Source organism: Lolium perenne, chromosome 5 (assembly GCF_019359855.2).
Source record: "Lolium perenne isolate Kyuss_39 chromosome 5, Kyuss_2.0, whole genome shotgun sequence".
NCBI lineage: Eukaryota > Viridiplantae > Streptophyta > Magnoliopsida > Poales > Poaceae > Lolium > Lolium perenne.
In genome coordinates this window covers 178,700,836-178,845,014 of record NC_067248.2, presented here as the reverse complement: position 1 = coordinate 178,845,014, position 144,179 = coordinate 178,700,836, and the positions used below count along the sequence as shown (strand labels likewise).

At 44.4% G+C, this 144,179-nt stretch overlaps 5 protein-coding genes and 1 long non-coding RNA gene across 8 annotated transcripts; 3 read left to right on the top strand and 3 right to left on the bottom strand.

Annotated features, from left to right (window-relative positions):
* The first annotated feature begins 29,478 nt into the window (after positions 1-29,478).
* LOC127300782 (probable LRR receptor-like serine/threonine-protein kinase At4g29180) lies at positions 29,479-55,434 on the top strand. Its single transcript, XM_051330958.2, has 3 exons — positions 29,479-29,631; positions 29,745-30,288; positions 54,635-55,434. The coding sequence occupies exons 1-3, from the start codon at positions 29,562-29,564 to the stop codon at positions 54,753-54,755; spliced, it is 735 nt and encodes a 244-aa protein (XP_051186918.1). The 5' UTR covers positions 29,479-29,561; the 3' UTR covers positions 54,756-55,434.
* Positions 55,435-55,542: 108 nt separating this feature from the next.
* Positions 55,543-57,517, bottom strand: LOC127300783 (uncharacterized). Its single transcript, XM_051330959.2, has 7 exons — positions 57,448-57,517; positions 57,144-57,356; positions 56,888-57,064; positions 56,441-56,803; positions 56,256-56,354; positions 56,040-56,162; positions 55,543-55,965 (listed from the first exon to the last, which is right to left on the bottom strand). Exons 2-7 carry the CDS (start codon positions 57,165-57,167, stop codon positions 55,693-55,695), a joined length of 1,059 nt encoding a protein of 352 aa, XP_051186919.2. The 5' UTR covers positions 57,168-57,356; positions 57,448-57,517; the 3' UTR covers positions 55,543-55,692.
* Positions 57,518-57,595: 78 nt separating this feature from the next.
* Positions 57,596-63,482, bottom strand: LOC139831673 (uncharacterized). Its single transcript, XM_071820988.1, has 6 exons — positions 63,132-63,482; positions 59,573-59,751; positions 59,381-59,501; positions 58,473-59,284; positions 57,746-58,231; positions 57,596-57,651 (listed from the first exon to the last, which is right to left on the bottom strand). The coding sequence occupies exons 1-5, from the start codon at positions 63,480-63,482 to the stop codon at positions 58,228-58,230; spliced, it is 1,467 nt and encodes a 488-aa protein (XP_071677089.1). The 3' UTR covers positions 57,596-57,651; positions 57,746-58,227.
* Positions 63,483-75,101: 11,619 nt separating this feature from the next.
* Positions 75,102-81,985, top strand: LOC127300780 (LRR receptor-like serine/threonine-protein kinase IOS1). 3 transcript variants are annotated; one of them, XM_051330954.1, is made up of 10 exons: positions 75,102-75,470; positions 77,198-77,336; positions 77,427-77,498; positions 77,865-77,942; positions 78,103-78,260; positions 78,399-78,637; positions 78,757-78,883; positions 80,895-80,960; positions 81,056-81,245; positions 81,422-81,985. In XM_051330954.1, exons 1-10 carry the CDS (start codon positions 75,116-75,118, stop codon positions 81,816-81,818), a joined length of 1,821 nt encoding a protein of 606 aa, XP_051186914.1. In that variant the 5' UTR covers positions 75,102-75,115; the 3' UTR covers positions 81,819-81,985. The 3 variants fall into 3 exon arrangements, with proteins under 3 accessions (XP_051186914.1, XP_051186913.1, XP_051186915.1); XM_051330953.1 differs by having other exon boundaries at positions 78,375-78,637; XM_051330955.2 differs by having other exon boundaries at positions 75,300-75,421; positions 78,375-78,637.
* A 130-nt stretch (positions 81,986-82,115) lies between these two features.
* LOC139831062 (uncharacterized) lies at positions 82,116-84,432 on the bottom strand. The gene is made up of 2 exons (XR_011745314.1): positions 84,007-84,432; positions 82,116-83,913 (listed from the first exon to the last, which is right to left on the bottom strand). It is a non-coding gene; the product is annotated as an uncharacterized lncRNA (long non-coding RNA).
* Positions 84,433-89,719: 5,287 nt separating this feature from the next.
* On the top strand, positions 89,720-98,891 carry LOC127300779 (LRR receptor-like serine/threonine-protein kinase IOS1). Its single transcript, XM_051330952.2, has 12 exons — positions 89,720-89,855; positions 89,970-90,507; positions 93,511-93,974; positions 95,489-95,627; positions 95,711-95,782; positions 96,126-96,203; positions 96,364-96,521; positions 96,606-96,868; positions 96,986-97,112; positions 97,532-97,600; positions 97,697-97,886; positions 98,319-98,891. Exons 1-12 carry the CDS (start codon positions 89,777-89,779, stop codon positions 98,710-98,712), a joined length of 2,571 nt encoding a protein of 856 aa, XP_051186912.1. The 5' UTR covers positions 89,720-89,776; the 3' UTR covers positions 98,713-98,891.
* The last annotated feature ends 45,288 nt before the right edge of the window (positions 98,892-144,179 follow it).

Sequence of the window (144,179 nt, the reverse complement as noted above, 5' to 3'; positions counted from 1 at the left end):
CCTATCAGTGGTAATAGAAATAATTAAATTAGTGGCGTTGTCGGTGAGTTCTAAACACAAAACCTATCGCTCTATTCTATACTAGTACTATACCACTACACCACACAACTATTTGTGAATTGCAAACATACGTTATATTTTTATTCGCACCTTAGCCTAAATCTGTATATGCCAAACGCCCTATACTATTTCCAGTTGTTATGGCGGTTTTAGGGTCACTTATATTACGGACGCGGGTCCCAGATCATCCTCCGGCTAGGCCATTATTGCTTATGTGGTACTCGCCGAAGTGCTCCTCTCGATGATATATGTGGTTCTTGTTGTCCTCCTCTTCCTTAAGCCACCACTAAACAAGCACCAAACCGTGGCAGTCGACGGTGCCAGTCCGAAACCACATCATGGCCATGGCGGCGGCCGCACTTCACGCCTCGTTCTACATGGTGCTCCTCCGTGCTTTCATGCCTCTCTGATTTGTATGCAGGGCGCATCTCGCTGCCATGGCATGCAGTGGTGCAAAGTTCGCTCGTTCTCCGGCTCTCTACTAGCTCATTATGGCAACTGTTGACGCTGCCGCATGCCTTGCTTACAATGCCATAGCACACCCGACTGTAAGCGAACAACAAATGCACGTTCACATGTACTAAGTCATCACAACGGTAAAATCTTTTCACGTAGGACATGTAGCTCACGTTGTTGCTATTCACTTTCTTGGACAAGATATACATACTAGTTTAGTTAGTTAGACGACGCGATTATCCTCTGTACATGTATTTACAATGTTCACTCCATCCGCAAATGTTATAATAAAACAAAGTCCGAATTTCTAAGTGTTGTCTGGTTCACTGGTAAACCTATTTTAAGGTAGCTCCTATACCTGATGAGCGATAGTAGAGAAAATAAATTAAAAATAAAATAGAAGTAAGGTCCAGTACTAGTTTCTACACACTTCTACCATATTCTAGGAAATAGAATCCTTTAGGGCATCTCCAACGGGGCGACGCAAACGGACGTTGTGCGACCGTTTGCGTTCGCGCGGACCGGAAATGCATCTGCACCCTGCTCCAGCGGGCCGACGCATCGTGTCCGGTCCGTCCGCCGCGACGCAAGCGTGGCGCAAATATGCGGCACGTTTGCGTCTCCGCGGACGCTGCGCGGTCCTAGCGTCCGCTCGCTTCCCTCATGGACCCTGGTTCGATGGGCCTCAAATTAAAGCACATCAAGTGCGCCAATGTCAACCGCCGGAGTGGCAACCACGCTGATCTACCCGCCAACTGCCGGAATGGAGCGCCGAACCGCCGCGGAAGAGCAACCACAGGCCTATTCGTTATACGCGCCATCGCTAATCCCCGCAGAATATAACCCCTGCGTGTACTGTATTTCACATCGAACCACCTGCTTCTTCTTTTTCTTCTTCTCCAACACCGGCTAGCCAGACGCCATGAGCGACTACACCCTACCATCGGACTCGGAGAGCGAGGGCAAGTCGCCGGGATGGATGCATTGGTGGGAAAGCCCCGCGACGCCAAGCGATCCGGGCTCCACGCCCAGCGACCCTGCCTCCAAGCCGAGTGAGGAGGAGGAGGACAGAGGCGCCGATGTCAGCGACGGCTAGGAGGAAGACGGAGGCGCCGCTGGCAGCGACAACGAGGGCGAGGAGGAGGGCTCCGACGCTAGGTTCACCCGGCTAGGGCGCAGGAGGCGGCCGATGACAAGGCGGTGGCAAGGAAGGAGGCTAGGGCCCGGGCAAGGGCGCAGGCGCGGGCGGCGCGTCATCGTCGTCGTTCATTCACCGACGACGAGGATGAAGATGACACTTCGTCCGACTCCAAATCCTCCACGAACGCGTCGTCCGCCAGTTCATCTTCCGACGAGGAGGTGACAAGCAAGAGGCGCAGGAGTGAGGACGACGAGGCAGGACCTTCTAACAAGAAGGCCAATAATTAGTTTATAGTTTAATTGTTTTTAAATTTGTTCTTGTTTGTATGTTAAATATGTTTGAACTTCTTCGATTCGAGTAATCTATCCGGTGAACTGTTTATGGCAGCAACAGGATATCATTCGGTACTAGTTGTTTTCGCATATAAACTTTCTCGTTCATACAAATTGGGGAGTCCTTCAACAAAAATGAAAAGAAGGAGCAGGAAAACAAAACAGTTGCATGTCAAAAATGCGTCGGACCGCTGGGGTGGCCCCTGACGCAAACGGACTTTTCGTGCTTCGCGGTCGTTTTCGTGTCTGCCATGCGACGCAAACGGACGCCCGCGAACAATTTGAGCGTCCGAAATGCGTCGCCCCGTTGGAGATGCCCTTAGTCACATGTGTTGTAGTAGTTTCTAGCATGTTCTAGCTATAAGTTGTAACTAGAATATTTGTATCTCTTTTTATAGCTTATGTAGTGTTCTCTAGAACACTTGGGTGGAGCTAAGTATTAAAGGCTCATGCAGCCTATAAATAAAGGCCCACAACTCTACCTATGTAACCGGACTATGTACCCCCAACCTATCAAATAAATGGAACCTTGTGTTCTGTCTTAAGATCCTTGACTAGATCTTGTGTGTTGAGAGTTTTGGATTGAAAAAAACTCTTCACAGCCCCGCCCCTAGAGCGATATCTAGCCTACGCCTCTAGAGAGACATCTAGAGCAGCACGTTGAAGTGGTTACTTCAACAATTGTGATGTACATGTTGTAGCAACACGGTGGAGTTGTTCCTCCACAACCTTGTGCTACTTCAGGTGGTATCAGAGCGCCGTTGATCCGATTCAGCTATTGGTTTCCTCATTGAGAGCTGCACCAAGCAATGGAGGAATTGGGAAAAAGAGTGGATGTTGTAGATCAACAAATACAAGCGCTTCGTGAAGATCTTAATCGCAGATTTGATCAGCTAGTTGAGATGGTAATGAAGGGTGTTCCACTACTAGGAAAACGCTTATTGCCGGCGCACCAAATTTGCCTACTGTCGGCGCACCAGCGCCCGCCGGTGGGAACGGGCCGGTGATAACTAGGTATGGCCGGCACACCAGCTAGTTCGTCGGCGGTAAGACGAGTTATCCCCGGCGCACCTTCCTAGTGCGCCGGTAGTAAGTTCTGGTCAACAACCTACGGTCGTTTGGACAAAAAATGGATTTGTCAATTGGAAAACAGAAACATGACTTTTTTCAGGTTTAAGATTTGGGTGAAAAAAAGAAAAAATTACCCCTCGCGCACCACCATATTAGGTGCGCCGGCGGTAACCAGTACTATATATTCAAGCCGGCCCTCCTCCCTCTTCTCCTTCCTCACTTCTCCCCCTTCTCCTCTTTCCCTCCTCCTCTTCTCCTTGCAATACTCACCGACGGCCTCCTCCTCCTCCGGTGACATCCCTCCTCCACCTCTGGCCTCCTCCTCCGGCGTGAGCTTCTCCTCCTCCTCCTCCTCAACCTCCACCTCCGGCCAACTCCTCCTCCTCAACCTCCACCTCCGGCCAACTCCTCCTCCTCAACCTTCACCTCCGGCCAACTCCTCCTCCTCCACGTCCACATCCACCTCCGGCCTACTCCTCCTCCACCTCCACCTCCACCTCCTACCTACTCCTCATCCTCTCATCCTCATCCTCCTCCTCCTACTGCTACACCGGCGAGGCAACGACAACAAGGTGGCCCACAGTAACACGCAAAACGAACCCAAGCTAGATCTATATCTAGATCTAGATCGGCTTTTTTTTTGGTTTCCTGGATAACTTCCTCGATGAGGATGAGAGGATGAGAGGATGAGGAGGAGGAGTAGGTCGGAGGTGGAGGTGGAGGTGGAGGAGGAGTAGGCTGGAGGTGGACGTGGACATGGACGTGGAGGAGGAGGAGTTGGCTGGAGGTGAAGGTTGAGGAGGAGGAGTTGGCCGGAGGTGGGGGTTGAGGAGGAGGAGTTTTCCAGAGGTGGAGGTTGAGGAGGAGGAGGAGGAGGAGGAGGAGGAGGCCTGAGGTGGAGGAGGGATGTCACCGGAGGAGGAGGAGGAGGCCGTTGGTGAGTATTGCAAGGAGAAGAGGGGGGGAAGAGGAGAAGGGGGAGAAGTGAGGAAGGAGAAGAAGGAGGAGGGCCGGCTTGAATATATAGTACTACTTACCGCCGGTGCACCTAGTATGGTGGTGCGCCAGGGGTAATTTTTTCTTTTTTTCACCCAAATCTTAAACCTGAAAAAAGTCCTGTTTTTGTTTTCCAATTGACGAATCCATTTTTTGTCCAAACTACCGTAGGTCGTTGAATTCGGATAGGAAATTTCGCGTAGATAGATTTTGATATAAAAATGTTTTTCATCGGAGGTCGTATGCAACTAGAAATCCCGTTTTACCGAAAGATGACGTCATTTTGCATAATATATTGAAATTCATTTTTTCACGAAAAATAGATTACATAAGTATTGGACATATCAAAGCATTTAGTTTTCTGAATTTTCTACCATTTTCTTTTATATTTTCGAAAACTGAAAAGGCGGTTCCCGGGGGGGTGTGGAGAGAAAAATCTGGGCACTGATAACCCACAAGTATAGGGGGTGTATCATAGTACTTTCGATAAATAAGAGTGTCGAACCCAACGAGGAGCAGAAGGTGTTGACAAGCAGTTTCGATGAAGGATTCACTGTAACTGCTCACAAACAAGTTTTCAGGAGGTTTTGATATAGCATATAAATAAAATACAAGTAAGTAAAATGCGAGAATAATAATTGCAGCAAGTGGCCCAATCCTTTTTAGCACAAAGGACAAGCCGGTTTGTTTACTTATGATGACCAAACGTTCTTGAGGACGCACGGGAATTTAGTCTAGTGCTTTCGCTTCATATAGTTGATTAATCTTCATTGTTTTGATAAGTGTTGTGTGGGTGGACCTATGCTAATGCACCGCCCTTCCTAGGACTAATACATACTTGTGATTAAACCCCTTGCAAGCATCCGCAAATACAAGAAAGTAATTAAGATAAATCTAACCACAGCCTTAAACTCTGAGATCCTGCTATCCCTCATGCATCGATATACCAACGGGGGTTCAGGTTGCTGTCAGTCCAGCAACCCCACAATTAGCAAACGAATACAAGATGTGTTCCTCTAGGCCCATAAAGGTGAAGTGTCGTGTAGTCGACGTTCACATGACACCACTAGAAGAATAACACCACAACTTAAATATCAAACCATTAAATATTACTCAACATAGTTCACTACTAACATTTAGACTTCACCCATGTCCTCAAGAACTAAACGAACTACTCACAATACATCATATGGAACATGATCAGAGGTGATATGATGATGGATAACAATCTGAACATAAACCTTGATTCAACGGTTTCACTCAATAGCATCAATAACAAGGAGTAATCAACACCGGGAGAGTTTCCCCTATGAAATACTCAAGATTCAACCCTAGATGTTACAGCGGAGACGAGGTGCAGCGGTGGAGATGACGATGTCGGTAGTGGAGATGATGATGATGATGATCCCAATGAAGTCCAGCTCGATGATGGCGACGATTTCCCCCCTCCGGGAGGGAATTTCCCCGGCAGATTTCTGCCTGCCGGAGAGCTCTTTTCTCTCTGGTGTTTTCCGCCTCGAGGAGGCGGCGATGACTATCCTCGATGTTCCCTCGCACCTTAGGGTTTCTGGGAGATGAAGTACGCGAAAGGGCGATGGCCGAGGGGGTCGCGGGCCCCCTCCCCACGTGGCGGCGCGCCGGCATAGGTGGCCGCGCCGGCCTAGGGGAGGGCCCATGGCGGCCCTCCTCGGCCTCCCCTTTTGGCTGGCTCCGTCATCTGGAAAAATAGGAGCTTCGGTATATTTTCCGTCAATTGCTGATCTTCAGAAATATTGTATCCTGACAGTGCTTTTTCCAGCAGAATTCTGACTCCGGTGAGTAATTCTTCAGTAATCATGAAACATGCAAAATAGGTGAAATAACATAAGTATCATCTCTAAATATGAAATATATCAATGAATAACAGTAAATTATGATATAAAATAGTGATGCAAAATGGACGTATCAACTCCCCCCAAGCTTAGACCTCGCTTGTCCCCAAGCGAAACTGAACTCAGTAAACAAGACCACATGTTTATGGAGTGAAGAGTCGATAAATAAAATACGCGACAAGAATCATCACATTTATTAATTCACACAAGACATTCTAGTAAACAACTTCCTCATATAACTCAACTTGAAACAAGTAAAGGGAAATCACAAATAAAGGTGCATAGGAAATCATAATTGGTGATGGCAAACTTCGTTCTTGGTCAAAGAAAAATTAACAGATTGTACTTATCTTTCGAGCAGAGCCTTTATATTAGAGCTTATATGGCAGAACTTACATGCTCAATCATAACAATCTCCTCATAATCATTGATAACCTTCAAAGTCATATTCATTCAGATAAAATTTGTACTAAAAAAGGAAGAATAAAAGACATGATTAAATAGATCACAATATAAATGGTTGGATCACAACAATTCCATTGCTTGCTTGAGATAGAGGGAAATAGGTTTACTGAATCAACATAAAAGTAAAAGATAGGCCCTTCGCAGGGGGGAAGCAGGGATTAAATCATGTGCTAGAGCTTTTCAAGTTTTGAAATCATATAGAGAGCATAAAAATAAAGTTTTGAGAGGTGTTTGTTGTTGTCAACGAATGGTAGTGGGCACTCTAACCCCCTTGTCAACCAGACTTTCAAGAGCGGCTCCCGTGAAGGACGTTATCTCTACCAGCAAGGTAGATCATCCCTCTTCTCTTTTGTTTACACATGTACTTTAGTTTTATTTATGGATGACACTCCTCCCAACCTTTGCATTCACAAGCCATGGCTAACCGAATCCTCAGGTGCCTTCCAACATTTCGCATACCATGGAGGAGTGTCTATTGCAATTGCTTACTGATAAATCAGGGCAAAACATGTGAAGAGAATTATTAATGAAAATTATTAATTGGGGCTGGGCACCCCGTTGCCAGCTCTTTTTGCAAAATTATTGGATAAGCGTATGTATATGCCACTAGTCCATTGGTGAAAGTCTGTCCAACAAGATTGAAAGATAAAACACCACATACTTCCTCATGAGCTATATAAAACATTGACACAAATAAGAGATAATAACTTTTGAATTGTTTAAAGGTAGCACATGAAATATTTACTTGGAGTGGCGCAAAAATACCACATAATAGGTAGTTATGGTGGACACAAATGGCATGGGTTTGGTTTAAGGTTTTGGATGCACGAGAAGCATTCCCTCTCAGTACAGGTCTTTGGCTAGCAAGGTTGGTTAGCAAGCATAAGAGTTGAGAGAAACAAACAAATATACATGTGATAGAAACAATCATGCATCTTCCTTGTAAGCACAAACAATTTTAACTTCGGAATACTAAGATCATTAGCTAACAAGAAAGAAAGATAATGAAATAATATATCTACATGTACTTCCCTCTTTTCTACTTAAGCCTCAAAGTATTGTTGCTGTTGACCAATGCTAAGTTTGCCAAAACCAAATAGATTTACTTGATGCTCCCAAAGTGATATCAATACTAACAACACGATCAATCATGTAACAGAAATTGCAAACTAAAATAAGGTGTGCAAAACATAAATGATAAAACTTCTCATTAATATTCCATAACGATAACCCACACCAAGGGATACATAGATAACCAACTAAAAGAGAGATACTTCCACACTGCAAACCATCTTATATGATAACTTCCCTACTCATGATATGACACTACTTGACAGTAAAAAGGTAAAAGATAGTGATGATGTGATACCGCGGCACTCCCCCCAACCTTGGAACAAGCCAAGGGGTGCCAATACCAATGATGAATTACTCCTTTGGTGATGGTGGTGAATTCTTGATAAGCTTCTTAACAAACTCCTTTAGCTCATCAATCTTGTAGGTGAGGTTGCGGATCAGCTCCGAGTTGTGCTCGACGCGGTTAATGAGTATGTCAGACGGCGAGTCCCAACTCTTAGAGTTGTTTCCCCACTCCTCAGCTTCAGGTTTCATCCTTCCTGCATTGTTAGAACGATCCATATCCCATCTACTAGGCAATTCTGCCTCAGGAATCCTTTCAATTTGACTCTTATGAATTAGAGTGTGGAAGGGGTTATTAATGCCTGGAGAAGATGTCCTTGGAACTAGGAAGTGACGTGGGACTTTTCCTCCGGTGCTCATCCGTGCGCCTCTCTTGAGGTTGAACGGATTTGCCACCACCCCGATGCTTGCGACGATGGCGCGCGGGTATACACGCCGGTCTTCCTCCACTTCTCCTTCATCTTCACTCTCGACTTCTTCTTTCAACTCGGGGTCTTGAATATATTCCTCCAAGGGCCCCTTGCCCTTGTTGTTGGAGACCATGGTGGCTCTAGATCTGAAAACAATATCTGGCAGAAAACAGCTCGAAACAAAACACGACGAGAAGACGATATACGGACCTCGAGGGATCCGGGGGATTATATAACAAAAAAATTCACAACAAAAGGAAAGTACCAGGTCGAACCCGAGTGGGAGAGGGACTCCGAGGAGCCGTCTCCATATGGTGGCGCGGCCAGGGTGGGGCCCACGCCACCACGTGGGGACGCGCCCTCGTGCTCCTCCTCCACTCTGATTCGATCTCGTAATTTTTCATATTTTCTAAAAATAGCAAAAATATTGTTCGGAAAGTTAAACGCGGACTTTTTACTACCAAAACTGTTACCTATTCGAAGTCGAACTCTGCAGAACTATCAATTTGATCTTTGATGAAAGTTTCCGGAGTCACCACTCGAATAACATCAACATCTTCATTATAAGAATCTCCAGAAATATAATGTTTCAGTCTTTGTCCATTCACCACTTGTGTGGCATCATCTTTCAGCGGAGCAATTTTTATTGCCCCTGAACGATACACCTCCACAATGACATATGGTCCTTCCCATTTTGAGAGTAATTTCCCTGCAAAAAATCTGAGACGAGACCGATACAATAGGACTTTATCTCCAATATTAAATTCTCTTTTAATAATTCTTCTATCATGCCATTTCTTAACTTTCTCCTTAAAAAGTCTAGCATTTTCATAAGCTTCACTTCTCCACTCATCTAAAGAACTCAATTGCAGCAACCTTTTCTTACCGGCAAGTTTAAAATCTTTCTTAAGTTCTCTTACAGCCCAATAAGCTTTGTGCTCTAGCTCTAAAGGTAAATGAAAAGCTTTTCCATAAACCATTTTATAAGGAGACATACCCATAGGATTTTTATAAGCAGATCTGTTGGAGATATGCCCAAGAGGCAATAATAAATAGTTATTATATATCTTTGTGTTTATGATAATGTTTACAAACCATGCTATAGTTGTATTAACCGAAACATTGATACATGTGTGTTATGTGAACAACAATTAGTCCCTAGTAAGCCTCTTGTATAACTAGCTTGTTGATTAATAGATGATCATGGTTTCGTGATCATGAACATTGGATGTTATTAATAACAAGGTTATGTCATTATATGAATGATGTAATGGACACACCCAATTTAGCGTAGCATAAGATCACGTCATTAAGTTATTTGCTATAAGCTTTCGATACATAGTTACCTAGTCCTTATGACCATGAGATCATGTAAATCACTTATACCGGAAAGGTACTTTGATTACATCAAATGCCACTGCGTAAAGGGGTGGTTATAAAGGTGGGATTAAGTATCCAGAAAGTATGAGTTGAGGCATATGGATCAATAGTGGGATTTGTCCATCCCGATGACGGATAGATATACACTGGGCCCTCTCGGTGGAATGTCGTCTAATGTCTTGCAAGCATATGAATAAGTTCATAAGAGACCACATACCAAGGTACGAGTAAAGAGTACTTGTCAGGAGACGAGGTTGAACAAGGTATAGAGTGATACCGATGATCAAACCTCGGACAAGTAAAATATCGCGTGACAAAGGGAATTGGTATCGTATGTGAATGGTTCATTCGATCACTAAGTCATCGTTGAATATGTGGGAGCCATTATGGATATCCAGATCCCGCTATTGGTTATTGGTCGGAGAGAAGTCTCAACCATGTCTACATAGTTCACGAACCGTAGGGTGACACACTTAAGGTTTGATGTCGTTTAAGTAGATATGGAATATGGAATGGAGTTCGAAGTTTTGTTCGGAGTCTCGGATGGGATCCAGGACATCACGAGGAGTTCCGGAATGGTCCGGAGAATAAGATTCATATATAGGAAGTCATTTTCTAGGTTTGAAAATGATCCGATATTTTCTCTGAAAGGTTCTAGAAGGTTCTAGAAGAGTCCGGTAGAAATAAGGATGGAAGGGACTCCACCCACCTTGGCCGGCCAGCCTAAGGGAGGAGGAGTCCCAAGTGGACTCCCCACCATGGTGGCTGGCCACCCCACCAAGGAAAGGGGGAGTCCCACTCCCCCTAGGTTTGGTCACATGGAAGGTTTTTGTTGGGGTCTTATTCGAACACTTTGACCTAAACCTTGGGGCTTCCACCTATATAAAGAGGGGAGGAGAGGGGCTGGCCGGCCACCACAAAACCACCATGGCCGCACCCCTCAAGGCTGCCCTAGCCGGCGCCCCCTCTCCCAAACCCTAGCGGTTCCCTCCTACCTCTCTCTCCCACATAGCTTAGGCGAAGCTCTGTCGGAGATCTCCACCACCACCGCCACCACGCCGTCGTGCTGCCGGGATTCCGAGGAGGATCTACTACTTCTGCTGCCCGCTGGAACGGGGAGAAGGACGTCGTCTTCATCAACACCAAACGTGTGACCGAGTACGGAGGTGCTGCCCGATCGTGGCACCGTGATCAAGATCTTCTACGCGCTTTTGCAAGCAGCAAGTGATCGTCTACCGCAGCAATAAGAGCCTACTCTTATAGGCTTTGGAAATCTTCAAGGGTGAGTCTCGATCATCCCCTCGTTGCTTCCGTCTTCTAGATTGCATCTTGGCTTGGATTGCGTTCTCGCGGTAGAATTTTTTTTGTTTTCTATGCAACGAATCCTTACAGTGGTATCAGAGCCGTGTCTATGCATAGATGGTTGCACGAGTAGAACACAATGGTTTTGTGGGCGTTGATGCTCTTGTTGTCTTTAGTTTGAGTACTTTGCATCTTTGTGGCATAGTGGGATGAAGCGGCTCGGACTAACTTTACATGACCGCGTTCATGAGACTTGTTCCTCGTTCGACATGCAACTTGTATTGCATAAGAGGCTTTGCGGGTGTCTGTCTCTCCTACTATAGTGAAGATTCAATTTACTCTTCTATTGACAACACTAGTATCACCGTTGTGGTTCATGTTCGTAGGTAGATTAGATCTTACTCGAAAACCCTAAACCACGTAAAATATGCAAACCAAATTAGAGACGTCTAACTTGTTTTTGCAGGGTTTGGTGATGTGATATGGCCATAATGTGATGATGAATATGTATGATATGATCATTATTGTATTGTGGCAACCGGCAGGAGCCTTATGTTTGTCTTTAAATTTCATGTTGAATAGTATTTCAAAGTAGTTGTAATAGTTGCTACATGAGGTGAACAACCATGAAGACGGCGCCATGAACCTTGACGCTACGCCGACGATGATGGAGATCATGCCCGTTGATGATGGAGATCATGTCCGTGCTTTGGAGATGAAGATCAAAGGCGCAAAGACAAAAGGGCCATATCATATAACATATGAATTGCATGTGATGTTAATCCTTTATGCATCTTATTTTGCTTAGAATGCGATGGTAGCATTATAAGATGATCCCTCACATTAATATCAAGATAATAAAGTGTTCTCCCCTCGTATGCACCGTTGTACAGTTCGTCGTTTCGAAGCATCTCGTGATGATCGGATGTGATAGACTCAACGTTCACATACAACGGGTGTAAGCCATGTTGCACACGCGGAATACTTGGGTCTGCTTGACGAGCCTAGCATGTACAGACATGGCCTCGGGACAACGGAAACCGAAAGGTTGAACACGAGTCATATGGATGATATGATCAACATGTTGATGTTCACCATTGAAGCTACATCATCTCACGTGATGATTGGTTTTGGTGTAGTGGATTTGGATCGTGTACCACTTAACAACTATGAGGGATGTTGTATTAAGTGGGAGTTCATTAGTAATTAGATTAAAACATGAACTAATTATCATAAACATAGTCTGAGTAGTATTTTGAATTAATTTTGTAGTATTGGCATCCGTTTTTCTACCATGCGCTAGTCTTGTTATTGAGATAGAAATACTGTTAAAATCTGACAAGAAACTTTACGGACTGGTACCGTATTGTTAAAGAATCAAGAAGTGATTAAGTCCTATAGCAAACTTTTAGTAAACCTCACATTGTTGATTCAAAGAGCTATGGTTTCAATTAGTACATAAAGTTATCTTGTCTCCGTGAAACTTGAAGTTCAAATCTGTTTGAAAAGTAAGGAGCTGAAAATTTAGTTTTCAGAAATAATCAAGGTATGAGATATATGTGATATCTAAGACCTTGTTGCAAGATGATAGAATATAATTTGGTGAGACTACATAAACTCATAAGTTTTATGGGAATGTACGAAGGTTGAAGACGCAAGGCGTCCCAATCCTCCAACTATTGGGGCACTAACAATATTCGCATATCCATGAAGTTATCATCCTTAGTATGCATCGTTGCTAAGACTCGTCGTATCGAAGCATCACGTGATGATCGGGTGTTATAGATTCTACGTGTGCATACAACGGGTGCAAGCCAGATTTGCACATGCGAATACTGAGGTTAAACTTTACGAGCCTAGCATGTACAGACATGGTCTCGGAAAGTCGTCATGATATAATGGATAAAATTATGGGTGAAATTGTTCATCATATTACAAAGTTACTAATAGTGAAATCTGGAACACTTGTCATATGATGATCAACTTCAAAATAAGAACCTCAAGGTTAATGGTATTTGACCAACAAACCTAGAAGTTAATGATGTTGAAGTGTTTTTCTGAATAATGAGGAAAGCTAAAAGAGAAACTGCAAAAGATATTTTGGCAGAAAGAAAGAAAAGACTAGAAAGTCTAGCTCAGGTGTATATAAATGATATACATTTTATGGATGTATTCCTCGTTTGGTCATACAATGAAATTCTTGGGTATTTGTACCATATTAGTTGGTATGAAGTGTCATACAAAACAACGCAGTACAAGAATACAATGGCCTAAGTGACTGACAAGGAATATGATAGAAATGCACGTCTGGAACAAAAATAAAGTGTTATTATGTTCATCGTTGGCATTCTATCTAGCCCTTAGAATTTATAATAAAGAACTTAATAATTGTTATTTTGCTCTAGTCAAATGAAAACAATGAGTTGTTCAAATTATGACATTACTCCATGTACGATGGATAAGTTATTATAAATCTTAATGGTGAAACACACACACATAATACTGACGCTAAAATGCCATAAGGCAAATGATTTGAATTCCACTTATTTGTGGAACCGCCATTTAGGTCATATTGGAAAGGAATGCATGAAGAAACTCCATGCAAATGGATTATTGGAGTCATTTGATTTTTGAATCATTTGGCGCTTGCAAATCTTTTCTAAAGAGAATGACTAAAATACCGTTCATAGGCCAAGAGTTGAACGGGCAACGAACTTAGTGAAAACATACATGATGATGTATGTGGTTCACTGGACATAGTTGTGTGCGGGAGATTCTTCTACTTCATGAAAACTTTCAACAATGAATTGAGTATATGTGGATATATTCGATAAGGAAGAAGTTTGAAACATTTGAATGGATTCAAATAATTTTCAGCATGAAGTGGAAATCATCGTAATAGAAAAGTCAAATATCTATGATTGGATCATGGTGGAAATATTTGAATTACGAGTTTTAGCAAACATCTAAGAGAGTTATGAAATTCTTCTACAACTCATGTTTCTTGGAGTATCATAGTGATGATCAAGTATCCAAGAGATGTATCCAAACTTTGTTGGATTAATGATGAGATAAAATAAAATAAAGCCATTATATTTTTGTGGATTATGCTTTAGAGACTACCGCTTTTACACTGAATAGAGCATCATCATGATCCGTAGAAATGACACCATACGAGTTATGGCATGGGTATGAACCCTAATAGTCCTTTCTTAAATTTTGGTATGCATGGCATAAGTAAATAAGTTTACAACCAAAATCGGATGAATGTCTTTGTTGGTTATCCCAGATAATTGATTGGGAATTCTTCCCACTATGGAGACAAAAGACAAAAGTGTTTGTCAATGTTTCTTATTTCCAAGAAATTGTTTTCTAGCGAAGTATTTGAGTGGGAGGACAATAGAACTTGATAAGGTTTATGAACCTGAGCATAATGATCAGAGTAGCGCAGCATCGGAATTGGTTCCGGAAGCAGCCATGTCGATCATAGCTCCCATGACTACAAAGTTTTTAGCCATGGAGATCGAAGTACATATTGAACCTTGTAGGTATGGTTTACTTTGTGATCAAATAAATGATTTGTGGACAAAGGATTGATTTCGAACAATGATAAACCAACTACAAACAAAGAAGTTATGATGGGCCCTGACTCCGTTAAAATGGCTATACGCCATGAAATCCAAGATAGATGAATACTTATTGAAAGTAAATGGATCTATAAAATTGATGAAGCTTGACTTGTCGAAAAGTTGTTTGCGACAAAGTTCAAAGAGTTGAATACGATAAGATTAGATCTTCTGTAGCAATGCTTATAGTCTATGTGGATTATTCTAGTAATCACTACATATTTCTTTTATGAGATATGCTAGTAGGATGGCAAAATACATTACTTATCAGAAGTGTGTATTAAAGGTGTATACAAGATACAACCAAGAGTTTTGCTGGTCCGTGGAATACTAGATAGGTATACAAACTTCAATTGGATGAAGTGAGTATCATGGAGTTGGAATCTTCACCAGATGAAATAGTCAAAGAGTTTTTGATTTCATCAGAGACGATGAAGAGACTTGCATTTGCAAGAAATTAAGTGGGAGCGCTGAGACATATTTATAATACTTATGTAGATGACATATAGTTGGTTATAAATGATGTAATTATATACTTGATTAAAAGGTTTCATTGAGAAATTAACTTCAATGAAAGGATATGGACATAAACAAATTTTGTGTCAAGATCTATGAAGATAGATTGAAACACATAATATGTTTAAGTCAAAGTACATAGAATGGATATTGAAATAGTTCAATGTAGAAATATTAAGAAAATGTTCTTGTCATGTGAAGTTTTAACAAGACTTGAGTGTATCTGACACTCAATGAGTAAAAAACACATGAGTGATTATAGATCACGGATAATATGTACACAATCAGATGTCCTGTGCTCTAAAAAGTGTTATGAGCATGTACCAGAATGATTCATGTGATGATCATTGAAAAACAGTAAGAATATTCTTGAGTACTTAAGAAGAACCAAGGATATATATATATATAGTTTTGTATGGAGAAATGACAAACAAATCGCTGTAAGGTGTTGCACCGATATTTGTTTTGTCACATATGAAAATAAAATTTCAATCTCAAATTAGACTAAGTGTTGTTTAAAAGGTAGCACAATGAGCTAGAAGTTGTCTATGCTAGATTTAGAAGAGTTCTAAATATTGTGACGGATTCTACAAAAGAAGGCAGAGTATATCATCGTTTTGACAATGACAAAGGATGTTAAGTCAAGAGTTTCTTTGAGAACTTGGTGTAGTTCCGACAAAGTCAGAACTTTGAAGCTATATTGTGTGTGACAATATTAGTGACATATTTCAGACCGCGGAATTAAGGTTCCACCAGAAGACCAAACATATTTAATGCCGACTCATTTGGAAATGAGTGATGCGTTGAGACGCAAATGAATTACAAAATACATACGTTTCTGAGCGTGTCAGATCCGTTGACTAAAACCTCTCTCGTGAGCAATACATGATAAAGCACCGGAACGCCAAGGTGTTATATCTTTACAAATGTAAACTAGATTATTGACTCTAGTGCAAGTGGGAGACTGTTGGAGATATGCCCAAGAGGCAATAATAAATAGTTATTATATATCTTTGTGTTTATGATAATGTTTACATACCATGCTATAGTTGTATTAACCGAAACATTGATACATGTGTGTTATGTGAACAATAAGGAGTCCCTAGTAAGCCTCTTGTATAACTAGCTTGTTGATTAATAGATGATCATGGTTTCGTGATCATGAACATTGGATGTTATTAATAACAAGGTTATGTCATTATATGAATGATGTAATGGACACACCCAATTTAGCGTAGCATAAGATCACGTCATTAAGTTATTTGCTATAAGCTTTCGATACATAGTTACCTAGTCCTTATGACCATGAGATCATGTAAATCACTTATACCGGAAAGGTACTTTGATTACATCAAACGCCACTGCGTAAATGGGTGGTTATAAAGGTGGGATTAAGTATCCATAAAGTATGAGTTGAGGCATATGGATCAACAGTGGGATTTGTCCATCCCGATGACGGATAGATATACACTGGGCCCTCTCGGTGGAATGTCGTCTAATGTCTTGCAAGCATATGAATAAGTTCATATGAGACCACATACCAAGGTACGAGTAAAGAGTACTTGTCAGGAGACGAGGTTGAACAAGGTATAGAGTGATACCGATGATCAAACCTCGGACAAGTAAAATATCGCGTGACAAAGGGAATTGGTATCGTATGTGAATGGTTCATTCGATCACTAAGTCATCATTGAATATGTGGGAGCCATTATGGATCTCCAGATCCCGCTATTGGTTATTGGCCGGAGAGAAGTCTCAACCATGTCTACATAGTTCACGAACCGTAGGGTGATACACTTAAGGTTTGATGCCGTTTAAGTAGATATGGAATATGGAATGGAGTTCGAAGTTTTGTTCGGAGTCTCGGATGGGATCCAGGACATCACGAGGAGTTCTGGAATGGTCCGGAGAATAAGATTCATATATAGGAAGTCATTTTCTAGGTTTGAAAATGATCCGATATTTTCTCTGGAAGGTTCTAGAAGGTTCTAGAAGAGTCCGGCAGAAATAAGGATGGAAGAAGGTGGAGTCCCAGAGGGACTCCACCCACCTTGGCCGGCCAGCCTAAGGGAGGAGGAGTCCCAAGTGGACTCCCCACCATGGTGGCCGGTCACCCCACCAAGGAAACGGGGGGAGTCCCACTCCCCCTAGGTTTGGTCACATGGAAGGTTTTTGTTGGGGTCTTATTCGAACACTTTGACCTAAACCTTGGGGCTTCCACCTATATAAAGAGGGGAGGAGAGGGGCTGGCCGGCCACCACAACACCACCATGGCCGCACCCCTCAAGGCTGCCCTAGCCGGCGCCCCCTCTCCCAAACCCTAGCGGTTCCCTCCTACCTCTCTCTCCCACATAGCTTAGGCGAAGCTCTGTCGGAGATCTCCACCACCACCGCCACCACGCCGTCGTGCTGCCGGGATTCCGAGGAGGATCTACTACTTCCGCTGCCCGCTGGAACAGGGAGAAGGACGTCGTCTTCATCAACACCGAACGTGTGACCGAGTACGGAGGTGCTGCCCGATCGTGGCACCGTGATCAAGATATTCTACGCGCTTTTGCAAGCGGCAAGTGATCGTCTACCGCAGCAATAAGAGCCTACTCTTATAGGCTTTGGAAATCTTCAAGGGTGAGTCTCGATCATCCCCTCGTTGCTTCCGTCTTCTAGATTGCATCTTGGCTTGGATTGCGTTCTCGCGGTAGGAAATTTTTTGTTTTCTATGCAACGAATCCTTACAAGATCTATAAGCTCACAACGCTTCCTTCAACTTACTAGCCCAATTTTTCTAGATTTATTAACAGTCTTTTGCAAGATAGATTTAATTTCTCTATTTGATAATTCTACTTGCCCACTAGTTTGAGGATCATAAGCTGAAGCAATTCTATGATTAATACCATATTTAGGAAGAGTTTTTATAAAACCACCATGAATAAAATTAGAACCTCCATCAGTCATAAGATATCTAGGTACTCCAAACCTAGGAAAAATAACATCTAAAAACATTTTTAAAGAGGTCTCACCATCAGCACTTTTTGTGGGTATGGCTTCCACCCATTTAGTAACATAATCAACAGCAACAAGTATATGAGTGTTACCTTCTCAAGAAGGGAAAGGACCCATGAAGTCAAATCCCCAACAATCAAATGGTTCAATAACAAGAGTATAATTCATAGGTATTTCATTGCGTCTAGAGATATTACCAACTCTTTGACATTCATCACAAGATAAAATAAACTTTCTTGCATCTTTAAAGAGAGTTGGCCAATAAAAACCTGACTGTATAACCTTTTGTGCGCTTCTATCTCCGGCGTGATGTCCTCCATAAACACTACCATGACACTTACTCAATATCTCTTGTTGCTCATATTCGGGGACACATCTTCGCATAATACCATCCACTCCTTCTTTATATAAGTCTGGGTCATCCCAAAAATAATGCCTCAAGTCATAAAAGAATTTCCTCCTTTGCTGAGCTGAAAAGGTTGGAGGCAAGTACTTGGAAACAATAAAGTTAGCATAATCAGCATACCAAGGACTATCTCGCGAGCTCACCTTTATTGCAGCCAATTGTTCATTTGGAAAACTATCATTAACGGGAACAAGATCATAAGCAATATTTTCCAATCTAGACAAATTATTAGCAACAGGATTATCAGCACCTTTTGTCGAGGGTACTCCTCGGCAATGCCCTCCGATTGGGGCTTAGGGTTGATGGAATCCTGTAGGCTGACACGAGACATCGGTTCACAGACAAGCGGGGAGAGCGATTTACCCAGGTTTGGGGCCCTCGATGAGGTAAAACCCTTACGTCCTGTCTGTCTGATCTTGATTATGAAAATATTGGGTTACAATGGGGTGCCGAAGGGTTCGGCTGAGATCTCGTCGAGAAGCTAAGTGCTGCGGCGACCTAGCTCTAGACTTTCGGTGCCTAAGATTGCTATGATTGATCGTGTCCCTTGGCAGCCCCTCTCCTAGCCTTTATATAGGAGGCCAGGTCTCAAGAGGTCTAATCGAGTACGACCAGATTTACAGTAGTTCTAGATCTAGACTTTCCTTGTTCGGCTCCTTCCTTGTCTTGTCCGCCAAGGAATCTTCTACTGCGGCATCCAAGTGGCCCGCCTTGCCATCGAGTACCTTCATGGGCCTCCAGTTAGATCGCACAGGATAGGGCAATGTCGGTTACCCGAAGGGTAATGCCCACGTCAGTAGCCCCCGAGTGTCTAGCCGAAAATAGTTCGGTTAGAGACTAAAGCATGCCTCCACCTAATGTTCTTCTCCTTGATTGTTCTTGTCCATCTTGCATCAGCATCATCTTCTTCTATCGGGTGCGCGTCCAACGCTCCCGATGGGAGTAGCCCTGCGGTCTAGGTATGGATGCTTGCAATCCGTGCGTAGACTCAAGTTGTACTACTCGAACGTTTTGCTCTGCCGAAACTTTTCTGCAGGTCTTCATAGGTCATCCGATATATTTGTACTAAGGCTTGTATTCTTCGATAAGTTTTCTGCGCGTAAGGGATAATGAGTAACGTGCCCAACTTTTGCTGGTTAACTGCCGATGGCAAAACAACGTCACTCTACATAGAATCAAGTCCCCGGGCATGATCCTGGAGTGCAAAAAACTTCTATCGGGTGCGCGTCCAGCGCTCCCGATGGGAGTATCCCCCGAGTCTGGACATGGGTGCTTGCAACCGGGTGCAGACTCGAGCTGAGCAATCCATCCTTTTCTTCAGACGTTTCTTCTCAGGAATATCTTCGAGTCCTCATTTTATCGGGTGCGCGTCCAGCGCTCCCGATGGGAGTAGCCCCCGAGTCTAGGTGCGGATGCTCGCAATCCGTACATAGACTCAAGTTCACCATCCGATACCTTTTATATTCCTTCGAATGCTTCGAGCGTTCCTCACGATGTCACTGATGACGTTATTGACACTTTGATTTTGACTGACAAGACGCGACCCGCTGGGCCCATCCTTCCTCTGCCTGGCCCTGTTTTTAAGTAATATCCGCCTTTCTCGTACGGTTACCAAGGTGCCTCCTCGATTTCCGTGATCAACGATGGAAAAAGGGCCCCTTAATGAACTAGCAGCAACGACACGTGCCCACGCAATCCTCAAGTTCTCCCTTACTTAAAATCTCACAGGACAAAATTCTTAGCATTCTCTCATATTCACCGTAGCATACTCCTATTCTTCTTCTACCTCTCTCTTTCACAACCGTTGCGCCGCCACCACCGTTTTTAGGTCTTCCCCAGATCTTGCGATGGTGAAGAAGAAGAACCTTGCTACCTCCGCCAGCTCCACGAGCGGTGGCGCCGCCGCCAAGGCCTCCTCGAATCTTCTGAAGAGGAGCGCTCCAGATGCTCCTCCCCCAGCTCCGGCACCGCCAGCCCCGCCAAGCTTGATAGCCGCAGCCAAACCCGGAGACTGGCTAGCATCCTCCATCACAAAGCGTGATGAGAAGAGGGCCCGAAGCCTTGGGCTAATCTCCTCCGATGAGGGGAATGTGATTCTCCCAGATGCGATCTCTCGGCCCAATCCTCCTGCTGGTTTTACCGTGATGTTCCTGTCATTCTTGTATCGGGGTCTCTCGCTTCCTGCTCACGAGTTCCTTCATCGTCTTCTGCGGACTTACGAAATCCAACTGTGGCAACTCACCCCTAACTCAATCCTCCATGTTGCTGTGTTCATTACCCTTTGCGAGGCGTTCTTGGGCATCGAGCCTCACTTTGGGTTGTGGAAGAAAATTTTCTTCGTAAAGAGATACAGCAGTGGCAATGGATCTTTTGTCATTGGGGGAGTGGGGTTTGCTGTCCGTTCAGAGGTCAACTATTTCAGTTTCCCAATGTGAGAATCCGTGCAAGGATGGAGACTGAAATGGTTTTATGTTAAGGATTCCTCAACAACCGAGTCCCAGCTTCCTTGCTTTGCCGACGTCCTTGAAGCCAAGCCTAAGCATTCTTGGAAGAACATCCTCTCTCCCGACGAAAGGACAGCAGCCGACGAGTTATTTGCCAAATTCCTTCGGATCAAAGAAGCCGATGGCCAAACTGTGATCGGCACAGAGGTGGCCGCGGTGTTCTTGAAACATCGAGTCCAGCCAGTCATGGCCAGGGTTCGTCCGATGTGGTTGTATTCGGGTCCAAAGGATGAAACCAGGATAAACATTGCTGAACTATTGGAAAAGGAGATGCTTGATGAAGTTCGTTGACTCACCCTCTTTAGTCAGGAAGACTCGATCCCGTTGATATCTTCTTATTCTCCTCTTGATGCTGATCATCCACCGTCAGAGGTAAATTCTCCTTCTCATACTCTTATTACCCTGTTCCACTTTGTCGACACAACTACTATTGTTCTTATTTGTTCTTTTCTTCGACAGATCCCCATAGTTTCTGAAAACTTGCCTGATTTGCCAAATGACACTTCTGAGGTAAGAGGTTCCTCAGCCCCTGTTGATTTTGCCAAGAGGATATGCGGGTCGGGTCGGAATGATGCCGTGGAAACCAGTGTCAGATTCATTTAACATATCAACTGTTATACTCATCGCCTTCATGTGCTTGCAAACAGGAGGTTTAGACCACTTCCTCCGTCCATGAACACCTTGCTCATGTTGTATCCTCCGATCTGTGCTTCAAGGACTAGGGCAGCGTGACTAGCTCCTGGTACGGCTGTCGGATGATCTTCCCTGCTAAACAGGATGCTTTGATCTAACCAGTCAATAAACTCGGGTACACTTGCCATGGCCACTTCTGCAAGCTTTATCTCCCGTGAAAACTTCTTGGATTCTCTTTTTGAAAAGTTGGCTTTGTGAATCATGCTCACATACCCTCGAGATACAGGGTAAACTTCGGCTGGCACATATGGAAGTTCCTGTGATGGAGCATATTGATGCTCCTATGACTGAGCATAGGCAGTTGTACCCTCTTTTATCGGGTGCGCCATTGCTTCTGAGTTATATCTTAATTCCTCACACAACTTCTGAATATCGAGGAACTGCCGACAATCCTTGAGCAGATGCGATGCCTTCTCAATATTGTCCTTTGGGTCGATATAAGTATGCAAGTAACATGGAGCAACAAGTTGTTCTGCAGCTGGCAGGTAAGGCGTCCGAGGGAGGCAAACTTGTCGGCTGCAGCTTCTGGTTAATCGCTCACTGTAACATCCTTCATCCTGCTCGCCATACTGATAAGGACGGCTTCTGGCACGGTCAATTTCCTCGTAGTGAGGACCCCTTCTCCTCTTCTGGCGCTCTTGCCTGCTCCCAATGCTACTAAGATTTCTTTGGACGCTTTCGTCGTTGTTGCTGAACGAATATGGCGAATCCACCGTGGCTAGCAGCGGAACAGCGATTGTTGGTGGAGTTGAAGTCCTCTCCAAGCCAGGCGCGCCCGAGCCCGGAAGTCGAAGGAAACCTCCGGAGTCGATGATGAAGTGGAAGCCGCCGAACGTTCTGTCCATGCCGCCGCGTAACTTCGAAGGAGTCGGACGCGACACGTTGTTGCACGGAGTGAACTCAAAGGATCCGCAGCGAATCGGGTCCCTTGAGTTTGAAGGTGTTGGAGCCAATGGTGTCGGTGACGTCGGCGAGAACGCAACCGAAAAGATTGGAGCAGCCGATGATGTGCCATGTACCGACAGGCTTCCCACAGATGGCGCCAATTGATGAGGGTGCTCCCGGCAATGCCCACCATGAGGGCCTTAGGGTTGACGGAATCCTGCAGGCTAGCACGAGACATCAGATACCAAACAAATGGGGAGAGAGATTTACCCAGGTTCGGGGCCCTCGATGAGGTAAAACCCTTACTTCCTGCTTGTCTGATCTTGATTATCGAATATATCGGGTTATAATGGGGTAGCCGATAGGCCGTGGTAGTTGTCTCTCCGGGAGGCGAAGTGTCTAGGGTTCTAGCTCTAACTTGCGGTGGATCTACATGTTGAAGTTGTGTCTTGGCAGACCCTCTCCTGGCCTTTATATAGCAGGCCAGGTCCCGAGAGTTCTGTCCGGACTCGACTAGGTTACAAGAAGATCTATTCTAGTATTTCCTTGTATAGCGTCTTCTTGCCTTGTTCGTCAAGAATCCTTCTTCAGGTAGGTCTCCTTTGCTAGAACTGTCGTATAGGCCCATCTTTGTTGTTGGGCAATCTTCATGAGCCCCTAGTTGGGCCGGAGGAGGTAGTCTAATATTGGTTACCCGAAGGGTAATGCCCACATCATGGGCACTTGTCAAAACGCCCCCTAATTAGCTTTAGTGGCATTAGTGGCACTTTGAGAAGTTCCTTAAGGCAGTGCCCCAATATCTTTAGAGACGCAAGTAAAGGTGGCACTTCAAAAAGTGTCCAGTAGCTAATTAGAGGCACTTTGTTCTTAATCAGTGGCACTTTGAAACACCCCTAATATTTGACCGTGGTGTAGTGTCATCTGTGTACCGCTTGTCTTCGTCGTGCTCCTCCTCCTCGTGCGCGACCCTACTCCTAGCCCGCAGCCAGAAATCGCCTTCGCACAGGATTCAGCTACCGTACCCCCGCCCCCAGCTCTCCACACACGCACCTCGCCCGTGGCGCCCATTATCCCCGAGATCGATGGGAGAGCCCTAATGGAGGTGTACCGCCGCCGCGTCATATATATCTTCAACCACCAGATGCTTTGCTCTCACCCCCTCGCATCCTGATCTTTCCCCCTTGCAAGATGGCACTAGGAGCGCATGTTGGCGAGTGTGATGGAGGCACCACCATTCGTGGTGAGAGATCCATGCCGTGGAGGACCGGCATGGGTGCGCTCCAGAACGTTTTTCAAGTGTCGTCTCGATCTCTAACGTCCTTGCTTTGCCCACCGCGCTTGGTCCAACAATTATAGTTGGGCATGAAATCGGATCACATCAGGTGGGTGTGAAGTGTTTTCAAGGTAGAGTAGTCTATCTTATTCTGATAGTTAACACATGGACAATACATAAAACTATCCCGTTTGTCCTCAGCTACACTGATACAAAAATTCAGGCCCGCAATGAACTAATTATGGCGTCAGTCACTGTACATCCATTGCCGATTCATCGGCATTATATAATTAAGGTTATCAAAAACCACTATAGAACATCATGAATAGTGAAGGCGATGTATATATGTACACATGCATTTTATCAATGACAGATGAAAGGATAAAGTTGTTAACCTCAGTCGAGAAGGAAAAAAGAGAAGAAAGTTTAAGTGTGGCTTGTTTTGTGTGAACCCAAGTGGCAAATGTTTTTAGGCATTTCATCGAGCACCTCCAGTGCATAATAAGAGAAAGCAAAGCAACATACACCTCTTGTGCTAAGAAGTGGAAAAAGCTAAGTGTGGCTCACAAGGTTGGACAGGGCAGGGTATATGGAGAGATGGCCATTTAGTCCCGGTTGGTACTCCGCCGGGTCCCTCTAGTCCCAGTTGGTACTCTGACGCACCCCGTAGTCCCGGTTGGTACCAACCGGGACTAAAGGTTCCAATCGAACTGGGACTAGAGGGTACCATGGTTCACCCTGTTCGAACCAGGACTAATGCGGCCCATTAGTCCCAGTTCATAATTGGACCGGGATTAAAGCTCCCAGTGGTTTCGGATGAAAGCTACTGTTAGTGATATTTTTAAAATATATATACCTCATATTTTTTTGATGAAATTAATAACCTATGGCCACGTGTAAGACTAATAAGGTATAGAGGGAGTACTCAATCAATAGATTTAAAAACTTATACTTGCTATTTTTCATAATGTTTTGATAAGTGTACAAAGGTTGGGTGCACCATGAGCATGCAACCGAATATGTCCTCATCATAGTACGTACCGAAATACATGCATCTTGGTCAAAGTATTTTAGTTCGACTTCAGCCATACAAAAAGATGGTCAGTTGGCCAACTGAAAATGAGACCAGTACTTCAGCCACACAAAAAGATGGTAAGATAATGATATATATTTTGTAATATATATACCTCATATTTTTCTGATGAAATTAGTAGTCAATGGCTACGCGTAATAATAAATCGGTATGGAGGGAGTACTCCGTCAATGGATTTAAATACTTATTTACTTGCTATTTCCTAATTTATTAATAAGTGTATAAAGGTTGGGTGCACCATGAGCATGCAACCGAATATGTCCTCATCATAGTAGGTACCGAAATACATGCATCTTGGTCAAAGTATTTTAGTTCGACTTCAGCCATACAAAAAGATGGTCAGTTGGCCAATTGAAATGAGACCAGTACTTCAGCCACACAAAAAGATGGTAAGATAATGATATATATTTTGTAATATATATACCTCATGTTTTTCTGATGAAATTTGTAATCAACTAGCATGGTGGCCCTCGCAATGCGAGGGCATCATCTTTATTGGATTAAAAACTCTAAAAAATCATTAGTGCATTTTTTCCGGATGTTTACCAATTTTATTCGTTTAGATATGGATGCATATTTGTTGGCATGACTTTGTCCATTCCCATGTATATTAAAGTAAATATTCCATATGAGGATATTTTTGTGCTTCGCGTACCTATTACTACTAATCCACAATACGTGTATTTATCTAAAGATAGTTATATTTTTACTGTATCATTTGTGACAACCTCTCCCACAATCAGTGTGCAAAGCCCCGCTCTATGTATAATTAATAAATTGATGTTCAATTTTTTTTCTTGAAATAATTGTAGGATTTATGATCCCATGGAGGGATATAAAATTTCAGGTCGACACAATGATGTTAGTCTTTTTTAGGCAATCAACGATGTTAGTCTTTTTTAGCTCTAGCCAAGAGTTAAAATAATGAAAAAGAAACTCAACGTGCATGTGTCCAGACTCAAATCATATATATCACCTTGTAGGGTCGTAGTAAGATTTGGCTTGCTTTTTACGTACCAGCCTATCGAAATATTTCTCCATTTTTTTCTTTCGTAGAATTGATATGGATGGGTCCTACGATAATCATTCTTTTAGTTCTTTCAACCGACGCACCCAGCCTAATCAAATCTCTTCCGGTTTTTGAACGGACAAATATACCTAGCGGCCAAGTTAAATCTATCAACTATCTTGCTTTTCATATATTTAAAAATATCAATTAGTTTTTCTTTCTATATATGGTCGATCAGCCATTGGAGCTTCCTTACGTATTGGGCATACACTCTACCATAATATAAAAGATTTAGTTTTCAAAGATTTATTTATCAGGTTGAATAATTGAGTTCTACGATATGTAGTATTGAATTGTATCCTAGCTATTTGGGTTAGTTTTACACGTAGATTTTGTAGCTGGAGTCTTACAGGTATACAACTTGACACGGTAAACATCACTTTTGTACAGCTATATTGTTGTACGTAACACATATTATCTTTTAATCTCATGCGTCAAGATTAAAATCATCGCTTTATTTTTTTAACATATGTGTATTAACCTGGTGCTTCGAAAAACATCTTTATTTCTATTTTAGTATATAATAATTCATATTTTTCATACTATATATTTGGAAAAGTTTACAAATTTTTATTTGAACTAAACCCTAAATCCAGTGTACATAAAAGACAGACCGATAAATCGTTTACACCGTAGACTCCAATAACTGATTAAATGAGAGTGTTCTGCCAAAAAAAAAAACATGCATGTCCGGTTGCTAACACGTTGTGGCAAGGCCTCTCTTTTCTTCTTTTCTTTGAAGATATCACGTTCAGCCACGAAAACTTAGCTGCATACACGGCTGGATTTTTTTTTCTTTCAAACTTTCCATATCTTAGTTTTTTTTTGAAATAACCAATATATTAAGCAAGCAAGCCGCCTCAATAAAAACCTTTCACCCCTTCGGTACCCTGGTAAGAAAAAGAGTGCGTCTGATACTTGCTGCTTCACAAATTCAGTACAGTTACATCGTTTAACACATCTGTCAGAACAGATGAGGGTGGATCACTATCCCAAATAGAAAAACTATTAGACTCAAAACTCAATCTAGCTTGATTATGCGCCGTCTTGTTTGCTTCTCTGGGACAATGCTGAAATGAGATTCTTCCAATTCTTCGTGCAATTTGAAAACAATTTGCCAGAATAGCTGAATAAGGGATCCATAACTCAATTTCTCCGTTGCATGCTGTAATTAAGTCCAAAGTGTCTGATTCTACAACTACAGAGGAACATCCAATATTCTCCAGTAACATCATGCCATTCTTCATAGCCATTGCCTCAGCCGAGGCTGGACTCAAAATATTCACCAATGGCCAAGTCCCGCCTCCTATGGCCTCACCGTGAGAGTTCCTGATCACGGCTGCCGTTGGCTTACACAGCCGGGCCTTTTTCTAGTTTGTTGATATTATGTTCCAGCCAAACGGACACATCTATTTACGCGGCACATCTCGCTTAATTATATGAGTCCAGGTTCGAGAGACATGACATTCTGAACATAAACTACGTCAAATATGCTACGTTACTACTAATCCTTCATAAAATCCTACCATATATTTTATATCTAACTATCAATATTAATATAAATGATGTGGATCAACGTGGTTGCTCTATTAATCCACCTTATTTTACTTTTAGTATATAATAGATGGCTACGCGTAATAATAAATCGGTATGGAGGGAGTACTCCGTCAATGGATTTAAAAACTTATTTAATTGCTATTTCCTAATTTATTAATAAGTGTACAAAGGTTGGGTGCACCATGAGCATGCAACCGAATATGTCCTCATCATAGTAGGTACCGAAATACATGCATCTTTGTCAAAGTATTTTAGTTCGACTTCAGCCATAGAAAAAGATGGTCAGTTGGCCAACTGAAAATGAGACCAGTACTTTAGCCACACAAAAAGATGGTAAGATAATGATATATATTTTTTAATATGTATACCTCATATTTTTCTGATGAAGTTAGTAATCAATGGCTACGCGTAATAATAAATCGGTATGGAGGGAGTACTCAGTCAATGGATTTAAAAACTTATTTACTTGCTATTTGTCCTAATTTATTAATAAGTGTACAAATGTTGGGTGTACCATGAGCATGCAACCGAATATGTCCTCATCATAGTAGGTACTGAAATACATGCATCTTGGTCAAAGTATTTGGCCAACTGAAAATGAGAGTTGAGAAAACGCATGTCCCTCCCGTGGCGCTCCCCAGGGCGCCGTCGGGGGCCGATCTCCCTCCTTCTGCCGCCCCTCCCTCCGTTTCTCTCCCTCCGCCGCTGCCGTCGGCGCTGGCCGCGGTGACGGCAGGTTGTTGGAGGCGGCGACCGGCGGTGGTGGCTGGGGCGGCAACCTCCGGCTTTGGCGTGCTCCGCGTCTAGGACGGTGTTCCTAGATGTGCGGTGGCGGCTCCTCCTCCACGACCTTCGGCGATGGATGGTGGTGGCGGCGGCTGTTGGATCTTGGGCCCGCCGACATCTATCGCCGGCTTCTGCTGGCGATGTGAGGAAGGGGGCGGCGATGTGCGGGGCGAGGATGGTGTGGTTGCGGCTTTCGTCGTCCACCGAATTCTCATTCTTCATCGTTGGTCAGCGGATGGCAGCGTGGGGGCCTGTTCGTCTTCTTCGGGTTTGAAGGTGGGGGTCGTAGGGTTCTTCTTAGATGAAGACCTACCGGATGCTTATCCTTTTCATCTAGCCGGAGTGTTGAGTTCCGGAAGGCTCCACCGGCGAATGGCACATCACATCTTTTGCCTGCAGTTTGCTGGATCGGGTGGTATTTGGTCGAGCGCACCCATACTTTTATTCCTGACCGTTTGGTTTTGGAGGGAGCGGCGCGAAGCTCTTTTTCTGTGTTGACATCAAGTGACTATGGATCCATGATGAAATTCAGAAGAAGAGAATATCATGAATGGCGGATGAAGGACTAGCTAAGGGAGGTTCAAGTCTCCGCGTTGTTGAGGGACTTGCTTGGTGTTCCGGGCTTCACAGCAGCGGTATGAAAGTGGGGGCGACAGCACAGGTAAAGTTCAAAGTTCTACCTTTCAGGGTGAAAACCAAGGTTTGGCCTTAACTGGTTGTACCTGGTAGTGACATTGTTGGAGGCATTGTTTTGAGAGCGGGGACTATCTTCAGGGTGAAAACCTAAAATCTTTGATCGGGCGACGACGGTGTTAGTGCACCGTTCCCTTCTTGGAGGCGTCGCTTTGGAGTTTGTGTATTTCAGGTGTTGTTTTGGTGGTGGATGTATTGCTGTTGTTAGGCCCGAGATACTGTAGCGGGACTTTTGTTTCTTAGTTTTCTTTTTCATTTTTTTTGGCTGTGTGCATCCGTAGTGTCATTAGGGTGGTGCGTTGTTGCAGAGGCTGGGTGTAATTGGTACCTTTTGATATTAATATATTTCTTTTATAAAAGAAAACTGAAAATGAGACCAGTACAATTATTATTCGGTGTGAACGCGTCGCGTACCCGCGCGTACCTTCTAGGCCAGAATTATTGTTAAGCCATGTTGACGCGACCATACAAAGACTTTTCATCTCAAGTTAGCGCGCAATATATAGACTTAGGCCATTGCTCAATTGCCATTGCACGTTCAGCGTAGAGTTGTTGTTTCAATGGGGGCGCTTGTTTTGTTTGCTGCATTCCTGTTAGCTGCTACAGCAGTTCATGTCGCCGGTCAGGAAGGTAGGTTTTTAACCTGAAGTTCATTGATCGTGGCCATATGTATATATGTTGATATTTTCATCACGGACTAAGATAGCCGGTTTTTTATCGATATTTCATCTCTTTTCAATCAGGTTTTCTAAGCATCGACTGTGGGCTGGACGCCGCACTCAGCGGCCGCCTGAACACGGACACACAGATCACCTACGTCTCCGACGGTCCGTACGTCGACGGCGGGGAGAACCACGAGATTGGCGACGTGAGAAGCGCTGGCGACTACACCGACCTGCGAACGCTGAGGAGCTTCCCGTCCGGCCTGCGGAACTGCTACACTCTCCCCACCGTGAGCGGTGCCAAATACCTTGTCCGGACCCAGGTCTTTTACGGGAACTATGACGGCAAGAACGACTCGTCGTCGGTGCAGTTCGAGCTGTACCTGGGGACCAACTTCTGGGACAAGGTCGAGAACGTGAGCTACTGGCCGTCCGAGGCGGTGTTCGTCGCGTGGGCTAGCTGGGTGCCGGTATGCCTGATCAACACCGGCAACGGCGCACCATTCGTCAACACGGTGGAACTGAGGCAGCTCGGGCCCTCGCTTTACCCGGACGTCAACACTGACCAGTTCATGTGCTTGTGCACGTATGACAGAAGAAATTTGGGGGCGACCAGTTTTACCAGGTATGTTTCCAGTTTATACTGAATTGTGGTATCAATTTCTTCTTCTTGTTTTTTTTTCGAAATGGGGAGTGAAACCCCGGCTTCTGCATCATGATGATGCACACGGCCTTTTATTAAACAAAATGTGTGAGTACAAAGTTTAAAACATCTCAGGCATCGCCAAGCGTTGATACAAAAATCAACCAGCGAAAGAAAACAAATAAAAACAGACTACGCCTCATTGTATCCGCCTATTGTGTCGCCAGCCAGCCTGGCACAAGATATCCTGAGCGACCATCTGGAGCCGTGTGCATCCAGTACCCATAGCATCCCGCTGTTCCTCTGGTGTCAGAAGAGCCCACAACTGGACCCAATGTGACACCATATGGATAACCTGCAAAAAATGAAAAGAAGGTTTCTTGTTAAAAATAATATCATTCCTCACCCTCCATATAGACCAGCATAAGGCAGAAACCCCAATACGGATAAAAGTCTTAGATAGTCTATCTACTCCATTTAACCAATTACCAAACATATTCGTAATATTGGTTGGAGGAGGAAGATCAAAGGTAAAATTAATCGTACGCCATAGTATTTTAGCTAAAGGGCAAGTGATAAACAAGTGTTCAACAGTTTCCTGCTCTCCACAGAAAACACATTTTGTACACCCGTTCCAACGTCTTTTAGCTAAATTATCTTTAGTAAGCAGCACTTTATTACTCAAGAACCACATAAAAAAATTTATCTTAAGGGGGATTTTAACTTTCCATAGGTATTTTCTCAAATAAGGTGTATGGTCATTCATAAGATCCTCATACATAGATTTCACTGTAAATAGACCATTTGTTGTCAAATTCCACACAAATTTATCATTCACATCAGATAAAGTAATCCTCATAAGCTTTCGGCATAACTGTAACCATATAGTCCATTTGTTTCTCACCAACAACCTTCTAAAACTGATATTTAGAGGTGTTTGGGCTAACACATGAGCTACCGTTACATTTTTGTGATGCAAAAATATTATATAAGGAAGGGTATTGTTGGGCTAGTGAAGTTTTCCCCATCCAAACATCTTCCCAAAAACGAGTATTAACTCCATTTCCTATTTTGAAAGAGCCTCTTGTAAAAAAATCATCCTTAACCCCCATCAACCCCTTCCAAAAAGGGGAGTCTGTGGGTTTAGCTTTTACCTCAGATAGGGTTTTTTGTCTTAAGTATTTATTATGTAGCAATTCTTGCCACACCCCTTCCTCATTTATAAGTTTATCAAGCCACTTACTCAATAAACATCTATTTTTGAGTTCAAGGACCTCAATACCTAGACCCCCTTGATCCTTGGGTCGGCGGACAATATTCCACTTTGTAAGTCTATATTTTCTTTTATTCTCCTCAGATTGCCAAAAGAATCTTGATCTATAGAAATCCAATCTTTTCCTTACCCCAATAGGTATCTCTAGGAAAGATAACATGAACATCGGTAAGCTTGTTAAAACTGAGTTGATAAGAACAAGTCTATCACCATATGATAGTAATTTGCCTTTCCAGCAACCCAGTTTGGTTTCAAACCGGGTCTCCACTGGGTACCAATCAGAATTTCGAAGCTTTCTATAATGTATAGGTATACCTAAATATTTAAAAGGCAATGCACCGACATCACATCCAAATATCTGTTTATACCGCTCACCCTCATCCTTAGCCTTTCCAAAACAAAAAATTTCGCTCTTATGAAAATTAATTTTGAGGCCAGAAAGTTCTTCAAAGAGACATAAAATTAGTTTCATATTCACAGCTTTCTGGAGGTCATGTTCCAAGAAAAGGATAGTATCATCGGCATATTGTAAAATAGAGATTCCCCCCTCAACAAGATGAGGAATAAGACCCCCTACTTGATTATCATTTTTTGCTCTCTCAATTATGATAGCCAACATATCCACCACAATATTAAAAAGGATAGGAGATAAGGGATCACCCTGTCTCAAACCCTTTCTTGTCTGGAAATAATGACCAATATCATCATTTACCTTTACCCCGACACTTCCCCCTTGGACATATTGTTGGATCATCTTACACCATTCTGAGTCAAAACCTTTCATTCTCAAAGTCTATTGTAAAAAGGACCATTTCACTTTATCATACGCTTTTTCAAAGTCAATTTTAAATAGAACCCCATCCAGCTTCTTGTGGTGTAACTCATGAATAGTCTCATGAAGAATGACCACCCCCTCTAAGATATTCCTCCCCGGCATAAAGGCTGATTGTGTAGGTTTGATAATTCTTGGGGCAATCCCAGTTATACGATTAGTGCCTGCTTTAGTAAATATTTTGAAACACACATTCAATAAACATATTGGTCTATATTGTTGTATTTGCACCGCATCCTCTTTCTTTGGTAATAAAGTAATGACACCAAAATTCAGTTTGTACAGAGGCAAATCCCCATTACTGAACTGATTAAAGAGCGCCATCAAATCATCCTTTATTACAACCCAGAAAAACTGATAAAACTCTGCCGGGAAACCATCAGGCCCCGGAGCTTTATTACGTTCTATCTGAAAAAGTGCCTCATGAACCTCTTCCTCAGAAAAAGGAGCAGTCAAGATCTCATTCTCAACAGTCGATATCTGAGGAATGTCCTGCACCTCCTCCTCTATCAAAGAGATATTGCTTGGACCCGGAGCACCAAATAATTTCTTATAGAATTCTGTAATATAGACCTTCAAATTATCTTCACCAACAATCGTACCTTCCTGTTGTTCTAATTGAAAAATTTTCTTCTTCCGATGTTTTCCATTTGCAATCAAATGGAAATATCTCGTATTACTCCCCCCTTCTTGAATATGTTTAACTTTAGCTCTTTGCGCCCATTTAGACTCTTTGTCTCTTCTTAACTTATTAATTTTATCATTTGCATCTTTAAGGGTATCTTTCTCCACCCTCGACAAGATATTTGTTTCAGCTTTGACGTCCAGAGAATCAATAATCCCCAAAAGCCTATCCTTTTCTTTCTTATATTGACCACTTTGATTTTTTGCCCAACCTTTAAGAAATCTTCTAATATGTCTTAATTTATTCAGCCATACATCCATCGGATTCAAACCGACTAAAACGGAATTCCATTCTTCCTTATTCATATCAAAAAAACCTTCTTGTCGCAACCAATGCAACTCGAAGGAAAATCTTGGCTTATTCCCCAAATGTGCCTTCACCCCTGAATCTATAAGTATAGGTGTATGATCAGAATCCGCCCTTGTCAATGCCCGCACAGTGACTAAGGGGAACTTCTGTTCCCAAGAAATGGATGCCAGCACCCTATCTAACTTCTCATAAGTTGGTACTTCGCGACGACTCGCCCACGTAAATTGTCTCCCCGATAGAGCAATTTCACATAAATTCAAATGTTCAATAATAGCGTTAAAAACAAAAGGCCATCTTGCTTTGAAATTATCATTATTTTTTTCTTCTCTCTTTCGAATAATATTGAAATCACCACCTACCAACATAGGTAATGTTTCATCTTCACAAATTCTAACTAGTTCCGCTAAGAACTCAGCTTTATGTGCGTCTTGGGCAGCCCCATAGACTGGCACTAGAATCCATTCGAAGCCATCCCTTTTACACTTAATATGCAGTTTTACACAAAAATCACCAGTGGTAACTTTGAGGACCTCCAATGTATCCGAATTAACACCAACTAAAATACCTCCAGAGCGTCCATGGGGAGGTAAACAGAACCAAGAGTAACTATATCCCGCAGCAAGTTGATTTAAAAAAAGGAATAGAGAAATTAGATCTTCCAGTCTCCAATAAGGCTACAAAATCTAATTTGTGATCCCTAATCGCCTCTTTTACAAACAAATGTTTTGCGGTATCCCCAAATCCTCCAGGATTCCAATTCATACCTTTTAAATTCTGCATCATGAAAATTGTTTCTTAATTCTTCTTCTAGTACTCTTACGAATATTATTAGAATCATAGGTTTTTCTCACCCTAGTCTTTTTAACTTTAACAACTGAGTTTAGATGTTCCAAATTATCATCTAAATCCAGTGGGATGCCATCATCCTCAATCAAATCCTCACAAAGGGTAGAAACTTTAGACATGACAAGTGTCGAAGGATCATCCTCCCTACTCACATATTCATCAACATTTTTATGCAACATTGTTAAAATACGTTCCTCTTCCAACAATTTAATACCCTTAATAGATTTCACTATCTCCCCTTCGGATTTACCTAGAGATATGCCCAACCGTTCCGCCTTATGAATAATTTCATTATCAGGTATGTTAACAATAGAAAATTTAGGAGGTACAGACATACCTGCACAAGAAGAAGCATCCCTCATCTGTGCATTCCTCATAGCCTTCTCCATTTGAGTCATATCTACACCAAGCTGGCCACCCAGTCTAGCGCTAGTCCTCGCCTCCAAAGAAGACTTAGGAATCCCCCCAAACGCAATAACCTCCTCCTCAGTAGGACGATCTGTTAAAGTAACAGAAGGGATCTCCATTATAGATAAACCTCCATTGGAACGTTCATGTAAAGCAGATGCATCATTATTATATAACGACTTACCCTTAGACATTAGAGATGAGACAACTCCCACCGGTTTTCGAATGCCCATAGAGGGGGAATCCCCATTTCTCGCTATTGAGTTCTTATCTGAATAAGAGCCATTATCACGTTTCAAAGAGCTAAACAAACCCGGCTCCAAAAACCCATCTACATTTGAATAAGCAATATCAGCATTTGGAAGTTCAACAAAAAAATCATCATCAAATTGCTGAATAATTCCCAAATTCATGCCATTTTTATTACCCAAAAATTCATTAGAGTTCATACCGTTGACCACACCATGGCAGTGCACAGCCGATCCAGGGTGGCAGCCCATCATTGGCTGCAGGACCTGTGAGACCGGCGTGGACACCACCGGTCTGCCAGCCTCTTTATGGCGGATCTTCTGCGGAGAGAGCTGCACCGCCGCAACCGGTGACCTCCCCTCCCGCGGCGCAGACAATCCGACAGATTCCTTGCCTCCGCACGCACTCACTGTCGGAACAGCAGCGACGTCAGCCCGACTGTCTCCCGCCTGGGACGACGTGACGGGCGCCCAGCCTCTCTGATTGGCCGACAGTAGGGATTCGGCAGCGCACATCATCTCCCCATTGGCTGCATGTGGCGCCAGCTCAGCAGCAGATAACATCTGCCCAATAGCAGGTGACTGGCTGCTGACTATCAAACCTGCGCGCACAGATCCCGAGGCAGCTGCAGTTTCCAGTGAATCTGGAGGGGATAGATTAATCTCCATTGTGCCAACACGAACAGCCTCAACAATGCCACATTGTTCTTGCATGCCCGCCACACCATTGTGTGTAGTTGACCCATCATGGTCATTCTCTTTTGATGCTGCCTCCTTATCATTTCCTCTATGATCCATGCCCATATCATGTGCATCCCCATTCTTCCCACCTCCCTGGTTCTCCCCATTCTCTCCATCAACATCATTGTTTGCATCCTCCATATTCACCTCCTGATTCTTGTCCTCAATTTCCACTTCAAAACGCAATTTATAAAATCCCCTCCTGATAAACATGTCACTGTCTGCAGGAATAAGCCGATGATCAAGACATCCAATCTTGGTTCTAAGCACTTTATTTTTACGAGTATAGGCCATATCCACGTCCAGAGTCTTCCCAAATAAAGTTCCTACTCCCCACAAAGCTAGATAATCCGATCTTATATCAGAAGGCAAACCAGAAACACGAACCCACACCTCTGGAAGCATGTAAAGGGGCTCCTCCACGGAAGACCAGGAATCAAAAGCTAGACAAGACTCTCTGTCAGTACAGATATAAGTGCCAAAGTTTTTCAATCTCTGGACCTCAAGCTTACTAGGGAGCTTAACCCTATAGATATTCTCCTTGAGATGAAAGACCTCCCAAGTAAACTTCTCAGATGGTACAATTTTCTTGAGCTGTTCAATAATCTCTGGAATAGTCATGGCATCCCCCTCTACAGTCACCTTCGCCAACTTTGGATTCTCTGCTTTCGCTTTAAAGACACCAAAGGCAAGTTCGAAGAACATGAGCGCCTCATTAGCATATCCATGTAAGATTGCATTCGGTTTGGGGGCATTCAGTAGGTGACAAGCTGAAGTGACATGATGTATAGACTCACAGATATCACAGTAAGGAGTAGGGCAATCATCAATATAATGTCCAGGCTTCTTACAGCGAAAACAACCGGCTTTATCCTCTTTCTTCTTCTTCGCAGCACCTTGACTTTCGGCTTCCATATCATTTGCTGTCATATCAGCAGCATCTGGTATCACCTGAGCCTCACCCTTTTGCTGTTGTCCTTCAAGGTTTGGCACCGCAACCGGTACCCCCACCCTCTGTCCATCATCAGTAACCGGATCAGGAACCTGCGCAACATTCGCCACGGGAGCCTGTACTATATGAGCTTCATTTGTCTTAGTAGCTGCTGTAACAGCCGCCACCACCGCCTGTACTGTCTGCTGTAAGAGGTCGGCATCGATCCCACCCCGTACAACGCCATCCATCTCCTGCCCCCTATTCCGATTCACAAAAGCACCAGAACGGCTAGGGTTCCAACGTTGCTGATTTCCTCCATAACGGTTACTGTTTGCAGTAAAATTACCTCCCCGCTGAAAAACACCATTAGAACCACCCCACGAACTGTTGAAATCATGACCTGCGGTGCCACTAGACTCTCCCTGAGCAAAATTTCGATTCCCACCACCACCAGTATAGGCATTACCTTGGTACGGACGCCCCCCGCCAAAGCCGGCATTGCCACGGCTAGGCCCTTGACTATGACGACCTCGCGGGACAAAGCCTCCACGGCCATTGCTGTATCCGCCCCGGCCACCACCATAGCCATTGCGCGCCATTCCGTAGTCGCCACGGCCGGCGGCATGGCCATAGTCTTGACCGCCCCCATTGCCGTAGTCACCACGACCAGCACCATTGCCATAGTCACCACGGCCCTGCCCATTGCCGTAATCACCACGGCCAGGACCAGCTCCTCCGCGACCAGGATTGAAGCCGCCCCGTCCTTGCTGGAATCCTCCCCTGCCACCATCTCCACTCATCGCGATCTCGACTCGGCGTCGCCGAACAACCAGAGCCGCCGCGTCGCACTTTTTCCAGGCTAGACCTAGAAACTTGCGGAAAGCGAATCCCGCGAGATCAGTTCCGACCCTGGCACGCGATGGCCCCTGATGCCCTACCGATCGATCGACAGGCAATCTCTGTCGTGGTCGAGATGGACCAGGAGGAATCGGAAGAAAATTGGCACCAACCCGCAACCCGGCTTGGCCCAAAGCCCTGAAATTTGAATCTTCCTTCGATCTCAGATCACAGGCATTTGCTACGGACGCCGGCGACCAACGTCGCCGACAAACCGTCGTCCAACCTTCCAAGCTCTCATCAACGAAAACCGAAGGCTCAATCACCGGCATAGTTAGCTTGCCAACCGAAACGGATCGATTGCCCTTAAGCAGAGGTGGAGACAGATCCATACCTTCGGGTTGAGCGAAGAAAATCGCAGCTCTGGCTGCCATGCGTTGCTCATCGCGTCTCTGCAGTCTCTTCCGATGACGCCGGGACAGCTCTTGCGTGCCCTCAACGAGGTCCGCGTTCGCTGCCGGCGACGGTGGTTGGCATAGATAGGAAGCCGACCTATCCCCAACACCGTCAGAAGAACCTGAAAAATCGTCAGAACCCTCGTCTCCGTCATCTTCTCCGTCTTCTTCGCAGTCCTCCCCTGTCCGCAGTGCCCAGAAGCGGCTCCCGAGAAGCCTCTCCGGTGAGCGGACAGCCCTTCCCGCCGGCGGAACCAACGCCGGCGACGAGATGGCCAGATCGCCTTCCGAGTCCCCCGCTCGGTCTCCAACGGTCATGACCACATGCATGCAGATAGGGGTTACTTTACCTTATTGTGGCCTCAACCAAGTGCCTTACTCTGAAGACGTCTAGTGCCCTTTCTTCTTCTTGTTATAATATAGAAGATGGCTTCTTTCCCCCGCTGTGTGTGCAATAGAAAAGTGTGTCCTGGACTCCTGGTATTAAGGTGGTCGCCGGGCTCTGCTTAACTTCCTACCAGCATTTTTTTAAGAACCCGCAGGAGATCTTCGTGTTTTATATTAAGCTTGAGGGGAAAACCACCACGAATTCGGTTACAAGAGGGCCACCGTCATGGGTATCACCACGATAGTTAGGCCTCGGTCGATGAAAGAAAACCTAGCTGTCTCTGAGCTGCCCACATCTACACTGGACCCACGAGTTCCATTCATCGACGATTGAGTCTATAACCCTAACTGCAGTAGATCGCTGGCCGCTGAAGACACGTTCATTGCATTCAAGCCACAAGGAGCGAAGGATGAGCATGACGAGCGAGTTGGCGTCCTTCCTCCGCGCCGTCGACATCGAGTTGACAGCGGCCGGCCACCACTCCTTGAGCTCGCAATCCGGGAGAGGCAGCTGCATGTGAACTCTGAGGATGACGTCAGACCAAACCTGGACCGCAAAGGGGCAGAGGAGGGACAGGTGATCGAGCGTCTCGTCCACAGTGGTGCAAAGTTAGCACACCGCATTGGCGGGCAGGCCGTGCCTGAGCAACCGGTCCGCTGTCCAACATCTCCGTCGCAGGGCAAGCTAGGCATGTCGACGGAACTTTATCGGGGCGAACGAGTGCCACACATGCGTCGCCCCCGGCAGCGCCGTCGACCCTTCGAAAAGAAGTTGGTACGCTGACCTAGAAGAGAAGGCTCCATCCACCGACCACTTCCAACGAAAACCGTTGCCTCCACCAACTAGCACTCTAGCCACCGCATCCCACAGCCGGAAGAACTGGACGGTGGCGTCAACGGACAGCGGCCCGGCAATGTCCAGGACCCATGCGTGGGCAAGGAGGCCTTCTTGCACCGTCCGACGCCTGATGAAGCGCGGCCTGACGAGTGCGACAACGGCCGGCTCCACGGCATGCGTCGTTAACCCTTCGATCCACGGGTCCGACCAAAAACGAATGGCGGCGCCAGAGCCCACGGTGACCGAAACGAACGTATCGAATAGAGCGACGGAATCCGTTCCGGGGCAGGATTTAGACTAGCCCAAGGGCGCTCATCATCCGTTCTCAGAAGCCACATCCACTTGGTGCGCAGCGACGTTGAGTAGCTTGAGGTTGTGCAGCCCGAGCCCACCCAGCCGCTTCGGCTGGCAGACCAGGTTCCATGCCACCATGCACATCCCTCCCGAGCACTTGTCACTGCCAGCCCACAGGAAAGCCCTCCTCAGTTTGACCACCGCTTTGAGGAACTAGGGGTCAAGGTCCAATGCCATGAGGTGATACACCACTGAGGACGTTAGGATGAACTGCACGTAAGCCACTCTACCCTCCTTGGACATCAAGCACGCCTTCCAATGGGCAAGCTTGCCAGCAAGGTTATCAAGGATGGCCTGCAGGTCCCTCTTGTGGAGCTTAGAAAGCGACAAAGGGCATGCCGAGGTAGGTGCATGGTAGCTCTTTGATTGGGCAAGCAAGGGAAGGAGCCGCTGCAGCCAATGTGTCTTAAGGGCAGCGGATCGGCGCCGTAGAGCTCTTGGCGAAGTTGACATGTAGTCCGGACGCCCCACCGAAGCATTCCAAGATGGTGCGAAGGGTGTTGAGCTCGCTAGGATCTGGCTTGGCGAAAACGACGACATCGTCCGCGTAGAGGGAGACGCGATGTTTGATGCCGAGGCCGGTCAGATTGGCAAGGACGCCAGCACTTTCCGCCACCCGAAACATGCCAGCGAGAACGTCCATGGCGAGGAAGAATAGAAGTGGGGAGAGGGGGTCCCCTTGCCTGAGCCCTCTTCCGTGGACGAAGGCAGGGCCAGCGTGTCCATTGAACAGCACCTTGGTCGACGCGGTCCGTCGCAGGAGAGCGACCCACCTAATCCACCTGTGGCCAAACCCCTGCTGATGGAGAAAAATTAGCAGTAAGGACCAAGAGACGTTTTCAAAGGCCTTTGTCGCGTCAAGCTTCAGCAGTAGCGCTAGCACCCGTGCACGGTGGAGGGCAACAGCGGCTTGCCGAACCAGCAGAAAGTTGTCCTAGATGGACCTGCCCCTGATGAAGGCGCTCTGGTTGGCGTGGACCAACTCGGGTATCAATGGCGCCAACCTCCTGGCCATGACTTTGGCGAGCAGCTTCGTGAAGTAGTGCACCAAACTAATGGGTTGAAAGTCCTTCATCTCGCCGGCTTCGTCTTTCTTTGGGATGAGCGCAATGAAGGTATTGTTGAGGCCACCAAAGAACTGCTCACGGCCACAGAAAATCACGCGCAACGCGGCAAGCACGTCTTCCTTGAAGACGCCCCAGCAAACGTGGAAGAAGTCCCAGGAAAACCCATCAGGCCCCGGGGATTTGCGGGTCGGCATGTCCTTGACAGCGGCCCACACCTCGTCCTCGCTGAACTGGGCCTCGAGCCTAGAAAGGTCCACGCGCGGCATCTGCAGAGCGTCCAGGTTTATGTCGCAGGTGCAGGGCTGCGCTGTTCCGAGGAGCTGGACGAAAACGTCCGAGGTTACCTCCTCGAGGCCACCTTGACTTGTGACAACCGAGCCACCAGATTTAAGAGAGGAGATGTAGTTCCTCCTTGTCCTTTTTGCGGCGTGCATCTGGAAGAATTGGGCATTGGCATCACCTTCCTTGACGCCAGCCACTCTAGCACTCTGGCGGGCAGGGCCGGTCCTGAGCTTTCGAGGATCCGGGGCGAAACTAAAATTTGGGCCCCTTCATATAATTTTGTTTTACATATTCATGTATAAAATGCTACCGATAGACTTAAAGAGTACCGATACCAATCTATCTATACCTAATAATAAAGGGAGAAGCGTTTCCGCGGTTTCGTCAGTTTGGTCCGTTCCGCTAAGTTGGTTTCGTCCGTCGCTGTGTACCTTGGCCCCGCGTAGAATCTGCATCGGTTGCGTGGCTCACGGCTGAGTCCAAGTCGATTACGTATGCAGCTTGTTTGTTCGTAACCTATAGAGACCATGCACTTTGGGACGGCCGAGCAAAGAGTCATCGCGTCCTCCTAATCTCGAGTCGGTTTGGTCTCCAGGCTTCGCACGAAAAAGGGTCCAGCCCAATCGATCGACAGATTTTCGTCTGGTCTCCTGGCCTGGCACGGAAAAGAGTCCACCTCGATGGACCTACTTTTGCCCTATGGCAACAATTCCGAGATCTCAAATCGGGGAAGACGGAAGGGGAGCTCTTCCCGTCAACACGCGCCCCACCTCGCTCAACAACATGGCACCAGAGGTGGACAGTCCGCTCGCTCGAACCGGAGGAAGCAAGCGCTGACCAGTTTCGCTCGTGGTTCACCTGCTCGCACTCGATGTCGCCTCAGGTTCTGGAGACGCGGGGACACGGTGAACCAAGCATGGTTGTGGAGCGCGCGGAGATCATCGACGGGTGATATGACCATGTAGCCAAGATAGGCCTCGGGCCACCCCTTGGTGACGACGACAATTATAAGTTCGATGCTCGTGTTGTGGCGGCGGCAGGAGTAAACCCCGCACGGAGTCGTCCGTGCACTATCGTGGAGTTTGCCGGCAGGCAGCCACTCGTAGCACAGGTGAAGTGATTCGGGGCTCCGGGCCTGGACGGGGGCATACGCGGGGACGCAGAACGCATCGACGCGGAACGCCGGGACGAGCTAGCGGCGCCTCCTGTGACCAGTGTTCGATGGCCAGGGGGCAGTCGAGGAGCACAAGCTCATGTCCGAGGGGCACATACGGCCCTCCAGGTACTATTTTTGGTTAGCCTGAAGCCTGGATTCCTACAAGCTCAAGCCGTATGAAACTATGCTGAATTAAAGATACCAGACAGTAAACTCGTGGCTGAGTTTGGAGGGAGAAGCCTACATCGAATTTATGGTTCCCTGACGTACTCTACTTAGTTCTCAACTGTATTCATCAGAGAACAAGCCTGGTGGGAATCCAAGGAGAGAAGCAGGGGGAGGGGGAGGGCAACTCCCCTGCTGTTGCATGACCATGGACGGGCCTGCTGCAGGCCAATCTCAGGGTGGTCGAGCCGATGGCTGCTGGTCGAGGCGGGAGATGAAGAAGCGTTTTATGGGATGGCGCTGGCCTGGTGAGGAGCTGATCTATGGCCGGATAGCCCTGGCGATCCAACAATGGCCGCCGCTGTTGTTGTTTTATCTTCCTGCCTTTGAGGTTGGATGCCAGTGTCGAAGCCGGTGCTCGTCGTGAGCCAAACGCGTCAGAACACAGAGCTCGTTGAGCATAAGAACAAGATGGTGTGGAAGCTGGACACGACGGATGGCGTCCCGAGCCGTACATCATGCTGTCAAGACTGTATTCCCCTGCCTGCCGCAATCAAAATAATCATGAAGACGTACGAGAGTGAGGTCACACTTAGCGCCAAGTGATTCCATCACATGAAGGATGCTACCCCGGTTCGGCCGCGAGCCACCAACTACTGGTTGTACGAGTTTTTTTTTTCTCTTCCTTTTTTTTTTCGAAATGGGATTACCCCGGCCTCTGCATCGGTTGATGCACACAGCCCTTTATTAATAGAATACGCAAAAAGTTTACAATTCAAGGATCATCGAAATTTGCTACAAAGATCAACCATCGAAAAAAGAGGGAAAATCTAAGCGAGCTAGGCATGCTGCAATCTTCTAGTAGGCCGCCAAGTAGCCTGGTAGAAAATATCCTGGGCAACCATTCGAAGGCGGTTGCATCCAGAAACCATGCACTCCCGCTGATCCTCCGGGAGTAGGAAACGCCAGAGCTGAATCCAGTGTACCATAGTGTGGATAACCTGCAAGAAATTAGTAGAATCTTTTCTGTTAAAAATAATATCATTTCTGCAATTCCATATTGACCAACATAAAGCGGAAACCCCAATACGAATCCTAGCTTTATCAGTTTTGTCAGTTCCATTAAGCCAATTCCCAAACATGTTTGTGATATTGGTAGGAGGTGGAATATTATATGCAGCAAAAACCACTCGCCAGATAAGCTTAGCAAAAGGGCAGGAAATAAACAGGTGTTCAACTGATTCCTCCTTGTCACAGAAAGAACACTTGGTATTTCCATTCCAATTTCGCTTTGCTAGATTATCGCGAGTCAAAAGGACCTTCTTGCTAAGGAACCACATGAAAATTTTAATTTTGAGTGGGATTTTAATTTTCCAAAGGTATTTACGAAGATATCTGGTCTGTCCATTTATCATATCACCATACATAGATTTAACAGTAAATTTCCCAGATTGAGTTAGCCCCCAAACAAACCTATCTTGTTCTTCATTTAAATTTATCTCCATTAATCTTTGGCACAGGTGTACCCATTGATCCCATTTATCACCAATAAGTCTTCTCCGAAAACCAATATTTAACGGAGTTGAACTCATAACATTTGCTACTGTATCACGTTTACGATGAACTATGTTGTATAATTGAGGATATTGTGATGCAAGAGTCTGATCACCCAGCCATTTGTCTTCCCAAAACCGCACACCCTCTCCAGATCCAATCTCAAATTTTCCTCTACTAAAGAAATCCCCTTTAACTTTCATTAGTCCTTTCCAGAAAGGTGAATCAGTAGGTTTACTTTCAACTTCCGCCAAGGTTTTCTGCGAGAGATACTTGTTTTTTAAAATCTGTTGCCACAAGCCCTCTTCGGAAAGTAGTTTGAATAACCATTTACTAAGTAGGCAAGAATTTTTAATTTCCAGAACTTCAATGCCAAGACCACCTTGGTCTTTAGGCCTGCAAATCATGCTCCACTTAGTTAGCCTGTATTTCTTTTTGTTTTCCTCACATTGCCAAAAAAAGCGTGATCGGAAAAAGTCTAATCTCTTTCTTACCCCTTTAGGTAAATCAAAGAAAGATAACATAAACATTGGTAAACTAGTGAGCACCGAATTAATCAATACAAGGCGATCCCCATATGATAATAATTTGCCCGCCCAACACCCAAGTTTTCTTTCAAATCTACTTTCCACTGTATTCCATTCAGAGTTTTTTAATTTTCTATGATGAATTGGGATACCCAAATATCTGAAGGGCAAAGATCCTGATTCACAACCAAATAGTTGATTGCATTGATGAGATCAGTTGATTGTAGTACATGTTTATTCTTTTCGGGGTGAATTACGCATGAAATTTATACTACTTGAACACTTCCGGGATGATAATCAATTCTGCTTTTATAATTTAGTTTCGTCTAGAGCATATAATTTGAATTAATTTTTCTCCCCGGATGCAAAATCAGGAAAAACGAGATGGGTAGAACATACTCTCTCTCTTCGTAATATAAGAGGTTCTAGGTATTTTAAAGTGAATAGGATACACATCATAGTGAGTAAATCTACATACTAAAAGTAAATTATATACATACCAAAATAGCGGAAATTCAAAATAGTGGGAGCATATGCACCCATGTTCCGAAACACCACTCCCCCAAAATAGATGAATCTGTAAAAAGCTAAAACATCTTATATTAGTGAACGGAGGGATTACATTGCAACCAAATATAACTGCAATCACGCAGTATCAGAGATAAGTCAGTTATCACATTTAGTTTGTAAAAGGAATTTACTGAATATAAATTATATGTTGAACTGCATCTAAATTCTATTTTTTTAGGTGATCTCGTATACTGCATTTTGTTAGAATACTAAAATTCTTCCTTGGCACATGAAGTAACAAAAATATTGTTGAAAAAACCCATCACCAAGCAATGGTAGATCATATTTCTATACCAAGTCAAAGAGATGTCACTTCTCGTAAAAATGATGTGTGTCGCTTAACTTTTAAAAGTGGCGCATGTCCATCACTATATCTCATAGTTAAACCGTAGCAACGCACGGGCAAATTTACTAGTATTCATATAACAATCGTATTGTATACACATCGTATACAAAAAATTTCTCGTTTTATTCCTAGATGATGGAATCAATATCAATCTGCATAGGTGATGAAATTAAATACGTGCTCATGATCACTCACATTGTTATCATCCGCGTTATGTTAGCGTTGTCTTCATCCCCGGCAAGAACTAGTGCCATCTCGTCTGGATTTTCCGAAGTGCTCGTGTTACTCTTCAAATATTTGTCAATAGATCCCCTATGTGATTCCAGCAACTTCTTTTTTTTCCTCTCTCAACCTCCTTTTGTCACAACCGGACAAAGGCTTTTTAGGCGACATAAGCAGACTAACAATAAGGAAAACAAGTTGTAACTGAAATTAGGGCATATAGACTACCTCCAGGAGAACATCAGGAATTCAAGATCAAATCACTATACCTGCTGTGATCAATTCTATAAGGTGCGTTTCAGATTATCAGATCTCCTGCCGGCGGACGGCGGCTGTTGTGGGCGACTTGGCTGGACGCCCAGGCGAAGTAATTAGCGACGAGGAGTCGCAGATTTGGAGGCATCGACAGAGGCCGAGGCGTGATTTTCGTCTTGATCAGGAGCGCAGGGTATACTTAAACGTATTCCGTCGGGGCACAGGACGATCGATATGTGCAGTTCCTCTACGTACTCAAAAGAGAAAACCCAGCCTTAGCTTTCCTTTGCTGGGAAACAAAACGCAATGGCCAATAGGCCTAGTCTAGTAGTATAGAACATATGCCTGGGAGGGGCCCCAAATTTTCTTGGGCCCAGGGCGGCCGCCCCTCCCGCCCCCCTTGGGCCGGGCCTGCTGGCGGGCAATGGTTCGCTCGAGCGAGGCAAGATCAAGTACCCTCCGCTTGAGACTGCACCGCAGCTCCACCTCCGGAGCAGAGATGATGCGGCGATGTGCAACTCTTGGACGACATCGAGATGCAAGATGACCTCATGAGCCATGAGGAGTTGATCCTTGATGCTGCCCACTTGTTGCTGGCTCCACTGTTGCAAGGCACGGCCCACCATTCGAAGCTTGAAGCAAAACTTGCACGTAGGTTCGGTCGACGCAGCTTGATCCTGCCAAGCGGCCTTGACAACATCCAAGAATCCATCCAACTTAGTCCAAAACGGCTCAAAGCGAAAACGCCTCTTGGCGCGCACACACATGGCCGTCGACAAGAGGAGCGGGCAATGATCCGACAGAGAAGAGGATAGGGCATGCAGCGAGGAATCCGGGAATAGATCGTCCCAGTCCACCGAGAGAAACCAACAATCCAACCGCACCATTGTCGGATGTTCGCACTCATTGCTCCACGTATAGCGCCTCCCGATGAGGTGTGCCTCCTTGAGCTCAAGATCATTGATCATATGGCGGAAGCAACCCATCTCGCGTTTGTTGATGTTCGCATTGTTTTTATCCCTCGCGTCTGTGATAAGATTGAAATCGCCGGCGAGAGCCCATGGACCGTGGAGGGATAAACGCAGAGCCCTCAGCTCGTCCAGGAAATCTGGCTCGAGATCATCCACGGAGGGCCCATATACCACGGTTAGCCACCACAGAGGCGCGTCATTGCCACGGGCCGCAAGGCAGACCGAGACAGAGTACGTACATGACCGGTGATCCACGACATCCACATCTTCCGAGACCCAAGCAACGATCACACCTCCAGCAGAACCAACTGCGGGCAGGAAGGCAAACCCATCGAAGCGAGGGCCAAAGGTCTCGGCGACGATATAGCAATCAAGCACCTCTAACTTGGATTCAGAGACACATACAACCGAGGCCGCGGCATTCTCCACGACGCCCCTAACGACTAGCCTATGCGCAGGGTTGTTTAGGCCCCGCGTGTTCCACACAGCGATGCGAATACGTTGAGCATCCATGAGGAAAGACCTACAGGTAGACAACCGGCGCAACCAGCTCATGTTGTCGCGGCCACCTCGCAAGCCTCAGCACTCCCCGGAGCAATGGCCAGCATGGTAGGAGGGACTATGAGGTTTTCTAGCCTGGTCCTTGTTGGTTACCACATGCTTGGATCCGGCTCTTCATCATTTTTACATCTCAATCGTTGCTTAGATGGCCTAGTGATTAGAGCGATGTTTTCTTCCATTCATTCCCCTGCCTCTCCCCTCGTCGCCTTTTCTCCTCCTACACCCCTCTTTTTTTGGGTGAGAACTGGTGACCCTTCCAGTCCTTTTCATGCCCTATTCAGAGCCTAAGAGAGGGGGAGACTCACCCTAAGCTCTCTCCTCCGTGCTAAAGGCTCTATGGAGCGTAGCTACTGTTCCATGTCGTAACACACACCACAGTGTGGCTACTAGCATCGATGACTCTGAGAAAATCGCGAAGAGCCTACGATAGTCGTCCGAGAGAGGATGCCCTCCAAGTCACGTATCCAGCCAAAACAGGGTACCCTTTCCATTACCTATAAAGAAGGAGATCCCTAGGTAGATCTCATGTTTGATATCGTGGAGGGATCTACAAAACTGAGATCCGTCGCGATGTTCACAAACCAAAAGAGAGCAGCCCCACAGATATTTGGCCGTAATAAGTCGTAGGGATAGGCCTCCCTCGTCTTCGAGAATGCGCCACATTCATTTTAGCATCAGCAGAGATGCCACGATGTCTATGTCCCAAGATCCTTTGGGAGCGCATTAGCTCATTTTAGACAATGTGATATTTCCAGCAGCCATTAGTAACCTACTAGAAGAAGCGTGACAACTCTTTATCAAAGGCAACATACGAACTCTCCGGCGGAACATGTAGCCTCATTATATATTTTTTTTTATAAAGGATGCTTTATTACTTTAGGAAGCAATTACATCTAGCTTCTGCATAATCAGGATGCACACAGCTGTTTTGTTGTCTCGAGTCAAAAAAGATATATAAAGAAAAACTAGGGGAGATACGTATCGGAACGATGAATCATATGACGCCTAAGGTGTAGGTGGGGCTTCTATCCGTAGACTATGCTACCACCCATGTAGGAAAAGAGTATCCCTCGCCGTAGCCTCCAACCATGTACAAACCTCCATAAATAGGTCTCGATTCTCCACTAGCTGAAGAGGTAACCACGAACGGAGAATACTTGTACATCTGTAGATGACCTGCAACAAAGAACAATTTTTTTCATTAAAGATCTTGTCATTTCTACATAGCCAAAGCGTCCAGATAACTGCTAGCGCCCCCACCCTAAAAAGCAGCTAAAACCTTGAATTGATACCATGAAGCTAATTGCCAAAGACATTGGCGAGACTAGTCGGAGGATACAGGCTAGACGCTACTTGGATGACTGACCATATAGATCTCGCGAACTGGCACTGGAAGAATAAATGTTTGATGGTTTCATCCCGATGACAAAAAAACACACCGTGTAATTCTGTTCTAATTCCGCTTAACAAGATTGTCTTTGGTGAGAATAACCCCGCGATGAAGATACCATCCAAAAAAATTAAATTTCAATGGTATCTTCATCTTCCAAATATTCTTATTGTTATCAACTGGTAAATCAGAAAGAAGGATCGTATTGTAAAAATATTTTACGGAAAAAGTACCATCTACATGAAGATTCCATCTAAATTCATCTGGCTCCGGCGATAAATGAATATCTCCGAGCCGGTGAATTAGGTTATTCCATGCCACAAGTCTTTGTCCAAGTAAAACCCGTCTGAACGTCACATTCGGAGGTGAGTTAGCCATTACAGTGGCAATGGTATCACCTTGGCGACGAGTAATCATATACAAAGCAGGATACTGTTCACTTAAGGGTGCATTGTCTAGCCAAGTATCTTCCCAGAACCGTATATGTGCTCCATTCTTAATCGAGAAAGTACCATGGCGAAAAAAGACATTTTTTGTCGCCATAAGACCAGCCCAGAAGTGTGAATCCCCAGGTTTCCAAACCACATGGGATAATGTCTTCGAGCCGACATACTTTCTCCGAAGAATAGTTTGCCAAATCCCATCCTCGGTAAGTAGCTTAAACAGCCATTTACCCATTAGAGCTGAATTCTTGACCTCCAGGTCATGAACTCCAAGCCCTCCTTGATCTTTGGGACTTCAAACTATACTTCATTTAACCAGTCGATATTTCTTTTTCTCGTTGTCCCCTTGCCAAAAGAATCTGGATCGATAATAATCGAGTTTATGCAGAATTCCTTTCGGTAGAATGAAGAATGATAACATATACAGTACCATATTTGTTAGTACCGAATTAATGAGTACCAATCTTCCTCCCAGGGACAACAATTTACCTTTCCAACTACTTAGACTTTTTTGTAATCTTTCTTCCACTAATTTCCATTCCGCGATTGTAATTCTCCGATAATGAAGCGGAATACCCAAATAACGAATAGGAAATTGGCCTTGCCCACAACCAAACAATTCTGTATACAAAGCCATATCATTTTGGGCATCACCAAAACAGAACAATTCACTTTTATGGAAATTGATTTTCAATCCCGACAACTGCTCAAAAGCCACCAAAATCAATTTCAGGTTTTGAGCTTTTTCAAGATCATGATCCATAAACAGAATTATGTCGTCGGCCTATTGAAGGATAGATAACCCACCATCAACCAGATGTGGAATCACACCTTCAATCTGGCCATCAGACTTGGCCCGTTCTATGAGTATAGCCAACATATCCGCTACAATGTTAAACAACATCGGTGATAACGGATCCCCTTGGCGTAACCCTTTTCGTGGTTGGAAATAGTGGTTGGTGTCATCATTAACCCGGATTGCTACACTACCTCCATACACAAAATCATTTATTAGAGCACGCCACTCTGGAGAAAATCCTTTCATCCCGAGCGTCTGCTGTAGGAAAGACCACTTTACTTTATCATATGCCTTTTCAAAATCTAGTTTTAAAATAACCCCATTTAATTTCTTAGAGTGCATCTCAAGTACCGTCTCATGCAAAACCGCCACTGCATCAAGGATGTTCCTTCCTTGCATAAAGGCTATCTGTGATGGCTGAACAACATGATCCGCTACCGTATTAAGTCTAATGGTGGCCACTTTCGTGAAAATCTTGAAACTTACATTTAAGAGGCAAATAGGTCTATACTGTTGAATCCTTTCTGCCTCATTAACTTTCGGTAGCAAGATTATTTCACCAAAATTTAAACGAAATAATTCTAGTTGTCCAATATGTAAAGCACTGAACAAATCTAGAAGGTCTAATTTAAACGTATCCCAGAAAGTTTGATAAAACTCTGCTGGAAAACCATCTGGACCCGGTGCTTTGTTGCATTCCATTTGGAAAATTGTCTTATGAACCTCTTCCTCAGTATAAGGTGCGGTTAGTAGACCATTTTCTTCCATATAAACTTGGGGTGTATCGTCTGTTAAGTCCTCATTAAGAGAGAAGGTACTTTCCTCCGGAGGACCAAACAAACCGTTGTAATAATTAGTAATGTAGGATTTGAGTTGCACATAGCCTTCAATCATCCCTTCATCTTGAATAAGAGAGTGAATACGTTTTTTCCGATGTCTCCCATTGGCTAAGCTATGGAAATATCGCGTATTTGAATCTCCTTCCAATATGAATTGAACTTTGGATCGTTGATACCATTTGAGTTCCTCCTCGCGAAGTAGACTCACCATCTGCGCATTGGATCGATTTTTAAGTTCAATCTCTTGTGTAGACAATGGTCTAACCTCCGCAACAGCCTCAAGCTCATCAATCACATTTGATAAGCGAGCCTTTTCTTTTTTAAGGATACCAGCCGTGGGCAGCCCAACCAGAGATATGTTTGTGCATTGTCCGCATCTTATTATTCCATCTCAAAATTGAAGTGTTGCCCCCGACCGATCTCTCCCAAACACTCTTAACCATCTCATAAAATCCATCTTGATGTAGCCAGCCAAGTTCAAATTTGAACGGCCGTTCACAAACAGGGCGGGGATTCCCAGTAGTTAGGAGGATGGGGGCATGGTCAGACAGTTTTTCAATACGTTCTAGTGCACGGACTGACACCATAGGGTATTTATTTTCCCATTCGGTATTCATCAACACGCGATCTAGTTTCTCGTATGTGGGTTCAGGCAAGCTGTTGGCCCAAGTAAACTGCTGGCCGGACATAAACACCTCTCTTAAATCAAGGCTATCAATGACAGCGTTGAACAAGAAAGGCCAATGTCCATTGGAACGGCCTTTACTTTTCTCGTGAGCAAATCTCAGCAAATTAAAATCTCCTCCGATTAAAATCAGATAAGGATTATCTTTTGTAAGATTTACCAACTCACGTAAAAAGTTAGCCTTAAAAGCATCTTGGGCGGCACCATACACAGCAACCAGACTCCACGTGAAACCATCTGCTTTATTCTGAATGTCGAGCTTAATGTGATGCTCTGCATCAGAACTAGCTAAGACAGTCATGGCCGGTGTCTATGCGGATGCCAAGTAAAATGCCCCCGGACCTGCCACGAGGTGGGCAAGAAAACCACTGAAAGTTAATTCCGCCTGACAATCGATCGAGAAAACTTTGTGACAAATTTCGCCTACGCGTCTCCGATATAGCAATAAAATCTAAATCATAATCTCTACAACCATCGGCAATGTGAGAATGCTTAGCCAAGTCACGAAGACCTCTGCTATTCCGAAACATGCCATTCATAGAGAAACTATTTTAGATTTAGTGTTCTTGCCATATCTATGAGATTTCTTTCCAGCCGACGATCGAGAACCACGTTCGGAAGCTTGAAGATCAGAACTAAGCTCCGCGTGTTCTAAATCGACTTCTGAAATATTGCCAATAATAGCCGAGAGAAGCTGATCATCTAGGATATCATCCTCTTCTTCATCGTCTACTATTGTAGTCTCATTATATGGGTATAGGGTAGAAATACAGAGTCAATGAGAACAGCTTGTTGCCTTTCCTGGTAAACCTGCCACGCCAAGGCTCAGCTTTCTACCCGCAACATCGGGCATCTCTGATCTCCATCATCGTTGTGCCGTGCCTGTTTTTTTCGATAAAGGGAATATATTAATATCTAAATATATCAATTACATCCAGCCTATGCAACAACGCAACACCATAATAGCAGTACGAATGCACACAGCTAAAAAGATAAAATAAAACTAAGAAATAAAAGTCCCCCGCTATAGTATCGTTGTGCATGTTAGCTCCACCTTGCTGATTATACTATCCTAGCAAGCCAAGAACTTCATGTTCATCTTCTCGATCTCCAGTAAGTGGCTGTCGCTGAGTCGATCCTCTCCAGAAGCGAGCCATGTTGCTCATCCTCGTCTTCCCAACCTTCTCTTGGAGTCACTCAAGCTTTCTTGACATGCCCACAGAGCTCGTGTCAACTTTGCACCAGCTCGTTTATTCCATGCATGGTACGTTACTGCATTGTCGAGGACCGTACCATCATCGTGAAGCTAGGATTCCATTCAGTTCCACACCAGAGTCTTACAGGTGTACCCTCGCTTCTCCTACGCATGTTCCCAAATGCCCCTGTGCCATCTAGCACTACCCCGCCGACTGTTGTCGACTCCTCATAAGCCTCTCCGTCAGCCACTCTCTGGCTTCCCCTTCACCTATGTTCCGCTTCCAACCTCGGTGTTACACACGTTCGTTGTAGAGCTCGGCCATCTGTACGTACCCATTGTACGGCTTTAAATGGGCATGGCGAACCCGCCTTGGCTCCATCTCCAACTTGGATCTCATGGAGCGCGGCGAGCGCACTTGATGTCCTCCATATAGAGGGGACGGTGGTCTCGGAGGCACACTTGGCTGTCGCAGAGGTGTAGAACCGTGGCCAAGAAAGGGTATTTTTTTCTTTTTATCCGAAATGGGAAACATAGCTCGGGTCTCTGCATCAATCTATGTAGTACACACAGACTTCTTTATTGAAGAGTTTAAGATATTCAAAGTCTACATCATCTGGTGGATCCAGGGAAGCGCATGGCTGCCGCAAGCTGAAGCAGCGGCCAAGCAGCGCGCTCGATGGAGCCGGCCGCAATGGCTAATGGGTAGAGACTCACATCGAGAGATGTTCATTCAGCACACTATGGCTACGAGCGGGCGTCGCACTAGCACGGTGGACATGATAGAGTGCTATGATAATAACTCTTCTTAATTACTTCATCTGTTTCATATTAGCAGTGCCGGCTCTAGGATTTGGATGGCCCCAGGGCGAACTTTATAAATGGGTCTAATTTAGGTTGCGTGCATGCTAGATGAGTCTAAAAAAAAAATTTCTACCTTTACCTATATGCATTGTGCCAGAAATAATGGGCCCCCGTTTTGGTTGGGCCCCAGACCATCGCACTTCTTGCCCTGGACCAGAGCCGGCCCTGCATATTAGTTGTTACATGTTTGGATATATCTATTTAAAAATATGTGTAGATACATCTAAATCAACAACAACTAATATAAAATGGATGAAGTAATATTCAAAGGTTGAATTTCTAGAGTCAAGATACTTTGTGAAACCTGAAACATCTGATGTACAGTTGGAGTCCAAATGTTAGTACAACGAACTCAGCTTGAGTGGCGTAGTGAAGCAAAGGCATTAAGGAAAAGTCACCATTCTAAGCCTTTCGTTTTGGATCTGGTGTACCTTATTGATTCAAATTTGTAGCTAATTTTTTGAAGTGTTCAGAGAAATTTGAAAAAAAAAATCAGTAGAATGGAAATGTTTTGTTGCACATTCTTGAAAAGTTGCACTTCATCTAGATGAGTAGAATGTGAGTAAATAGATTTTACGGATTGAAACATAAAAGGCTATTTATTCACAAACCCCTTATTCAAATGGATTGCAAATTCTTAGAATATACAACGAAACATTTCTGATTTTTTCCAAAAAAAAATTTGAACACTTACTAATTTTTAGCTATAAATATAGGTCAATTTGATAAGTCCGGTCTGAAATGAATGACATAGGATGGTAAATTTGCCTCAGTTTTTTTTTTCAAACGGAGGCAAAAGTTTTGCCTCGTTTATTAATTAAGAAAAGAGTGCCCGGTTTTTAGGAGAAAATCGGACGAAATTTGCCTCACTCAAAATAGGTCCCTCTGAAACATGTATGTGAAACTTCTGTGGGAATGTTTGCACGTATATCTTGAAGCATAATGGATGGTAGAGATAGTAATTAGCAGTCAGGTATTTTTATGATGGTGTTGTCTAAATATGTACAAATTTTCTTTGTTCGTTCTAATATACTACCTCTGGCCATAAATAGATGCCAAAAATTTGTCTAAATTTGAATGTATCTAGCCACGATTTAGTGTATAGATACATCCGAATTTAGACAAATTTTTGGCATCTATTTATGGACGGAGGGAGTATATGTCTTTTTAGAAATCTATAAGTAGACGTATATTTTTAAAACTGAGCTAATAGTATTCTGATGTAATAAGATGGTATACTTCTATTTATTTATATTCTAATGAATGATGGATTGTCATTTTTACACACAGGTTTCCCAATGATCGATACGACCGATTCTGGTGGTCGGTGAGCACCAGTTCATCATGGGCGTACCTTTCAACCCAAAATACTATCGCCCAGCAAGATCAAGCACTACAGGAATCGACGTAGACGCCGACGGCCGGCTGCCCTCGGCGTAGCCACGCCTGGCCCTCGGCGTAGGCTACGCCGACGGCAGCCCTCGGCATAGCCCCTCGGCGTCTAGGTCCCTCGGCACCTGTCATCGTGCCGTCGGCGTAGGGCCGGCGGTCGGCGTATGCCGCCTATACCGACGGTGCGACTTCCCCTCGGCGTAGCTGCCCTCGGCGTTTGGCCACGGCCGGCCGTCTCCGTTAACGGTGCTCCGTCAGACGCCGACGGTAATCCCCTCGGCATAGCCCAGCCATCAGCGCGCCGTGGGGGCGACGTGGCGCATCGCCTGGCTGCCACGTACGGAGTCTATGCCGACGGCCCGGCCCTCGGCGTCTGCATGGCGCATGCAGCCAGGCCTCCTCGCGGGTGGGCGACGTGGCGCGTCGTGGCGCCGCCAGCTGTGCCTCTACGCCGAGGGCAACCCCCTCGGCATATACTTGATCCATGCAGCCAGGCCGTGGACACGCGGCAGAGCCTGGGCGCGTCGGGCTACGCCGAGGGCAACCCCCTCGGCATAGACCTGACCATATGGCCCTATGTCAGGGTCTATGCCGACGGCCTTACCCTCGGCATAGGGCCTGCCATTTTTTTTTTGTTTTCCAGTTCCAGTTCCAGTGCAATCCAGTTCCAGTTCCAGTTCATATAATCCACCAAATTCACATAAATATCATATAATCGACCAAATTCATCCAAAATCGACCAAATTCGTCATAATTCACGTAAATAGCATGAAATCCACATAGTAGCATACAAATACATCCAAATTCATCCAAAATCACCATAATTCACATAAATAGCATGAAATCCACATAGTAGCATACATGGTGCATGTAGTAGCATACAAGAGGAGAGTGCCATGTCATCCAATACATAGTAGTAGGTAGCAAATGATGGCAAGCAAGAAGCCCGGTGCTGACTAGCGGAGGAAGGACCCGGGCGGGGTGTGTCCGCCCACATCCTTGGCGAAACGAGCAGCCCGGGGTTTCGCTCCGGTAGAAGCTGCAGAAGAACCACCTGGAGAAGGACCGGTAGCACGCCCAGGAGAAGTCGACGGAGAGGCACCGGGAGTAGTCCCAGGAGTAGTCGACGGAGAGACACCAGCAGAACGCCCAGGAGACCGACCACCTTCATGAACCGGTGTGACCTCGCGCCCACCCGGCGATGCCTGGTTCCCGGACCATCCCGTTCCCTACGTGTTCCCTACATGTTAGCAACTTGCGAGGCAAAGGAAAGTGGTAACTACCGGTTTGGCAAAGAACTTACCTCCGGTGTGGATCCGTAGTAAGTCGCAGCGAAAGCTGCCCTCGATGGCATGATAGGCATGTCCCCCGCCACGGTAACTCGATCCGGTGGCGGTGTACCAGTAGACATAGAGATCATCATTTCCTGCAAGATAGGTTACAAGTTAGGCTTTGCAGAAATAAAGCATCAAACTGAGACTTGTCATCTACTTGCGCGAGAAGGAAGATTCAGACTTACTGATAAATACGTCATATAGGCCGTATTCTGCCTATTCCACTGGGCAACGGCCTGCTGATACGCTTCATTGCAGGCTTCGAAGGCCGCCTCGAAGTCAGGCTACAATTTCAGAAACAATGAATCTCGTAAACACTTAGCCATGTAGGAAGGAAAACCGGAAAGAGGATGAAAATGAGGAAACTTACATCGTAGGCGGGTGGACGAGCAGGCCGTGGACGAGGCTGGGGGCTGTCGGCGGTGAGGGTATGCTTGAGGCGCGTGTAGCTCGTGGAGTGGGTAGGCTTGACCGCCTTATTCATCCAAGGGAAACGGCCATGCGGACGCCCGTGCCCCGACAGGACCAACGACTCCTCGTCGACCGGAATGCTCAAGGGGTCATCCACCTCGGGGTGACGAGACTTGACCATGTCGCAGTAGTCCTCCTTGGCGGCCTTGGCATTGCCGTAGTACTGTGGCTGAGGCAATGCGGGATTGGGCTTCTGCTTCGTCCGCATCATGTCATATATCTGGGCATCATGAAGCACCACCCCAGGTGGTGCCTCGGCCACCTGCATCGCGAAAAGAAAAGTTAAGCGTACCACAAATGAGACATGGCGGGAAATGAATGAAGGTCGTTCCATGTATATACATACCTTTTTCCCCTTGAAGCGGGTGTAGTCGCGGTTTCCCGCGCAGTGTGTGCCACCGGTGCCTCGGTTCTCCATGTTACGCCTCGACACGGCTGCAAACTCCTCGTCCTGCCTGAGCCACCTCGCCCTAATCAGCTCCTCCCATGCCTCCCTATGCTGCTCGGCCCACTCCGGACAAACCTGAAAACGCAATACTCAGCTCAAGATAATTCAATGAAAACTTAGCAGCAATGTAGAATCTCATTGACATTTTACTCACCGACATGTACTCCTCAATGGTCATTGCCCATTCCTCCGTAGGCTCGTTACCAACATAGTACTCCTTCTTGACCCTCTTACCCTTGTTAGCCCAGAAGGCACTAGCGCTGGTGAACTTTTGGTTGTACCACTGCTGCGGTGTCAACCTCTCGCAAGCGCCACGCAAAGTGAGACGCGCCTGCGTGTCATGCTCCGGGTCCACACGATAGAAGCACTTCAATCATGCATAAATCAGTTGTGAAAGTCATGAGTTAGCACATTAGGGTCATCAACTATGAACGGTGCTCGAGAAATATATGCCTTACCCAGAACTTGGTGGTCACAGCCTCAGCGGTGTCGCGAAGCCTACGGCGGGGGCATCCTCATAGTCCGCCCAAGTAGTGGCTAGCTTCGTCGGGCCACCGGGGACCGTGCTCAGGGGAGTGTATCTGCCGGGCCAGAACGACTTAATCCGAGCCCCAAGCAAGCTGTTAGGCATGCGGGGGGGCTTGGCATCCCATGTCCAGTTGCTGCAAATAAATCACACATTAGTACACATGCCAAATTGTTTATTATGCCCAAGATGAAAATACATGTTCGAAATTTCTGAAGTAGTACACTTACTCATCGCTCGAAGGAATGATAAGGGCCTTGTCATCATGGGTCTTCGGCTCCTTCCTCGCATCGGGGACTCCAGCTTCTCCACGAAGCTTCAAGGGCTTCGGCGCACCCCCATCCTCCATCACCTCCAACTCAGCCCTAGAGTCCGACTCGTGTGTAGACTCCGTCTCCATCTCCACCTCCCCACTAGACGGACCCTCTAGGTACAACTCAGGAGCCACGTCGCCAGAAGCGGAGGGTGGCTCGTCAAAGTCCATGTGTACCCCGCCGCCACCTCGTCCTCCACCTCGTCCTCCTCGTCCTCGTCCTCGACCTCCACCTCGTCCTCCTCGTCCTCGTCCTCCATCGGTACCATCGGCGTAACGCGGATTTTGCACCGGGGCTCGATCACTCCGTCTAGTGGGTCTAGGAATATTCCTCTTCACCTGCGCCAGCGTCTTAAGCAAGCTCTCGGAGTCTGCCTTGCCGCTGCTCATATTGTCCAGTCACCTGCATTGAGAAGAATAAAACAGTTAAGCACAAAGACATATTATATGAAGATACTAAGAATAAAAGGCACAATGCAATTAAGAAGCATGTTGACATAATAAAATGAAGATACTAAGAATAAAAGGCACAATGCAATTAAGAAGCATGTTGACATAATAAAATGAAGATACTAAGAATAAAAGGCACAATGCAATTAAGAAGCATGTTGACATAATAAATACTAAGAATAAAAGACCCTCACCAGCCATCATCGCTCTCATGCTCACTCTCATACTCCATCTCTTTCTCTTTCTCTTTCTCTGGCCCACTATCACTATCACTATCTTGTGAGTACAAAGTTGAAGGGTCGACGGGTGGAGGCTCATCATAATTGTCATTCGCCTCAAGTAACTTCTCGAGCATAGATATGTCCTTTAGATCCACCACTGACTCACCACAAGTTTCTGCATCGTTCCCGAGGTCTTCTTGAACAAACGGTTCTAAAATATATTCCCCGAAGTCCTGTTCCTCTTGATAGAAAATCCCCTCGTATGTCACGGGGTCAATGTTGTTGTAATCATCCTCAGAGGGAATCGGTAGGTTACCATGTGGCGATACCTGGAAGACGACTTCCCAACCCTTGAGTTCCGCTTTCTGGCATGGGTAGGGCAAATAATAAACTTGCTTGGCTTGGTGAGCCACAATAAAGACATCGGCTCCGCTATAGGTGGTTGAAGGCTTAACTTCAACTAACCCAATGGACTTATCACTTCTCTGTCCACCTATTGGGTCGAACCAATGACACTTGAACACGACGATATTGAGTTGCACGTTCGTACGATTGAATGTCAACTCGTATACACTTTGTAACCTTCCGTAGTAATCAAAGTTGTTGGCTCCTTTGGTGAAGACCCCAGTATTTATCGTTTTGGGATTCGCCCGGCCCTTCTGGTGCGTCTCTGTGTGGAAGCGAAACCCATTCACATCATACTTCTCATACTTGGTCACCTCACGGCTACAACCTTGGGAAACACATTTCAACTCATCTATCATATCAACGTTTCTCTCACGGCCCTACAAGAACATTTCAAATTTGTTGTGTGCATTAGTTACGTGTAATAAGAGGGACAAGTCACGTGTTGCAATGTAAGAGGAAAGGTTAGAAATTACTTTTTCCATGAACCATGTCACAAAGTTTTTATTAATTCCGGGAGCACCGTCTTTCAGTAGAGTGTCCATCTCCGAGGTTTCGGGCAATTCATCATACGGCCACATTTCATCCGTGAATTCGCTGAAAGGAGAAAATAAGCATTAGACCGAGACGAGGTTACTAGCTGCAAAGTAATTTGTTCACCATTTTACCTTACGAATGGGATCACTTCCTCCATGTTCATAAGCACATATAGCATTATACAATCCTTCTCTTCGTTCTCCAATTTATATTTTGTTCCTTTACCAGCCTTGCCACCGGGGAATTGGAATAGTTTTAGCTTGGGGTCATTCTCGGGCACGTCGACATTGTAACGAGTGACCGGGTTATGCTGAGTGGGAACATCATCGGGATAGTACGTTGTCGCGGCATCTGCCATCTCCCGAAGGCATATTGCCTCAGCTATGCATGCTTCAATCTTGGCCTTGTTTCCGCTATCTTTCGAATATACTTAAACTCTCTCTCAATACGTAACTGCCAACGAAATCTGCACCGGCCCCCCCAAGAGTGCCTCGTTGGCGAGGTGCACAATGAGATGTGCCATCGGAGTAAAGAAGCCTGGCGGAAATATCATCTCCAAATTGCATAGCAACTCCGGCACTGTATGTTGTAGCTTTGCAATAACCTCGGGACATATCTGCTTAGCACAGAGCGTGCGGAAGAAATGGCTCAACTGCGCAAGCACTCGCCAGACTTTCTCGAGAATATACCCTCGAAGCATCACCGGCATGAGCCGCTGAATCCATATATGATAGTCGTGACTCTTGAGCCCGGTGACTTTTCCCGTCGAAAGATTAACTCCCTTACTCATATTCGAGCAATAACCATCCGGGAACATCACGACGTATTTGAGCCACCCGAATGCCTCCTTCTTTTGGATGGAATCAAGGCAGAAGTTGGCATGCGGCTTGAACCAATTCTTTTGACGGCCAATAGGACGCTTCATGTGTAATTTTCCCTATCACAGAGGATCTCAATATCGACTCTAGCCTTGACATTATCCTTTGACTTCCCGGGAATGTTCAGGCATGTGTGAAAGACGGACTCCGCGACATTCTTTACAGTGTGCATCACATCGATGTTATGGGGAAGTTCGAGGTCCTTGTAATACTCGAGCTTCGTTAAAGCCGCCTCGTGAGTCCAGTTGTGCGTTACACCATATCCCTCAAATTGATGGCCAGTTGGCGTCGCTGCCGGCACGAGAGCACGTAGCTCGGCTTCAACAAGTGTACCATCAAACTTCGGCACATCTTTTTTTCATGCACAACTTTGCCCTTCTTGAAGTTCTTTTGTCTTCTCTAAACGGATGCCTCCTTTTGAGGAACTGTCGATTCGTGTCAAACGCAACATACTTGCGACCCTTCTGTAGCCAAAGGAACTCAAGCCGATGCCTGCACACTGGGCATGGCCACTTACCAGCTGTACACCATCCACATGTTAGGGCGTACCCGGGCATGTCATGCATGGTATACTGCAACCAAACTCTCATGCAGAAGTTTGTCTTCGATGCTCGGTCGTACGTCAATGTCCCGTGGTGCCAAGAGTGGTTCAAATCTTCCACAATCGGCTGCATGTAGACACTCAAATTCTTCCCCGGGTAATGAGGGCCTGGAATGATCAGCGACAGAAACATGGTCTTCCTCGTCATTAGGACTCCGGGAGGGAGATTGAGCGGAATAACAAACACGGGCCAGCAACTGTAATTGGCATTGGACATACCATATGGATTGAAGCCATCTGTTGCTATCGCAATTCTGACATTCCGAGCCTCGGCTGCCTTAAGGCGGTGTTTTGTATCGAAGTTCTTCCATGCCGTACCATCGGATGGATGTCCCATCTTCAACTTCTTGTTTTCGTCCACGAATCTCTTCCCATACTTGTGCCACGTCATCTGTTTGGCTGTCTCCTCGTGCATGTAAAGCCGCTGGATTCTTTTTATGAATGGGAGATATCGAAGAATCGACTTTGCGGTGCTTGACTGCCTCACCTGACCATCCTTTCCCGTTACCTCTTCATACCTAGATCGCACGAGATGGGACAGTACTTGTCCTCCGCATACTGTCTCCAAAATAGAACGCAGCCTTTCGGACAACAGTCTATCCTTTGATAATCCATGTTGAGGTCCTTCATAATTCTCCTCGTCGCGTGCAGGCTTTGAGGCAGACAATGATCTTTGGGCAACATGTTACCAGTTGTTTTCAGACTTGCTTCAAAGCCCTCACGGGTGGTGTTGTACCGGGTCTTGTCGGCTAGACATTGGGAGATGGCATCGAGCTGAGAAATCGCGGCGCCCTCGTACGAGAGGCCTCTTAGCCGCGGCAATCATATCATAGAAGGCCTTCGCGGTTGTCTCTGGTTCCTCCGGTTACGGCGGCGCCTCCGGTTACAGTGGCGCCTCCGGTTCAGCGGCGAATCCGGGACATCGGCATGGACGAGATCATCTAGAAAGTCTCTAACTCCATCGTACGCATTGCCATTGAGCCGCTGCCGCATCACCTCACCTCTGTCACGTTCGCGCTCATCAAAGTCGATTTCCATGACGTACCCATGCATATACCCATATTGCAGAAGGTGTCTATACATTTCATCCTTCCCACGACGTTGACGCTTCACGCAGCGAACACAGGGGCAAAGTGCCCGAACCAGCCCCTTTGTACCACGCGCTAACTCATTCACTAGAAAATGGGTCTTCCTTGTCCACTCATCTGTTTTCTCAGTCGCACTAACACGCTCATTGTACATCCATCCATTATCAGCCATCCTCTGCTTTATTGGGAGCCAAACCACAGACATAGCATTTATATCAAATAGGAAATTAAATGCATCATATTTTTATTTATTTTACCGGGCGAACCGCATGCATCAACCTACATCTCTACTAGGTGGGCTCCTAGCAGCCGCCGGATCCGTAGTTGGCTACGTTCTCCATGCTCTACCCTGGTCCAAGTCAGAATTTCGGCAGCACCTCCCCGCTGCTCTCCCGATACACGTCTCGGCAAAAAGCCGAGAGGATGTGCATCCGGAGAACAACGGGGAGGCGCCGCCGAAATCCTGACTCGGACCGGAGTAGAACATGGAAAACGTAGACAACTACGCATCCGCCGACTGTCCCGTAAATGCCGCAAGCGTTACGGTTCAAAATATGCGGACCACTAATGCATATTTATCCGCGTAACGCTCGCGGACGGGAAGTGACACCTAGGTTACGCAACTGGACTTGGAAAATGAATCTAGTGACATAAGAAAATGCGGAGAAGAAGTTGGAAATTTAGCTCACCCTCGGCTGTAGAGGAAGTAGTCCAACAACCAAGTGTCGATGTCGGCGACCGTCGAGAAGCGCGTCAAGATCCGGGATCGTCACGCCGGGGTGCTCATGACGAGGCGGTCACGACATGGCCTATTATAAATTCACATTATTAGAAAAAATTCACATTTGCATTTCTATTTCCATTATTAAACAAATTCATTTCTATTTCTATTTATTTCTACTATTTCGGCTATATTGTTTAACTATTCGCACGGTAATTCTTTAATTTCAATTTCAATTTCAATTTCAATTTGAATTTCAATTTCAATTTCAATTTCAATTTGAATTTCAATTAGATGAATAAATTGCATGTTGGTTTTTTTCAGGAACTAAACATTTTGGTTTCAATTAGATCAACCAATCAACATTTTCTGAAAAACAAAAATAAAAAAATAGTGGCTAACCCGGTTACCTTTGCAGGGAAGAAGAGGGGTCGGGAGGAGGGGCCGGGGCGGCGTGGCGGGAGGGGAGGCGCGGGCGGGAGGAGGCTGTGGGAGGTGGGGCGGGGGCGGCGCGGCGGGAGGGGAGGCGCGGGCGACGGGTGGGGAGGCGCGGGCGACGGGTGGTGGCTGGGGCGGCGGTGCGTCGGGTGAGCAGCGGCGGGGCGGCGGCTCGGGAGGCGCGAGGGGAGGCGGCGCGGGCGGGAGGGGCGGCGCGGGCGGCGGCGGGTGGCGGCGGCTCGGGCGCGGGCTCGGGAGGCGGCTTAGGGTTGGGTGGCGCTGGGCGTGTGCGTGGTCCGGCTCGACCACGTACATATCCGGGTCGCCCGCTCTATGCCGAGGGCCGGCTATATGCCGAGGGTGGCCCTCGGCATAGCCTTTTTTTTTGTTTTTTTTTGTTTTTTCTCTTATTTATTTTTCTGACTACATATACTAATATATATATAACAATAGGTTCATATAAATTTATTTTTCTCTTTTTTATTTTTCTGACTTCATATACTAATATACATGAAACCCTAATTTTTTCCTTTTTCAATTTATTTTCTATTTAAATTTTCTTAATGTCAATTATATTATAAAATATATTAATATAGGTCCACACAAATTTGTTTTAATCTTCTACATTCCCAAGCTATGCGCATAAAAAAGTTACCATCTTAACTTAATATTTTCTCCCATGGACGAAACCCTAATCCGGTAGCCCCGCAGATCTACCCCTTTGACCGACCTCCGATGACAGTTGACCCATGGACTTTTCTCTTACTTTGTGTTGTGTTAGGTCATTGGAACATGTAGTATCAATAATTACCCTATCTTACATCAATATTCCCTCCGGTAGACGAAACCCTAATCTGGGAGCCCTGCAGATCTACCCCTTTCATCGGCGGTCTACCCCTTTGACTGCATCCCATCGGGGGTCCCCCGGTGGGCATATGCCTCCATTTGAGCTTGGTTAGGTCATAGGTACATGTGAAAACAAAAATCATCCCATATGATCCCAAGTTTCTCTCCGGTTCACCTCCGAGGGAGTTCCCCCCTATACATGCAGAATCTGCCCAAGTGTAGGAACCCCCTGTCCGAGAAGCCGGACACACCTGGGGGGGTAGCCTTGGATATAAAACCATCTCAAATCACTTTTGTGCATTCCATGTGGACACACACAAGTTTTGGGGCCATTCCCTAGATCCGATGCTCGATTTCCGACGAAACCCTAGTTCTGTTGACCGCGCGGTCTACCCCTTTGACTGCATCCCATCGGGGGTCCCCCGGTGGGCATATGCCTCAATTTGAGCTTGGTTAGGTCATAGGTACATGTGAAAACAAGGATCATCACATATGATCTCAAGTTTCTCTCCGGTTCACCTCCGAGGGAGTTCCCCCCCTATACATGCAGAATCTGCCCAAGTGTAGGAACCCCCTGTCCGAGAAGCCGGACACACCTGGGGGGGTAGCCTTGGATATAAAACCATCTCAAATCACTTTTGTGCATTCCATGTGGACACACACAAGTTTTGGGGCCATTCCCTACATCTGATGCTCGATTTCCGACGAAACCCTAGTTCTGTTGACCGCGCGGTCTACCCCTTTGACTGCATCCCATCGGGGGTCCCCCGGTGGGCATATGCCTCAATTTGAGCTTGGTTAGGTCATAGGTACATTTGGAAACAAGGATCATCACATATGATCTCAAGTTTCTCTCCGGTTCACCTCCGAGGGAGTTCCCCCCTATACATGCAGAATCTGCCTAAGTGTAGGAACCCCCTGTCCGAGAAGCCGGACACACCTGGGGGGGTAGCCTTGGATATAAAACCATCTCAAATCACTTTTGTGCATGCCATGTGGGCACACACAAGTTTTGGGGCCATTCTCTACATCTGATGCTCGATTTCCGACGAAACCCTAGTTCTGTTGACCGCGCGGTCTACCCCTTTGACTGCATCCCATCGGGGGTCCCCCGGTGGGCATATGCCTCCATTTGAGCTTGGTTAGGTCATAGGTACATTTGGAAACAAGGATCATCACATATGATCTCAAGTTTCTCTCTGGTTCACCTCCGAGGGAGTTCCCCCCTATACATGCAGAATCTGCCTAAGTGTAGGAACCCCCTGTCCGAGAAGCGTGTCACACCCTGGGGGTAGCCTTGGATATAAATCAATCTCAAATCACTTTTGTGCATTCCATGTGGACACACACAAGTTTTGGGGCCATTCCCTAGATCCGATGCTCGATTTCCGACGAAACCCTAGTTACGTTGACCGCGCGGTCTACCCCTTTGATCGCATCCCATCGGGGTCCCCGGTGGGCATATGCCTCAATTTGAGCTTGGTTAGGTCATAGGTACATTTGGAAACAAGGATCATCACATATGATCTCAAGTTTCTCTCCGGTTCACCTCAGGGAGTTCCCCCTATACATGCAGACCGCCCAAGTGTACGAACCCCCGTCCGAGAAGCCGGACACACTTGGGGGGTAGCCTTGGATATAAAACCATCTCAAATCACTTTTGTGCATTCCATGTGGACACACACAAGTTTTGGGGCCATTCCCTACATCTGATGCTCGATTTCCGACGAAACCCTAGTTCTGTTGACCGCGCGGTCTACCCCTTTGACTGCATCCCATCGGGGGTCCCCCGGTGGGCATATGCCTCAATTTGAGCTTGGTTAGGTCATAGGTACATTTGGAAACAAGGATCATCACATATGATCTCAAGTTTCTCTCCGGTTCACCTCCGAGGGAGTTCCCCTATACATGCAGACCGCCTAAGTGTAGGAACCCCCGTCCGAGAAGCCGACACACACAGGGGTAGACTTGGATATAAAACCATCTCAAATCACTTTTGTGCATGCCATGTGGGCACACACAAGTTTTGGGGCCATTCTCTACATCTGATGCTCGATTTCCGACGAAACCCTAGTTCTGTTGACCGCGCGGTCTACCCCTTTGACTGCATCCCATCGGGGGTCCCCCGGTGGCATATGCCTCCATTTGATCTTGGTTAGGTCATAGGTACATTTGGAAACAAGGATCATCACATATGATCTCAAGTTTCTCTCCGGTTCACCTCCGAGGGAGTTCCCCCCTATACATGCGAGACCGCCTAAGTGTAGGAACCCCCGTCCGAGAAGCCGGACACACTGGGGGTAGCCTTGGATATAAAACCATCTCAAATCACTTTTGTGCATTCCATGTGGACACACACAAGTTTTGGGGCCATTCCCTAGATCCGATGCTCGATTTCCGACGAAACCCTAGTTACGTTGACCGCGCGGTCTACCCCTTTGATCGCATCCCATCGGGGTCCCCGGTTGGCATATGCCTCAATTTGAGCTTGGTTAGCTCATAGGTACATGTGGAAACAAGGATCATCACATATGATCTCAAGTTTCTCTCCGGTTCACCTCCGAGGGAGTTCCCCCCTATACATGCAGACCGCCCAAGTGTAGGAACCCCTGTCCGAGAAGCCGACACACTGGGGGTAGCCTTGAATATAAAACCATCTCAAATCACTTTTGTGCATTCCATGTGGACACACACAAGTTTTGGGGCCATTCTCTACATCTGATGCTCGATTTCCGACGAAACCCTAGTTCTGTTGACCGCGCGGTCTACCCCTTAGATCGCATCCCATCGGGGTCCCCGGTGGGCATATGCCTCAATTTGAGCTTGGTTAGGTCATAGGTACATGTGGAAACAAGGATCATCACATATGATCTCAAGTTTCTCTCCGGTTCACCTCCGAGGGAGTTCCCCCTATACATGCGAGATCCGCCCAAGTGTAGGAACCCCCGTCCGAGAAGCCGACACACACAGGGGGTAGCCTTGGATATAAAACCATCTCAAATCACTTTTGTGCATTCCATGTGGACACACACAAGTTTTGGGGCCATTCTCTACATCGATGCTCGATTTCCGACGAAACCCTAGTTACGTTGACCGCGCGGTCTACCCCTTTGATCGCATCCCATCGGGGTCCCCGGTGGGCATATGCCTCCATTTGAGCTTGGTTAGGTCATAGGTACATTTGGAAACAAGGATCATCACATATGATCTCAAGTTTCTCTCAGGTTCACCTCCGAGGGAGTTCCCCCTATACATGCGAGACCGCCCAAGTGTAGGAACCCCTGTCCGAGAAGCCGACACACCTCGGGGGTAGCCTTGAATATAAAACCATCTCAAATCACTTTTGTGCATTCCATGTGGACACACACAAGTTTTGGGGCCATTCTCTACATCTGATGCTCGATTTCCGACGAAACCCTAGTTCTGTTGACCGCGCGGTCTACCCCTTTGACTGCATCCCATCGGGGGTCCCCCGGTGGGCATATGCCTCAATTTGAGCTTGGTTAGGTCATAGGTACATGTGGAAACAAGGATCATCACATATGATCTCAAGTTTCTCTCCGGTTCACCTCCGAGGGAGTTCCCCCTATACATGCAGAATCTGCCTAAGTGTAGGAACCCCTGTCCGAGAAGCCGGACACACCTGGGGGGGTAGCCTTGGATATAAAACCATCTCAAATCACTTTTGTGCATGCCATGTGGGCACACACAAGTTTTGGGGCCATTCTCTACATCTGATGCTCGATTTCCGACGAAACCCTAGTTCTGTTGACCGCGCGGTCTACCCCTTTGACTGCATCCCATCGGGGTCCCCGGTGGGCATATGCCTCCATTTGAGCTTGGTTAGGTCATAGGTACATTTGGAAACAAGGATCATCACATATGATCTCAAGTTTCTCTCCGGTTCACCTCCGAGGAGTTCCCCCTATACATGCAGACCGCCTAAGTGTAGGAACCCCCTGTCCGAGAAGCCGACACACACAGGGGGTAGCCTTGGATATAAAACCATCTCAAATCACTTTTGTGCATTCCATGTGGACACACACAAGTTTTGGGGCCATTCCCTAGATCCGATGCTCGATTTCCGACGAAACCCTAGTTCTGTTGACCGCGCGGTCTACCCCTTTGACTGCATCCCATCGGGGGTCCCCCGGTGGGCATATGCCTCAATTTGAGCTTGGTTAGGTAACAGGAAGGTTTGGACACAAGGATGATCACATATGATCTCAAGTGTCTCTCCGGGTCTCCGCCGAGGGGGTTCCCCCTATACATGCAGACACAGCCCACGTGTACGCACCCCCTGTACGAGAAGCCGGACACACCTGGGGGGTAGCCTTGGATATAAAACCATCTCAAATCACTTTTGTGCATTCCATGTGGACACACACAAGTTTTGGGGCCATTCCCTACATCTGATGCTCGATTTCCGACGAAACCCTAGTTCTGTTGACCGCGCGGTCTACCCCTTTGACTGCATCCCATCGGGGGTCCCCCGGTGGGCATATGCCTCAATTTGAGCTTGGTTAGGTCATAGGTACATTTGGAAACAAGGATCATCACATATGATCTCAAGTTTCTCTCCGGTTCACCTCCGATGGAGTTCCCCCCTATACATGCAGAATCTGCCTAAGTGTAGGAACCCCCTGTCCGAGAAGCCGGACACACCTGGGGGGGGTAGCCTTGGATATAAAACCATCTCAAATCACTTTTGTGCATGCCATGTGGGCACACACAAGTTTTGGGGCCATTCTCTACATCTGATGCTCGATTTCCGACGAAACCCTAGTTCTGTTGACCGCGCGGTCTACCCCTTTGACTGCATCCCATCGGGGATCCCCCGGTGGGCATATGCCTCCATTTGAGCTTGGTTAGGTCATAGGTACATTTGGAAACAAGGATCATCACATATGATCTCAAGTTTCTCTCCGGTTCACCTCAGGAGTTCCCCCTATACATGCAGACCGCCTAAGTGTAGGAACCCCCTGTCCGAGAAGCCGGACACACCTGGGGGGTAGCCTTGGATATAAAACCATCTCAAATCACTTTTGTGCATTCCATGTGGACACACACAAGTTTTGGGGCCATTCCCTAGATCCGATGCTCGATTTCCGACGAAACCCTAGTTCTGTTGACCGCGCGGTCTACCCCTTTGACTGCATCCCATCGGGGGTCCCCCGGTGGGCATATGCCTCAATTTGAGCTTGGTTAGCTCATAGGTACATGTGGAAACAATGATCATCACATATGATCTCAAGTTTCTCTCCGGTTCACCTCCGAGGGAGTTCCCCCCTATACATGCAGAATCTGCCCAAGTGTAGGAACCCCCTGTCCGAGAAGCCTACACACACAGGGGGTAGCCTTGAATATAAAACCATCTCAAATCACTTTTGTGCATTCCATGTGGACACACACAAGTTTTGGGGCCATTCTCTACATCTGATGCTCGATTTCCGACGAAACCCTAGTTCTGTTGACCGCGCGGTCTACCCCTTTGACTGCATCCCATCGGGGGTCCCCCGGTGGGCATATGCCTCAATTTGAGCTTGGTTAGGTCATAGGTACATGTGGAAACAAGGATCATCACATATGATCTCAAGTTTCTCTCCGGTTCACCTCCGAGGGAGTTCCCCCCTATACATGCAGAATCTGCCCAAGTGTAGGAACCCCCTGTCCGAGAAGCCGACACACAGGGGGGTAGCCTTGGATATAAAACCATCTCAAATCACTTTTGTGCATTCCATGTGGACACACACAAGTTTTGGGGCCATTCTCTACATCCGATGCTCGATTTCCGACGAAACCCTAGTTACGTTGACCGCGCGGTCTACCCCTTTGATCGCATCCCATCGGGGTCCCCGGTGGGCATATGCCTCCATTTGAGCTTGGTTAGGTCATAGGTACATTTGGAAACAAGGATCATCACATATGATCTCAAGTTTCTCTCCGGTTCACCTCCGAGGAGTTCCCCCTATACATGCAGACCGCCCAAGTGTAGGAACCCCCGTCCGAGAAGCCGGACACACAGGGGGTAGCCTTGAATATAAAACCATCTCAAATCACTTTTGTGCATTCCATGTGGACACACACAAGTTTTGGGGCCATTCTCTACATCTCGATGCTCGATTTCCGACGAAACCCTAGTTCTCATGGACCGCGCGGTCTACCCCTTTGATCGCATCCCATCGGGGTCCCCGGTGGGAATATGCCTCAATTTGAGCTTGGTTAGGTCATAGGTACATGTGGAAACAAGGATCATCACATATGATCTCAAGTTTCTCTCCGTTCACCTCCGAGGGAGTTCCCCCTATACATGCAGACCGCCTAAGTGTAGGAACCCCTGTCCGAGAAGCCGACACACCGGGGGTAGCCTTGGATATAAAACCATCTCAAATCACTTTTGTGCATTCCATGTGGACACACACAAGTTTTGGGGCCATTCTCTACATCCGATGCTCGATTTCCGACGAAACCCTAGTTACGTTGACCGCGCGGTCTACCCTTTGATCGCATCCCATCGGGGTCCCCGGTGGGCATATGCCTCCATTTGAGCTTGGTTAGGTCATAGGTACATTTGAAAACAAGGATCATCACATATGATCTCAAGTTTCTCTCCGGTTCACCTCCGAGGGAGTTCCCCCTATACATGCAGACCGCCTAAGTGTAGGAACCCCCGTCCGAGAAGCCGGACACACCCGGGGGTAGCCTTGGATATAAAACCATCTCAAATCACTTTTGTGCATTCCATGTGGACACACACAAGTTTTGGGGCCATTCACTAGATCCGATGCTCGATTTCCGACGAAACCCTAGTTACTGTTGACCGCGCGGTCTACCCCTTTGACTGCATCCCATCGGGGGTCCCCCGGTGGGCATATGCCTCAATTTGAGCTTGGTTAGCTCATAGGTACATGTGGAAACAAGGATCATCACATATGATCTCAAGTTTCTCTCCGGTTCACCTCCGAGGGAGTTCCCCTATACATGCAGACCGCCCAAGTGTAGGAACCCCCGTCCGAGAAGCCGTACACACACAGGGGGTAGCCTTGAATATAAAACCATCTCAAATCACTTTTGTGCATTCCATGTGGACACACACAAGTTTTGGGGCCATTCTCTACATCGATGCTCGATTTCCGACGAAACCCTAGTTACGTTGACCGCGCGGTCTACCCCTTTGACTGCATCCCATCGGGGGTCCCCCGGTGGGCATATGCCTCAATTTGAGCTTGGTTAGGTCATAGGTACATGTGGAAACAAGGATCATCACATATGATCTCAAGTTTCTCTCCGGTTCACCTCCGAGGGAGTTCCCCCCTATACATGCGAGACCGCCCAAGTGTAGGAACCCCCGTCCGAGAAGCCGGACACACACAGGGGGTAGCCTTGGATATAAAACCATCTCAAATCACTTTTGTGCATTCCATGTGGACACACACAAGTTTTGGGGCCATTCTCTACATCTGATGCTCGATTTCCGACGAAACCCTAGTTATGTTGACCGCGCGGTCTACCCTTTGATCGCATCCCATCGGGGGTCCCCCGGTGGGCATATGCCTCCATTTGAGCTTGGTTAGGTCATAGGTACATTTGGAAACAAGGATCATCACATATGATCTCAAGTTTCTCTCCGGTTCACCTCCGAGGGAGTTCCCTATACATGCAGACCGCCCAAGTGTAGGAACCCCTGTCCGAGAAGCCGGACACACACCTGGGGGGTAGCCTTGAATATAAAACCATCTCAAATCACTTTTGTGCATTCCATGTGGACACACACAAGTTTTGGGGCCATTCTCTACATCTGATGCTCGATTTCCGACGAAACCCTAGTTCTGTTGACCGCGCGGTCTACCCCTTTGACTGCATCCCATCGGGGGTCCCCCGGTGGGCATATGCCTCAATTTGAGCTTGGTTAGGTCATAGGTACATGTGGAAACAAGGATCATCACATATGATCTCAAGTTTCTCTCCGGTTCACCTCCGAGGGAGTTCCCCCCTATACATGCAGAATCTGCCTAAGTGTAGGAACCCCCTGTCCGAGAAGCCGGACACACCTGGGGGGGTAGCCTTGGATATAAAACCATCTCAAATCACTTTTGTGCATTCCATGTGGACACACACAAGTTTTGGGGCCATTCTCTACATCTGATGCTCGATTTCCGACGAAACCCTAGTTCTGTTGACCGCGCGGTCTACCCCTTTGACTGCATCCCATCGGGGGTCCCCCGGTGGGCATATGCCTCCATTTGAGCTTGGTTAGGTCATAGGTACATTTGGAAACAAGGATCATCACATATGATCTCAAGTTTCTCTCCGGTTCACCTCCGAGGGAGTTCCCCCCTATACATGCAGACCCGCCTAAGTGGAGGAACCCCCTGTCCGAGAAGCCGGACACACCTGGGGGGGTAGCCTTGGATATAAAACCATCTCAAATCACTTTTGTGCATTCCATGTGGACACACACAAGTTTTGGGGCCATTCCCTAGATCCGATGCTCGATTTCCGACGAAACCCTAGTTCTGTTGACCGCGCGGTCTACCCCTTTGACTGCATCCCATCGGGGGTCCCCCGGTGGGCATATGCCTCAATTTGAGCTTGGTTAGCTCATAGGTACATGTGGAAACAAGGATCATCACATATGATCTCAAGTTTCTCTCCGGTTCACCTCCGAGGGAGTTCCCCCCTATACATGCAGAATCTGCCCAAGTGTAGGAACCCCCTGTCCGAGAAGCCGGACACACCTCGGGGGTAGCCTTGAATATAAAACCATCTCAAATCACTTTTGTGCATTCCATGTGGACACACACAAGTTTTGGGGCCATTCTCTACATCTGATGCTCGATTTCCGACAAAACCCTAGTTCTGATGACCGCGCGGTCTACCCCTTTGACTGCATCCCATCGGGGGTCCCCCGGTGGGCATATGCCTCAATTTGAGCTTGGTTAGGTCATAGGTACATGTGGAAACAAGGATCATCACATATGATCTCAAGTTTCTCTCCGGTTCACCTCCGAGGGAGTTCCCCCCTATACATGCATAATCTGCCTAAGTGTAGGAACCCCCTGTCCGAGAAGCCGGACACACCTGGGGGGGTAGCCTTGGATATAAAACCATCTCAAATCACTTTTGTGCATTCCATGTGGACACACACAAGTTTTGGGGCCATTCTCTACATCTGATGCTCGATTTCCGACGAAACCCTAGTTCTGTTGACCGCGCGGTCTACCCCTTTGACTGCATCCCATCGGGGTCCCCTGGTGGGCATATGCCTCCATTTGAGCTTGGTTAGGTCATAGGTACATGTGGAAACAAGGATCATCACATATGATCTCAAGTTTATCTCCTGTTCACCACACAGGCAGTTCCACACTATACATGCATAATCTGCCTAAGTGTAGTAACCCCCTGTCCGAGAAGCCGGACACACCTGGGGGGTAGCCTTGAATATAAAACCATCTCAAATCACTTTTGTGCATTCCATGTGGACACACACAAGTTTTGGGGCCATTCTCTACATCTGATGCTCGATTTCCGACGAAACCCTAGTTCTGTTGACCGCGCGGTCTACCCCTTTGACTGCATCCCATCGGGGGTCCCCCGGTGGGCATATGCCTCCATTTGAGCTTGGTTAGGTCATAGGTACATGTGGAAACAAGGATCATCACATATGATCTCAAGTTTCTCTCCGGTTCACCTCCGAGGAGTTCCCCCTATACATGCAGAATCTGCCTAAGTGTAGGAACCCCCTGTCCGAGAAGCCGGACACACCTGGGGGGGTAGCCTTGGATATAAAACCATCTCAAATCACTTTTGTGCATGCCATGTGGGCACACACAAGTTTTCCAGCGATTCCGACGCTCCGGTGGTCTGTAACTTGGAAAACCCTAGGGCGGGGACCCCACACATCTACCCCTATAGCTTTCTCCGTGCGAGGGTTTACCAGTGGACTTTTTTATTTAGTTTGCTTTGTTTAGGACATATGTACATGGAAACGATAGGTTGGGCATACTTTACCATAAAATAGGCTCCGTTCGAGCCATGGCGGGGGTTTCCACATACAGATCCTGAATTTTACCAACTGGTAGCCCATTATGCGGAAATCGTCAACGCCGGGTACATCCAAGGTTAGCCAAACCTTACATCACACTTGTACATGTATGTTAGGGGCAGAAGCAAGTTTTCCAACAATTCTGACGCTCAGGTGATCATTTCTTGGGAAACCCTAGGGCGGGACCCCTAGGGTTAGGGTTTTACCAAGTGATCTGTTAGGGTTATAGTTAGGGTTAGCAATGTATGTGGAAACCCTAGGGTTAGGGTTAGAGTTAGGGTTAGGTTAGGGTTAGAGTTAGCAATGTATGTGGAAACCCTAGGGTTAGGGTTAGGGCTAGAGTTAGGGTTAGGGTTAGAGTTAGCAATGTATGTGGAAACCCTAGGGTTAGGGTTAGGGCTAGAGTTAGGGTTAGGGTTAGAGTTAGGGTTAGAGTTAGGGTTAGAGTTAGGGTTAGGGTTAGGGTTAGGGTTAGAGTTAGGGTTAGGGAAACCGTAGGGCGGGGACCCCGCGGATCTACCCATATGTACATCGATAGCAAATGTTGGGCCTAGTGGCTCCGGTTGACCCGTCTGCGAAGAGCGTCACCCGTGGGACCTACATATGCCATCTACGAATTCTTAAAAAATAGAACCATTTTTTACATAATGCATACTAGTAAATAAATAATAGAAACATAATATAAAGTAATATGAGAGAGAGAAAAAAGAAAAAATAAAAAAAAAAGTCTATATGCCGAGGGTGGCCGTCGGCATAGGGTGGCCATGCCCTATGCCGAGGGTAGCCCTCGGCGTCTGTCTGACGCCGTGAGAGGGCGGTGACGGTGCGGGTGGGAGGGGAGGTGATGGAGACCTCTACGCCGAGGGCCAGGTAGACGCCGACGGCGGCCCTCGGCGTAGGAGCCTATACGCCGACGGTACCTAGACGCCGACGGTCGGCTTCCGGCGCTGCCCTGGCGAGGCCGTACGCCGACGGCCCCGATAAAATGCCCTCGGCGTAGGGTTTGGCCGTCGGCGTATAGGACCATTCCTGTAGTGAAGATAGCTCCGCGGTGCCCATGAACGTTCTCCAGACAGCCATTACTGCTGTCGGCAATGGCACGGTGCTAAACGTCTGGGCATGGAGAACGAACAAAGGATCTTCAATGCTCGGGGTGATCCTGTACTTCAGCGACTTCCAAAATAGCCAGTTACGACAGTTCAACGTTTACTTGAACGATGAACTGCTCGCCGCCAACTACAGCCCCCCGTACCTATCTGCTTCTAGTGTGCAGTCTGGCTGGTCCAAGACTACCGACGGCACGTATAATATCACTCTTGGAGCCACCAATAACTCTCTGCCCCCGATGATCAATGCATTTGAGGTATACACCCTCATCCCAAACAGCAGCCCGAGGACATTCTCCAAGGATTGTGAGTTGTCCCCCTCTCTATTTCTAATTTTGCTGGTTATTTATACTCCCTCCGTTTAATAATATAAAATATTATTACATCAAATGTATAAATAAATTGGATGTAATAACATCTTACATTATAGAACAGAGGAAGTACATTTTTAATGCATACACTCCATTATTGGACATATTTTTATCTTTGGTTACAAATATAATCGTAATCAACTATGTGGTTTTATATTACTGACATATATTAAATTCTTTCTTCATGCGAAAATAAGTGAATGATATTTATCTAGAGTCGCATATATCTACATACTAAAACATGCATAGATACACGCGAATATAGAAAAACCTGAGTCACTTTTTTTTTGAAGGAGTGAGTACATAAAATAGGCAGAAGTACAAAACTGAATATTCCAGTGGGTAGGTCCAATCGATCTCTCTCTACATTGATGAACAGAAAAACAGTAAAAAATTCATCATCACGTGCCACAGTTATGAACAGAAGACAGATTGTAAAGAAATAGCTGCAATAAGACTTTTATGTTTTTACACTTGGTTCAGACTAGGAAAAAATCAGTCGGTTGGCAAACATAACGGACGGGATAGTAGTTTCACTGCATTCGGCTATATGTGACCAACCAACTGAACAAACATCTCATGCATTTGCAAATTGTCATTAGCATGAATTTGTGCAACACTATTTACAGATGCATATGTGATATGTCTTTCTTGTTTCTCTATATTTAAATTGTAATTAGATTTAGAATTCTATGAAACTGTAGAAATGCCTTTTTTCACGTTAATAAAACTTCAGTAATTTTGGAAGCGCTGTATTACAATTACGGTAGCACCTACAGTGGCGGTAGCGATAACTATTTCATGTGGAACTCAGACAAAGCTAAAAGGTACATAACCGAAAAATAAATAAAGAGAATGATGGTATATATTAATAGTATCCCCTCTCGTTAACAACCCAGTAGCTGTTCTCTTACGTTTGAAAGAGGCCAAGAGGGTGCTTTCTTCCCTGTGCGTGCACCACTGAGGTTCCAATCCATCCTCTCCTAAAATCTCGACGGCTGTTAGGCTTGTAGTTTAGCAATATTAGATTGATGCACTAGCCAAGTTTTTCAAAAGTCCGAACTGTTGAAAAGGGCTAGGCTATATATTTTAACACTTCCCCTCACGCCTAGGTTGGACAAACGCGAAGACGGGTAATCGGAAGCTGCAACTATTCATAGTAGATAAAATAGTGCGTTAGCCGGGGTTTGAACTTGAGACCTCCTGGCTCTGATACCATATTAGATTGATGCACTAGCCAAGTTTTCCAAAAGTCCGAACTGTTTAAAAGGGCTAGGCTATATATTTTAACAAGCAAGAGCTGGTCCGGTGATGCATAATGCATCTGTTCGCGCCTCACCCCGTGTAGGCCACAATGAAAATCCAGGCCTGGGCAGAGCAAAACAGAACCACACCTTTGTGTTGTCAATGAAGCACCAACCGAAGTGTCAGCGGTGAGCCACGACAACGTGCGTATACACAGACCAGATGCGAAATATATCGGGATCTCGTCCCTGTTTGATGAAATGGCGCTCAAGGATTGTCTCAGTGAAAAGTGGATCCCACTTAGTCACGAACCTCATAAAGCTGCATATTCGCATTCAGTGGTGCAATAGTTCTTTCACGAGTATTGTCAAATAGGTTCTTTCTCACCACTCCCTCCTTTTCACTTTTTGATGGTAGTCGATGCAATGATGGCCATAAAATACGAGTATGGAGTAAATAAAAACTGGAATGGTGATCCATGTTTCCCGCCCAACTATGCATGGAATGGTGTGAAATGTAGCAATTCAACTGGCAACACTACGAGGATAATCTCTCTGTGAGTGCTAAGTACTAGGTTGATCGTTTTTCATGTTGCATATGCAAATATGTAGTATTTTTCTTATTTTGGGTGTTACTTGTCACGCAGGGATCTGTCCAACAGTACCTTGACAGGGTCTATATCTAACAACTTCACGTTGCTCACAGAACTCCAATTATTGTAAGTATATTAGATAATAAGGATGTCTATGTCTATGGTATATGTACAAAACAGAGACAAAAAGTTAAAGACTTCTTCATAAACACATGTTTCCACTCCAGAGCAATTTCTCTTGCTAGATGATTAGTGGAATGTGGGGGAGTGCATAAAAGGGCATCATACTTGCCTTCTTGCTGGACGGTCCATATATAATATCTTAGATTTACATTTGGCATGAATTGGGTATCCCCTTTGCCAGTAGTCATGAGTGAATAACACAAATAGAGCCCACTTGACATGGCTTCTATCTGAATAGATTTGTTTGCATGTGTTGCAATTCTACCAATATATCCCTGAGTCTCTAAAACTACATGTCACCTTTTGCAGGGATTTGTCTCACAATAGTTTGAACGGCCCTATTCCATATACCCTCTGTAAAAAGAATGGAGGACCACTCGTTTTTAGGTTTGTGTCTTTTTCATGAGGTTTCCTTGTTTCGTAAACATGCATTAGAATTGTAGTTGAATGTTTTTTCCTATAATTTTTAGCCACCGGCTTGTTTAAGATATTTTCTTGTAGAAAATTAACCATCAATCAATTGATTTATGTAACTTCACTATTTCAGATCTGAATCTGGCGAAGATATGTGCAATAAAACAATGAGTCCACCTCCATCAAAAAATATAAAAACTATATTGTCCATTTCCATCGTGGTTCCCCTGGTTGTAGTGGCTCTACTTGTTCTTTCATATTTGATCTGGAGAGGAAAGCGAAGGCCCAAAAGTGAGTATGCTCCTCTCTTTTCATAACTTGCAATAAAACCCATTGATTATGAAGAATTAGTCTCTCTCTCTCTCTCTATATATATATATATGTATGCAACATTTGTTCAACCAGTATCTATGCATGATCCTCATAAAGAGTCAGAGCTTCAGAGTGTTCCGGGAAGTACAAAAATTCATGGGAATCACCTGCAAAGTATTGAGAATCGTCAATTCACGTACAAGGAGCTGGAGAATTTTACTAATAAGTTCGAACGGTTCCTTGGAAAAGGAGGTTTTGGGCTCGTGTACTACGGTCGCTTGGAAGATGGTAGTGAGGTTGCTGTCAAGATGCGTTCTGAATCATCGTCGCATGGGCTTGATGAGTTCTTAGCCGAGGTATTTTCTCCTTTGGTTGATAAAATTGTAGTTTCAAAAGCAGGTTTGGTGAGTCTTTATGAGTTTACATGCAGAATAAGAAATTCACTTTTTGTCCTTTGTCTCACTACATTACATAGGTTAATAGCTTGACAAAGGTGCATCACAGGAATCTAGTTTCTTTGGTTGGTTGCTGCTGGGAGAAAGATCACTTAGCACTGGTTTATGAGTACATGTCTCAAGGCAATCTTTGGGATCATCTAATAGGTTTGTACATTAGAAACCTAAATTATTGATTAATTCATAACAAACTTTGTACCTGCCTTAAAACTCCATACAAATTTATATGCATATTGAACTTGAGATTCTATCTTGAGTGGTTCTAAGATATTTCAGTATCTAAAATAGTTGGAGGATATCTAAATTTGTTTTCTTGGAAATGCCTACAGTTCGCGTTTTTCTCATGCAACGGTTATAAAGTGAATGGGCCTATATTCTCTCTCCTTTACTATTGCATCAAGGGTATATGGTGCCCATTCATCTCCACATATTAATCTGTTTCTGAACTTGAAACCTCCATAGCTTTTGGATAAGAGACCTAACTTTTGATATGTTTTAATATTTGAGTTCCTAGCTATATGCGACCTTCGAAATAAGACCAACATTGCACATATTTTGTCAAATCTTAAATTACGAAATGTGACACTTGATGAAACTTTATGAAACAAGACATTCTTAAGCTTGTTGTGTTTTGTCGTCACATGTTTTATTTTGCATGCGCAAGAGAGTTTATTATATTGTGTGTACTATGGTGTGTCATAATGTTACATTGTGTCATAGTGTGCATCGTTGCATGCTAATGTACTACATAAATTTCAAAAAAAAAATTAAATTCATATTTTTGAATAATAAGTTCAAAATAGTAAGTCATTAGGCTTAAGTGTTTTTATTTTGTTGAGGTCCATTGTCCTACAAGTTTTGAGAGTATGTTGTTTCTATAAATTCAAATGATATTCTTGAGTGTGTGAGAATTTCGAAACCAGCTGAGTAGTGTGTCTGTATGATAGAAACATTTGTTAGTATGGTTGAAAAAGTTTCATGCGGGCGTACAAGAGTTTTAAATAATAATGCCACAAATTGTATCCAAAGAGACCGTATAAATGAGTTTTTTTTGTTTAGGGGAAAATTATATAAATCTCATTATATTTAATATATTTTTGATAAATTTTAAATTTCAAGGTTTGTAAATTAGTGAAGCTTGATAGAATTTTATGAGACCATGGAAAGTAAGGAAGCAACGTGACATACATATAATCCAGTTATACTGAATATATTTTAAATTTATTTTAGTTTATCGCATAACTTAGTTTTGCATGTGTACACGGAGCTTCACCAAGTTTCAGAGTTTCATCATGTTTAAAAGTTCATTTTTTTAAATCTTTTCAAAATATATTAGAATGTGTCTTGTTTCAAAGTCATTGTCATTCGGAACACAAATATGCAGTTAGAACAAAAATCGGACTATTAATTTGAAAGATAATATATATTTACAAGCTTTAGAATCCAATGAAGAAACATGTAAGGGTGGGTGGAGAGGCAGTGCTAGGTTGTGATAGGATGAACATGAAGATTCTTCCATGCTCGCCACACCAAAAAATTAATAAATGGTGTGCACAATAAGAGAGAGTGATCTAGGTCCTAATGTCAAATTGAATGGACGGTGGCTGCATGGTGCATTTCTCTGGGTAACAGTTAGTCCTCGCCCAAAACAAAAATGTGTATTTCTCATTGGTTGACAAAGTAACACCCTTATTCAACTAATATGTTCAATTTATAACGCAAAATTGAGGAATGGGTTGCAAACAAACAAATATTGCCCAAATGTGCTAACATTGACATATAGTTGTTTTATAGAATGTGTGCACTTTATTGATCACATAATTATAATGCCATTACAAATAAATTCCCAAATTCCATCGCGAAAACATTTCACCACACATAGAGACCAGAGAACTCACTACCAGATCTAGTCTTAAAGATGTGCATCACTGTTCATTGCACTACTAATGTGACCAAACATACAAGAAGCAAAACCATTGGCCAGCGGGGACTTGGTACACAAGATAACCCGTGGACAGAATGCTGTGTCTGAAACATATAAACTTGTTGGTACTGGTCCAACCGTTACTATTCTCATATATGAAGGAAATAATTGTGATGAAACCTTGATATAAAGTTGTTGGTACTGGTCTAACCGTCACTATTCTCATATATGAAGGAAATAATTGTGACGAAACCTTGGATTGGGCAACACGTGTACGAGTTGTTCTTGAAGCTGCGCAAGGTATGATGTAATAAAAAGTTATTCTCGTTAAGCAAATATGTTATTTCTCTTTTTTTCTCACTGAAGTTTTCTGGAACTTGTTGTGATATGTGAAGGCCTAGATTACCTGCACAAAGGATGCAGCTTTCCAATCATTCACAGGGATGTGAAGACCGGCAATATCCTGTTAGGTCAAAATATGCGGGCAAAAGTAGCTGATTTTGGACTTTGTAAAACATATATTAGTGAAATACAGACTCACGTATCAACTAACGCGGCTGGAACACCAGGTTACTTCGACCCAGAGTAAGTCTCTCTGCGCGGATTATAACGTTTGTACACTCTAAGTTTGTGCACTCCTAGAGAAGTAAACCAGTTCAATTTACCATGGCAAAAAAAGAGAACTGATAAATTGAGGGCATTGTCTTAATCGCTTCATCCATATTTAGTTATTTCTATGTGACTCATCGACTGTTTTTTAGGTACTTCCAAACTGGCAGGCTCACTGAGAGCAGCGATGTTTATAGCTTTGGTGTTATTTTACTGGAGATAGTTACTGGCGAGACTCCGATGATGCCAGGCCATGGACATATTATTCAGCGTGTGAAACAGAAGATCGCCACTGGTAACATCAGCTCGGTTGCCGATGAGCGGCTCAGCGGTAACTATGAGGTTACCTCCATGTGGAAAGTAATCGACACCGCCATGGCATGTACAGCAGATACTTCTGATCGTAGGCCAACAATGGCCACCGTGGTGGCACAGTTGAAGGACAGCCTGGCATTGGAGGAAGCCCGCGAGGATAGTGGCATCAGGGTAAGCCCCGCAAGTGATAGTACTACAGCCTTGATGTCCACATCTGGTCCCTTGGCAAGATGAAGCTGGGACTATAACTGAACAAGTTTTATGCCATCGTTGATGGTTCTGTAATAATTATATTTCCTGGCAGAAACAAGATGGGTATGTATTACAACGGCGTATATTGTTTTGTCTCTCTGAATTATCCTCGCGTTAAGGAAAACTAGTGTGTGTTTTGTGTATACAAACTGTGTTGCATTGGGTTTTTTTTAGTGAGAGTGACATTATAGCTAGCTTCTTCATGTACAGAGCTACTTTCCATACTAGATGATACCCCGCGCGTTGCTGCGGAATCATTGGACGACATAAAGTATTACATATGATACTTGATGTAGGAAATAAAAATCCAAACTTGTAGCATACACGATTTACAACTTAAAAACAAACATAAACTGTGGTATAAGTATATCATTGGAATTTCCCTTCACCACTTTGATGGGTGCGTTCGCCAATTGCACTATATACACTTACAGAAAAAAACCTCAGAAGTGCATAGCCAGTTACGCCGTGCCTTCATTTTGGTTGGTCCATATTGGCATCACCACCTTTTAGTATTCACCTAAAAATTAAATATATCAAATTAGAATGGAAGGGTGTATGGACTGAATAAATGATTTTTTTACCACCGGACAAAATGGCCGCTTTCTATTGCACTTGATTAAAAAAGAATCATAATGTCAAGAAATAGCCACAGAGGTTGGATGTTGTTCTAGTTATCTTCAGAAACGCACCTAGCTGACATTTTCAAATAAATACCACTCTATCATGAGATGTATTATGACGACTACTGAAAATAAAATAGTCAAAATTTTACAGGGTGAAGAAAGTACGAAATGTAATTGCAAGCTATTGAAACAGTCATTGTTATAGGTAACATATTACTCGGATTTCAACAAATATTTTTTGGTGGTAGCAGAAGTTAAGTAGCAGCACATTTCACATGAATTATCAATTAAGTCAGTGTTTTCAGTTCTTCGGCTAGCAAGAGCGATAAGAAAGGATATCACATGAAGCGATCCTCACAGGGTGTGACAAACCTAGTGACACTTGAGCCTTACAGGTTGACTATGTACAACTTTAGGTACTCAGATGTGTCAATACGGATTTAATCATAGCAGGAAAGAACAGAAACCAAAGGAGGAGTCACATAATCGACACACTGAGAGTTAATTCTGGAATTGACACACTGAGAGTTATTCCTGCATGTTATTTATAAAACATGTGATTCTAGATTAAGTATATAATGGAAAGCAATAGAAATAGAAGAGAACGGTTGTTACCTGCCTAGGAGATATTGACATGTAGAATGGTTGTTCTCTAATTGATAGAAAATAGTAGGAATGCTGAAATTAGCAGACGTAGCTGGAACAACAGACTGCAATGTAAACTTCTGCTTCAAGAAGAAAGAAGGTATAGTGAAACATTGGACGCCTGGGGCACCTTGGATTATTCATCATGACGACCATGTAGCAAGTATGAAGCCTGACAAATCTACTCACCCTTGTATCCACGAAACTGCGGTGCATATCTTCTATTTAAAGTTTAACCGGGAATTCCATCAAAAATGTAGAAAGTAATTAATAAAAAAAATCCTGCTCTTTTGCCAAACTGGGAAGAAGTAAATTTTTGAAGCAATGAAAAAAGTAACAGTAAAAAGGAAGATTATGACAAAACAACTGAATGTGACTCATCTACTGAGATTTTGTGATATTAAAATTAATGATTAAAATAATTAGCAGGACATATACGCAGCACTTTTAACGATGTGAGGTCAAGATTGAATCTACACTTTAGAATAAACAACATGTCCAGAATCAGAACTTGAAAGACTGAACTCAAGCACGGGATCTCCAGACAGAGAACTCCTATCAGCTGACCTGAAAAGAGAATATAAAATAGGACTCTCACCAGATGCATAACCCTTGACCATTCCATTGCAGTAGGAGAGATCGAGGACAGATATCCCCTCCAACGAACAATGAACATGCTCTGATGAGGTAACTTGGGTCGGTCTCATGGTGTGTGTGCGGGGCGTGCTTCTCGTGGCAGAGTTTGGCGGACAGGCTATTTGGGTGGCGCGGCGACACCTCACCGGTTTGAGGAGTGTCGACCAGATCTAGAGCGAAGGGGAAGGGAGTGAGATGAAGATCTACGGAAGTAATGTGGTGTTTGTCTTGGTATTTAAAGGAAGAGAAGGCTGATCAGCTACCTCCTTCTGGAGATCGTGGACTGGTTGACTCCCCTTCTTTGATTTCAGGTCGGATTTTGTTGCAATAATGAGGAAGAGGAACAGCAGTTGGAAATCAGAAGGGCGGCCAGAAAGAGGAACCTGTGAATAGAGGAGCCGGCAAAGGAAGAATTAACTGGGCTATGCGCCGTGAAGAATTAATGGGATTTATTGTGCGAGCGGTGGCCATGGATGAAGACGAACGGAGGCGGAACGTGGTGGGGGAGAGATCGATGGGGAGAGACGGAACGTACGCGAGGAAGAGGAAGACTGTCGGCCGGATCATGGGCCGGTGTCGGCCCATCTGCCACGCGCGGTTCTGGCGAGGAAGGCCAGCAGAGACCGATGGGGAGAGGGCGATCGGGCGCGGCGTGCGTGGCGTGGCAATCGGGCGTGGCGTCTGGAGCGTGTCGGTCTCACCAGATTTTTAATCCAGTGACGTGGCTGCTTGTGAGACCAGCAAATTGGGACCATCTATTAAGAAAGAGAAGATTTATGTGTACGAACCTAGCTACAACTTGATTACTCTGGTTTGATGAGAATGTGGTATAGTATGAAGCATTTGTTGGTTCCATGTTTATGTGACTTCCTGTTGCTTTTCCTTTGATCTGCTATATTTCCACGATCCAGAATTCGAAGTTGTTGGACCACTCTAAGTTGAATATCTGAAGTAAATTCTTGCATACATGAGACTGCCGGATTGGGGATATGTATCCATTGCAAATGTAGTGGTGGAGGTAAATAATAATACATATTCCTTAGTGCAAAACATTGGATAATAAGTCAAAGTGAAGATCAGGTGTAAATTTTTGATAAATAAGGTTGTGTGCATTGAATGATACAGGTCCAGGTCTAAGTCCTCTTTTTGGAAAAAATATTACAATTTTTCATAATTATCGGCCGACTTCCACGCTTCTCTGCAACTTAAAAAAGGACGAACTTCCTTTTTTTTTCCTCCGATCGCTGGTTTCGTCCAACACTTTTTTAAATAAGACCATTTTTCCCTCCCACCAAATAACATAAGGCATAATCTCTACTACAAAAGATGATGAGGTTCCGTGTTCCGCCTCATTTGTGTTTCGCTCGTTTTCATCGTGCTCCTCCTCCTTTTTTAGATAAAAGGCATGGGAATGCTCGACTTTAAATTAACTAGTAAAGTTGCTTGTGCTTTGCTACGGTTTTTAGATTTAAAAAAGATCCATCGGTATACATAAAATTTATTTTTATATTCATCATATAGATACTACCAATTTTGGAAAATTAGAAGATCCATCTGTAAACATAAACTTTGTTTTGTATTGACTTGGATTAAAAGAGAATCATTAGTGTGGATCCACTTCAATTCAAAGAGAGTCATCATTGGCAGATATATTGCCCGCAAACAAAACGATTGTGCGGGAGTACCAATGGACGATAGATGACGATCCAACATTACTATGTAACTTTAATCAAATTGACAGCTAAATGCATACACAACTATCAAACAATTCACTACTGTGTGCATTGATCAGTACGAACATCCTCTAGTCTCTCATAAATCTCTAGCAATACCACCGAATCTAATTTTCTATGTCTCTCTAGCAATCAGCTAAGCCCAATGTTGCAGAAAAAGTGCAGCAGTAGCGGATCATTCCCTCTATCCCTGACCAACGCTAATGATGCACAATCAGCTGCGGTTTCTCATGTTCAATCTACCGACGGTGACTGGCGATCCATAGTGCATCATTTACTTACGCTGTAACCTCCATTCGTGAAAGAAAAATAGTGCATCATTTGCTTTGTCAGCTCTATCTTATCTTAGTATTATTTATGCACTTCAAAATCAGTTAACGCACCAAGGTTCTGAGAATTTCAAACAATACAACGGCACCTGATGCGAAAATCATTTTTTCAAACACCTGGCCTGGAACAACCTGCATGATCCATCTCTTGCTGAACATACGAAGGAGTTGTCTGCGATACTCTTCCATATCATCTTTTGATATCAGGGGATAAAAATATAGGCACTAAGTAACATAGATCAACAGACCATGATGAAATAAATATTAAATGTATACTGTACTGACATAGCAAGCAACAACAACCATACCTCTCCCACTACTGTACTGTATTTTTCTTGGTTAGTAGCAGCACCACCTTGCTTGTTATCCTAAATCAATTGGTCGACTTGATTCCTGCTGCGTGACCAATAACGATGGATAAATCGATTACCAGAGTGGTCGTTGCGTAAATCCTTTTCGAGCTGGATCTTGAGCTGTGAAGATTGATAATGAAAGAGCTCCAGTTGGTGTGAAGCACACTGTCCGCAGCGTCAACTACGCCTGCCTGCAAGCTTCGTGAACACAGACATGATCCACACATGGAGGAGCCTGCTGAATTGCTGATGTGTGGCCACATTGTTGGCTTGTACGCTGCCCCGAAGCTACAACATTGCTACCGCTAGCACGCTATCTTAGGGAATCTCAACGTACCACGCATTTTGGATGTACGAAATGTCTGGTTGTGTCCGTTTGCATCCGTCCACGGACGTCATGTGGCCCCAGGGCGATCGTTTTCGTCTGGGGTATCTCCAGCGGTGCGGACGCACTTTTTTTTAGCGGAGACGACGTCATAGTCGTTAATGGCGGTTTAACGTCCCGTCGAGACCTGCCGCCGGCCATTACCGGTTCCCGCTCGACGACGGTTGTTCCCGCGCTTGCCCAATACATTGGTAGTTTCGCCGGCGTGTCGCGCGTGCGGAAAACGACCTGCGCGCCAACGACATTTCCCGTCCCGCTGTGGCTATATATGGTGGACACCGGCGGAGATGACGGACACACCTCAAGCTAAACCCTACCATCCATCCATGGCCGAGCACAACCTTAGCTGGGATTAGGTTGTTGACATGTGTCGCCAGGCCCACCCGGAGGATGAGCAGCTAGTCGCCGATGCTTTTCAGGCCGACCAGCTGGGCCTAGAGGCAGCGAAGGTTGCGGAGGCGGAGGCGGAAGAGCGCGGCGCAAGCGCATGGGTGCCTCGCGGAGGCCAGGGCGGAAATAGCCGACACCTGGGCCGAGCTCGTCGAGGCCAGGACGGCGCTCGTGGAGGCGCAGGCGGCGATGGTGGCCCCTCCGGCGGCCCCACCTGCGGACGCTGTCATCCACAACATCGCCGCCGCCGACGACGACGTACCCCGCCGCTTCGAGTGCGCCGGCGACCAGCGGATTTTGGTCGCTTCCTTCGAGACCCTAGCTGGGAACGCCCAGCGTCGTCAGGCTTGGACAGCGGAGAAGGAAGCCCACAGCTATGGGGGTCGCCATGGCTCGGGGGTACATGTGCTCCGACCTGGATTCGCTCCAGCGGAGGGGCCCTTCTCCTGCGCGGGTCGAGCAGGAGAACCGGGAGCTGGAGGGCGCCATCGCCGCCAGGGACGTTGCGGTGGCGGAAGCGGCTAGGGATAGGGCCCACTACCATGCCCAGCTGGCAGCGTTGGAGGCGGCAGGCGCGGAGGCGGCCCAAGCAGAGGCGGCGGCGGCGGAGGCAGAGATGGCGAAGGCCAACTCTATGGCCAGGAGAGTCCTGTGGGACTCCTCTCTGGCCGAGGCCCTCGAACGCCGCATGTGGCTGGACGAGGTGTCCAATGTGCGGCGTGGGCGGCGCGCGGAGTGCGCCAAGCGCTCGCGTTTCGACGACGCCGCCGGCCCCTCCGGCGGCCAGTAGTAGGCCGCACGACGACGAGTAGGTACGGCCGTCGTAGTTTTAGGTTAACTCGACTAACCATCTTTGTAAAGATCTTTTGGCCAATTAATAGTAATTAACAAATATTATGGTTAGCTAGTCACTGCCGACCGGGCCCGGATGCAACCACCGCGGACACTAGGCATGTATGCACAGCGTCCGTGAAGACGCAAACCTGGCGCATATTTGGGCTAGGTATACATCGCCGCGAACAGACCAATCACTTTGTGTCGCCACACTGGAGCAGGACCCGCGTACTTTCGATCACGGCGGACGTAAATCCGTTTGCATCGCCCCGTTGAAGATACACTTAATTACGCGTTGTCATCATCGACCACACCCCTCGCACCGTTCTATGCAGCCGTTGTACGTGCAAAGCTGCAAACTGGCCCACGCTGAGCTATTTGTCTGGACCGTCTCGCCACGAGGCCTCGCGGATGCCGTCCTCTCTGCCCCATCGCTACTCCCAGCTGTGCACCGCACGGTGTGGCAGCGGTAGTATCGTATCGATTATGCGGACCGTCAAGTCTTCCTTGTCCAGGTTGTCATCTTCCGCCGCATCACCTCCGGGTGGAGGCCAGGATACCAGCGAGAGAAGAGCTCGAGGGGCCACGGCAGCAAGCGCGAGCGGCGCCGGTTGGCTGTGTGGGCGTCGATCGATCGACCGGGCGTCAGGATACTAGCGAGAGAAGACTTTGTCGGGGATCGATCGGCCTATCCGTGTGTCCTTGCGATGCTTCTCATCACAGCGGTGGCCTCGCGGTATATATAGGGAATCAGAGATAGCACCGATAGGTATCCTTTACGAACACGAGCGGATCGGGCGAACGGGCGTGACAGGGAGAAGGCCTCCTGTGGACGAACACAATTGACGAAGCGTTTTCTTATGATTGACTTGGTGGTAGCAATGCTATAATTTGAAATAAAATTGAGGGTAAGAAAAAATATACCAACAAAAAAATCTTTTACTTTTATTATTAGTTTTATTATTAGGTATAGATATAGATTAGCAGACTCAACTAGCTAGCTAAGCAAGCTACATGGTTAGGACTTGCTCTTTCATTAGGTTATATAGTTTTTTATCACTAAGTTACACAATTATTGGAAAGAGGAAGTTTTCTTTAGACTGTTGGTCTGAAATTTATTAAAAGTATTTTTATTTAAGCTACATATTTTTAAATTTAGGTAGCACACGGTTACTTACATGCATTCTCTAGATATAAATTTTTTATTTAGAACTTTTTGAAGTCCGAAAGTACTGTGCTCGTATAGTAATACGGTTTTCGTTGAACCTAGATGCTGGTGCGTATTTCTACATGATTCTACCTGCTGCTCGGCCATGTGCAGCACGCGGGCGGAAACGGTGGCGTGCTAGCTAGCAGGAACACGTGCGAGTACGGGGCATGTACATGCATGTGGAGCGGGACGCGGTCAAGTCTTCATCTTTTGACGTGGACAGGCTGACGCGGCAGCGGTTGTAGAATAGAGTTTTTCAAAATAAAGTGCATAGATACAACACATGTATGCAATACTCTAGAAATTTAAACTCTACTTTCAGAACACAGTTGGATAAAAGTAAAAGTAAATATAGTACTGATGGTGCTAATGGCCTGAATTCGTAGCCCAATTTGTATTCGCTAATTAATATTCATAGAGAGATATGCCCTTTTTAAAATTTTGAGCTGTGTTTCAAATTTTAACTGAAATTTTAAACCACGATAGATGCTAGTATGCCTGATTGTTTATAGCCAATAGACAAGGATGCGAGGTCAAAATACTCTTGGTTCGTCTTGAGCCAAATCCAGCCAAAAAAGCTGGTCACTTGCCCTAACTGAAAACCAAACAAGACCAAATTGCTGAAAGCAGCACGTCAGTTATTTTAATGAGAAGGCGTACGTACCCGGCCTACCTAGCTATAATTATTAAGCAAATTGTCGATGCAAGCAAACAACTCCCATATCAAGTTGGCGCAGCGCGAAATATATATACATGCAAAGGCATTGCTCATTTTGCCCGTACCATTGCGCAGTGATCGATGGTTTCAATGGCGTTGTTTGTTTTCCTTGCTGCACTCGTGTTAGTAGCCACAGCAGATCATGACTCCGGTCAGCCAGGTACGTTGTTTTTTCACCTCAACTACGTGCAGCGATCGTTGATGCTGCTTGGTCGCAAATCAGCAGCAGTTTCGAGTCCTGGCTCTCAATCTTCATCTGTACTTGTGTAAATAGGTCATCAATCAGGTTTTCTGAGCATCGACTGCGGTGTCGGCCCAGTCGGCGACCGCAGGGACACCCGCACAGGCATCGAATACGTCTCCGACGGTCTGTACGTCGACGGCGGCGAGAACCACAGGATTGCCTCCAATCAAAGTGCTAACGACGAGTCCCTGAAAACTCTGAGGAGCTTCCCGTCCGGAGTACGGAGCTGTTACACGCTCCCAACCGAGGAGGGTACAAAGTATCTGGTGCGGATGGTGTTCAACTACGGGAATTACGATGGCAAGGCGCACAGCCCGTCGTTCGACATCCACCTGGGCAACAACTACTGGGACACGTTCCTCAACAGGGATTACTGGTGGTCCGAGGCGATCTTCGTCGCATGGGCGAGCTGGGTGCCGGTGTGCGTGGTGAACACCGGCGGCGGCACGCCATTTGTCAGCACGGTGGAGCTGAGGCCACTGAATTCCTCCCTTTACCCTGACGCCACCGTCGACGAGTACATATCCACGCATGAAAGGACAAATCTGGGCGCAGACCATAATATACGGTACGTTTGAAGTTTTCTTTTAAAAAAAAAAACGAGGCAAAAGATTTGCCATTTTCATTAATAGAGAAGAAATTTAGAGTTCCATAACAAATGCCTAGGACAAGCCCTAGGACTTTAACAAAAGCCTACTCTCCCGGTATTATATTGCACAAATCCTTAGCGCCGGCCAAGCACCAAGCCCGAGCCTCATCTTTGATCTTGGCAATGATGACATTTGTGGCGGAAAAGTGGTGTCGGAAGACTCTAGCGTTGCGTTCCTTCCAAACTTCCCAAGAGATTAGCATGAGCAAGGATGCTAAGGCTTTCCTATGTTGACATCTTCCTAAGGCAATATTTGTCCACCACGCATCGACATTTGGCTCATTGATCCAAGACTCAGGGGATCTATCATGAATACCGCACCAAGCTAGAATCTCCTTCCACACTCGCAAGGTGAAGCGACATTTATACATGAGGTGGTCCGCCGTCTCTTGGACTTGGTTGCATAGAGGGCAATTTCCACAATTTTCCCACCCTCTACGTTGAAGCCTATCCGCCGTCCAAACTCTATTTTGCATGACCAACCAAGCGAAGAACTTGCACTTTGGAGGCGCCCAAACTTTCCAAACCGTAGAATTTAGGGAGGTTGAGACAAGGCCTTCGAATTGCATCTTATAGGCCGAGGAGGCGGAATATTTCCCATCATTAGTGAACTTCCAAGTAATGGTGTCCGGAACATCATGATGTAGGTGCACATCTTGAAGGAGACCCCAAAGGTTGACAAATTCCTCAATGTGAGGCACCCCAAACTCGTGAGAGATCTTGATTTGATTGACCCAAAAGTTGTTATGGAGAGCCTTCCGGACATTGCAATTCTTCTTCTTGGACATTGTAAAGATCAAGGGCGCCAAATCACATGGGCAAAGTCCTCCAAGCCAAGGAGAGGTCCAAAACTTCGCTTTTTCACCGTTTCCTATATTGACAAAAGTGGCGGCCGCAAAAAGTGTCCGGTCCTCCTTATTGCATGGATTACCAAGACCGATCCAAGATTTTGAATCATCGGTCCACTCAAGCCATAACCATCTTAGCCTTAGAGTGGCGGCAAACTTCTCAAGGTGCAAGATACCAAGGCCACCAAGCTTGGTAGGACGACAAACTTTGTCCCAATTAACTTTTCACTTGCCCCCCGTCACTTTGTCTTTGCCCGCCCAAAGAAAAGCCCAGAGAAGAGCCATGATGCTATGAGTGACCCCCTTTGGAAGGTCGATGGAGGTGATGTGATGGATTGTTTGGGAAGTAAGGACGGAGCGGACCAACACTCTTCTACCGGCCATGTTCACATTCTTCCAATTTCCGGCGGCAAACTTTCCGGCGATTTTATCTTGTAAGTATTGAAGGTCTCCACGTTTGAGCCTATAAACCGACAAAGGTAAGCCCAAGTATCTCATAGGGAAGGACGTTCTCGTAGCCGGGAAAGGTTGAAGGATGTCCTCAAGGTCGAGACCGTCGCATTGGATCGGGGCTACGAGGCTTTTTTGGGGGTTGGCCTCTAAACCGGTCACTTCACCAAAGGTAGCAAGAATTGAAGCGAGGCAAGAGATATCCTCTTTTATCGGGGCCACAAAAATCGCCGCATCGTCGGCATACAAGGAGGTGCGCGCAACCGTAGCTCTTCCAAGAAGGGGGTGCAACCTTCCTTGGTTGGTAGCTTTTGCAAGGATATGGTTGATCGGATCAATTGCCAACACAAAGAGGAGAGGGGACAACGGATCGCCTTGCCGAAGGCCGCGGCCGTGCTTAATGGGGTCACAAGGCACGCCATTGAGGAGGATTCTCGAAGTAGAGGTGGAGAGGAGAGCCCAAATCCAATCCCGGAATTTTCTCGGGAAGCCACAATGTTGGAGAAGATCCATGAGGTAGTCCCATCTCACCGAGTCGAAAGCCTTTTTGATGCCAAGCTTGAAGAGGAGGCAAGGTGTTTTGGAGCGATGAAATTTGCGAGCAAGGTTCCTCACATACATGTAGTTATTGTGGATGCTCCGTTTTTTTATGAATGCGCTTTGGGCATTGGACACAAGCGAGTCCATAGAGGGATATTGAAGTTTTCCGGTGCCTGGTTCTTTGTTTCTCTTGTTTTTTCTAAACATATATAATATAGAGGGATATTGCATTTAGCGGCGAAAAATAACTTTGGCACATGAGCACCAGTGCTCCTAGTTTTTAAAAAACATATTTCTGAGATTACGAAAAAATTAAGCTTAAATCTGCACATACATAGAAATCTTTGTAAAAATTTCAGAAGAAAATATGTTGTCCCAAAAGATAAATTTCTGACAAAAATTGTCCCAATACACAGCTTCAAAAATTTCTGACAAAAATTGTCCCAATACACAGCGATAATTTTTTTTTCTGTAGCTAAAAATACAACATAATTTTTACCGAAACTTCGCACAAGTATTCATGACATATGTATGTATTCATGGATTAATTTTTATAATGTTTTGAAACATAACATACAGTTTTTAAATATTTCAAAGAAAAACCCAAAGCAATGGTGCTCATGTGCACCAAATCTTTGTCCATTTAGCGGTTACATTTTCTATAGCTAAGAAAGCTATAACGCAGCTGTAGCGGACTAATCCATCTAGTGGGGTTTTTTCCAAAAAAACAAAACGGAGTAAATTTTAGTTACAACTCATAGCGAGGGATGTTCTCATAAGCCGGCTATTTACAATTTTGGTTGTATCTTCCTAAAATGGGGAAACTACGACTCAAACATGGTTCGAGCTACTACCTATTCAACTATTCAACATAAATAAGTATTAAACTATTTATCCCACAAGTTTATTGAATTAAATCAAACACATCAATGACAATGGGTTATTTAGTGACTTTGGGTTATTTGGATGTATGCTTTTGTCAAATCTTTGTTAAATAAAATATAAATAAAGGATTTTTCGATGTAGAATAATAAAAATAATTACGTTCATTTATTTTGTAACTGATGGAATGTCATTTTTTAAGGTATCCGGACGATCCATATGACCGCATCTGGGAATGGAGCACCAGCTCGTCATTGGCGAACATTTCCACCGAACAGACCATCCAGCAGGATGACTTGTTCCAAGTTCCCATCCCCGTTCTTCAGACAGGTCTCGCTCCTGTCAATAATGGCACGGCGATGAGCTACATATGGGACACGTACCAGAGCTCGTTGGGGGTTAAGATGATCCTACACTTTGCCGACATACAAAACAGGCAAGTCCGGCTGTTTGATGTCCACTTCAACGGCATGGTGCACCAGAACTACAGCCCTCCTTACCTGTCCGCTGGATACCTGTACAATACTGATTGGTATAGGAGTACAGACGGCAACTACAATATCACTATTCAAGCCACCAACAAATCCATGCTCCCTCCGATGATGAACGCATACGAGATCTACAACCGCATCCCCCACGACACCCCGAGCACGTTCTCCAAAGACTGTGAGATATCTCCGATCCTAGCTACCCCCACTCATTTATATTCACTGTAGTATGCAATGTTGGTTTATTTCTTAAACGAAACATATAGCATGTCAATTACTTTTAACCTTGATTCCATATGAAAATTTTCCTTTAATGTTTATAACATTCCCAATATACACTATAGGTTTTATATATGGTCTTATAATAACAACCAGATATCGAGAAATTAATAAATCTGGGAATGGAGCTGCACACTTACAGCGAAAATAGCTTGTATCTAGGTGGACAAAAAAAAACTTGAACTTAAAAAAAAATGCATGTGCTTAATACCTTGGTACTTACTCTGCAGTTTTTCATAAAGTACAATTGTATGTGGCCTAAACAAAAATGACAAAATGTCCAAAAATACTAAAAAAATTATTTTATTTACCTCAAGGTGGTGCTATCCTTTCAGAAAATCTACTTGGATGTACCCATTATCCGAAAACCATAAAGTATGTGGATGTACATCCGGCCATATATTCTATGTACGTACACAAAGTTTCGCTAAAATATATATTGTTGTGGCCGGTGTAAAAAGACAGTTTTACGGTGCTCCAAAATAGCCTAATACGAAACTTTATTTTGTCTACTTTACACATGCCTCTAAATTGCCTTTTCTCTAAAAAAAAATTGTGTGTGCGAACATGTAATGCCCATATATATACATCCGTAATTTTTTAAAATATTTTAAAATATAATAAAATAATAATTTTCGTTAGGTACATCTAGACCTCTAAGCTCAGACACAATGTGTCCCTCCCCTTCGCCACATGTTGCCAATTTAGGCGCCCACAGCAGCGATGAGGGCTTGAAGCGTAGGGAACCAAACTGTGGTTGGGTGGTTAGGAGGGCAGTGGCACCCCCAGCCCAGCAGAGTTCAAAACTCGGGTTTGACACTTTGGTGTCTCATTAAAAGGGGGAATATTCTTCAGTGGGAGGTGACGTTCCTGTTGATAGCGAGGTGCCTGTGGTGACTTCGTCAATCTCAAGACCCGTCGGGTGAAGTTTTCTTGGACGCAGTCTCTCGGAGGTGCTCATATGGGTAGGGTGTGCATGCGTTCATAGGGGTAAGTGTGTGTGCGTATATATGACCGTCTACGTCTGTACTGTGTTTCGCAAATAAAAAGGGTTTGAGGCGTACAAACAGTGGCCAGCGGCTGCCGACTGAGCATATACAACATATGCCAACTAGATTTAAAATACATGTCCCTCACCACTGCCCCCGTGCTTTGAAACGTGCTTCATTAAATTACGAAAACCGGTTGTCCCAGTTAAATTTTAACCCTGCTTTATCAGGTTATATTAAATTTCGCACATGCTAGTCGAGGAGCGGGGGTTCAAAAAAATTACTGAAGTCTTAGCTTCGAGGGTCATAGCTTTGTGACTTTTCCCAACAAACTGCATATTTGCATTCTGTGATCAATCATGTTTTTCATGAGGATGATTAAACATTTGCCCTCTGAGCACTTCTTTTGATTTTGATATGGTAGTCGATGCAATGATGGCTATCAAACTTGAGTATGGAGTAAAGAGAAACTGGATGGGCGATCCATGCTTTCCAGTGAAATTTGCATGGAATGGCGTGAAATGTAGCAATATAACTAAGAACACTACGAGGATAACATCTCTGTGAGTATTGTTTTGATGGTGTCTCATGTTGATCATCCAAATATGTTGCGTTTCCTTATGTCGGAATATGAATTTCCATGCAGGGATCTTTCCAATAGTAACTTGAATGGATCAATATCTGATAACTTCACATTGCTCACAGAACTCCAATTCCTGTAAGTATTGGATAATGAAGATAATTAACCATGGTATATAGAATAATGTTAAAGAAACCTTGATACTTCTTCATGCCCAACATGTTTCTTGACACATGAATGATTAGTAGATGGTGAGCAAGGGTATAAAGTGCACAATACTTGCTTTTGTAGATATATGCAAGTATCTATAATATATGACTTTTCTATTTGACATGAATGGGGAGCCTCTTCTACCTGTAGATATGAGTGGAGAACACCAATAAGACCTACTTCAGAGGACTTATGTTCAGATATATTTTGTTGTCAGTGTTACAATAGTAAGAACGTCCCACGTTTCTAAACTACATGCCACTTTCTACAGGGATTTGTCTGGCAACAATATGAATGGCCCAGTTCCAGACCCCCTCTGTAAAAGGTCTACAGGTCCTCTCAATTTCAGGTTTGCTTTTCCTTGTGAGTGTTTCCTTTTCTACGAATTTGCATTCTAATTATACTCGGATGCTTCTCTTTCTGTGATATTTATGCAGATGACTATTGAATAATTCTTTTTTGCACCAGAGTAACCCTGAACTTATTGATATATATTTTCTCTATTTCAGGTATGAATCTGACAAAAACATGTGCAACAAAACAAAAAGTCCGTCTCGCTCAAAAAATAGAACAACTATAATATCTATTTCGGTAGTGGTTTTCATGGTGGTAGTGGTTGGACTTGTTCTTTCTTGTTTAATCTGGAGAAGGAAAAGAAAGCCCAAAGGTGCATATGTTATTCTCTTTCAGTGACTATTAAGATTTACTACATTTAGTGTTTACATGATATATCTGACATTTGTGCAATCAGTCTCTACATATGATGCTCCAAGGCCGGCAAAACCTCATAGTGCTCCAGTAAGTATAACAAGTAAAGGGGATCACTTGCACAATTCTGAAAATCGCCAATTCACATACAAGGAGTTGGAGAAGTTCACGAATAAATTTGAACGTTCCATTGGGCAAGGAGGGTTTGGGCTCGTGTACTATGGTCGTTTAGAAGATGACACTGAAGTTGCTGTCAAGATGCGATCTGAACATTCATCGCATGGTCTTGATGAGTTTTTAGCAGAGGTACTTTCTCCCTGATTGAAAAAAAAATGCAATTTCAAAAGAATAAATTTGCTATCATCATAGCAAGCCTGCATGGAAATTCAGAAATTTTTATTTGTGTTCTTTTTCGTTACACAGGTCAATAGCTTGACAAAGGTGCACCACAGAAATCTAGTTTCTTTGGTTGGTTACTGCTGGGAGAAGGATCATTTAGCACTCGTTTATGAGTACATGTCTGAAGGAAGTCTTACTGATCAGTTAAGAGGTTTGTCCATTAAAAACATAAGTAATGGCTAAGTGATAACAGACTTTGTGGCTGCCTTAAAATCCCATACAAATTTCCTACCATTGTTTGAACTTAAGTGGCTATCTTGAGTGGCTTGAGAAATTTAAACAGAAATAGGTTGAGAATGTCAACATAAGTATCTTTTGAAGTGCCTCAAGTAACAACTATTCATGGCTGCATATTGCTTCTTGCCCATTTTTTTGGGATATCCTAACCGTGTGCTGAAAGTAACTATCTTATTTCATCTAATTTAATAAATTCCAACCAGGAAGATCGTAAGAGAATGTAACATAATTGCAAACATGAAAATAGTGCATGCATGTATGAAATTTTAATATTTGACATGTGAAGTTCTAAACGGAGTTATGCTCTAATTGTTATTATTCTTGTATATCAAGGAAAAACTGGTGTTGGCAAAACCTTGGGTTGGACCACACGCGTACAAATTGTTCTTGAATCAGCACAAGGTATGGTGTAGTGTGAAGATATCTTTAGGACTAAGAGAATATGTTATAGATCAGATTCTCTTTCTTCCACTAATGGACTTGATGCAATATGTGTAGGTCTGGACTATCTGCACAAGGGATGCAGCTTACCAATAATTCATCGAGATGTGAAAACCAACAACATTCTCTTAGGTCAAAATCTTCGAGCGAAGATAGCTGATTTTGGACTTTGCAAAACCTATCTCAGTGAAATGCAGACTCACATATCAACCAATGCAGCTGGATCAGCGGGTTACATGGATCCTGAGTATGTGACTTTCTGTACTATATGAAATTTTTTCCTTCTTTCTTATAAAGCTAATAATTGATTATGAAGTAAAGCACATGCAATTTAGTGTTCCTTTTTAACCAGTCCACTATGCAAGTTCAAAAAGAGGGTTACTAAAAATAACATTGCGTTGAGAGCTTAATCAAAATATTAGGTTTGGTAAGATGTGGCTTGTATATGTTGTTGGCGATTTAGAAAAATTAACAAATTTATTTTACCTAATCTAATGAATTTCCAACTCATAAGACTACAAGAGAATGCAATGGAATTGGAATAATTTTTGCATGAATGGATGAACTTTTCCATGTAAAGTTGCTAATGCAGCTATGCTTACTATGCTATGGTGCCAATTTCCCTTGATATAAAGAAAGAGGTCTAACAAGTTACTATGTTATGAACTGTTGTTCTTAGGTACTACCACACTGGATGGCTAACCGAGAGCAGTGATGTTTATAGCTTTGGTGTTGTTCTACTTGAGGTAGCCACCGGTGAGCCTCCAATATTACCAGGCCATGGTCACATCGTTCAACGTGTGAAACAAAAGATTGCTACTGGTAACATCAGCATGGTGGCTGACGCTAAGTTGAGAGGTGCCTATGATGTCAACTCCATGTGGAAACTTGTCGACACTGCCATGGCTTGCACAGCTGATGCTTCTATCCGAAGGCCAACAATGGCTGTCGTGATGGCACAGCTGAAAGAGAGCCTTGCGTTGGAGGAATCTCGCGAGGATAATAGCATCCAGGGTAGCTTCACGAGTACTACTGGAGGCCCGGTTTCAACATTTGGTCCATCAGCAAGATGAAGTTGCAACTTTCATGAACTTTTTCATGGTATCCATGATGGTTCTCTATTGTAACAGGTTGTTGTGAATAATATGTATGTCACAGTAAACTTGTGTGCATGTAGGAGCGCACTGTGATGGTTGTTGTTTAATACATGTATGTATGTGTTGCATTGATTGCTTTCCGTGTGCAAACAAAAAAGGGTGCCTTAGTGGATGAGCTTTGTATTTCCTTCATTTATATTATAGTTATATCACTTTTAGCAACTTGCATGAGATGTGCAGTTTAGTACCACAACTTATAAAACGAGCACCCTAGGTACGACAACTTGTACCGAGAGAGCATATAGATCCAAAATCACTCTGCAGTTGAGACGTGGCGTCGTAATTTTTGCAAAACCAACCTTGTACATTTTTCCCTGGTTGTCACCTTGGTACTTTCTTCCATGTGGTCCCCACCTGTCAGTGGTAATAGAAACAATTAAATTAGTGGCGTTGTCGGTGAGTTCTGAACACAAAACCTATCGCTCTATTCTATACTAGTACTATACCACTACACCACACAACTATTTGTGAATTGCAAACATACGTTATATTTTTATTCGCACCTTAGCCTAAATCTGTATATGCCAAACGCCCTATACTATTTCCAGTTGTTATGGCGGTTTTAGGGTCACTTATATTACGGACGCGGGTCCCAGATCATCCTCCGGCTAGGCCATTATTGCTTATGTGGTACTCGCCGAAGTGCTCCTCTCGATGATATATGTGGTTCTTGTTGTCCTCCTCTTCCTTAAGCCACCACTAAACAAGCACCAAACCGTGGCAGTCGACGGTGCCAGTCCGAAACCACATCATGGCCATGGCGGCGGCCGCACTTCACGCCTCGTTCTACATGGTGCTCCTCCGTGCTTTCATGCCTCTCTGATTTGCTATGCAGGGCGCATCTCGCCGCCATGGCATGCAGTGGTGCAAAGTTCGCTCGTTCTCCGGCTCTCTACTAGCTCATTATGGCAACTGTTGACGCTGCCGCATGCCTTGCTTACAATGCCATAGCAAACCCGACTGTAAGCGAACAACAAATGCACGTTCACATGTACTAAGTCATCACAACGGTAAAATCTTTTCACGTAGGGCATGTAGCTCACGTTGTTGCTATTCACTTTCTTGGACAAGATATACATACTAGTTTAGTTAGTTAGACGACGCGATTATCCTCTGTACATGTATTTACAATGTTCACTCCATCCGCAAATGTTATAATAAAACAAAGTCCGAATTTCTGTCAGCAAGTGTTGTCTGATTCACTGGTAAACCTATTTTAAGGTAGCTCCTATACCTGATGAGGGATAGTAGAGAAAATAAATTAAAAATAAAATAGAAGTAAGGTCCAGTACTAGCTTCTACACACTTCTACCATATTCTAGGAAATAGAATCCTTTAGGGCATCTCCAACGGGGCGACGCAAACGGACGTTGTGCGACCGTTTGCGTTCGCGCGGACCGGAAATGCATCTGCACCCTGCTCCAGCGGGGCGACGCATCGTGTCCGGTGCGTCCGCCGCGAAGCAAACATGGCGCAAATATGCGGCACGTTTGCGTCTCCACGGACGCTGCGCGGTCGCGCCTAGCGTCCGCTCGCTTCCCCCATGGGCCCACCTGGCAGCGACCCTGGTTCGATCGGCCTCAAATTAAAGCACATCAAGTGCGCCAATGTCAAACGCCGGAGTGGCAACCACGCCGATCAACCCGCCAACCGCCGGAATGGAGCGCCGAACCGCCGCGGAAGAGCAACCACAGGCCTATTCGTTATACGCGCCATCGTTAATCCCCGCAGAATATAACCCCTGCGTGTATTGTATTTCACGTCGAACCGCCTGCTTCTTCTTTTTCTTCTTCTCCAACACCGGCTAGCCAGACGCCATGAGCGACTACACCCTGCCATCGGACTCGGAGAGCGAGGGCAAGTCGCCGGGATGGATGCATTGGTGGGAAAGGCTCATGCAGCCTATAAATAAAGGCCCACACCTGTACCTATGTAACCGGACTATGTACCCCCCAACCTATCAAATAAATGGAACCTTGTGTTCTGTCTTAAGATCCTGGACTAGATCTTGTGTGTTGAGAGTTTTGGATTGAAAAAAACTCTTCACAGCCCCGCCCCTAGAGCGATATCTAGCCTACGCCTCTAGAGCGACATCTAGCGCAGCACGTTGAAGTGGTTCCTTCAACAATTGTGATGTCCATGTTGTAGCAACACGGTGGAGTTGTTCCTCCACAACCTTGTGCTGCTTCAGGTGGTATCAGAGCCCCGCTGATCCGATTCAGCTATTGGTTTCCTCATTGACAGCTGCACCAAGCAATGGAGGAATTGGGAAAAAGAGTGGATGTTGTAGATCAACAAATACAAGCGCTCCGTGAAGATCTTAATCGCAGATTTGATCAGCTAGTTGAGATGGTAAGGAAGGGTGTTCCACTACTAGGAAAACGCTTATTGCCGGCGCACCAAATTTGCCTACTGTCGGCGCACCAGCGCCCGCCGGTGGGAACGGGCCGGTGATAACTAGGTACTGCCGGCGCACCAGCTAGTTCGCCGGCGGTAAGACGAGTTATCCCCGGCGCACCTGCCTAGTGCGCCGGTAGTAAGTTCTGGTCAACAACCTACGGTCATTTGGACAAAAAATGGATTCGTCAATTGGAAAAAAGAAACATTACTTTTTCAGGTTTAAGATTTGGGTGAAAAAAAGAAAAAATTACCCCCCGCGCACCTGTAGGATAACGTTGCATAGAAAACAAAAATTTTCCTACGGCGAACACGCAATCCAAGCCAAGATGCAATCTAGAAGACGGTAGCAACGAGGGGGTATCGAGTCTCACCCTTGAAGAGATTCCAAAGCCTACAAGATGAGGCTCTTGTTGCTGCGGTAGACGATCACTTGCCGCTTGCAAAAGCGCGTAGAAGATCTTGATCACGATCGGTTCCGGCGCCACGAACGGGCAGCACCTCCGTACTCGGTCACACGTTCGGTTGTTGATGAAGACGACGTCCACCTCCCCGTTCCAGCGGGCAGCGGAAGTAGTAGCTCCTCTTGAATCCGACAGCACGACGGCGTGGTGTCGGTGGCGGTGTAGAAGTCCGGCGGAGCTTCGCTAAGCTATGCGGGATGTGGAGGAGCGGGCGGCTAGGGTTTGGGGAGAGGGGGGCGCCGGCCACTATAGGGGTGCGGCCACCTTGGTGGTGTTTGAGGTGGCCGGCCCCCTCCCCCTTGGCCCTCATTATATAGGTGGAACCCCAAGAGGTGGTGTCCAAGTCTTCGAATAAGACCCGAACCAAAAACCTTCCATAGGAGGGGGAAACCTAGCCCAACTAGGACTCCCACCCAAAGGTGGGATTTCCACCTCCCATGTGGGGGGTGGCCGGCCCCCTATGGTGGAGTCCACTTGGGACTCCACCCCCACTAGGGCTGGCCGGCCATGGAGGTGGAGTCCCTTGTGGACTCCACCTTCCTTGGTGGTTTCTTCCGGACTTTTCTAGAACCTTCTAGAACCTTCCATAGAACCTTCCGCGACATTTTATTCACATAAAATGACATCCTATATATGAATCTTATTCTCCGGACCATTCCGGAACTCCTCGTGATGTCCGGGATCACATTCGGGACTCCGAACAAATATTCGAACTACATTCCATAATTCAAGTACTACCATTTCAACATCCAACTTTAAGTGTGTCACCCTACGGTTCGAGAACTATGCGGACATGGTTGAGTACTCACTCCGACCAATAACCAATAGCGGGATCTGGAGATCCATAATGGCTCCCACATATTCAACGATGACTTTAGTGATCGAATGAACCATACACATATATTACCAATTCCCTTTGTCTCGCGATATTTTACTTGTCCGAGGTTTGATCTTCGGTATCACTCTATACCTTGTTCAACCTCGTCTCCGACAAGTACTCTTTACTAAATGCAGTGGTATGTGGTCTCTTATGAACTCATTCATATGCTTGCAAGACATTAGACGACATTCCACCGAGAGGGCCCAGAGTATATCTATCCGTCATCGGGATGGACAAATCCCACCGTTGATCCATATGCCTCAACTCATACTTTCCGGATACTTAATCCCACCTTTATAGCCACCCATTTACGCAGTGGTGTTTGGTGTAATCAAAGTACCTTTCCGGTATAAGTGATTTACATGATCTCATGGTCATAAGGACTAGGTAACTATGTATCGAAAGCTAATAGCAAATAACTTAATGACGAGATCTTATGCTACGCTTAATTGGGTGTGTCCATTATATCATTCACACAATGACATAACCTTGTTATTAATAACATCCAATGTTCATGATTATGAAACTAATCATCCATTAATCAACAAGCTAGTTTAAGAGGCATACTAGGGACTTCTTGTTTGTCTACATATCACACATGTACTAATGTTTCGGTTAATACAATTCTAGCATGATATATAAACATTTATCATAAACATAAAGATATAAATAATAACCACTTTATTATTGCCTCTAGGGCATATCTCCTTCAGTCTCCCACTTGCACTAGAGTCAATAATCTAGATTACATTGTAATATACCTAACACCCATGGCATTCTCGGTGTTGGTCATGCTTTGCCCTAGGGAGAGCTTTAGTCAACGGATCTGCTACATTCAGATCGGTGTGTACTTTGCAAATCTTTACTTCTCCATCTTCGATGTACTCGCGAATCGAGTGGTAACGCAGCTTGATATGCTTCAGCCTACGGTGTGACCTTGGCTCTTGTGCATTGGCGATGGCACCCATGTTATCACAAGAATGATTAATGGGTCCAATGCACTAGGAACCACACCGAGCTCTACAATGAACCTCTTCATCCATACCGCTTCGATGAAGCCTCTGAAGCCGCTATGTACTCGATTCTCGTTGAAGACTTCGCCACCGTGCAATCGCTTCGAGCTTGCCCACCATCGCAGCACCATTCAATATAAACACGTACCAGCATTGTGACTTAGAGTCATCAGGATCAGTGTTCCAACTTGCATCGGTGTAACTGTTTACAACGAGCTCTTGGTCACCTCCATAACAAAGAAACATATCCTTAGTTCTTTTCAAGTACTTCAGGATATTCTTGACCGCTGTCCAGTGTTCCATTCCTGGATCACTTTGATATCTGCTAGTCAAACTAACGACATGTGCTATATCCGGTCTAGTACATAGCATGGCATACATGATAGATCCTCTTTGCCGAGGCATAGGGGATGTTACACATCCTTTCTCTTTCTTCTGCCGTAGCCGGTCCTTGAGTTTTACTCAATACCTTGCCTGGTAACATAGGTAAGAACCCTTTCTTACTTTCGTCCATTCTAAACTTCTTTAGAATCTTGTCCGGATATGTACTCTGTGATAGCCCTATTAGGCGTCTTGATCTATCTCTATAAATCTTGATGCCTAATATATACGATGCTTCACCAAGGTCTTTCATTGAAAAACTATTATTCAAATAACCCTTAACACTGCTTAATAGTTCTATATCATTCCCGATCAATAATATGTCATCTACATATAATATCAGAAATGCTACAGAGCTCCCACTCACTTTCTTGTAAATACAGGCCTCTCCATGACACTGTATAAACCCGAAGTCTTTGATCACCTTATCAAAGCGTCGGTTCCAACTTCTTGATGCTTGCTTCAGTCCATAGATTGAACGCTGAAGTTTGCATACTTTGTCAGCATTTTTAGGATCGACAAAACCTTTGGGTTGTACCATATACAACTCTTCCTCAATGTCTCCATTAAGGAACGCCGTTTTGACATCCATCTGCCAAATCTCATAATCGAAAAATGCAGCTATTGCTAACAAAATCCTCACAGATTTTAGCTTCGCTACAGGTGAGAATGTCTCATCGTAGTCAACTCCTTGAATTTGTCGGAAACCCTTTGCGACAAGTCGAGCTTTATAGACAGTAATATTACCATCAGCATCTGTTTTTCTCTTGAAGATCCATTTATTCTCGACAGCCTTTCGGCTATCAGGTAAGTCTACCAAAGTCCATACTTTGTTATCATACATGGATCCCATTTCGGATTTCATGGCTTCTTGCCATTTGTTGGAATCTGGGCTCATCATCGCTTCTTCATACGTCGCAGGGTCCTCATCATTGTTATCCACAATCATGACATTTAGACAAGGATCATACCAATCGGGAGTGGCACGTTCCCTTGTCGATCTGCGAGGTTCGATAGTTTCCTCGTTCGAAGTTTCATGATCATTATCATTAGCTTCCTCTGTTGCCGGTGTACGCGGTACTGGTACATCTTCCGCATCGCGCTACTCGATCAACGAGTATAGATTCATCAATCTCATCGAGTTCTACTTTTCTTCCAGTCACTTCTTTAGTGAGAAATTCTTTCTCAAGAAAGGTTCCGTTCTTAGCAACAAAGATTTTGCCTTCGGATCTGTGATAGAAAGTGTACCCTATAGTTTCCTTAGGGTATCCTATGAAGACGCATTTCTCCGCTTTGGGTTCTAGCTTGTCCGGTTGTAACTTCTTTACATAGGCTTCGCAACCCCAAACTTTCAGAACGACACTTAGGTTTCTTATTAAACCATAATTCATACGGTGTCGTTTCTACGGATTTTGATGGTGCTCTATTTAAAGTGAATGCGGCTGTCTCTAATGCATAACTCCAAAATGATAACGGCAAATCAGTAAGAGACATCATACTACGAACCATATCTAAGAGAGTTCGATTACGACGTTCGGACACACCGTTTCGTTGTGGTGTTCCCGGCGGTGTCAATTGTGAAAGTATTCCGCATTTCTTTAAATGCATGCCAAACTCATAACTCAGATATTCACCTCCACGATCAGATCGTAGAAATTTGATCTTCTTGTTACGTTGATTTTCTACTTCACTTTGAAATTCCTTAAACTTCTCGAAAGTTTCGGATTTATGTTTCATGAAATAGATATACCCATATCTACTCAGATCATCTGTGAAGGTTAGAACATAACGATAACCACCGCGCGATGCTACGCTCATTGGTCCACATACATCTGTATGTATGATTTCCAATAAGTCAAGTAGCTCGCTCCATCATACCGTAAAATGGAGTCTTTGTCATTTTACCCATTAGACATGCTTCGCATCTATCAAGTGACTCAAAGTCAAGTGATTCAAGTAATCCATCAAGTATGGAGTTTCTTCATGCGTTTCACTCCAATATGACCAAGACGACAGTGCCACATATAAGTAGAATTATCATTAAGTTTAATTCGCTTAGCATCAATGTTATGTATATGCGTATCACTACTATCGAGATCTAATAGAAATAAGCCATTCTTTTGTGATGCTCGACCATAAAAGATATTATTCATAAAAATAGAACAACCATTATTCTCAGACTTGAATGAATAACCGTCTTGCATTAAACAAGATCCAGATATAATGTTCATGCTCAACGCAGGTACATAATGACAATTATTTAGGCTTAAAACTAATCCCGAAGGTAGATGTAGAGGAAGTGTGCCGACTGCGATCACATTGACCTTGGATCCGTTTCCAACGCGCATCGTCACTTCATCTTTCAGCAGTTGTCGTTTATTCTTTAGTTCCTGTTTCGAGTTACAAATATGAGCAACCGAACCAGTATCAAATACCCAGTACTAGAACGAGAACCGATGAAATGGACATCTATAACATGTATATCAAATATACCTTCTTTCTTCTTCTTGACAAGGCCGCTCTTCGGATCAGCCGGATATTTGGAGCAATTACGCTTCCAGTGTCCCTTCTCCTTGCAGTAATAGCACTCAGCATCAGGCTTAGGGCCGTTCTTAGGTTTCATAGGAGGCGTGGCAGCTTTCTTGCCACCCTTCTTGAATTTTCCCTTAGACTTGCCCTGTTTCTTGAAACTGGTGGTCTTGTTGACCATCAACACTTGGTGCTCTTTCTTGATCTCAATCTCAGCAGCTTTTAGCATGCCAAAAAGTTCAGGTAACTCCTTGTTCATGTTCTGCATATTGTAGTTCATCACAAAGTTCTTGTAACTTGGTGGCAGTGATTGAAGGACACGATTAATCCCCAGTCTGTTAGGAATCACTATTCCCAAGTCACTGAGTTTCTTCGCATGCCCGGTCATGGCGAGCATGTGCTCACTAACGGAGCTGCCTTCTTCCATCATACAGCCGAAGAAATGTTTCGATGCTTCATAGCATTCCATCGCCGCATGAGTCTCGAATATAGCTTTCAGCTCATTCATCAACTCATGAGGATCATGGTGCTCAAAACGTTTTTGAAGATCGGATTCCGGACTGCACAGGATGGCACACTGAACTTGAGAGTACCGAGTTTTCCGAGTCGCGTAAACAGCTTTTACTTCATCGGATTCATCTTCTGCAGGAGGGTCACCTAGCGGTGCATCAAGCACAAATTGCAGATTTCCGCCAGAGGAAGATCCTCACATGACGGAACCAGTCGGTGAAGTTGCTACCGTTGCTCTTAAGTTTCTCTTTCTCTAGGAACCGATTAAAATTGATTGGGGACGCCATCTCTACAACATATATTTGCAATAGTTTAGACTAAGTTTATGACAAATTGAGTTCAAATTTTAATTCAACATAATTAAAAACCTAAGTGAACTCCCACTCAAAACAATATCCCTCGCATTGTCTTAGTGATCACACGAACCAAATCCACCGCACCTAAACCCGATCATCACGAGAAAAGGTGTGATTTCAATGGCGAACACTCAAAGTGTTCATCATATCAACCATATGATTCATGCTCTACCTTTCGGTATCACGTGTTCCGAGACCATGTCTGTACATGCTAGGCTCGTCAAGGCCACCTTAGTATCCGCATGTGCAAAACTGTCTTGCACCCGTCATATGTACTTATTGAATCTATCACACCCGATCATCACGAGGTGCTTCGAAACGACAAGACTTGGCAACGGTGCTACTAAGGATGAACACTTTATTATCTTGAGATTTTAGTGAGGGATCATCTTATAATGCTACCGTCGCGATCTAAGCAAAATAAGATGCATAAAAAGGATTAACATCACATGCAGTTCATATGTGATATGATATGGCCCTTTTGTTCTTGCGCCTTTGATATTCATCTCCAAAGCACGGATATGATCTCCATCATCTTCGGGCATGATCTCCATCATCGTCGGCGTAGCGTCAAGGTCAATGACGCCGTCTTCATGATTGTCCTCCATGTAGCAACTATTACAACTACTTTGAAATACTACTCAACATGAAATTTAAAGACAACCATAAGGCTCTGCCAGTTGCCACAATACAATAATGATCATCTCATACATATTCATCATCACATTATGGCCATATCACATCACCAAACCCTGCAAAAACAAGTTAGACGTCTCTAATTTGGTTTGCATATTTTACGTGGTTTAGGGTTTTCGAGAGAGATCTAATCTACCTACGAACATGAACCACAACGTTGATACTAATGTTTTCAATAGAAGAGTAAATTGAATCTTTACTATAGTAGGAGAGACAGACACCCGCAAAGCCTCTTATGCAATACAAGTTGCATGTCGAACGAGGAACAAGTCTCATGAACGCGGTCATGTAAAGTTAGTCCGAGCCGCTTCATCCCACTATGCCATAAAGATGCAAAGTACTCAAACTAAAGATAACAAGAGCATCAACGCCCACAAACCATTGTGTTCTACTCGTGCAACCATCTATGCATAGACACGGCTCTGATACCACTGTAGGATAACGTTGCATAGAAAACAAAAATTTTCCTACGGCGAACACGCAATCCAAGCCAAGATGCAATCTAGAAGACGGTAGCAACGAGGGGGTATCGAGTCTCACCCTTGAAGAGATTCCAAAGCCTACAAGATGAGGCTCTTGTTGCTGCGGTAGACGATCACTTGCCGCTTGCAAAAGCGCGTAGAAGATCTTGATCACGATCGGTTCCGGCGCCACGAACGGGCAGCACCTCCGTACTCGGTCACACGTTCGGTTGTTGATGAAGACGACGTCCACCTCCCCGTTCCAGCGGGCAGCGGAAGTAGTAGCTCCTCTTGAATCCGACAGCACGACGGCGTGGTGTCGGTGGCGGTGTAGAAGTCCGGCGGAGCTTCGCTAAGCTATGCGGGATGTGGAGGAGCGGGCGGCTAGGGTTTGGGGAGAGGGGGGCGCCGGCCACTATAGGGGTGCGGCCACCTTGGTGGTGTTTGAGGTGGCCGGCCCCCTCCCCCTTGGCCCTCATTATATAGGTGGAACCCCAAGAGGTGGTGTCCAAGTCTTCGAATAAGACCCGAACCAAAAACCTTCCATAGGAGGGGGAACCTAGCCCAACTAGGACTCCCACCCAAAGGTGGGATTTCCACCTCCCATGTGGGGGTGGCCGGCCCCCTATGGTGGAGTCCACTTGGGACTCCACCCCCACTAGGGCTGGCCGGCCATGGAGGTGGAGTCCCTTGTGGACTCCACCTTCCTTGGTGGTTTCTTCCGGACTTTTCTAGAACCTTCTAGAACCTTCCATAGAACCTTCCGCGACATTTTATTCACATAAAATGACATCCTATATATGAATCTTATTCTCCGGACCATTCCGGAACTCCTCGTGATGTCCGGGATCACATTCGGGACTCCGAACAAATATTCGAACTACATTCCATAATTCAAGTACTACCATTTCAACATCCAACTTTAAGTGTGTCACCCTACGGTTCGAGAACTATGCGGACATGGTTGAGTACTCACTCCGACCAATAACCAATAGCGGGATCTGGAGATCCATAATGGCTCCCACATATTCAACGATGACTTTAGTGATCGAATGAACCATACACATATATTACCAATTCCCTTTGTCTCGCGATATTTTACTTGTCCGAGGTTTGATCTTCGGTATCACTCTATACCTTGTTCAACCTCGTCTCCTGACAAGTACTCTTTACTCGTACCGTGGTATGTGGTCTCTTATGAACTCATTCATATGCTTGCAAGACATTAGACGACATTCCACCGAGAGGGCCCAGAGTATATCTATCCGTCATCGGGATGGACAAATCCCACTGTTGATCCATATGCCTCAACTCATACTTTCCGGATACTTAATCCCACCTTTATAGCCACCCATTTACGCAGTGGTGTTTGGTGTAATCAAAGTACCTTTCCGGTATAAGTGATTTACATGATCTCATGGTCATAAGGACTAGGTAACTATGTATCGAAAGCTAATAGCAAATAACTTAATGACGAGATCTTATGCTACGCTTAATTGGGTGTGTCCATTATATCATTCACACAATGACATAACCTTGTTATTAATAACATCCAATGTTCATGATTATGAAACTAATCATCCATTAATCAACAAGCTAGTTTAAGAGGCATACTAGGGACTTCTTGTTTGTCTACATATCACACATGTACTAATGTTTCGGTTAATACAATTCTAGCATGATATATAAACATTTATCATAAACATAAAGATATAAATAATAACCACTTTATTATTGCCTCTAGGGCATATCTCCTTCAGCACCACCATACTAGGTGCGCCGGCGGTAACCAGTACTATATATTCAAGCTGGCCCTCCTCCCTCTTCTCCTTCCTCACTTCTCCCCCTTCTCCTCTTTCCCTCCTCCTCTTCTCCTTGCAATACTCACCGACGGCCTCCTCCTCCTCCGGTGACATCCCTCCTCCACCTCGGGCCTCCTCCTCCGGCGTGAGCTCCTCCTCCTCCTCAACCTCCACCTCCGGCCAACTCCTCCTCCTCAACCTCCACCTCCGGCAAACTCCTCCTCCTCAACCTTTACCTCCGGCCAACTCCTCCTCCTCCACGTCCACATCCACCTCCGGCCTACTCCTCCTCCACCTCCACCTCCACCTCCACCTCCAACCTACTCCTCATCCTCTCATCCTCATCCTCATCCTCCTACTGCTACACCGGCGCGGCAATGACAGCAAGGTGGCCCAAAGTAACACGCAAAACGAACCCGAGCTAGATCTATATCTAGATCTAGATCGGCTTTTTTTGGTTTCCTGGATAACTTCTTGGATGAGGATGAGAGGATGAGGAGGAGGAGTAGGTCGGAGGTGGAGGTGGCGGAGGAGTAGGCTGGAGGTGGACGTGGACATGGACGTGGAGGAGGAGGAGTTGGCCGGAGGTGAAGGTTGAGGAGGAGGAGTTGGCCGGAGGTGGGGGTTGAGGAGGAGGAGTTGGCTGGAGGTGGAGGTGGAGGTTGAGGAGGAGGAGGAGGAGGCCTGAGGTGGAGGAGGGATGTCACCGGAGGAGGAGGAGACCATTGGTGAGTATTGCAAGGAGAAGAGGGGGAGGGAAAGAGGAGAAGGGGGAGAAGTGAGGAAGGAGAAGAGGGAGGAGGGCCGGCTTGAATATATAGTACTGCTTACCGCCGGTGCACCTAGTATGGTGGTGCGCCATGGGTAATTTTTTTCTTTTTTTCACCCAAATCTTAAACCTGAAAAAAGTCATGTTTCTGTTTTCCAATTGACGAATCCATTTTTTGTCCAAACTACCGTAGGTCGTTGAATTCGGATAGGAAATTTTGCGTAGATAGATTTTGATATAAAAAAGTTTTTCATCGGAGGTCGTATGCAACCAGAAATCCTGTTTTACCGAAAGATGACACCATTTTGCATAATATATTGAAATTCATTTTTTTCAATTTTTCACTAAAAATAGATTACATAAGTATTGGACATATCAAAGCATTTAATTTTTTGAATTTTCTACCATTTTCTTTTATATTTTGGAAAACTGAAAAGGCGGTTCCCGGGGGGTGTGGAGAGAAAAATCTGGGCACTGATAACCCACAAGTATAGGGGGTGTATCGTAGTACTTTCGATAAATAAGAGTGTCGAACCCAACGAGTAGCAGAAGGTGTTGACAAGCAGTTTCGATGAAGGATTCACTGTAAATGCTCACAGATAAGTTTTCAGGAGGTTTTGATATAGCATATAAATAAAATACAAGTAAGTAAAATGCGAGAATAATAATTGCAGCAAGTGGTCCAATCCTTTTTAGCACAAAGGACAAGCCGGTTTGTTTACTTATGATGACCAAACGTTCTTGAGGACACACGGGAATTTAGTCTAGTGCTTTCGCTTCATATAGTTGATTAATCTTCATTGTTTTGATAAGTGTTGTGTAGGTGGACCTATGCTAATGCACCGCCCTTCCTAGGACTAATACATACTTGTGATTAAACCCCTTGCAAGCATCCGCAAATACAAGAAAGTAATTAAGATAAATCTAACCATAGCCTTAAACTCTGAGATCCTGCTATCCCTCATGCATCGATATACCAACGGGGGTTCAGGTTGCTGTCACTCCGGCAACCCCACAATTTGCAAACGAATACAAGATGTGTTCCCCTAGGCCCATACATGTAATGTCCCAGGTTTAGAGACGATCGAGGGGTAGATTTTAGAAAGCGATGTGCATTGCATTGTAAATTACGGGGAAATTTCGCGCTTTTAAAACAAAACTGCATCGAAGGGGAACAGGTTTCTCTCTCGACATCCTACAGGGTTAGGGTTTCGAGAGTGCGATGAACTTGTTCTTACTTAACTAGATTAGGGTTTTGAGAAGAGAGAAGAGAAGATGCATCACAATCTTAAGTTGCATGATTGAATTCTAAATTAAGTTGTATGAATGAATTCAAACCAAATTTGAATTTGAATTTCAAATTCAAACATCAAATGGTTATCACAGAATTCAAACTTGAGATAATTTAATAAATAATTATCATTAATCAAGATTATAAGTAATATAACAATTATATAAAGCTCATTAAGGAAAATGGGAGCTTTATTGATAAACACACAAGATACATTGTCTTTTACAATATCCAGAAATGAAATATGAAATATTACAACATATTACATGAATTGTATCAAAGGAAAAAGAAAAAGAAAGATTACAACTTGATGAAAATTTCCTAAACTACAAAATAATCTTCAGGAAATGCTTGTGCATGATGAACTTGAACTTCATTTTGATCATCACTTTGATCCCTGCACACACACACAAAGACCAAACAAGGATTAAGCCAAGTGGCAAAGCCACTTGGCAGGTTAGCAAGAAAAGTGAAAATGAGAGGATATGACCATGATCAGCCGAGCTGATCCACTCACTGGACGAAGTACCAAGCAGCAAACACACAGGCAGCTCACTAGCTAGTGTGCATGCCTCACAGCACACAAGCCTGGGAGAGTCACCAAAAAGGACCAGGCCTTGCTGTCGACCAGAGAAGCAGAGGAGAGGCATACATAAGCTTTTCACAGCCAAACCCTAATCATTCCATCGACAAGGAACATCAGGGTAAGAACAGCAAGAACACATCAAGAACAGCTAGAACAGGTGAACAGCAAGAGCTGCTCCACCTATTCCAGCAACCACCAGAAACCAACCAAGATTCACAAGCTTGCAAGGAGGAGCAGGGCAAGCAAACCAAATCAACCAGAAGCAATCCTCTACACCAACAACTCATACTAGGAGCTGGAGTGAGGTATACACTGATGAACATGAGCAAGCCAAAGTTTTGCTCATAAAATAAGCATATGCATAATCACAGCAACAGAAAAGGGTAGAAACCCTGTGTGAGTCATCATATGGCTACCAGCCAATTGGTGCAAGCAAAAATAAGAGAAACCAATAGGAAATCACCCAGGGAACATTGGTTATGCCAAACCAGTGGCATAACCAAGGAAATCCAGCAAGGAGATGGTCCAATCTAGCTAGCTAGATTCACTTAGCACCTATGACCACTACACCATCAGACAGATAGACTATCAAGTGTCTATTCATGTTTGTCAACATCAAAAGCATCTGGCAACCAAATATGGTCAAGCCAGAGAGCAATTGTCCATACACATCAAGCCAACAAGGGGTGGGAGCTTCCTGAACAGCAAAGAGTTGATGTTGAGGCCACCTCAACCACAAAACCATCCAACAAAGCCACCCATCATCACCCAGAGGGTTCAGAGTGAGCTAGGGTTCCCAACAAATGGTTGGCATCCCTCTAGCTCAAGAACATCAATGAAAAGAATCATCACTAAATTACAGTTCATCCAATTATCCATGTGATCAAGTCAGACTAGACAGATAATTGAAATACACAAGCAACCAGTGGTATAGACACTTGCAAATGATCCAGAGGATCACTGCAAGCAACAGCAGACACTTGATCAGGCAAAGCCTGCACCAGCACAAGGCATGGTGATACACAGTCACCAGGATAAGCACCAGACAGGCACAGGCAGTAAGTAAAGCAAGCAATAAACAAGCAGCTGATGATCACTTGATCACCAGAGCTTGCTAAAGCATGCTAGAACCAACTCTAGCATCAATACATTGACCATATGAATTAAACAGACATATTTCATAAGGAATTGCATCACAGATAAGCAAATGAGCTAAACACAATTGTATCCAAAAGCACACCATCACTGGATGGTGCTGCCTAGCCAACAAACAGGTTCAATGGAGCATTTCCATGTATTATAGCACAAGGGATAGCACACCAGGAGCGCTGGCTCTTGCAAAATTGCAAGAATTACACACAGTAATTAAGCCAGGGCAAGTAATTGAATACACTTGATGATCTAGCAGACGTAGCATCATGAACAGAGTCACAGGATAGTTTCAAGCAAGAAATGCAAGCATAAGCAAGCACATGGCTTTGGAAAAATTGCACAGAAGCATGCATAGCAAAGATAGCACAGCTTAAGCAAGGCCATGGAGAGTAGAGCAGCAGCCACTAGTTCACAATTGCAGCAGCAGAGAGCACAGCCAAAGCAGCTAGCATCACCCAGCAGTAGCAGCAGCAGCACAAGCACAGGCATGGCCACAGAAGCAATGGCCATGGCAAGCAGAGCGCAGCAGTAAGCACAGCACCAGTAGCCAGTAGCATACCACAGCAGCAGCAACACGGCATGGCGGCATCTCCAACAGGAGGAGGAGCCATGGCTAGAGCGAGAACAAGAAGAAGTAAGGCAGGCAAAAGAGAGAGTGAGGCGCACACACCTGGAGCAGAAGCACCGCAGCGTGCCCATGGCGGCACGGCGGCACAGGCCAACCACGGCAGCGCCAGGCTGCAGCCAGGCCAGGCGTCGCCGGGCACAGATGCCCCAGCACCACCACGGCGAGGCACACGGCCGCGCCAACGCGTGCGGTTCGCCGGCGAGCAAAGAATCGCCGCGGAACCCCACGGCCGTATCGCAGATGCGTTGGGGGCGAACGATGGCGGTGGCGAAACGCAGATCGACGCGGACTGATACGTCCCCGACGTATCCATAATTTCTGTCGTTCCATGCTTGTTTTATGACAATACTTACATGTTTTGCTTGCACTTTATAATGTTTTTATGCGTTTTCCGGAACTAACCTATTAACAAGATGCCACAGTGCCAGTTCCTGTTTTCTGCTGTTTTTGGTTCCAGAAAGGCTGTTCGGGCAATATTCTCGGAATTGGACGAAATCAACGCCAAACACCCTATTTTTTCCGGGAGGCTCCAGAACACCGAAGAAGAGTCGGAGAGGGGCCAGAGGGCCACCAAACCATAAGGCGGTGCGGCCTGGCCTGGGCCCACGCCAGCCTATGGTGAGGAGCCCCCGGCGCCCCCTTGCGCCGCCTCTTCGCCTATAAAACCCCTTTCGACCTAAAAACGCAGTACCAATTGACGAAACTCCAGAAAGACTCCAGGGGCGCCGCCGCCATCGCGAAACTCCAATTCGGGGGATAGAAGTCTCTGTTCCGGCACCCTGCCGGGACGGGGAAGTGCCCCCGGAAGCCATCTCCATCGACGCCACCGCCTCCATCATGCTCCGTGAGTAGTTCCCCCATGGACTACGGGTTCTAGCAGTAGCTAGTTGGTACTCTCTATCCCATGTACTTCAATACAATGATCTCATGAGCTGCCTTACATGATTGAGATTCATCTGATGTAATCGGTGTTGTGTTTGTTGGGATCCGATGGATGATACATTATGATTAGTCTATCTATAAAGTTTGTGAAGTTATTGTTGCTGTAATCTTGTTATGCTTAATGCTTGTCACTAGGGCCCGAGTGGCATGATCTTAGATTTGAGCTCTATATTTATTGCTTAGATTGTATCTACAAGTTGTATGCACATGTCACTGTCCGGAACCAAAGGCCCCGAAGTGACAGAAATCGGGACAACCGGAGGGGATGGTGGTGATGTGAGGGACACATGTTTTCACGGAGTGTTAATGCTTTGCTCCGGTACTCTATTAAAAGGAGTACCTTAATATCCAGTAGTTTCCCTTGAGGCCCGGCTGCCACCGGCTGGTAGGACAAAAGATGTTGTGCAAGTTTCTCATTGCGAGCACGTACGACTATATTGGAAAACATGCCTACATAATTAATAATCTTGATGTTCTGTCTTAATGCTTTGATTCCTATCAATTGCCCAACTGTAATTTGTTTACCCAACACTTGTCACTTATTGGAGAGTTACCACTAGTGTAGATCGCTGGGAACCCCGGTCCATCTTCATCATCATATACTTGTTCTACGTGTCATTGGAAGTAGTATCAACTATTTTCCGGTGCCATTGCTCTCATATTGCTATTACTACTGTTGTGTTACTGTTACTACTGCTCTCATATTACTGCTACTTTCACATCACCCCTGTTACTAGTGCTTTTCCAGGTGCAGCTGAATTGACAACTCAGTTGTTAAGGCTTATAAGTATTCTTTACCTCCCCTTGTGTCGAATCAATAAATTTGGGTTTTACTTCCCTCGAAGACTATCGCGATCCCCTATACTTGTGGGTTATCAAGACCGTTTTCTGGCGCCGTTGCCGGGGAGGCATAGCTCTACTCATAAGTTCACCTCGGGAGTACACTCTACCTCTCTCTCTGTTTTTATTTTCTTTTATTTCGTTTCGCTTAGTTTACTTTTGTCTAGTTTATTTGTGCTTAGTTTATTTCTGTCTAGTATTATTTTGCTTAATTTACTTTTGTCTAGTTTCTTTTTGTCTTGTTTTACTTTTCTCATATACCCAAAAATCCATAAAAATTTGAAAAACCTAAAAATTAAAAACTGCTGTTATGCGAGAACCAACAACCTACTTGGAGCTTATAGAATGTTATAATAATTATAGAGAATCAAGAACTGGTAAAATAATGAGTGCTATGATAGAAAAATTGAATACAATGGCTAGAATCTTGCTTAGACGCCATGATATAAACTGTTGCTCTCAACAGGACACTAAACATCTTAAATTTCAATGTGGCTTTAGTGAGGAATTTTTAATTAAGAGCTATAATCGGAATTGCTATATTCATTATGGGTTCGAAGAGGTAGAACAATTTGTCTTATTTATGGGAGCCTCTGAGATAGAATCCTTCATGGTTGAGAATTATGAAACTTGTGTTGTTTGTAAGGACCTTAAAGATTATGTCTCTACTATCCTTAATTCTTGCATAGAATGCTACAGTAGGAATCCTTATATCCTTGATTATAAAGAGAGACACATTAATGCACAAGAATGCACTCACAATTTGCAGGAACCTGTGGAAGAAGAAACTGATGAACCTGAAAGCTCATTGGATGAAAAAGAGGAGGAAATTGATGAACCTGAAAGCTCATTAGATGAAAAAGAAGAGGAGAGCGACGAACAAAAGGAGGAAGAATGGATTAGCTACCCATGCCAACCTTCTAATGAGAGTAACTCTTTATCTCTTACATTATTTGATTGTCCTCCATGCTTACCGGAAGAGGTTGAATGTTATGTTCCTGTGGATTCTCTTGAAATATTACCTATGAGTAAAACTTGTGAAGATAATTATGCTACTGTTATATATGATAATCCATGCTACTTTGATAAATCTTATGATAATGCTTTGTTTGTGCCTGATGTCGAAATGCATGGTACTAAAGAATTTTGCTTAGCAAATGTTTATGATAAAGCTCTAGATGATGGTCCTATGTTACTTGATACTATTAATTGTACTACTAATGAAAATGGGATTGGAGAGTTCTTGACTTATTCTATGAGTCCCATATCTCTTGAGATTGATCAACTACCTTGTTATATTATTAATAAAAGAAAGTTTGAAAGTTTTAATTCCACTATTCTTGAACTTGATAAAAATTATGTGTTTGGAAATCATGAAAAGTATGCTGCATGTGATAGTTATATTGTTGAGTTTGTTCATGAAGCTACTGAAAATTATTATGAGAGAGGAAAATATGGTTGTAGAAATTTGCATGGTACTAAAACACCTCTCTATATGCTTAAAATTTTGAAGTTACGCTTGTTCTATCTTCCTATGCTTGTTACTTTGGTTTTCATGAACTTGTTTATTTACAAGATTCCTTTGCATAGGAAGCATGTTAGGCTTAAATGTGTTTTGAATTTGCCTCTTGATGCTCTCTTTTGCTTCAAACACTATTTCTTGCGAGTGCATCCTTAAAACTGCTGAGCCCATCTTAACGGCTATAAAGAAAGCAACTTCTTGGGAGATAACCCATGTGTTATTTTGTTACAGTACTTTGTTTTATATTTGTATCTTGGAAGTTGTTTACTACTGTAGCAACCTCTCCTTATCTTAGTTTTGTGTTTTGTTGTGCCAAGTGAAGCCTCTAATCGAAGGTTGATACTAGATTTGGATTTCTGCGCAGAAACAGATTTCTATCTGTCACGAATCTGGGCTGTTTTCTCTGTTGGTAACTCAGAAAAATATGCCAATTTACGTGCGTGTTCCTCAGATATGTACGCAACTTTCGTTAGTTTTGAGTTTTCTTATTTGAGCAACGGAAGTATTTATTTAAAATTCGTCTTTACTGACTGTTCTGTTTTGGCAGATTCTGTCTCTGTTTTTTGCATTGTCTCTTGTGGACTTTAAGCGAGGTTTTCTAGACGTGGAGATCTGTAGCTAATGTTTTATTGAGTTCTTGCAATGTTTCAGTACAGGATCAAGGTGGATTCAAGTTTTTTGAGTACTAACCCCTCTAATGAAGTTTATGAGAAGTTTGGTGTGAAGGAAGTTTTCAAGGGTCAAGAGAGGAGGATGATATATGATCAAGAAGAGTGAAAAGTCTAAGCTTGGGGATGCCCCCGTGGTTCATCCCTGCATACTTCAAGAAGACTCAAGCGTCTAAGCTTGGGGATGCCTTGGGCATCCCCTTCTTCATCAACTTATCAGGTTCCTCCCCTGAAACTATATTTTTATTCGGTCACATCTTATGTGCTTTACTTGGAGCGTCTGTGTGCTTTTATTTTTGTTTGTGTTTGAATAAAGATGGATCCTAGCAATCCTTGTTTGGGAGAGAGACACACTCCGCTTTTTCATATGAACACTTGTTCTTCGTTTTACTTTTAATGTTGAATGATAAAAGTTGGAAGCTACAATACTTATGGTTATTTGGTTGGAAAAAGAAAATGCCTCATATGACTTGGATAATTTGACACTTGGCAATTGTTTTGAGCTCTCAAGTAGATCATGATTAAGTTTTTTTTCATGTAGTTTAAACCTATTAGTGGAGAACTACTGTAGAGCTTGTTAAAATTGGTTTGCATGATTGGTCTCTCTTAAGGTCTAGATATTTTCTGGTAAAAGTGTTTGAACAACAAGGAAGACAGTGTAGAGTATTATAATGCTTGCAATATGTTCTTATGTAAGTTTTGCTGTACCGGTTCATACTTGTGTTTGCTTCAAATAACCTTGCTAGCCAAAGCCTTGTATCGAGAGGGAATACTTCTCATGCATCCAAAATCCTTGAGCCAACCACTATGCCATTTGTGTCCACCATACCTACCTACTACATGGTATTTCTCCGTCATTCCAAAGTAAATTGCTTGAGTGCTACCTTTAAACAATTCAAAATGCTTCTCAATTTGTGTCAATGTTTTATAGCTCATGAGGAAGTATGTGGTGTTTTATCTTTCAATCTTGTTGGGCAACTTTCACCAATGGACTAGTGGCTTCATCCGCTTATCCAATAATTTTGCAAAAAGAGCTGGCAATGGGATTCCCAGTCCCAAATTAATTAACAAAAAAATAGACACTCCTCCATGGTATGTGATTGTTGGACGGTGATACGTCTCCGACGTATCGATAATTTCTTATGTTCCATGCCACATTATTGATGTTATCTACATGTTTTATGCACACTTTATGTCATATTCGTGCATTTTCTGGAACTAACCTATTAACAAGATGCCGAAGTGCCAGTTGCTGTTTTCTGCTGTTTTTGGTTTCAGAAATCCTAGTAAGGAAATATTCTCGGAATTGGACGAAATCAAAGCCCAGGGGCCTATTTTCTCACGAAGCTTCCAGAAGTCCGAAGGAGAGACGAAGAGGGGCCACGGAGGGGCCACACCATAGGGCGGCGCGGCCCCCCCCCTTGGCCGCGCGGCCCTGTGGTGTGGGGCCCTCGTGCCGCCTCTTGACCTGCCCTTCCGCCTAAAAATAGCCTCCGTGACGAAACCCCCAGTACCGAGAGCCACGATACGGAAAACCTTCCAGAGACGCCGCCGCCGCCGATCCCATCTCGGGGGATCCAGGAGATCGCCTCCGGCACCCTGCCGGAGAGGGGAATCATCTCACGGAGGACTCTACGCCGCCATGGTCGCCTCCGGTGTGATGTGTGAGTAGTCTACCCCTGGACTATGGGTCCATAGCAGTAGCTAGATGGTTGTCTTCTCCCCATTGTGCTATCATTGTCGGATCTTGTGAGCTGCCTAACATGATCAAGATCATCTATCTGTAATTCTATATGTTGCGTTTGTTGGGATCCGATGAATAGAGAATACTTGTTATGTTGATTATCAAAGTTATGCTTATGTGTTGTTTATGATCTTGCATGCTCTCCGTTACTAGTAGATGCTCTGGCCAAGTAGATGCTTGTAACTCCAAGAGGGAGTACTTATGCTCGATAGTGGGTTCATGCCTGCATTGACACACAGGACGATGTGAGAAAGTTCTAAGGTTGTGTTGTGCTGTTGCCACTAGGGATAAAACATTAGTGCTATGTTCAAGGATGTAGTCACTAGTTACATTATGCACCATACTTAATGCAATTGTCTGTTGCTTTGCAACTTAATACCGGAGGGTTCGGATGATAACTTTGAAGGTGGACTTTTTAGGCATAGATGCAGTTGGATGGCGGTCTATGTACTTTGTCGTAATGCCCAATTAAATCTCACTATACTCATCATGATATGTATGTGCATGGTCATGCTCTCTTTATTTGTCAATTGCCCAACTGTAATTTGTTCACCCAACATGCTGTTCGTCTTATGGGAGAGACACCTCTAGTGAACTGTGGACCCCGGTCCAATTCTCTTTACTGAAATACAATCTACTGCAATACTTGTTCTACTGTTTTCTGCAAACAATCATCTTCCACACAATACGGTTAATCCTTTGTTACGGCAAGCCGGTGAGATTGACAACCTCACTGTTTCGTTGGGGCAAAGTACTTTGGTTGTGTTGTGCAGGTTCCACGTTGGCGCCGGAATCCCTGGTGTTGCGCCGCACTACATCTCGCCGCCATCAACCTTCAACGTGCTTCTTGACTCCTACTGGTTCGATTAAACCTTGGTTTCTTACTGAGGGAAACTTGCCGCTGTGCGCATCACACCTTCCTCTTGGGGTTCCCAACGGACGCGTGTCGAACGAAAGACAATACGTCAACCACGCGCATCAAGCAAATTTCTGGCGCCGTTGCCGGGGAGATCAAGACACGCTGCAAGGGGAGTCTCCACTTCTCAATCTCTTTACTTTGTTTTTGTCTTGCTTAGTTTTATTCACTACTTTGTTTGCTGCACTAATCAAAATACAAAAAAATTAGTTGCTAGTTTTACTTTATTTGCTATCTTGTTTGCTATATCAAAAACACAAAAAAATTAGTTTACTTGCATTTACTTTATCTAGTTTGCTTTATTTACTGTTGCTAAAATGGCCAACGCTGAAAATACTAAGTTGTGTGACTTCACAACCACAAATAATAATGATTTCTTATGCACACCTATTGCTCCACCTGCTACTACAGCAGAATTCTTTGAAATTAAACCTGCTTTATCGAACCTTGTTATGCGAGAGCAATTTTCTCGTGTTAGTTCGATGATGCTGCTGCCCATCTTAATAATTTTGTTGAATTATGTGAAATGCAAAAATATAAAGATGTAGATGGTGATATTATTAAACTAAAATTGTTCCCTTTCTCATTAAGAGGAAGAGCTAAAGATTGGTTGCTATCTCTGCCTAAGAATAGTATTGATTCATGGACTAAATGCAAGGATGCTTTTATTGGTAGATATTATCCCCCTGCTAAAATTATATCTTTGAGGAGTAGCATAATGAATTTTAAACAATTAGATACTGAACATGTTGCTCAAGCTTGGGAAAGAATGAAATCTCTGGTTAAAAATTGCCCAACCCATGGACTGACTACTTGGATGATCATCCAAACCTTCTATGCAGGACTAAATTTTTCTTCACGGAATTTATTGGATTCAGCTGCTGGAGGTACCTTTATGTCCATCACTCTTGGTGAAGCAACAAAGCTTCTTGATAATATGATGATCAACTACTCTGAATGGCACACGGAAAGAGCTCCACAAGGTAAGAAGGTAAATTCTGTCGAAGAAACCTCTTCCTTGAGTGATAAGATTGATGCTATTATGTCTATGCTTGTGAATGATAGGACTAATATTGATCCTAATAATGTTCCATTAGCTTCATTGGTTGCACAAGAAGAACATGTTGATGTAAACTTCATTAAAAATGGTAATTTCAACAACAATGCTTACCGGAACAATTCTAGTAACAACTATAGGCCATATCCTTATAATAATGGCAACGGTTATGGTAATTCTTATGGGAATTCTTACAACAATAATAGGAATTCACCCCCTGGACTTGAAGCCATGCTTAAAGAATTTATTAGTACACAAACTGCTTTTAACAAATCTGTTGAAGAAAAGCTTGGGAAAATTGATATACTTGCTTCTAAAGTCGATAGTCTTGCTGCTGATGTTGATCTTTTGAAATCAAAAGTTTTGCCTAATGAGAATCATCATAATAAAATTGTTACTACAGGAAATGCCATCCAAGTTAGAATTAATGAGAATATAAGATTAATGGCTGAACTGCGTGCTAGGTGGGATAGAGAAGAAAATGAAAAACTAGCTAAAGAGAAGAATGTAGCTAAAGTTTGGACTATTACCACCACTAGTAATGCTAATGCTACACATGTTGCTGCACCTCCTACTAATACTAATAAAAGAATTGGTGTTAGCAATGTTTCCACTTCTAATGCAAAGCGCGAAAAATTGCCTGAAACTGCTAAAACTGCTGAAACTGCCTGTGATAAAGCTGCTGAAATTTTTTCCAACATTGGGGATGATGATCCCATTGCTTTAGATTATAATGGTTTGAATTTTGATGATTGCCACATCTCTGAAGTTATAAAGTTCTTGCAAAAACTTGCTAAAAGTCCTAATGCTAGTGCTATAAATTTGGCTTTCACGCATCATATTACAAATGCTCTCATAAAAGCTAGAGAAGAGAAACTAGAGCGTGAAGCCTCTATTCCTAAAAAGCTAGAGGATGGTTGGGAGCCCATCATTAAGATGAAGGTTAAAGATTTTGATTGTAATGCTTTATGTGATCTTGGTGCAAGTATTTCTGTTATGCCTAAGAAAATCTATAATATGCTTGACTTGCCACCACTGAAAAATTGTTATTTGGATGTTAATCTTGCTGATCATTCTACAAAGAAACCTTTGGGTAAGGTTGATAATGTTCGCATTACCGTTAACAATAACCTTGTCCCCGTTGATTTTGTTGTCTTGGATATTGAATGCAATGCATCTTGTCCCATTATATTGGGAAGACCTTTTCTTCGAACTGTTGGTGCTATTATTGATATGAAGGAAGGTAATATAAAATATCAATTTCCTCTCAAGAAAGGTATGGAACACTTCCCTAGAAAGAGAATGAAGGTACCTTTTGATTCTATTATGAGAACAAATTATGATGTTGACACTTCGTCTCTTGATAATACTTGATACACACTTTCTGCGCCTAGCTGAAAGGCGTTAAAGAAAAGCGCTTATGGGAGACAACCCATGTTTTTACCTACAGTACTTTGTTTTTATTTTGTGTCTTGGAAGTTGTTTACTACTGTAGCAACCTCTCCTTATCTTAGTTTTGTGTTTTGTTGTGCCAAGTTAAGCCGTTGATAGAAAAGTAAGTACTAGATTTGGATTACTGCACAGTTCCAGATTTCTTTGCTGTCACGAATCTGGGTCCACCTCCCTGTAGGTAGCTCATAAAATTAAGCCAATTTACGTGCATGATCCTCAGATATGTACGCAACTTTCATTCAATTTGAGCATTTTCATTTGAGCAAGTCTGGTGCCATTTTAAAATTCGTCAATACGAACTGTTCTGTTTTGACAGATTCTGCCTTTTATTTCGCGTTGCCTCTTTTGCTATGTTGGATGAATTTCTTTGATCCACTAATGTCCAGTAGCATTATGCAATGTCCAGAAGTGTTAAGAATGATTGTGTCACCTCTGAATATGTCAATTTATATTGTGCACTAACCCTCTAATGAGTTGTTCCGAGTTTGGTGTGGAGGAAGTTTTCAAGGATCAAGAGAGGAGTATGATGCAACATGATCAAGGAGAGTGAAAGCTCTAAGCTTGGGGATGCCCCGGTGGTTCACCCCTGCATATATCAAGAAGACTCAAGCGTCTAAGCTTGGGGATGCCCAAGGCATCCCCTTCTTCATCGACAACATTATCAGGTTCCTCCCCTGAAACTATATTTTTATTCCATCACATCTTATGTGCTTTTTCTTGGAGCGTCGTTTGTTTTTGTTTTTTGTTTTGTTTGAATAAAATGGATCCTAGCATTCACTTTATGGGAGAGAGACACGCTCCGCTGTAGCATATGGACAAGTATGTCCTTGGTTTCTACTCATAGTATTCATGGCGAAGTTTCTCCTTCGTTAAATTGTTATATGGTTGGAATTGGAAAATGATACATGTAGTAATTGCTATTAATGTTTTGGGTAATGTGATACTTGGCAATTGTTGTGCTCATGTTTAAGCTCTTGCATCATATGCTTTGCACCCATTAATGAAGAAATACATAGAGCATGCTAAAATTTGGTTTGCATATTTGGTTTCTCTAAGGTCTAGATAATTTCTAGTATTGAGTTTGAACAACAAGGAAGACGGTGTAGAGTCTTATAATGTTTTCAATATGTCTTTTATGTGAGTTTTGCTGCACCGGTTCATCCTTGTGTTTGTTTCAAATAAGCCTTGCTAGCCTAAACCTTGTATCGAGAGGGAATACTTCTCATGCATCCAAAATACTTGAGCCAACCACTATGCCATTTGTGTCCACCATACCTACCTATACTACATGGTATTTTCCGCCATTCCAAAGTAAATTGCTTGAGTGCTACCTTTAAAATTCCATCATTCACCTTTGCAATATATAGCTCATGGGACAAATAGCTTAAAAACTATTGTGGTATTGAATATGTAATTATGCACTTTATCTCTTATTAAGTTGCTTGTTGTGCGATAACCATGTTCACTGGGGACGCCATCAACTATTCATTGTTGAATTTCATGTGAGTTGCTATGCATGTCCGTCTTGTCTGAAGTAAGAGAGATCTACCACCTTATGGTTAAGCATGCATATGTTAGAGAAGAACATTGGGCCGCTAACTAAAGCCATGCTCCATGGTGGAAGTTTCAGTTTTGGACAACAATCCTCAAATCTCAAATGAGAAAATTATTAATTGTTGTTATATGCTTATGCATAAAAGAGGAGTCCATTATCTATTGTCTATGTTGTCCCGGTATGGATGTCTAAGTTGAAGAATAATCAATAGCGAGAAATCCAATGCGAGCTTTCTCCTTAGACCTTTGTACAGGCGGCATAGAGGTACCCCTTTGTGACACTTGGTAAAAACAATGCATTGTGATGATCCGGTAGTCCAAGCTAATTAGGACAAGGTGCGGGCACTATTAGTATGCTATGCATGAGGCTTGCAACTTATAAGATATAATTTACATGATGCATATGCTTTATTACTACCGTTGACAAAATTGTTTCATGTTTTCAAAATCAAAGCTCTAGCACAAATATAGCAATCGATGCTTTTCCTCTATGGAGGACCTTTCTTTTACTTTCAATGTTGAGTCAGTTCACCTATTTCTCTCCACCTCAAGAAGCAAACACTTGTGTGAACTGTGCATTGATTCCTACATACTTGCTTATTGCACTTATTATATTACTCTATGTTGACAATATCCATGAGATATACATGTTACAAGTTGAAAGCAACCGCTGAAACTTAATCTTCTTTTGTGTTGCTTCAATGCCTTTACTTTGAATTATTGCTTTATGAGTTAACTCTTATGCAAGACTTATTGATGCTTGTCTTGAAGTGCTATTCATGAAAAGTCTTTGCTATATGATTCACTTGTTTACTCATGTCATATACATTGTTTTGATCGCTGCATTCACTACATATGCTTTACAAATAGTATGATCAAGGTTATGATGGCATGTCACTCCAGAAATTATCTCGTGTTATCGTTTTACTCGCTCGGGACGAGCAGAACTAAGCTTGGGGATGCTGATACGTCTCCGACGTATCGATAATTTCTTATGTTCCATGCCACATTATTGATGTTATCTACATGTTTTATGCACACTTTATGTCATATTCGTGCATTTTCTGGAACTAACCTATTAACAAGATGCCGAAGTGCCAGTTGTTGTTTTCTGCTGTTTTTGGTTTCAGAAATCCTAGTAAGGAAATATTCTCGGAATTGGACGAAATCAAAGCCCAGGGGCCTATTTTCTCACGAAGCTTCCAGAAGTCCGAAGGAGAGACGAAGAGGGGCCACGGAGGGGCCACACCATAGGCGGCGCGGCCCCCCTTGGTCGCGCGGCCCCCGTGGTGTGGGGCCCCGTGCCGCCTCTTGACCTGCCCTTCCGCCTACAAATAGCCTCCGTGACGAAACCCCCGGTGCGAGAGCCACGTTACGGAAAACCTTCCAGAGACGCCGCCGCCGCCGATCCCATCTCGGGGGATCCAGGAGATCGCCTCCGGCACCCTGCCGGAGAGGGGAATCATCTCCTGGAGGACTCTACGCCACCATGGTCGCCTCCGGTGTGATGTGTGAGTAGTCTACCCCTGGACTATGGGTCCATAGCAGTAGCTAGATGGTTGTCTTCTCCCCATTGTGCTATCATTGTCGGATCTTGTGAGCTGCCTAACATGATCAAGATCATCTATCTGTAATTCTATATGTTGCGTTTGTTGGGATCCGATGAATAGAGAATACTTGTTATGTTGATTATCAAAGTTATGCTTATGTGTTGTTTATGATCTTGCATGCTCTCCGTTACTAGTAGATGCTCTGGCCAAGTAGATGCTTGTAACTCCAAGAGGGAGTACTTATGCTCGATAGTGGGTTCATGCCTGCATTGACACAGGGACAAAGGATGAAAGTTCTAAGGTTGTGTTGTGCTGTTGCCACTAGGGATAAAACATTAGTGCTATGTTCAAGGATGTAGTCACTAGTTACATTACGCACCATACTTAATGCAATTGTCTGTTGCTTTGCAACTTAATACTGGAGGGGGTTCGGATGATAACCTGAAGGTGGACTTTTTAGGCATAGATGCAGTTGGATGGCGGTCTATGTACTTTGTCGTAATGCCCAATTAAATCTCACTATACTCATCATGATATGTATGTGCATGGTCATGCTCTCTTTATTTGTCAATTGCCCAACTGTAATTTGTTCACCCAACATGTTGTTCGTCTTATGGGAGAGACACCTCTAGTGAACTGTGGACCCCGGTCCAATTCTCTTTACTGAAATACAATCTACTGCAATACTTGTTCTACTGTTTTCTGCAAACAATCATCTTCCACACAATACGGTTAATCCTTTGTTACGGCAAGCCGGTGAGATTGACAACCTCACTGTTTCGTTGGGGCAAAGTACTTTGGTTGTGTTGTGCAGGTTCCACGTTGGCGCCGGAATCCCTGGTGTTGCGCCGCACTACATCTCGCCGCCATCAACCTTCAACGTGCTTCTTGACTCCTACTGGTTCGATTAAACCTTGGTTTCTTACTGAGGGAAACTTGCCGCTGTGCGCATCACACCTTCCTCTTGGGGTTCCCAATGGACGCGTGTCGAACGAAAAGACAATACGTCAACCACGCGCATCAGACGGCACCCGAAGGATTCGGTTAGCCATGGCTTGTGTAAGCAAAGGTGGGGAGGAGTGTCATCATAATAAAACTAAAATAAAAAGGCACTCCTTCATGGTATGAGATTGTTGGCATGCACCCGAGGATTCGGTTAGCCATGGTTTGTGAAAGAAAGGTTGGAAGGAGTGCCACCCAAAAATAAAATAAAATGGGAGCCGCTCTTTGAAGGTTTGTCTGGCAAGGGGGTTAGAGTACCCGCTACCATTCGTTGACAACAACATACACCTCTCAAAATTTTACTTTTTATGCTCTCTATATGTTTTCAAAACCAAAGCTCTAGCACAAATATAGCAATCAATGCTTCCCTCTGCGAAGGGCCATTCTTCTACTTTATGTTGAGTCAGTTTACCTACTTCCTTCCACCTTAGAAGCAAACACTTGTGTCAATTGTGCATTGATTCTTACATACTTGCTTATTTGCATTCATCATATTACTCTATGTTGACAATATCCATGAGATATACATGTTGAAAGTTGAAAGCAACCGCTGAAACTTAAATCTTCCTTTGTGTTGCTTCGATGCCTTTACTTTGAATTTATTGCTTTATGAGTTAACTCTTATGCAAGACTTTTGATGCTTGTCTTGAAAGTACTCTTCATGAAAAGTTTTGCTATATGTTATCTATTTGTTAGCAACTATAAATCATTGCCTTGAGTCACTTCATTCATTTCATATGCTTTGTAATAGTATGATCAAGGTTATGTAAGTAGCATGTCACTACAGAAATTATTCTTTTTATCGTTTACCTGCTCGGGACGAGCAGGAACTAAGCTTGGGGATTGATGACCCACAAGTATAGGGGATCGCAACAGTCTTCGCGGGTAGTATAACCCAATTTATTGATTCGACACAAGGGGAGACAAAGAACACTTGGAAGCCTTAACAGCGGAGTTGTCAATTCAGCTGCACCTGGAAACAGACTTGCTCGCAAGAGTTTATCAGTAGTAACAGTTTTATAGCAGTAGTAGTAGTGAAATAACAGTAGCAGAGTAACAGAGACAGCAGTAGTGATTTTAGTAAACAGCAGGATTAAAATACTGTAGGCACGGGGACGAATGAACGGGCGTTGCATGGATGAGAGAAACTCATGTAACAATCATAGCAGGGCATTTGCAGATAATAATAAAACGGTGTCCAAGTACAAAGCAATCAATAGGCATGTGTTCCAATTATAGTCGTACGTGCTCGCAATGAGAAACTTGCACAACATCTTTTGTCCTACCAGCCGGTGGCAGCCGGGCCTCAAGGGAAACTACTGGATATTAAGGTACTCCTTTTAATAGAGTACCGGAGCAAAGCATTAACACTCCGTGAACACATGTGATCCTCACATCGCTACCATTCCCTCCGGTTGTCCCGATTTCTGTCACTTCGGGCCATCGGTTACGACAGCGACATCTGTATACAACTTGCATTTAAGATCAATAAACAATGAATATCATGATGAAACAATAACATGTTCAGATCTGAGATCATGGCACTCGGGCCCTAGTGACAAGCATTAAGCATAACAAGTTGCAACAATATCATCAAAGTACCAATTACGGACACTAGGCACTATGCCCTAACAATCTTATGCTATTACATGACCAATCTCATCCAATCCCTACCATCCCCTTCGGCCTACAGCGGGGGAATTACTCACACATGGATGGGGGAAACATGGCTGGTTGATGTAGAGGCGTTGGCGGTGATGATGGCGATGATCTCCTCCAATTCCCCGTCCCGGCGGAATGCCAGAATGGAGACTTCTGGCTCCCGCGACGGAGTTTCGCGATGTGGCGGCGTTCTGGAGGGTTTCTGGCGACTTCGACTTCTCTCCGTGCGTTTTTAGGTCGAGGCCAATAAGTAGTCCGAAGGAGGGCGTCGGAGGCCGGCCGAGGGGGCCACACCATAGGGCCGCGCGGGCCCCCCCTAGGCCGCGCCGCCTTATGGTGTGGGGCCCTTGGGCCTCCACCTTACTTGTCCTTCTGGCTCCGTCAGTATTCTGGGAAAATAGGGCCTTCTGCATAAATTCCGAGGATTTTCCCAAAAGTTGGATTTCTGCACAAAAACGAGACACTGTAACAGTCTGAAAAACAGCATTAGTCTGTGTTAGTTGTATCCAAAATACACAAATTAGAGGCAAAACAATAGCAAAAGTGTTCGGGAAAGTAGATACGTTTTGGACGTATCAACTCCCCCCAAGCTTAGCTTATTGCTTGTCCTCAAGCAATTCAGTTAACAACTGAGCGATAAAAGAACTTTCACGAACACATTTGCTCATATGATGTATATATTCTCATGCTATGGCTAATACTTAAGCAGTTCATAATGAGATACATGCAAATAAGATCATCTAACAGCTATGTCAATCATGGAGAGGTACCAACAATTAATAATAAACATCATGAATCATGTATATAAGCAGGATTGCAATGTTCATAAGAGAGTATGATAAAGTGGTATCTCACTTGCCTGTATTTGATTGGCAAAACATAAATGCCCGGGCACCTCTGGAGTTCATAGAAAGACTAGAAGTAGTGATTGTCAAAGATAAAAGCATCAAAGTTATACCACAATCAATCATATTTTGAGACAAGCATATTATACTAAGAATGACAGTTGTGCTCTCAAGATTGTGCTCAAAGAAATAATGGAGACACAACATAAAAGTAAAAGATTGACCCTTCGCAGAGGGAAGCAGGGATTAACATGTGCTAGAGCTTTTCATTTTTGAAATCAGGAGTAAAATTATTTTGAGAGGTGTTTGTTGTTGTCAACGAATGGTAATGGGTACACCAACTACCTCGCGAACCGGACTCCCAAGAGCGGCTCCCATGAATTATTGCACATTTATTTGGCACTCCTTCCAACCTTTCTTTCACAAACCATGGCTAACCGAATCCTCGGGTGCCTGCCAACAATCTCATACCATGAAGGAGTGCCTTTTTATTTTAGTTTTATTATGATGATGACACTCCCCCCAACCTTTGCTTACACAAGCCATGGCTAACCGAATCCTTCGGGTGTCGTCCAACAATCACAAACCATGGAGGAGTGTCTATTTAAGTTAATTAATTTGGGACTGGGAATCCCATTGCCAGCTCTTTTTGCAAAATTATTGGATAAGCGGATGTGCCACTAGTCCATATGAGAGTCCGTCAAAACTAAATGACAAGGTTGAAAGCTAAACACCACATACTTCCTCATGAGCTATGAAACATAAACACAAATTGAGAAGCATTTTGAAGGTTTTTAAAGGTAGCGCATGAGAATTTACTTGGAATGGTTTGAAATGCCATGCATAGGTATTTATAGTGGACACTTTGAAACAACTTGGTTTTCAGGTGTTTGGAAGCACGAGCAGCGTTCCCGCTCAGTACAAGTGAAGGCTAGCAAAAGACTAGGGAGCGACAAATCAAGAGAGCAGTAACTGTCATAATCATGCTTGCGGCAAAATAAATTAACGGAGGCATAAAAGTGATACAAGAACTCTGAAGCAATATAAATCATCGAGGCTTAATTGACTTTGGTTCAGTCATATGCATGCGTGAGCATGTGCCAAGTCGATATAAATGAATTATTCAGAGGAGGATACCACAATGCCATACTTACTTATGAATAAAACAATGCAAGCAAACATCCATGACATGCTACTCATATTAATAAATTGGAGCTAAACATGAGAGATCATGAACTACTAGACCTTCTCAAGTAACATATACTTCATATGAACCAACTAAGCATGCTCACATGGATGAGTATATGTACAAAAATGAAACAAATAGAGTTCATACCAGCCTCTCACCACAATCCAATTGTCGTAGATCGTCATTATTGCCTTTCACTTGTGTAGCTTGGATAATATGAAATGAAAACCACGCTCCAGCCACCGAAGACCATTGAACTCATAATGAACTTTACAAACCAAAGAAGAACAGCAAATATTTTTGGTGTTTTCGAATTAGAAACAAGAACAAAAGGAAACAAGCAAACAAAGCAAAATCTTTTTGGTTTTTCTTGTAGCAAACTAGCAATAGCAAATAAAGCGAAACAAATGCAAGAAACCAAAGCAAACAAATGGTGAAGAGAAACAACAGAAATACTTTTGGTCTTTTTGTGTTTTGGGAAAGAAACAAAGCAAGAACAAGAAAATGAAAACTAAAAGAAACACAGAAAAGCGAGATGGCAGAAATCTGCCAAAACCTGACAGCAGTACAGAAATCGATTTTTACAAAAATCTTACGTTGCTCAGCTCGAAAAGTGTTCAACTCATGAAAGTTAGATAACAACCTGGGGAACCTGCACAAAAATTGGCAGCTCAAAATAATGTTCTGGCTGTGCGCACGAATTTTTCTAGTAACAGTCCAGAATCTGTTTTCAGGCAGCACTTCCCCAAATATCATCTCCCTCTCATTAGAAAACCACTCAAATAGACTAAACAAGTATGTACAAGTATCCAGCAACCATAATATGCAAAGAATGAGTGATGCCGGTATACCTCCCCCAAGCTTAGGCTTTTGGCCTAAGTGGAGTTCAACCCCAACGAGGGTCGCTGTTCCTCGCCGGTGGATAATTCATGGCGTAGTCATAGTAAAGTTCCTGTGCAGAAGAAAAGCGTGGAGGCTCCACATACCCAACATGTTGATGCGAGGAACTTGCTGCATCGGATGATGAGTCGAGGTGCTCCTCGACCTCCGTGTCGTCTCTTGCATGATGGCCTCCTCCCTCTATGTGTGCATCCAGTGCACCTTCTGTGACCGACCAATCTTCCCTGGAATCAAGGTTAGACAGAACAGGCGCAGGCAATCTTACTAGTTTCTCAGTTTTCTTAGTTATTCTCCAAACTTTCTTATAAAATGTCATCTTGTAAAACAGGTTACCCAAGTTGGAGGAATCAGAAACAAATTCATGTTTAATCATAGAGGCTATGTCAAGTTTTTCTATGGAGAATGGAATATCAAAATGATGAGGTTCTACATTATGAAAAGCTAGTAAACGAGAGGCAATGAGATCTCCACAAATTCCACCTTTCTCACGGTTAGTAGCGAGTCTATAAGCTATCAATGCCCCCAAATTATAAGTCCTACTACTTTGCAGTGCCGCAGCTAGAAAAGCTAAATCCGGGATAGAAAGTTTACCACCAATCTTTCTAGCAAGAACGCATTTAGTAATGAAATAGGCAAAGTAGCGGATAGCCGGGAGCTGAATGCTAGTGATTTTACCACTATCCTCTGAGAAACTCCTTCCATAGCAAATCATCTTGAAGAGGCTTAAGAGTTCTTGCGGCGATCCCCTTATCTTCTCGCATGATCCCCATTGCGGTACTCTAATTGCTGCACAAAAATCACTGAATGGCAAGTTGACAGCTTTATTGTAAATTTTATACTGAACCGTGGGGTTAGATCGCGACCAATTGAACTTAAAGTCCTGCACAAAAGACATAGTTAATTTTGCATATTGTCTTGGCTCTCCTTCAACAAAATCACTCAGCCCTGCACGAGAAATTAGACTCCGAACATCTTCCAATATTCCCGCGCTTCTCATGAAATCCGCGCACGGGTAGTAAGAGGGGTATACTCCCTCTTCACGATTCACTCTCATAACTTGTTGGACCTCCAATTCTTGTTGGTTAAGTTGATATCTACTCCACTCCATTTTCTGAAATTTTCAACAAACAATATAAAATTTGATTTGGTGACATATAATCAAGGGGAACTACTATAGGAACTTGCTAGAGTACTAATCATGCATCAAAACTAGCTTCTACCACTTAGAACAAGCATGCAAGCTCACTAAACATGTTACCAACAGCAGCAAAATATTCAAGATATACTCAACCAAACAAAATTCTACTTGGATAGGCGGAGGAGTCACATACCGGAGAGCAAATGTGCCAAATTTCAGACAGAAATCTGGGCTGAGCAAAGAGATCAAAAAATCCTGAGCTCTTGAGCAAAAACGCGAGTGAGAGAAAGCTGGTTCGAGTTTTTTCGGGAGAGAGAAGATGCTGGGAGAAAGAGATGAGATAGTGGGGCAAGGAGGGGCCCACACCACAGGGTGGCGCGCCCCCCCTCCTTGGCCGCGCCGGCCTGTGGTGTGGCACCCTGGGGTGCCCCACAGGTCATCCTCTGGTGCTCCCAGGTGCCTCTTCGAAAAATAGGACCAACGGTATAATTTTTGTGAATTTTTGAAAACTTTGAAAAATGCACATTTCTGGGTATTTAGTTTATTATTACTGGCCAGGAAAATTTTTGAAATCTCCAATTAACTAAGGAACTCTGCAAATTAAAAGTGCTACAGCAACTAGAGCAAATGGAGGAAGAAAGAGATGTTGTTTACCTCCTCTATGCATATAAAAAGTATTTGTTAACAAGGTTGATCAAGTCTTGCCACCAAATAAATTTTACATAGCATAAGAAGAAATAAACCTCAAATCAATCATGTTACCTTGAATTGTATTGATATGGATCCAATCACTAGAGTTTGATATTCTTCTTTAGGCTCATATATAGGACAATCAATAGTTCCAACTTTGATAGTTCTCACATTAGAAATAGTATTGACTCCACATACTTTATCAATCTTCTTGGGGAAATGGACGGTATGCTCTTTATCATCAACATTGAAAGTAACCTTTCCTTTGTTGCAATCAATAACAGCCCCTGCGGTGTTAAGAAAGGGTCTCCCAAGAATAATAGACATATTATCATCTTCAGGCATTTCCAACACAACAAAATCAGTTAATATCAAGCAGTTAGTAGTAACTTGAACAGGAACATCCCCACATATACCAACAGGAATAGCAGTAGATTTATCAGCCATTTGCAAAGATATATCAGTAGGTATCAACTTATCTAGATAAAGCCTCTTATAAAGAGAAAAAGGCATAACACTAACACCGGCTCCCAAGTCACATAGAGCAGTTTTAACATAATTATTCTTAATAGAACAAGGAATAGTAGGTATACCTGGATCGCCCAACTTCTTTGGAACTTTGCCATTGAAAGAGTAATTAGCAAGCATAGTGGAAATTTCCTCATTGGGGATTTTCCTTTTGTTAGTAACAATATCTTTCATATACTTTGAATAAGGAGGCAATTTAATAGCATCAGTCAAAGGGATTTGCAAGAATAAAGGTTTCATCCAATCACAAAATTTATTATAGTGTTCTTCTTCCTTTGATTTTAGTTTCTTAGCAGGAAAAGGCATTTGCTTTTGAACCCAAGGTTCTCTTTCATTACCATGTTTCTCAGCAATAAAATCTTCTTTAGTGTACTTTTTATTTTTAGCATGCTTTTCAGGTTCATCTTCTACCTCTTCTTTATCAGAAGCATCATTCTTATCATTATCTTTATCATGTTCATTACCACTTTCAGTTTCAGCATCGGAAATAGAAATACTATTAGGATCATTAGCAGGTTCAGAGGATTCTACAACATTTTTATGTTTCTTCTTCTTTTTCTTCTTAGAAGGAGCACTAGGTTCAATGCGTTGAGAATCTTGTTCAATTCTTTTGGGATGCCCTTTAGGATATAGAGGATCCTGGGTAGAAACACCACCTCTAGTTGTTACTTCATAAGCATGTTTCTTTTTAGAATTATTCCCCAACAAGTCATTTTGCACTTTAGTGAGTTGATCAATTTGAGTTTGAACCATATGAAAATGTTTAACAAGCATCTTAACATCATTGGAGGTTCTCTCTACAATATCATGCAATTCACTAATAGCTCGAGAATTTTCCATTAAATGATTCTCTACTCTCATATTAAAATTTTCTTGCTTAACAATATAATTATCAAACTCATCTAAGCATTGTGCAGGAGGTTTCGAATACGGAATATCTTCCCTAGTAAAGCGTTGAAGGGAGTTTACCTCAATCATGGATGAAGGGGGAATTATCTCACATATATCTTCTATGGGAGGAAGATTCTTCACATCTTCAGATTTAATACCTTTCTCCTTGAGAGACTTCTTGGCTTCCCTCATATCTTCATCATTTAATTTAATCATACCCCTCTTCTTCAATATCGGTGTCGGGGTTGGTTCAGGTGTAGACCAATCATCATGATTCTGGCCTATTTTAGCCAATAATTCTTCAGCGTCGTCTGGAGTTCTTTTCCTGAAAACACAACCAGCACAACTATCCAGGTATGCCCTAGACTCAATGGTTAGTCCACTATAAAATATATCAAGTAAATCATGCTTTTCCAAATCATGATCAGGCCGAGCTCTAATAAGAGAACAAAATCTCGCCCAAGCCTCAGGCAATTTCTCTCCATCTCCCTGGTCAAAATTATAGATTCTCTGCAAAGCAATATGTTGAGCACTAGCAGGAAAGTATTTACGGAAGAAAACATCAAGCAATTCTTTTGGACTTTTAATAGAATTAGGTGGCAAACTATTATACCAAGTTTTAGCGTCATCCTTTAATGAGAATGGAAAGATTTTAGCAACAAAGTAAGTACGCTTCTTAACGTCACCAGAAAACAAGCTACTCAGAGTAGATAGCTCAATCATGTGTTCAACAGCACTTTCTTTTTCAGTACCACAAAAGGGTGTTTTCTCAACAATAGCTATATGAGATAAATCAAGAGAAAAATCATAATCTTTATCCTTAATGTTTATAGGAGATGTGGCAAACTTAGGATCAGGAGACAGTTTATATCTAACAGCATGTTCTGCAAGCAACTTTTTAATTTTTCTTGCATCAGTAGTAGCATTGCATTTTTCAATAAAATCATCATTAAGCTCCACATAATCTTCATCAGGATCATCACTAGAATAATCAAGTTCAGGTGAATTAACAGGTGTAGTAGCATTAGGAGTTTCAGTATTTTCAATTTGTCTAGACCTAGCAATCGTAGCATCTAAAAAGGATCCCAATGAACCACTATCATCAAGCACATCAGAAATATTATCAATATTATGAGAGTTTTTAGATTCAACAGAAGTACCCGCATGTGAAGCATGTGGCGGTGAAACAAGTTTATCAATCACAGATGGTGAATCAAGAGCAGCAGAGGTACTCAGGGTTGTACCTTTTCTTGTAGTGGATGGTAATATGGCGACCTTAGTATCGCGAGGTTTACCCATGATGGAGAATTTGCAGCGAACAATATCAATCCAAGCGAACTTCCAAATGAAGCTATGCTCCCCGGCAACGGCGCCAGAAAATAGTCTTGATGACCCACAAGTATAGGGGATCGCAACAGTCTTCGCGGGTAGTATAACCCAATTTATTGATTCGACACAAGGGGAGACAAAGAACACTTGGAAGCCTTAACAATGAGTTGTCAATTCAGCTGCACTGAAACAGACTTGCTCGCAAGAGTTTATCAGTAGTAACAGTTTTATAGCAGTAGTAGTAGTGAAATAACAGTAGCAGAGTAACAGAGACAGCAGTAGTGATTTTAGTAAACAGCAGGATTAAAATACTGTAGGCACGGGGACGGATGAACGGGCGTTGCATGGATGAGAGAAACTCATGTAACAATCATAGCAGGGCATTTGCAGATAATAATAAAACGGTGTCCAAGTACAAAGCAATCAATAGGCATGTGTTCCAATTATAGTCGTACGTGCTCGCAATGAGAAACTTGCACAACATCTTTTGTCCTACCAGCCGGTGGCAGCCGGGCCTCAAGGGAAACTACTGGATATTAAGGTACTCCTTTTAATAGAGTACCGGAGCAAAGCATTAACACTCCGTGAACACATGTGATCCTCACATCGCTACCATTCCCTCCGGTTGTCCCGATTTCTGTCACTTCGGGGCCATCGGTTCCGGACAGCGACATGTGTATACAACTTGCAGGTAAGATCAATAAACAATGAATATCATGATGAAACAATAACATGTTCAGATCTGAGATCATGGCACTCGGGCCCTAGTGACAAGCATTAAGCATAACAAGTTGCAACAATATCATCAAAGTACCAATTACGGACACTAGGCACTATGCCCTAACAATCTTATGCTATTACATGACCAATCTCATCCAATCCCTACCATCCCCTTCGGCCTACAGCGGGGGAATTACTCACACATGGATGGGGTAAACATGGCTGGTTGATGTAGAGGCGTTGGCGGTGATGATGGCGATGATCTCCTCCAATTCCCCGTCCCGGCGGAGTGCCAGAACGGAGACTTCTGGCTCCCGCGACGGAGTTTCGCGATGTGGCGGCGTTCTGGAGGGTTTCTGGCGACTTTGACTTCTCTCCGTGCGTTTTTAGGTCGAGGCCAATAAGTAGTCCGAAGGAGGGCATCGGAGGCCGGCCGAGGGGGCCACACCATAGGGCCGCGCGGCCCCCCCTAGGCCGCGCCGCCTTATGGTGTGGGGCCCTCGGGCCTCCACCTTACTTGTCCTTCTGGCTCCGTCTGTATTCTGGGAAAATAGGGCCTTCTGCATAAATTCCGAGGATTTTCCCGAAAGTTGGATTTCTGCACAAAAACGAGACACCAGAACAGTTCTGCTGAAAACAGCGTTAGTCCGTGTTAGTTGTATCCAAAATACACAAATTAGAGGCAAAACAATAGCAAAAGTGTTCGGGAAAGTAGATACGTTTTGGACGTATCAGGGATGCTGATACGTCCCCGACGTATCCATAATTTCTGTCGTTCCATGCTTGTTTGATGACAATACTTACATGTTTTGCTTGTACTTTATAATGTTTTTATGCGTTTTCCGGAACTAACCTATTAACAAGATGCCACAGTGCCAGTTTCTGTTTTCTGCTGTTTTTGGTTCCAGAAAGGCTGTTCGGGCAATATTCTCGGAATTGGACGAAATCAACGCCAAACACCCTATTTTTCCCGGGAGGCTCCAGAACACCGAAGAAGAGTCGGAGAGGGGCCAGAGGGCCACCAAATCATAAGGCGGCGCGGCCTGGCCTGGGCCCGCGCCAGCCTATGGTGAGGAGCCCCCAGGCGCCCCCTTGCGCCGCCTCTTCGCCTATAAAACCCCTTTCGACCTAAAAACGCAGTACCAATTGACGAAACTCCAGAAAGACTCCAGGGGCGCCGCCGCCATCGCGAAACTCCAATTCGGGGGACTGAAGTCTCTGTTCCGGCACCCTGCCGGGACGGGGAAGTGCCCCCGGAAGCCATCTCCATCGACGCCACCGCCTCCATCATGCTCCGTGAGTAGTTCCCCCATGGACTACGGGTTCTAGCAGTAGCTAGTTGGTACTCTCTATCCCATGTACTTCAATACAATGATCTCATGAGCTGCCTTACATGATTGAGATTCATCTGATGTAATCGGTGTTGTGTTTGTTGGGATCCGATGGATGATACATTATGATTAGTCTATCTATAAAGTTTGTGAAGTTATTGTTGTTGTAATCTTGTTATGCTTAATGCTTGTCACTAGGGCCCGAGTGGCATGATCTTAGATTTGAGCTCTATATTTATTGCTTAGATTGTATCTACAATGCACATGTCACTGTCCGGAACCAAAGGCCCCGAAGTGACAGAAATCGGGACAACCGGAGGGGATGGCGGTGATGTGAGGGACACATGTTTTCACGGAGTGTTAATGCTTTGCTCCGGTACTCTATTAAAAGGAGTACCTTAATATCCAGTAGTTTCCCTTGAGGCCCGGCTGCCACCGGCTGGTAGGACAAAAGATGTTGTGCAAGTTTCTCATTGCGAGCACGTACGACTATATTGGAAAACATGCCTACATAATTAATAATCTTGATGTTCTATCTTAATGCTTTGATTCCTATCAATTGCCCAACTGTAATTTGTTTACCCAACACTTGTCACTTATTGGAGAGTTACCACTAGTGTAGATCGCTGGGAACCCCGGTCCATCTTCATCATCATATACTTGTTCTACATGTCATTGGAAGTAGTATCAACTATTTTCCGGTGCCATTGCTCTCATATTGCTATTACTGCTGTTGTGTTACTGTTACTACTGCTCTCATATTACTGCTACTTTCACATCACCCCTGTTACTAGTGCTTTTCCAGTGCGGTGAATTGACAACTCAGTTGTTAAGGCTTATAAGTATTCTTTACCTCCCCTTGTGTCGAATCAATAAATTTGGGTTTTACTTCCCTCGAAGACTATCGCGATCCCCTATACTTGTGGGTTATCACGGACCAACAGGTGCGCCGTCGAGCGGCCGTTCTTTTGCGACCGATCTCGCCGGCGGAGATGGCCAGAGGCGACCGGAAGAATTCGGCGACGGTGGAGGCGATTTTGGTGTCGCGGGAGCCCGAAAGGGGATTAGGGTTACGGAGAGGAGGAAGACGACGCGACTGGGTCGGTTGGACCGAGCCCAGTGGGCTGGTCCAACCTAACCAGCTTGGCCACCTGACAGGTGGGCCCAAGGGGCAATTTGGTCTTTTCATAAATTCATTAAAACCAGAAACTTTGAAATTAAGTAGAAAATGTTTCAAAGCTCTAAAAAAATAAATAAAAATATGAAAATTGATCAGCATAAAATTCTCTATCTAAATTAAATATGAAAGAGAATTTTTGAAGACAATTAAGAATAAGTCTTAATTTGATGATTTAAATAATAATTTAAATCACACATATTATTTTCAATAATGAAAATAAGTCCATTAATGCAATTGGACTTTAAAAACACCTTGACAATATTTCAAGGTTGTATTTACCCTAAATAGCGTATCTCCAAATCTATCTTAGTATTAACCTCTTACATGAAATAATAATGTCATCGGAAGGGGGGGCAAACCCTAAAACTGGAATCATGCATAATTGCTTCGTTAACCATTGCCCTTATCGGACAATGATGCTATTTTTCAGAGACAGAGGACAAGGGTCAGTCCACACCATCCAACTGCAAAACTTTGCAGTGTTCAGGCAAGTTCATCACTTGCTCATGTCATTTGTGTATTTCTATCAAATTACTTGCAAATTACTATGGTTATCACTATTGCATAAAAACCAAAACCACTATTTTCATAACTATGAAGATGACTATGTGGTTGGCAATGGAACCATGGATTGTGTTGATATGGTGGAGGTTCCATTGCAAGGGTTTATATCCATCTAGGATTAAACAACAAATGTCGCCAGTGATTCTTGTGCCGTAATACCCGTGTTAACCATAAGATCCGGAGTGGGACGGAGTAGTCAAAAGTGTTTCCACCTCTCGTTCATCAACGGCTGCGCTTTACCGTAGACACTTGTATCTGTCAGGGCAAGCGGTTGGCTGGGGAAGCCTTAAGTCCCCACGGCATAGTCCGTAGACACTTGTCGCTCGAAGAACAAGCGGTTGGCTGGGGAAGCCTTAAGTCCCCACGGTATTGCGGTCTATGATGGGTTGCAGCTACCGGCGAAGGAGTTTGGTTAACGAGTCCCAAACTGTTGTCGTGGTCGGGGTCCACCCGTGAGTGGGAATAATGGGACCGGCGAGGACCCAGGGTCGGGGCATGCAACAAAGGGTGGGTGTTCGAGGTAGCGGAGGAACATGATTGGCTAGACCTTATACCGGGCCTCACACCATAGGAAGTGTGGACGGGAGAGCTGCCCGGTTGGCACCAAGGTTAAGATCTCTTATGGGTAAAGCAACACACCTCTGCAGAGTGTAAAGAACCGTGACCTGTCACTCCCTGTTCCGGGATATGGAACTGCGAACGCGGCCGGAAAGGAGCTCCATGAAGTTCTAGTAAACCGGTGAAGGCTGACGGGCATAGCTCTTTGAAATAAAAGCAATCTCTTGAAGAAATGTTTATCAAAACCTGCATTGGTATTAGACTTTCTGGTCTAATATCGTAGCTAGTGCATTAAACACCTCTTATCTATAATGAACTTGTTGAGTACGCTCGTACTCATCCCACTCTTAAATCCCTTGCTTAGATTGTCTGAATCGTCTGGAGGAGGACTACGACAACCCTGAAGGTGCTGAGATCATCGGCTATGAAGAACCAGACCTCTCTGGAGGTATTGAAGGCGTAGACTACCTCATAGTCTACGGAACCGGGGAGGCTTCCGGAGGAGATCAAGCCTAGAAGCATCGAGTAGTAGTAGTAGCCGAGCAGCCCGAACTCTTAATACTTAGCTGATCGAGAGAATAAATGTACAACTTAATGAGACTTCTATATTGTAAGCTAAGTTGGGTTCGCCTCGAACCCAGGAGTATTCCTCTTAGGACCCAAGAGGAGCTCCGAGACGATATGTGTATTATGCTTGTAATAATAAATGAATGAGTTATGGACCTGCTATGTTCTGTTGTACTACTCTGAGGGATGTAATATTTGCGGAATGGTACTTCGTGAATGTTATATCAACGACTGGCATACTACAACATGCAGTGGTATGCAGGGTCACCACAATAAAGGTGAAGTGTCATGTAGTCGACGTTCACATGACACCACTAGAAGAATAACACCACAACTTAAATATCAAACCATTAAATATTACTCAACATAGTTCACTACTAACATTTAGACTTCACCCATGTCCTCAAGAACTAAACGAACTACTCACAATACATCATATGGAACATGATCAGAGGTGATATGATGATGGATAACAATCTGAACATAAACCTTGATTCAATGGTTTCACTCAATAGCATCAATAGCAAGGAGTAATCAACACCGGGAGAGTTTCCCCTATGAAATACTCAAGATTCAACCCTAGATGTTCCAGCGGAGACGAGGTGCAGCGGTGGAGATGACGGTGTCAGTAGTGGAGATGATGATGATGATGATCCCAATGAAGTCCAGCTCGATGACGGTGACGATGGCGACGATTTCCCCCCTCCGGGAGGGAATTTCCCCGACAGATTTCTGCCTGCCGGAGAGCTCTTTTCTCTCTGGTGTTTTCCGCCTCGAGGAGGCAGCGATGACTATCCTCGATGTTCCCTCGCACCTTAGGGTTTTTGGGAGATGAAGTACGCGAAAGGGCGATGGCCGAGGGGGTCATGGGCCCCCTCCCCACATGGCGGCCCGCCGGCATAGGTGGCCGCGCCGGCCCATGGGGAGGGCCCATGGCGGCCCTCCTCAGCCTCCCCTTTTGGCTGGCTCCGTCATCTGGAAAAATAGGAGCTTCGGTATATTTTCCGTCAATTGTTGATCTTCAGAAATATTGTATCCTGACGGTGCTTTTTCCAGCAGAATTCTGACTCCGGTGAGTAATTCTCCAATAATCATGAAACATGCAAAATAGGTGAAATAACATAAGTATCATCTCTAAATATGAAATATATCAATGAATAACAGTAAATTATGATATAAAATAGTGATGCAAAATGGACGTATCAACTCCCCCCAAGCTTAGACCTCGCTTGTCCCCAAGCGAAACTGAACTCAGTAAACAAGACCACATGTTTATGGAGTGAAGAGTCGATAAATAAAATACGGGCAAGAATCGTCACATTTATTAATTCACACAAGACATTCTAGTAAACAACTTCCTCATATAACTCAACTTGAAACAAGTAAAGGGAAATCATAGGAAATCATAATTGGTGATGGCAAACTTCGTTCTTGGTCAAAGAACAATTAACAGATTGTACTTATCTTTCGAGCAGAGCCTTTATATTAGAGCTTATATGGCAGAACTTACATGCTCAATCATAACAATCTCCTCATAATCATTGATAACCTTCAAAGTCATATTCATTCAGATAAAATTTGTACTAAACAAGGAAGAATAAAAGACATGATTAAATAGATCACAATATAAATGGTTGGATCACAACAACTCCATTGCTTGCTTGAGATAGAGGGAAATAAGTTTACTGACTCATAATAAAAGTAAAAGATAGGCCCTTCGCAGAGGAAAGCAGGGATTAAATCATGTGCTAGAGCTTTTCAAGTTTTGAAATCATATAGAGAGCATAAAAATAAAGTTTTGAGAGGTGTTTGTTGTTGTCAATGAATGGTAGTGGGCACTCTAACCCCCTTGTCAACCAGACTTTCAAGAGCGACTCCCATGAAGGACGTTATCTCTACCAGCAAGGTAGATCATCCCTCTTCTCTTTTGTTTACAAATGTACTTTAGTTTTATTTATGGATGACACTCCTCCCAACCTTTGCATTCACAAGCCATGGCTAACCGAATCCTCGGGTGCCTTCCAACATTTCACATACCATGGACGAGTGTCTATTGCAAAATTAAGTTGCTTACTGATAAATCAGGGCAAAACATGTGAAGAGAATTATTAATGAAAATTATTAATTGG

Excerpts from the sequence above, each read along its gene's own strand:
- LOC127300783 (XM_051330959.2), bottom strand. The coding sequence starts at position 57,167 with ATGACCATTGAGGAGTACATGTCG. Across the intron at positions 57,065-57,143 it reads CCATTGAGGAGTACATGTCG|GTTTGTCCGGAGTGGGCCGA; the intron begins GTGAGTAAAATG and ends TTGCGTTTTCAG. Across the intron at positions 55,966-56,039 it reads ACTACGGATCCACACCGGAG|GGAACGGGATGGTCCGGGAA; the intron begins GTAAGTTCTTTG and ends GGGAACACGTAG.
- LOC127300779 (XM_051330952.2), top strand. The coding sequence starts at position 89,777 with ATGGTTTCAATGGCGTTGTTTGTTTTCCTTGCTGCACTCGTGTTAGTA. Across the intron at positions 93,975-95,488 it reads GAGCACGTTCTCCAAAGACT|TCGATGCAATGATGGCTATC; the intron begins GTGAGATATCTC and ends TTGATATGGTAG. Across the intron at positions 95,628-95,710 it reads ACTACGAGGATAACATCTCT|GGATCTTTCCAATAGTAACT; the intron begins GTGAGTATTGTT and ends ATTTCCATGCAG.
- LOC127300782 (XM_051330958.2), top strand. The coding sequence starts at position 29,562 with ATGGGGGCGCTTGTTTTGTTTGCTGCATTCCTGTTAGCTGCTACAGCA. Across the intron at positions 29,632-29,744 it reads TCATGTCGCCGGTCAGGAAG|GTTTTCTAAGCATCGACTGT; the intron begins GTAGGTTTTTAA and ends CTTTTCAATCAG. Across the intron at positions 30,289-54,634 it reads GGGGCGACCAGTTTTACCAG|GTTTCCCAATGATCGATACG; the intron begins GTATGTTTCCAG and ends TTTTACACACAG.
- LOC139831673 (XM_071820988.1), bottom strand. The coding sequence starts at position 63,482 with ATGTACGTGGTCGAGCCGGACCACGCACACGCCCAGCGCCACCCAACC. Across the intron at positions 59,502-59,572 it reads GAAGTGATCCCATTCGTAAG|CGAATTCACGGATGAAATGT; the intron begins GTAAAATGGTGA and ends TTCTCCTTTCAG. Across the intron at positions 59,285-59,380 it reads TGACATGGTTCATGGAAAAA|GGCCGTGAGAGAAACGTTGA; the intron begins GTAATTTCTAAC and ends ATGTTCTTGTAG.
- LOC127300780 (XM_051330953.1), top strand. The coding sequence starts at position 75,116 with ATGAACGTTCTCCAGACAGCCATTACTGCTGTCGGCAATGGCACGGTG. Across the intron at positions 77,943-78,102 it reads GGAGGACCACTCGTTTTTAG|ATCTGAATCTGGCGAAGATA; the intron begins GTTTGTGTCTTT and ends TCACTATTTCAG. Across the intron at positions 78,638-78,756 it reads TTGATGAGTTCTTAGCCGAG|GTTAATAGCTTGACAAAGGT; the intron begins GTATTTTCTCCT and ends TACATTACATAG.